Source organism: Colossoma macropomum, unplaced genomic scaffold (assembly GCF_904425465.1).
Source record: "Colossoma macropomum unplaced genomic scaffold, Colossoma_macropomum, whole genome shotgun sequence".
Classification (NCBI taxonomy): Eukaryota; Metazoa; Chordata; class Actinopteri; order Characiformes; family Serrasalmidae; genus Colossoma; species Colossoma macropomum.
The window spans coordinates 9,026,159-9,164,405 of NW_023494808.1; the positions used below are offsets into that span (position 1 = coordinate 9,026,159).

At 40.2% G+C, this 138,247-nt stretch overlaps 7 protein-coding genes across 11 annotated transcripts in view; 4 read left to right on the top strand and 3 right to left on the bottom strand.

The window, feature by feature from the left end:
- The first annotated feature begins 1,601 nt into the window (after positions 1-1,601).
- On the top strand, positions 1,602-18,970 carry crtac1a (cartilage acidic protein 1a). Its single transcript, XM_036557633.1, has 12 exons — positions 1,602-1,722; positions 2,793-2,977; positions 4,259-4,455; positions 5,821-5,957; positions 7,115-7,271; positions 8,191-8,325; positions 10,132-10,268; positions 14,680-14,816; positions 16,977-17,059; positions 17,216-17,316; positions 18,010-18,178; positions 18,514-18,970. Exons 2-12 carry the CDS (start codon positions 2,799-2,801, stop codon positions 18,627-18,629), a joined length of 1,548 nt encoding a protein of 515 aa, XP_036413526.1. The 5' UTR covers positions 1,602-1,722; positions 2,793-2,798; the 3' UTR covers positions 18,630-18,970.
- A 7,408-nt stretch (positions 18,971-26,378) lies between these two features.
- On the bottom strand, positions 26,379-42,219 carry golga7ba (golgin A7 family, member Ba). Its single transcript, XM_036557634.1, has 5 exons — positions 42,125-42,219; positions 34,603-34,728; positions 30,928-31,080; positions 29,784-29,885; positions 26,379-26,492 (listed from the first exon to the last, which is right to left on the bottom strand). Exons 1-5 carry the CDS (start codon positions 42,134-42,136, stop codon positions 26,412-26,414), a joined length of 474 nt encoding a protein of 157 aa, XP_036413527.1. The 5' UTR covers positions 42,137-42,219; the 3' UTR covers positions 26,379-26,411.
- A 2,324-nt stretch (positions 42,220-44,543) lies between these two features.
- Positions 44,544-61,765, bottom strand: zfyve27 (zinc finger, FYVE domain containing 27). Of its 4 annotated transcripts, XM_036557398.1 has the most exons (14): positions 61,582-61,765; positions 59,093-59,330; positions 57,941-58,011; positions 57,526-57,712; positions 56,239-56,334; positions 54,347-54,459; positions 54,043-54,167; positions 53,060-53,131; positions 52,630-52,650; positions 50,979-50,999; positions 48,001-48,142; positions 47,095-47,141; positions 46,918-46,999; positions 44,544-45,463 (listed from the first exon to the last, which is right to left on the bottom strand). In XM_036557398.1, exons 2-14 carry the CDS (start codon positions 59,299-59,301, stop codon positions 45,396-45,398), a joined length of 1,254 nt encoding a protein of 417 aa, XP_036413291.1. In that variant the 5' UTR covers positions 59,302-59,330; positions 61,582-61,765; the 3' UTR covers positions 44,544-45,395. The 4 variants fall into 4 exon arrangements, with proteins under 4 accessions (XP_036413291.1, XP_036413290.1, XP_036413292.1 ...); XM_036557397.1 differs by lacking the exons at positions 50,979-50,999; positions 52,630-52,650 and adding an exon at positions 49,366-49,422; XM_036557399.1 differs by lacking the exon at positions 52,630-52,650.
- A 2,008-nt stretch (positions 61,766-63,773) lies between these two features.
- Positions 63,774-84,178, top strand: LOC118797967 (zinc finger matrin-type protein 4-like). The gene is made up of 7 exons (XM_036557263.1): positions 63,774-63,827; positions 66,069-66,173; positions 67,121-67,213; positions 74,008-74,173; positions 75,072-75,305; positions 78,689-78,785; positions 84,139-84,178. Exons 2-7 carry the CDS (start codon positions 66,069-66,071, stop codon positions 84,176-84,178), a joined length of 735 nt encoding a protein of 244 aa, XP_036413156.1. The 5' UTR covers positions 63,774-63,827.
- An 8,061-nt stretch (positions 84,179-92,239) lies between these two features.
- On the top strand, positions 92,240-104,542 carry avpi1 (arginine vasopressin induced 1). Of its 2 annotated transcripts, none has more exons than XM_036557193.1 (3): positions 92,240-92,415; positions 98,936-99,341; positions 102,845-104,542. In XM_036557193.1, exons 2-3 carry the CDS (start codon positions 98,947-98,949, stop codon positions 103,056-103,058), a joined length of 609 nt encoding a protein of 202 aa, XP_036413086.1. In that variant the 5' UTR covers positions 92,240-92,415; positions 98,936-98,946; the 3' UTR covers positions 103,059-104,542. The 2 variants fall into 2 exon arrangements, with proteins under 2 accessions (XP_036413086.1, XP_036413085.1); XM_036557192.1 differs by having other exon boundaries at positions 92,244-92,423; positions 102,845-104,540.
- A 4,660-nt stretch (positions 104,543-109,202) lies between these two features.
- Positions 109,203-128,667, bottom strand: pi4k2a (phosphatidylinositol 4-kinase type 2 alpha). Its single transcript, XM_036557439.1, has 9 exons — positions 128,197-128,667; positions 117,591-117,791; positions 116,754-116,885; positions 115,054-115,207; positions 113,785-113,846; positions 112,373-112,472; positions 111,519-111,652; positions 110,680-110,739; positions 109,203-109,780 (listed from the first exon to the last, which is right to left on the bottom strand). Exons 1-9 carry the CDS (start codon positions 128,545-128,547, stop codon positions 109,619-109,621), a joined length of 1,356 nt encoding a protein of 451 aa, XP_036413332.1. The 5' UTR covers positions 128,548-128,667; the 3' UTR covers positions 109,203-109,618.
- Positions 128,668-129,343: 676 nt separating this feature from the next.
- cdc25d (cell division cycle 25 homolog d) overlaps positions 129,344-138,247 on the top strand; it is a 16,437-nt gene continuing 7,533 nt past the window's right edge. The window contains exons 1-7 of the mRNA XM_036557440.1: positions 129,344-129,882; positions 133,180-133,279; positions 134,165-134,265; positions 136,061-136,082; positions 136,171-136,207; positions 136,798-136,881; positions 138,043-138,186. Coding sequence (XP_036413333.1) covers positions 133,206-133,279; positions 134,165-134,265; positions 136,061-136,082; positions 136,171-136,207; positions 136,798-136,881; positions 138,043-138,186 — 462 coding nt within the window. The 5' untranslated portion in view covers positions 129,344-129,882; positions 133,180-133,205. The remainder of the gene's footprint in view (positions 129,883-133,179; positions 133,280-134,164; positions 134,266-136,060; positions 136,083-136,170; positions 136,208-136,797; positions 136,882-138,042; positions 138,187-138,247) is intronic.

Here is a 138,247-nt window from a genome sequence, read left to right on the forward strand (position 1 = left end):
GAGAAACTTACTGACTGTAATGATGATGATGGTAAAATAGTGAAAAATCTGAAAAATTATGTTTTCTTTTGGGGCCATTTTGGCTTAGAACATGTACCTCTCTGCCATGAAAGGATTAAAAAAAATGCATTTTAGGCCAAAATCTGATCTCAAAACTATCATAAATCAGTGTCTCAGACATCAGGCAGTGAATTCATAACCATTTCATGTATATAACCTTCTGTGATGGAGCCTTCTAGAGGCATTAAACTCTTCAGACGTCTGGTTCCCATCACCACCACTGTGAACAATTCTGACTCTGTATGTCTCTCTAGAACAGAGCATTTCACACCAAACCACTCTGAACGACTCTGTTTACATCTTAACCATTGTTTAATTTGCATTTAATGAATTATGCATGAATGAATTTGAAACATTAGTGGAACTGCCCTTTAAGTAATATTGATTAGCCGGATTTGTTCTTTGACTTCTACTCAGGGATATTTGATAAGAAACGTTTTTAATCAGCTCCATTTCAGTCCTTCATTCTACATAATTTAATGGTTGAGATGAGGTCATTCAGAGTGGTTTGGTGTGAAACGCTCTGTTCTGGAGGAACTTACAGAGTCAGAACTGTTTACAGTGGTGGTGATAGGAACCAGACATCTGAAGAGTCCTTAATACCTCTAAAAGCTCCCTCACAGATAGTTAGTACATGATGTGTTAGATATATGCTGCCTGATGTGTGACATTGTTTGGTGATAGTTCTGTGATGAAGTTTTGGCTTAAAATATATTTTAAGCCAGTTACTTTAATCCATTTATGACAGATGGGTACATGCAGGCAAAATGGTCCCAAAAGAAAACTTATTTTTTCAGATTTATGACTATTTTACCGTCATCAACATTACATATAAACACTCAGAAGACGTGTGGGTTCACTGGTGGTTCTGGATAGTAAATAAAATTGCTGTATCTGTGTTGTAGACATTGTGACCCCTGGTTCCTATCAGCACCACTGTAAAGACATCTGAACCATTTCACACCAAATCACTCTGAATGACTTTGTTTACATCTCAACCATTTCAATGATTCAGAAATTTTGAAACAATGGTGGAACTCCCCTTTGAGCTCCTAACTCTTGGGTTTAAATTATGCTGTTCTGGTGGTGACAGTGTCACACTGGAGCTTGATCAATATACTGTAAACCAAAATGATCCAAAAAGAGGAGAACAGGCCTAACAGTCTTCAGCTCCTCTGCTGATTCTGGATCCACTGCAGTTCCATAAGAAAGACAGTTCATATGGGGTTTTCACTCCCACTCCTCACCTTTTAGACTCATTTTACTTCATTATTTAATTGGAGTAATGACTCCAGTTCCACTCAGACATAATTTCAGGCTCCTCTGCCCACCTCTGCTGGCGCCTCGCGTCTTTTTTTACAACGTTTTTAGCGATGTTTACCTTTTTTGCTGATGTAAACACGTGACAGCGCTCACACAAGCGTCCCCTGAAGGAAAGCTGTATATTTAATCAATTCAAGCCGTTCCGCACGGGAGAGGCAGCTGATTGGTTGAACTCCCGGAATATTTAAATTGGCGCGTCGTGATTGGACGCCTGCTTACACAAGCGCTTGTGTAAACGGCGCGGCTGAAGTTGTGTAAGGTGAATACGGCGATATAAGGGCTGTCGTGGAGGGAGACGTTAGAGCAGCCGCAGCCTGAGCGAAGAGGACGCAGCACCACGTAAGTAGTGCTCGGCTTTATAAAGACGGAGAGACGCTGATAACAGCATGGTTAACTCTGCCCTCCTGCAGCAGCGCTTCTGGGAGTTAACGCTCACTCTGTATTCATGGAGCAGCGCAGCACGGCGGAGTGGAGCCCACTGCCTCAGTGGGTTTGACTGGTTTACTGCGGCTTAATGTCACTTACTGTAAAAACTGGGACCTACGGGGCCCCTTAGGTGAGGTGACGTGTTGTAAAAAGCAAAATGATTTTATATATATATATTACATATAAAATAATTCGTGTGTGTGTTTATAATCTGATAATTACTAAATATCATATATATTACTGTATGTATTATAATTTTGTGGTTACTAAATATAATATAGACTGTATAAATTACAACCTGCCTTTTATTTTGTCCTCAATATGTTGTGGATATATTTGTGGCCTCAATACAGTAATAGTAAATGTTGGCAATGCCTTTATAAAAAATAATCACCATGTTATCTTAATATAGTCTTAATATAGTAAATTGTGGCCTTAAGATAGTAACTCGTGGCCTCAATACATATATATATATAAAAATACATATATATGTCTCTTGCTCTTTACATTGTGTGTAAATTTCATGATGAATGGACCAAAAGAAATGAGCCAAAATGACTTGGAAAAAAGTCTGGTTCCATTGAATTACATTAAAATTATGGTAGGTTTCTTCCTTCTCCTGTAAAGTTACCATTTTGGAGATATGATATATATATATATATTTGTATTCATAGTCGTCTGAACAAGACAATAAAAATAGTAACTTTACAGGAGAAGCAACAGCATACTTTATTTTTAATGTAAGTCAGTGGAACCAGAAGTCATTTTGGGTCGTTTCTTTTGCTCCATTCATGAGATTTACACACAATGTAAAGGACAACAGGCATTTTCGAATCATGTTAAAAACTGAAAAACGCTTTTGTTCCGACAGCAGCGATATATATATATATATATATATATATATATATATATATATATATATATATATAAAATGTGGAAATGGCCTGATTCTAACAGTGTTGTGCTCACTCACTGATTCTCAGGTGAAGATGTGGATCTTTTGGACGTTTCTTCTCGGTCTGAGTCTCTCCGGAGTCCAGTCCATGTTCTCGGTCATCACGGATACAGTTCTGCCTCCTCATGTGCTGCACAACCCCACTCAGCTGAATTATGGGATGGCGGTGACGGATGTGGATGGTGACGGGGAGCTGGAGGTGGTGGTGGCAGGGTGAATATACACATTTTATCTGAAACTACACAGGTTTTCACTCTTTTTCTCGTCTTTCTGTGGTCTTTTCTCTCACCACAGAGCCGCGTGGGACTGAAATTTACTGTGTTGAATGTACTTCATCCAAATGTGCACATCATTACCACAGGAACGAATGTAAATGTACCAAAACAAAGCACAAAATACTGCAATCAAAAAAGCAGCAACATTAAATGTAGTAGAAGAGTAATACAGTACTATGTGTGTTATTCAGCCTTAGGTTCTGAATATGTGTGTATTGTTTGTATAGAAACAGAACTCTCTGTGCATATAGACAGGTATTTTGTCTGTTAGACTAATCTGAATCTGTTAGTACGTAGATATTTAGTTAAGCACATTTTTATTATGTATGAAATGTAAACATGAAATATAAACAGTATAGAATATGCCAAACAGTGCGATCACATGCAGATCCCCCGATTGGATTAACCAAGATTTCAGAACGTCATCCAGTCCAGAGATAAGCTGGTTTGTTATGTTAAAGGAGAATTCAACCAGTTTGGCTTTTAATTTCTGCCTAATTACATTGTTAAGATGTAAACAAAGTCATTCATAGTGGTTTGAAATGGTTCATTTTAGAGAAACGGACTGACTCTTTACAGATGTCTTTACAGTGGTGCTGATAGGAACCAGGGGTTGCCACAACTACAACTCAAATACAGCCGTTTTATTTACTATCAAAACCACCAGTGAACCCACACGAGTCTTCTGAGTGTTTGTATGTAATGATGATGATAGTAAAATAGTGGATAATCTGAAAAAATTTATTTTCTTTGGAGAGTATTTGGCCTAATAAGACCCTGCATGTACCTCTCCACCATGAATGGATTTAAAAAAATGTGTTTTATGCCAAAACTTTCTCAAAACTGTCGTAAAACAATGGTGTAGCCATCAGGCAGTGAATTCATAAACATTTCATGTAATAACGTTCTGTGACGGAGCTTTTAGGGGCACTAAACTCTTCAGATGTCTGGTTCCTATCACCACCACTTTCTCTACAAGGGAGCATTCACCCCAAACCACTCTGAATGACTTGAGAAATCATTTGCCAGTACTGTGGAGGATCTGTAGTAATTCTGTTTCTGCTTGAAATGTAACCTTTTCATAATAATTTCGAGCTGAACTCAAAGCACCTCCAGAACTTTTTTTTACTGAAAAGTTCATTTAAGTGCTAAAATCTGCTTATTGTCGTGTTTACTTAGCAGGGAAGTTAATGATGTCTGATATTTCTGTTTTTTCCAGGTATAACGGGCCAAACCTGGTTCTGAAGTACGACCGCTCTCAGAAGAAGCTGGTGAATATTGCAGTGGATGACCGCAGCTCTCCATACTACCACCTTAGGGACCCGGAGGGAAACGCGATAGGAGTGACGGCGTGTGATGTGGACGGAGACGGCAGAGAGGAGATCTACTTCCTCAACACTAACAGTGCTTTTTCAGGTATTTACTCACACAGTTCCTCAAAACTGTGCAGTCGTAAGAAAAAGACTGGGCACCTTTGGTCAAATTACATAAGTGAAAATGAGTGAAAATAAGTTAACAAATTCTCTACAGGGAGCAAACGTAAATATCCATCAGTCCATCATTCAACCATCCGTCCATCCACCATTCCATAAATCATTTCATCCTTCCTTCCATCTATCCATCCATCCATCCATCTCAAAATTGGAAATCATAATGAATCTGAAAATATAACAATGATATAAAAATATAGATCTACTGGTAAAGTTTTGTAATGCTAAAATAAAAAACACCTGGTGGTTGATTGGCAACAGGTCAGTAACATGACTGGGTATAAAAAGAGCATCTCAGAGAGTCTTTCAGAAGTGAAGATGAGGAGGAGTTCACCACTCTGTGAAAGACAATTCAAGAATAATGTTCCGCAACATTAAATAGCAAAGAACTTTTGCTTTTCATCATCTACAGTACATAATAACATTAAAAGATTCAGAGAATCTGGAGAAATCTCTGTATGTAAAGGAACAAGGCCAAAAACAAGTATTTGCTGTCTGTGATCTTTGGGCCCTCAGGCAGCACTGCATTAAAAACAGATATGATTTTGTAGTGGAAATCACTGCATGGGCTCAGAAACACTTCTGAAAACCACTGTCTGTGAAAACAGTTTGTTGCTGCATCCACAAATGCAAGTTAAAACTTTAAAACACAAAGAAGAAACTGTACATAAACAGGATCCAGAAACGCTGCCACCTTTTCTGGGCCCAAGCTCATTTAAAATGGATTGAGGGGAAGTGGAAAAGTGTCCTGTGGTCCGACGTATCAAAATTTGAAATTCTTTTTGGAAATCATGGACACTGTGTCCTCCGGGCTAAAGACCACTCAGCTTGTTATCAGTGCACAGTTCAAAAGCCAGTATTCATGATGGTGTAGGGGGGCATTAGTGCACACGGCATGGGTGACATGCACATCTGTGAAGCACCATTAATGCTGATAAATACGTTTTGGCAACGTATGCTGCCATCCAGACGACGTCTTCATATGTATATACAGGACATAAATACATGTTTACTTACTCTTATTTTCTTTGCAGTTGTACCAAAACCTTATTAGTCCTTATAAATGATAATTACAACATTATAACTTTAATGTATGTTTATGTATCAGGATGTTATTCAGAGTAATGTTGGTCTATTCATCATGAAATGTTCACACAACGTAAAAGATAACTTTGTTTGTAAATAGTGTAAAAAATGGAGTGACTGTTTTTGTATGATAGTGATGAATTGAGGTCATTGATGTGCTTAATGTGCTTTGATGACTGATTAGTCTGTGATCTGTGCTGTGAAGGTCAGGCGACGTACTCTGATAAGCTGTTTAAGTTCCGGGACGGCCGCTTCCAGGATCTGCTGAGTGACGACATCAACGTGCAGCGCAGAGTGGCCAGTCGCATGGCGGGACGCTCTGTGGCCTGTGTGGACAGAAAGGTAAGATATTCATCCAGGCATTCATCCATCAGTCCACTGTCCACCCATCAGTCCATTCGTCCATCAGTCCACTGTCCACCCATCAGTCCATTCGTCCATCAGTCCACTGTCCACCCATCAGTCCATTCGTCCATCAGTCCACTATCCATCATCAGTCCATTCGTCCATCAGTCCACTGTCCACCCATCAATCCATTCATCCATCAGTCCACTGTCCACCCATCAATCCATTCATCCATCGGTCCACTGTCCATCATCAGTCCATTCATCCATCAGTCCACTGTCCATCATCAATCCATTCATCCATCAGTCCACTGTCCACCCATCAATCCATTCATCCATCGGTCCACTGTCCACCCATCAATCCATTAGTCCATTGTCCACCCATCAATCCATTAGTCCATTGTCCACCCATCAATCCATTCATCCATCGGTCCACTGTCCACCCATCAGTCCATTCATCCATCAGTCCACTGTCCACCCATCAATCCATTCATCCATCAGTCCACTGTCCACCCATCAGTCCATTCATCCATCAGTCCACTGTCCACCCATCAATCCATTCATCCATCAGTCCACTGTCCACCCATCAGTCCATTCATTCATCAATCCACCATCCACCTATCAGTCCATTCAACAATTAGTCCTTAAATTCACCAGTTCATCTGTTCATCAATCCATCCATCAGTGCATCCATCCATTTATTCATCCATCTGTCCTTCCATCTGTCTATCCATCCATCCATGCATTAGTCCACTCATTCACTCATTCATCAGTTCATCCATCAATCTATACATCTATTCCTCTACCCATCATTCATTCATCCATACATTAATATATCCATCCATCCAGCCAGCCATCCATCCATCCACTCATCCATTCAGCCATCCATGCACTTATCCATCCATCCATTCAGTCATCCATCCACTCATTCATTTATCCATCCCTCCACCCATCCGTCCATCCGTCCATCCATCCATCCATCCATCCATTTATTATCTGTTTCTTTGTTACTGCGGTACTGTTATATTGTTATGATTTGTTTGAAGTTTTATTTACTTGCCTGTGAGCAGTATTATAATTCATACACTCGTTTATTCACCAATCAGTGCATTCATTCATTAATTAATTTATTATCCATCTCTGTTCCTGCTATAGGGAACTGGCCGTTACTCTGTTTATGTGGCTAACTACGCTCGAGGTAACGTTGGGGCTCACGCACTGATTGAGATGGACGAGGCTGCCAGCGACGTTTCCAAGGGCATCATCGCTCTCACTGACGTCGCCTCTCAGGCCCGGGTCAACAAGTACACAGGTCAGAGGGCACTATATCAAAAACATGACTGCAGAATGCTAGAGGGCACCAACGAGCGAGTCCTCAATGAATGTGAATGAATAGAGCTGAACAGCTCTAAACTGGTAGCATTACTGCTACTGAGCCCTGATTGGGTAGCATTACTGCTACTGAGTGCTGATTGGTTAGCATTACTGATACTTAGTGCTGATTGGTTGGCATTACTGATACTGAGTGCTGATTGGTTAGCATTACTTATACTGAGTGCTGATTGGTTAGTATTACTGATACTTAGTGCTGATTGGTTGGCAAGCTGATCTGCTCATTGGCTGAATGAAGTCCTTCATGCTCACCATCATGAATTTACAAAATACTGGAGCTCAAAAATATTTAAATAAATAAATAAACAGTGTTTCAGCATTTTATACTGTTCTGTTTTTGTGCGTTTTTCTATGTGACAGTAATTAAGCATTTACAAACTATGATTTTGTACAAAAGCTCCATAGGAACCCATTCATTTTGGACTTGCTCTGGAGCGCCCTCTAGTGTCTGACCAACCCAGAAGACATTATTTAGTGCCAATTCTCTTGACTAGACATTCACTGATACAACGTAAAACGGCATAGATTAGCCTACATTTGGTCTTTATATGTTAAATACAGACTCAAGAATTGTGAAATTTCTTAATGTCTGCGAATATTGAAATCCTTTAGAGTAGTTTTCTGATTTACTGAATGAAAATTAAATAAAAAAGTTCACTATTAACTATTTTAAGCTTAGCTTTGGTCTAAATACTGAATGTCAGCAGGGATTCTGAATTGACAACCTTTTTTGGTTTACAGTTCAGCATCTTGTCTCTGGAAACTGATGTCTGTAAAGTACTGTTTTTCAAATTGTTAACTGTTCAGAAGAATTCAGAACTGTGTCTTCTTGTCTGAAGGTGGCCGTGGTGTCGTCGTTGGACCGATTCTTAACGACGCTCGTTCTGATATCTTCTGTGACAATGAAAACGGACCCAACTTCCTGTTCCGTAACAACGGCGACGGCACTTTTACTGACGTGGCCGCTCAAGCAGGTGAGAGCGATGAAGCTAACTTTACGTTTTCCCCATTTTCATCCCAAATGTAGTCAATCAGCCACGACACACAAAAATAAATAAAATAATAAGTGAACTGAAAAATAAATGCCCTGTGATGGACTGGCGACCGGTGACTGGCGAGTGTTTCCTGCCCTCCGCCCAGTGACTGCTGGGATAGGCTCCAACACCCCCCCGCGACCCAGAAGGATAAGTGGCTTAGATAAGGTGTGTGTGTTTGTGTGTAAAATAAATTGAGTGCAGTAAAGGCCTATGTGTGCTTGTTTTTGGGTGGAGTTTTCACTGAGATTTTACGTCTGGTTTACATTTTAAAGCCTGCAGTAACTGTGCGCTGTTTAAGTTCATGCTGCATTTTTATTGCAGTGAGCCGAAACCTGGGTTCGAATTGAAGCGGGGGAGCTGGGTGGTCCCTGACCTCCAATAAGAGTAAAGAGACCTCCCGTAAGAGAGGCAGAATTACACTTGGGGGGGTCCCGCATCATATCTTTGAATAAAATGTTACTTTTCTGACAGAATAAATGCCCTCACAGGAGCTGACCATCTTCTTTTCTATGTTTTTGTCATGTTCAACATGAGACTCCTCCCTCTGGATAAACTATAATCTCATTCAGCCCTGAATTCATAACAGTCTGTACAGTCTAGTGCAGCGAGCCGCGTCACTCTAACCCAGGGGTCGGCAACCCAAATTTTAAGAAGAGCCATTTTGTCCTGTCAATAAAAATCAAACCACCTTGGGAGCCACATTTTATGTCCATTTTACCATCTTAGCTGTAAATATGTCTCAGTCTGTGCTGATGTACTAATATAGGCTAAAAAAAATATAATTTAAATGAAAACGCAGACTTACTTTGCTCTGCTTTAAGCTTCAGCTCAGCTATAGCTGCATTTCTCACATCTCCGGCAGGAAACATTTCCTCAAAAGTTCAGTAGTTTCAGTAGTAAAATGTCTCAGTGTTTGTCTTTTTACAAGGCTGAAGTCGCTAATCATTCGTGGTGTCTTGTTCAAATTTCCCCGTTCCACTTTAAATGGTGCCTGAGGCGCCAGACTGTAACTGCTGCACTGTTTATGGTGGAACGGGAGAATTCGAATGAGAAGCGACTTCAGCCTCATGACTTTTTAGTGTTTGACAGTTTCTTGTTGCAGATTAAACAGATCAGGAAACCAGCTGGAGAGATTATAAACACAGATAAGTCCATTCGTCTCTAAATGATCGATGTTCGTATTAAATCTTTCTCTTTGCTGTTTCGTTAGCTACTAGCTAAGAGAGGCTGTTTTCTGTGTTGCTATGGTGACCATCAGCCTGCGTGCCAACCTTCAGTGTTAAAGGGTGAATCAGCAGCTCTACATGAACTCCAGAGTTTAGGATCATTTACTGTTAAACTGTGTTGATCGATCAGCAGAGCTTTATTTTACTGTAGAGGAGGATTATTTTAGTTCACCTACAGATCTGATTCTGCTGTGGAGCCGCTAAGGGCAGTAAAAGAGGCTCTGGAGCCACCGTACATCCGATCACCGTGCAGCACGCATAGCAGACACAGTACAAAGCGCATAGAATAGCATAGTTAAAAACAGCAGCCGCCGTCATGAAGCCTGAAACAAGCTGCCGTTACTTGTTAGCTACATTAGCCTCGTAGCTCCAGTGCAAATCTGCAGAACCAAACTTTAAACACCAGACACAGACTGGATCGACTGCATCTGGAGAACAGCTACATTTTACCACACTTCACCACATTCAGATATCTGTCAGGTATTGATTAGTGACTGAGTGCATCGCTCTGTTTCAGGTGTAGCAGATCGCTATCAGCACGGCAGAGGAGTGGCTCTGGCTGATTTTAACGGTGATGGGAAGATTGATATTGTCTATGGAAACTGGAACGGCCCCCACCGCCTCTACCTGCAGAGCAGCCGGCAGAGATTCAAGGTGAGACACTCAGCTGAACTGGCCTTGGTGAGACGGTTTAAATCCCTCTTTGAAAAGGTAACTGTTTAATCCTTAGACGTCTGCGGTGTTTATAGTCGTTTGCAGTACTATTTAAATGCAAGAATTTACATATTTAGTTACATAATAAATGACATACACATTCTGTATTGACAGGTTTGAGTTTTTACTTGATTTAATGGCAAAATATGGCAAAAACGTAACAGATTCTATCGTCGGGAGATCGCGGGTTTGATACCCTGACGCTGCCACAGCCATCCGTAACCCAGAGTCCAAGATACCATAATGGTCCTCTCTCTCTCGGGGTGGGTAGGATGGATCTTCCTCTCCCCCGTCACTCAGACAACAAGGAATTAACAGTTACATTTATGTTTATGGCATTTAGCAGTCGCTCTAATCCAGAGAGACCTACTAAAGTGCTTTGTTGTTTAATCAGAGAACGTATCTTAGCTAGTACAAATAGGTCAGAGTACAAACTACCCCTGAGCTCAGATACAGCTAGAAATAAAAGCCTGTGTTGATGCCTAGATCCAGAATTAGACACAGTGTAAGTGCAATACAATACATTTCAATTCGTACTTAAGTTAGTGCTCACTTAAGTACTGTAATAAGAGATGGCTCTTCAGTGAGAGAGTCTGCTGTTCGGACAGCCACTGGACGTTCATTCCACCACCTGGATGTCAGGACAAAGAGGAGTCTTGATGCTTGTCTTCCGTGTAGCGTGTTGAGCCGTCCAATAATGTTGTGTTAGTTAGAGTTTGAAAAGATATGTTGGAGCTTCATGTGTCTCAAAGGGGGCACATACTAGCTTTCACCCTCCCAGCTTTTGGTAGCATCATTGGGCAGAAATAAGTATAATATGTGAAGGTACACACAACAAGAACTTCAACAAATTCAAATCATAACTAAATATTGATGTCATACATATATATATATATATATATATATATATATACACACACACCGATCAGGCATAACATTATGACCACCTCCTTGTTTCTACACTCATTGTCCATTTTATCAGCTCCACTTACTATATAGGTGCACTTTGTAGTTCTACAGTTACAGACTGTAGTCCATCTGTTTCTCTGCGTACTTTGTTAGCCCCCTTTTACCCTGTTCTTCAGTGGTCAGGACCCCCATGGACCCTCACAGAGCAGGTACTGTTTGGGTGGTGGATCATTCTCAGCACTGCAGTAACACTGACGTGGTGGTGGTGTGTTAGTGTGTGTTGCGCTGGTACGAGTGGATCAGACACAGCAGTGCTGCTGGAGTTTTTAAACACTGTGTCCACTCACTGTCCACTCTATTAGACACTCCTACCTTGTCGGTCCACCTTGTAGATGTAAAGTCAGAGACGATAGCTCATCTGCTGCTGCACAGTTTGTGTTGGTCATCCTCTAGTCCTTCATCAGTGGTCACAGGACGCTGCCCACAGGATTCTGTTGGCTGGATATTTTTGGTTGGTGGACTATTCTCAGACCAGCAGTGACACTGAGGTGTTTAAAAACTCCAGCAGCACTGCTGTGTCTGATCCACTCAGACCAGCACAACACACACTAACACACCACCACCACATCAGTGTTACTGCAGTGCTGAGAATGATCCACCACCCAAATAGTACCTGCTCTGTGAGAGTCCATGGGGGTCCTGACCACTGAAGAACAGGGTAAAAGGGGGCTAACAAAGTATGTATAGAAACAGATGGACTACAGTCTGTAACTGTAGAACTACATAGTGCTCCTGTATGGTCAGTGGAGCTGATAAAATGGACAATAAGTGTAGAAACAAGGAGGTGGTCATAATGTTATATATATATAACAAATATATACACACACACACATATTTCTGCTTGTTTCAGTGAGCTGCGAGTGAGAATTAATATGTTAGGGTTAAAGGGGTGCTAATGTAATTCAGTCATATCTGATTAATTAAACGTCTGTTTTATACACAGTTCAGTGTTTGATGAAGTAATTCAACAAATATAATAATTGTTGAAGCAAATATGAACCACGCCTGGTCAGACTGGTTTTGCTGCAGACTGCACTAAAGAAAAGTGCTGCACCGAATGTACTCGACCCAGAAGAACATCCTACTGCTCTTTGATGATTTGGGAGACTCCATGGTGATTCTACTACATTTTCCATAGGATAAATAGCATTTGACAAAAAGAAGACAGGAGAGATGAAAGAGAGGTGAGAGTTTAGGTAGATTGGTAGATAAACATCTTAGCAAATCTGAACACAATGTTTAGCTTTAAAACTCAAGAGATGTGAGATTTTCTTAAATCTTATTTTTTCCCATAAGGTCCACTTTATAACATTTGTGTGGTTTTATGTTTCGTGTGGTTTTGACCTGACCGTTTCCTTCATGTTCTGATTGCCTGCCCTGTGTTGTGCTTCATTCAAAAAGCTGAAACACCTCTTATAACTTCAGTGTGAGTGGGCGGGGCTAAACTGCTGTGGGCTGAAAAGGGGCATATATGTAAATGTCAAAGTGAACTTTGTCATTCAGACTATACAACAAGCAGTGCACAGCTGAATGAGATCGCGTTTCTCCAACTGCGATGTGCAAAAAATATACATAAATATAACATAAAAGGCAACTCCACACGGACATACTAGACAGTATAGACAAACATAAAACATACAAATAGAAAAAAAAATATATATATATATATATTTAAAAGAATATTGCACGTTGTAAAGAAAAAATATTGCACATTGTTCTCAGTGATAGTATTATTGCACAATGTAACAGGAAATGTAAACTTGACACTGGTGAATAATGATAAAGTGCTCAAGTGAACATTGTAAATATTGCACAGAAAAAAATAGCTGCATTTTTATATAGAAGACAGTTCTACGAAAGTGTTCAGACAGTCTGTGTGTTTGTTCAGGAGTTCAGCAGTCCTGATAGGCCAGTGTGTTGTGTAGTCTGATAGCCTGTGGGGAGAAGCTCCTGCTGAGTCTGGCGGTCTTGCACCGCATGCTGCGGTAGCTTTTGCCAGAGGGCAAAAGGCTAAACAGTCCATGGGCAGGGTGGGTTGGGTCTCTGATTATCTTGGTGGATCTGCAGCGTGACAGGTAGAGATCTTGTATGGATGGAAGTGGGGTTCTGATGATTCTCTCTGCCGTTCTCACCGCTCTCTGGAGGGACTGCCATACCATACTGGGAAGCTGCTGGTCAGGATGTTCTCTATAGTGCCTCTGTAGAAAGCTGTGAGGATAGGAGGGGGGAGGTTTGCTCTTCTCATCCGTCGTCGGAAGTGAAGGCGCTGCTGTGCTCTCTCGACAAGGTAGGTGGTGTGTGTAGTCCATGTCAGGCCGTCCGTGATGTGCACTCCCAGAAACTTGGTGCTTCTCACTGACTCCACAGCGTTACCGTGGATTGTAAGTGGGGTATTGTACCATGCGCTTCCTCCTGAAGTCGACAGTAATTTCCTTTGTCTTGTCGGCATTCAGTGACAGGTTGTTCTTGTCACACCAGAGGATGAGTTGGTTCACTTCTTCTCTGTAGGCTGAGTCGTCGTCGTTGCTGATGAGGCCCATCACCATCTGTGAACTTAATAATGTGGTTCGAGTTGTACTTGGCACAGCAGTCATGAGTCATCAGAGTAAACAACAGAGGGCTCAGCACACAGCCCTGGGGAACTCCAGTGTTCACGATGATGGTTTTAGAGGTGTTTCTTCCAACTCATACTGTCTGAGTCTGTCTGTGAGGAGGTCCAGTGACCAGTTGCACAGTGGGGTGTTGATGCCTAATGGGCCGAGTTTTCTTACCAAGTGCATGAAGATGACTGTATTGAAGGCGGAGCTGAAGTCAATGAGGAGCATCCGCACATAACTGTTCTTATTCTCCAGATGGGTCAGAAGTGCTGGTGATATGGCATCATCAGTGGAGCAGTTAGGGCAGTATGCAAACTGGAGTGGGTCGAGTGTTGTTGGGAGTCTGGATGTTATGTGATTTCTGACCAGCTTTTCAAAGCACTTCATCATGATGGGAGGGAGTGCTCTAGGGCGATAGTCATTGAGTGTTGATGATGGTGACTTCTTTGGCAGTGGAGCCACCATGACTATGATGGTTTGTGCGACGTCACAGAAACAGAGAATTCAAAACAGGCTGTTTTTTTCAGTTTTGTTTTGACACTTTAACAGCGCTTACATACGACATCGATCTCTTTTGCTTTCAAATAAACAGTTTTTATTTTGTTCCACAGTATAGGGGATTCATTAGTGTACATTACATTTCCCCATAAATAAAATGAATCACCTCACCACAATTTCTTCAGTTTGTTTAGGTTTGACAGTGATGTATTTTATTAAAGTATTAATAATGTACACATGAATCAAGTCATTAAAGCACTGAACATGTGGTACTGTGTCTCTGTTAGGACATTGCCACGCAGGCCTTCTCTGTTCCGTCCCCCGTTCGCACCGTCATCGCCGCTGACTTTGATAATGACCTTCAGCTGGAGATTTTCTTCAACAACATCGCTTACAGAGGATCCGCACCCAACAGGATCTTCAAGTACGTCTGAACTTACAGCTGTTTTATAGAACTGCATGTGAAATCAATTTGAAATCAGTTTTTACCCTGTTAGTTCATGTTTTTACATCATATCATTTAAAAGACAAAATTCTTCTTTTCCCATAATCCTCCATCAAAATCTAATGACTTTTCTCCTCTAAAAACATCTCCTGTGCACCAGCAGGCAGTGAAAATAATATTAACCAGTAATATCTGATTTATCCCCCCTGCATATTCTGAATAATTCACTGGTTGAGATGAAAACAAAGTCATTCAGAGTGGTTTGATGTGAAATGATTCACTGTAGAGACGGTGATGATTTATTTGACAGTTAAATAAAATACATATAAGACTGCATTCATACAGAACTGACAAGCATTTAAAAATGATCGAGGATAAAAACACAATAAGGCCTATAGGCTTGTTTTCACTGTGGTCCTCATAAAAGATGTGACAGACTGTAATAGTCAGAAACTGGGAGTGAAAATGACTTTAAAGTAACATCGACTCACAGTGTCACGTATTTAACGGTCATTTCTCAACTTGTAAATGTTTAAGAAAAACAGGACGTTTATTCTACAGAACTGCAGCTGTGCATAAACATGTATTTCTACCAAACGTACAGACTCAGATTTCTTTAGACAGATAGATAGATAGATAGATAGATAGATAGATAGATAGATCTACAGATAGCTAGATAGATAGATAGATAGATAGGCCGATAGATAGGCCGATAGATAGACCGATAGATAGAGAGGTAGAGAGATAGACAGATAGATAGATAGATAGATAGACAGACAGATAGATAGACAGACAGATAGATAGACAGATAGATAGACCTACAGATAGATAGATAGATAGATAGATAGACAGACAGATAGAGAGGTAGAGAGATAGATAGATAGACAGATAGTTAGTTAGATAGATAGATAGATAGACAGACAGATAGATAGACAGATAGATATATAGACAGACAGATAGATAGACAGATAGATAGATATATATAGATAGATAGATAGACAGATAGAGAGACAGATAGATAGACAGATAGACAGATAGATAGATAGAAGACATATAATTGCACATACACTTACATAAACTATGCAGAAAATAAAAAATAGAAATAAAAATAGACAGAAGTTAAAGTACAAGAGAGTAGAAATAAACTATATTTAGATATTTACATGGCATATAAGACAGATCTGTTGTATTTAGGTGAGAGGAGGCACTGAGTGGTGTGAGGTAAACAAAAGCACAGTGAGTATAAACATAACTGAGTTGCAGCAGTATTATAAAGTACATAGTGAAAGTGTCATTACAGTGACAGGTTCTGATATATTGCACAGTGTGTATTAACAGGAGAGGAGATACAGTGAGGTGGTTCAGCTCAGTTCAGACAGCAGGAGATCAGTACCGTCTCTGCAGTAAGGAGACTCGCTGTAGAGCCGTATAGCAGTGGGTAAGAAAGATCTCACACGGCCTCTTTAACACAGCGCAGCTGTAACAGTCTGACCTGAATGAGCTTCTCTGTTTATTCAGTGTAGCATGCAGGGGGTGTGAGGTGTTGTCCAATATGGCCAACAGCTTGTCCTCCTACAACAGAGCCAGGCTTTTGCAGTGGCGGTGATAGGAACCAGGAGTCACAGTGACTGTAACCCAAATATAGCCATTTTACCAAAACCACCAGTGAACCTTCACATGTCTTCTGAGTTGTTATGCACTGTTGATGATGGTAAAATAGTGATAAATCTGACAAAAAGGTCCTATTTAGGTACTATTATGCCTCACAACACATACATTCTACATCATTAATGGGTTGATAAAAGTAGACTTTGGGCCAATAAATCTTCTCAAAACTATCATAAACAGTGTCTCAGACATCAGGCAGTGAATTCAGAACCATTTCCTGTAATAACTTTCTGAGGGAGATTTTAGAGGCATTAAACTCTTCAGACGTCTGGTTCCCATCACCACCACTGTGAACAATTCTGACTCTATGAGTTTCTCTAGAACAGAGCATTTCACACCAAACCACTCTGAATGCCTCTATTTACATCTACATGATTGAATTTTGCTGAAAGATTGAAATATTAGTGGAATTCTCCTTTAAAATCAGCGTTGTTGCATGATTGTGATTGATTTTATGGGTGTTTTTCTCAGAGTCACGAGGAGGCCGAACGCTGACCCTCTGATCACTGAGCTAAACGTGGGCGATGCCTCTGAGCCTCAGGGCCGAGGAACAGGTGAGCATCGCTCAGCCAAACAAACACCTTTCTGTCATAAGAAAACCTCATAACTACATCCAACATTGTGTGTTAAGTTAACAAACGTTCCTCCTCCTATAAAGTTAACTGGTTTTAGGTCTTTAACTGACTCGCCGGTTCTGTCGTGAGTAACAGGTGCCACGGTGGTTGATTTTGATGGTGATGGACACCTGGACCTGCTGGTGGCTCACGGAGAGAGCGCCTCCCAGCCCATCTCTGTCTACAGAGTCAACCAGGTGAAGTAACTACATCTACAAAGCAGTTTAACCAGGTGCAATTAAGCAGGTACACCAGTTACACAGGTGATCAGGTACACCAGACACGCCAGGTAGACAGGTGTGCTTCTTATGTTCAAAGGAAATATTTTTCCTTATATTTTTCAAAATGTGTACAGTTTGTAATGTATTTCCATGTGTAATTGATTAAAACTGTACACTATTCCATCTGCATATATATCAGTATATTGACATATGTGAATATTAAAAAAGGCAAAGTTAAATCTATTTAGTTATATTTTCTATATTTTTATATTTCTATATTACTTTATGTACATATATTTTTCTACTATATGGGTACACACACTGCCTGTCAAAGGTCTGCAGCCACTAGCCGTTTAAAATGCTTCTAATACAGGTGAGCAGGTTATCCTTGTTGGTTTGCTATAACTTACCACTTTCCTGAAGGAGCACCTGCCAAAAGTCTTACCTTGGGAATAAAGCAAAAGGCCACACCTATTGCCCTCTTGGTGTGATGTCAGCATCCAAACCTTTCCGGTGTTCAAACCACCAGGAAAGAATTTCAATATGTGCTTATAACAGTAGTTTGGAAAAGAAAACCATAGAATTATTGATTAGGCCAAACCTGCTCTTTGTTATACGTGTCTGTCGTATCTGCGCTGCTTCCCTTGAACAGCTTTCACGTCTCCTCAGGGCTCCAGTAATAACTGGCTGCGGGTGATTCCGCGTACTCGATTCGGAGCATTTGCTCGCGGCGCCAAGGTGGTGATACACACAAAACAGAGCGGGGTCCACACACGCATCATCGATGGAGGGTCTGGATACCTGTGTGAGATGGAACCAGTGGCTCACTTTGGACTGGGTAAGACACACACTCTGTCTGCACTAATGCAGGTATAACACCTCTACATATGCACTAATGCATGTACAACACACCTACACCTCTGCTAATGCAGGTATAACGCACGTATATACATGCACTAATGCAGTATAACACACTTACCTACACCTGCACTAATGCAGCATAAGACACCACACTAATGCAGGTATAACACACCTACATTTGCACTATTGCAGGTAGAAGCATGACTACACCTGCAGTGATGCACTAAACTGTATGTATTTTGAATGAAGCAGCAAAGCACCACATCTGTTAAGAGTGCTTTGTTCCTAACTCCTGCTTTTATTTGTTCCCAGGAACTGACCAGGCTACCAAAATTGAAGTCTACTGGCCGGACGGCCGCTCTCTGGTCCGCCCTGTCATGCCAACTGATATGAACAAAGTGATGGAAATCACATATCCAGGCGCCTGAAGATTCATGATATTAATTATTGGAAATATTTTTTTCCAACTACCTTTCTGAGTTACTGACTTGTTCACTCACAACATTTCTCTCTATGCTGTTATACTGCTGTAGGCACACTGATACTCCAGACCCTGATCTAACGAGAAAAATAAAGGGAAAGTAAGAATGAAAGGACAGAGATTTGGAAACACTCTTAAAGGTCTGGATGTTTCAAGTAAAAATCTATTCCTGTTTGGTATCATTGGCTTTTTTAATACCATTTCTTGATTGAGGTTTATTATTTTGGCTAACACTGATTTGTCTATTAACTTGTTTTTTCATAATAAAGATAAAACTAACAAACATTACCCCAAGCCTTGATCTCTTATTGTATTTCTAAAACCAGTATAAACAAGACTATATGTAGTAGCATGTCCTTAAGAATTAGGCTGCATTCACATTACCAGGTTGAAGTGGCACAAATCTGATTTTTTGCCCTAATGTGACTCAGATCTGATGTTTTCAGGGCTGTGTGGACACGCAAATCTGATCTTTTCAAATCTGACCAGAGCCACTTTGGCTAGGTTCACATTACAAGCCTCATTGCTCAAATCCGATTTTTTGCTCACATCCGATCTCTCTGACAGGATGGTTCAGACTCATTTAGGTAAGTGATTCAATTTTGTCATTAATGTGACGAACCGGCGTCCTGAAATGAGCCGCATGAGCTCGTCCTACTCAGTAACGTCACGTGAATGAATCACGTTCATCATCAGCACAAACTAACGAGCAGAACGAGCTTCGCTGAGAAGATAATTAACTCTGATCAGCTCTCAGCTTCATCATTAGAGCGAGACGAAGGAGAAAAAGGTGAGATGAGCTGCTTTTCCACCGTTTACAGGCTTTAACTTCTGTTCGGCGCTGCTGCCATGGTAACGCTGAATGATGGCGCACTCGCAGCGGAAAAAAATCACATGAATTCTGATCTGAGCATCACATTAAGGTCGCACGGCCACGAATCGGATACGTATCCGATCTAAGACCACATATGAAAGTGGCTCAGGTCGGATTTGAAAAGGATCGGATTTGTGTCCACACAGCACTGAAAACATCAGATCTGAGTCACATTAGAGCAAAAAATCGGATTTGTGCCACTTCAACCTGGTAATGCGGTCCTAGATCGGATACATGTCCGATTCATGGCCATGCAACCTTAATGTGACGCTCAGATCGGAATTCATGTGCTTTTGCGTGCGCCATCATTCAGCGTTACCATGGCAGCAGTGCTGAACAGAAGTTAAAGCCTGTAAACAGTGGAAAAGCAGCTCATCTCACCTTTTTCTCCTTCGTCTCGCTCTAATGATGAAGCTGAGAGCTGATCAGAGTTAATTATCTTCTCAGCGAAGCTCGTTCTGCTCGTTAGTTTGTGCTGATGATGAATGTGATTCATTCTCGTGACGTTACTGAGTAGGATGTGCTCATGCGGGTCATTTCAGGACTCTGGTTCATCACATTAATGACAGACTACCTAAACGAGTCTGAACCATCGTGTCAGAGAGATCGGATTTGAGCAAAAAATCAGATTTGAGCAATGAGGCTTGTAATGTTAACGTAGCTTTAAACAGCCTGTTCTTACACAGTTGCGTCAACTTAAAAATTGAAGGTAACTTACCACAAAGCTTTTTTGAGTTGACTCAACTTTAGGACAGTGGCGAAATCTCAACTTGAGGGCATTTCTACAGTGTAATGTGCCTTTAAGGATGATATATGTGATATATATCTGGTCTGTGTTGTGCCTCTTCCAAAAAGTAGTCTACTTCCACGTGAATAGGCAAGGCTAACCTGCTAGAGGCTGAACAGGCACATGCATATGAATGGTTTAATGTTTGTGACATCAGTGAGGAAAATTCGGGTGTTGAAACGGGCCCTTTAACGAAATGCCGTTAAAAACCAGCCTGTCTAAAAACCAGCACGTTTCGAAAAAAGACAAAACGAGCAGTAACTTTACGATAAGCTTCAGCTGTGTGTTTATTTGCTTTGCTACACAACAGAAACAAACAAGCTTGGTATCCCAGTGAGTGCAAGTTGTATGAAAATCCTTCTGTACGTTTGCATAAATACGAGCCAGTTCCCTCGTTAAGGAATGGAAGCTCATAGCGAGGGTTTGGCTGAGTGGCAGTTTCATGACACTGAAGAGGTCAGTTTTGTATTTTAACTTTGGGCTACGTTATGAACATGAAAACAGATACAGACATATAAAAAAAACTACAGTGAACTTTACAGTGCTTGACATGGCAGTGGAAGCTTATGAGATGTTGAGCCTGAAATGTCTTGGTTTGGAAACAAACAAACTAGTTCTTGTTCCCTAATGTAGACAAACACTGCTGACTGACCTGCATATCCACTTTACTGCTGCTGCAGTCAGTTTCTGATCACAGGACTGCTGTTGACCAGCCATTATTTGGATCATGGACCATTCGATTATATGTATCTACACTACGTTTATTTAATTTCCAGTCAAAACAGGCATATAGCTATTCATTTCCAATTTTTCAGGAGATATTTCTGAGGATATTAGATATAAGGTAATCCGCTTGCATGAGGAAGGAGAACGTCAAGGAAAATACATGAAAAAACAAGAATTTCCAAAACTGGAGTTCAAAATAACGATTAAAAACTACAGAGAAAATGAGACTCCTAACAACCACCTGGAAGACCTGACAGACACCAAAACTGTCCCCATCAGATAAACAGCACTTAAAGCTTTCATCTTTGAGAGAGAGGAGAAAATCAAGCTCCACTCTGGATTCAGATCTGAAAACATCCACAGGAGTTTCTGTCCATCCTTCCACTGTGAGACACTCAGCACTATGAGTCTGAAAGGATGTGTAGCTGTTAAGAAGCTCTTACTGAGAAAAGGAGACACAAAAGAAGAAATTGTGCACTAGAACAGCAAAATTGCACATCTGGGATGTGGAGTACAATTTAGGGGCTGATGAGTCTAAATTTGTCATTTGGATGAATTGGATTGGAGAAAGGAGAAAATTTAAATAACAAATTTCTAAATAACCCATTTCTAAGATTGGAGGTGTAGAAAAATATCCCTGCAGGTTTCTCTGAAACACTGAAAGCAAGTCTCCTAAAAAGAATGGAAGCTGTTTTGACTGGAAATTAAAGAAATGAAGGGTGGTCTCTGACTTTCGCACAGTATTTTAGCAATTGACATGAGTACAGCCAGGTATTTATCTATATACATATATCAATCGGCCACTCCATTAAGTACATCTCCTTGTTTCTACGCTCATTGTCCATTTTATCAGCTCCACTTACTATATAGGAGCACTTTGTAGTTCTACAGTTACAGACTGTAGTCCATCTGTTTCTCTGCATACTTTGTTAGCCCCCTTTTACCCTGTTCTTCAGTGGTCAGGACCCCCATGGACCCTCACAGAGCAGGTACTATTTGGGTGGTGGATCATTCTCAGCACTGCTGTAACACTGACGTGGTGGTGGTGTGTTAGTGTGTGTTGTGCTGGTCTCAGTGGATCAGACACAGCAGTGCTGCTGGAGTTTTTAAACACCTCAGTGTCACTGCTGGACTGAGAATAGCCCACAGGCCAACAGCGTCCTGTGGGCAGCGTCCTGTGACCACTGATGAAGGACTGGAGGATGACCAACACAAACTGTGCAGCAGCAGATGAGCTATCGTCTCTGACTTTACATCTACAAGGTGGACCGACAAGGTAGGAGTGTCTAATAGAGTGGACAGTGAGTGGACACAGTGTTTAGAAACTCCAGCAGCACTGCTGTGTCTGATCCACTCGCACCAGCACAACACACACTAACACACCACCACCACGTCAGTGTTACTGTGGCTCTGTGGGGGTCCTGACCACTGAAGAACAGGGTAACAAAGTATGCAGAGAAACAGATGGTCTACAGTCTGTAACTGTAGAACTACAACGTGCACCTATATAGTAAGTGGAGCTGATAAAATGGACAATGAGCGTAGAAACAAGCAGGTGTAGTTAATGAAGTGGCCAGTCAGGGTACGTACACTGCTGCCAAATGTTTGGGGACGCCCAGCTTTTCAAAAGGTTTTTTCATCTGGAAAAACATATTTAACTATAAGCTGTTCAGATTTTGAGATTTTTCTTGCTAATTAAGGGAACAACTGACGAAAGTCCTTATAGAAAAGAGCCAAAGGCCTCATATTACATCCCCACCTTTGAGATGTTTAAACCAACACTGGGTCAAAATAGTGCTTTCAACAATAATTTGGAAAAAAAATGGTCAAATCATCACCTGCCCTTCATACCAAGACACTTTGATGGATGTGAAGCTGAGTGTTGAAGATAAATATAGGATCAGCACATAAGTCACTTTATACTAAGTGGACCTCTGTTTTTCTTACTTGGTCAAAATAAACTGAACAAGACACATTATTAACGAATGCAGGTGTCCCCAAACTTTTGACACACAGTGTATATACGTCAAAGAAAGGTGTGTGTTCTGATCTAAGATCAGTTTTGGCATTTCATCACCTATCAAACACAGTTACATCAACTCTACTGACTCTAATCAGATCAGCTTTCTGGGTCCTGAAATCTACAATGGTACAAAAATCCCAGAATCCCAGAGAATGACCTCTCGGAGCTACAATAACTCAACCATCCTTCTTAAAATCATACATAAAAGCAACAAAAAGGAAAAAAGTGCAAACATGGCCAACTTCTGACCTGCTGTGGAAGACTCTCCTCTGCTCTCTGGGCCCTACAGGCTGCTACATACAACAAAAATAACAACAACAACAACAACTAACGACATGGAATTGCATAATCGAGGATACAATGCTGCCCTACAAAGGTAAAGAGCCGTAACCACAGCAACAGCCAAACTAAACACAGCTTCAGTATGTTGGAAGTGATGTGCACTGTGATATAAAGTGGTACTGTAAACATATATGAGTTAATATAATTGAGCTTAGAGTTGTGCGCAAAAGTTTAGGCGCTGTGGTCAAATTTCATGATTTGTTCATTTTCCAAGTGACATTAAGTGACAAAATTGCACATTTTAATGCACAGTTACTGTCTATTTGCTGAATTTAACATAAAATAAAGCATAAAATATGACTTGTTATATTGTATTTTTTCCAGTATGTTAAATTCAGCACATAAATCAAAACTGTGCAGTAAAATTTGTACAACTAGGTCACATTTAAGTTTGTTCGCTGTCGAGGACGTGTTTTCACTTTGAAAATCAACATATTCTACGACAATAAATATAAGCCTAAATCTGTAACTGGCGCCATAAGAAGCAGAAAACTTCTAAGGCCCGATCCCATTTCACCCCTCGCCCCTACCACCTAACCCTTACCCCTCGGTTTTCCGTGTTCACGTCTAGGGGTAGTGGAAAATCAACCTCTACCCCTTGTACCTCAGTTCTAAGGGGCAAGGTGGTAGGGGTAGAAGTATAAAATGGGATTGGGCCTAAGACTGGTCTTTGTAAAACTAGTTTAACTGGATCGTTCAAACAAGCTTTACATGATTTAAGTCCAACGGTTGCGCACGAGCAAACATATCAACACAGCTGCCATTTTTCAGCTCACTTACTTTGGCAAGAACTGTGTTGATCTAACACGATTTATTCCTGTAAGTTCAAAGCTTTTTTCGGTGCGCTTGGCAATGACAGAACTTTGAAGATGCCTTTCCGTGTTCCACTGTTGCCATAGTTACTGCTCTTTCCCTCAGCAGGGTTCAATGGAAGTGTATGTAAACATGGTTCAGGACACTGTGGCTGTAGTGATTCATGTTCTCTGCAGATCTCTAGAGTGGATGGATGGCACTGAGGGGCTGTAATACGGTCATGTGATTCAGTCCTGATGATCTGTGGTGATTCTGGCACTTCTACATGTCCAGAACAGCTGAAGTGAGTTGCAGTTCTCGGTGCAGTCCGGTTTGTTCACTTGCGCTGTGGATGGCTGTGGTCGCATGGGCAGAACCACTCATGGATTGTGGAACATGAAGGCAAAAGGCATATGTGTGACTGTTTGTGTGTATGTGTGTGTCCTGGAGAGAAGCGGCTGTATTAGGGCCTGACCGATATGAACATTTTATTGCCGATACCGATTTTAAAGATCTGAAAATTACGATAATCAATAATATCAGCAGATGTGATTTAATATGGTGAAAATTTAAACAGATTTCAACTGTTTTAGTTAAACTGTGCCAATCGTCACATGTCAGTTCAGTGTTGGGTAGAACACTTGTAATGTATGTAATACTGTACTGGTACTGGTACTGACTTTAAGGCTTAAAAAGTGTCATCTAGTCTTCCTTTTGGACTATTTCTGATTTAGTTGATGTATTTGGCTTCATAAATAGTCAAGTTCAAATCAGCTGAAGATTCAGCCTCTCCTTTGATTAAACTTGCGAGAACCTACATTTCACAGTATGTTCTAAGAGGGGGATGAAGGAATAATGTGCTGTGTGTCATATTACATTCAGTGCTGTGTGTTGTATCATGGATGCGTTTGCTGTGAGGCTGTAATGAGGACATTCAGGACGTTCTGTTCAGCTGTTTCTCTTTGTCCCTACATGGTCACGTCTGTCACAGCTGTGCTTTGTTGTTCCTATTATAGGCAACTGTCCAAGCAGCGATGCACCTGAGCCTACATAACCATGACTATGGTTGCAGTGAAACTGCAAGGCTGAAGAAATAAAGATCGATCCTCCAGACACAAGGCTGGCCTCCTGATTCACTGAGGGTATGATTCAGCATCTTGATGCACCCAAAACGACGCGCAACTGTTGTCAGTTATAGTGACTGAACTGTTGTGTGGCTTAGGAGCACGCTCAGTAAATCAGAGGTGCACAGCTGGAATCGGCACATATCGAAATCTTTAAATGTTTGAAGGTTTGATTTTGTCTGATTTAAAATGCCACATTAGGCTGTTAAAGAGCTAATGTGTTATTAATTCAGCAAGTTTGGCTAAAAAAAGGTACTGAAATAAGTGTGTTTTGTGTGTTCGTGTTGCCCACGCCTTGTGAAAAAAGGCGAATAATCACTGGCCAAAAATCCGGCAGAAAATGTGTGCTGGAAAAAATTATTATTATTATTATTATTAATTTATTTAATTTTCCCCCAATTTTCTCCCCACTTTAGTCTTATCCAATTCCACCCACTAGTTAGGACCCCCCCAATCACGATACCACCAGTGCTAGGAGGGCGAAGGCTAACACAGGCTTCCTCCGAGAAGCTCACGCAACGTCGTTCGACAGCCCAACACGTGTGGGCGTCAGCTAACAGACGCCTGCACTGACTAGCATCGCATTGGGTGATGGGGGGAGAAGGAGGGGCCATCCTACCCACCCAGAGAGCGAGGCCAGTTCAGTTGTGTTCTCTTGGAAAAAAAGTATTAACAGAAATAGAATGGGATGTAAAAATTCATGATAAATTAAGAATTAATGAAGGCAGAAATCCTAAAATCAGCAAAAGAGTAACTGTCATCTGAATATATGTGTATTAGCAATGGAATCCCACTCTGATCACAAATACCTTATTTTTGTAATCCAGATTACATGCACTGTTCATACCCAGCACGCTCTAGCATCATCCGAATGTGTATGTGAGTTTTTAACGCTTCTCAGTGCCCGACAGCAGGTTTCACAGCTGTTGTTAGCAGTATTACATTGATTGATTTACATTGATTGGTGATTTATCAGCCAATTTAGTGACCAAACGATAAATCGGTCAGGCCCTCGGCTGTGCGCGTGCGTTTGAGTGTGTGTGTGCGCGCGTGTGTGCGCATCATCGTCCACTGCTGCTGGTGGTGCTGCTGCCTGAGCTGGACCCACTGGAGCCTCTGTCCTCATAGATACTGATCTCAATCTGACACAGCAGTCAAGGCAATGACTTTTTAAACCTTGTTATTTCATGTCTCTGGTCACACTTTACCTGAAAATATGAACTTACATCATCTAGAAAATGAAGAATATTTAAATCCTTCATTTCGTCAAGCATGTAGTCGGTTTCAGCGTTGCTCCAAAAGTGTTTCGCTGCGTCTCGCAGCAGCGCTGCTTGCTTATTTCTGGTACCACCGTCTGTTTTTGCACATGCTCAGACTGAGATATCCGAAAGAAATCAGAGTAAGAGTTCACATGCACTGAGAAATCTGATTCCTGAGCTAAAATCCAGCTCTCTTTATCGGATTTCTTAATCAGATTTTCAGACTTTACCCCGACTCTCAGAAATCAGAGTGTGCTGTTTACATGACCATTTGAATAATCAGATAACTTCAGAAATCTGATTATGATCGGATTATTGAGTGAATGTAAACACACTTAATGACGTAACAGTGCCATCAACATGTTATGGAGTTTGTCATATACTGTCATGACACATTATGTCCATAAGTGTCCCGTTCCTATTACCGGTAGTTGTCATGACAGACATCATAATGTTTGATATCATGAAGGCTAACTACAGTCCTCTTAGTTACATTAGCAGTTGACATAAGCTATCATGATAATTCCAGTGTGATGAAAATAAGTGATGCTGTGAAAAGTGGTGCATTAAGCTTAAACCCGAATGTGCAGTGTACATATGACTAAACTAGCAGAAAAAGTTGACGCTCGTCTGTGTAGCGGTGCGGCTAAACACGCAGTGTTTAGACTGGAAAGGAACACACTGTCCTGTGGAAAGAATTTAGCTGACACGGAACAAAAAACTAGTCTATTAGCTTCTTCAGGTACAGCCTACATTCTGAATGCTGACCATTTCGCAGTAACATCACTTTGTAGGTCATCTATCCAACAGGGCTCTACAACAACTTGAGTAGCACAAAGGAAGCAGGAGTACATTTACAAACATTCATTTTTCATGAGCAAACTGCAGCGGCCATTCAAAAGTGAAAGGAAATCTTTTGCTGGGATAAATCAGCACATGAGCTAACACTAGTGCTAACTGAGAGTGAACTAACTTCAGCCATCATTTAGTCACAGTCACTTCAGACTTCAGTCATGTCTGTGGCACGTTAAGGCTCTCGTGTTTCGCAGTAATGTTAACAAAGTATTATACATGTTGGCCATTCTACAGAATCGTCCACTTTTCTATCTGTCCATAGGAGTCACTGGTGTTACTGATCGTCATCGGTGTTACACATAAGAAAGGTAACACCAGAGACATTTTAATGAAAAATGCATTTTACTAAATGAGCATCAAACCACATGATGTCAATCATGGAATATCCACTAAAATATGTAATTTAATCCATTTGTGTTCTATTTTTTCACAATTACCTCAGAACAAAGTCGGTCACACCAGTGACTTCAGCTAAAAGCTTCATATGAAATCATGAGCTAAATGAGAAAATCTCTGATAACTGAAAGACACAGTGGACTCACCATGTGCTTTTCTTCATAGAGCCTCAGAAAACAGGGAAAAGGAAGTCAAGTGATGTCATCAGTGTGATTTTTATTTCAAAATAAGAGACTTTTTGATATGCAGTAACACCAGTGACACGACTCCTGTGGACTTTCATTATATATTTTATAATATTTATTTGGCATGTTTTCTTTATGTCATTTAATTCATATATTTATAGTCATGTATAGATTTTTGCAGTTAAAATGGCAGAAAAACATGTTTTTTACCTCAAATTATGGCCTCACCACATGACTGTGAGGACAAGCTCTTCTGTGGTGTTTGGAATTCTATATGATTGATTTAAAAACCAATATTGCTGAATTGAGGCTCAATAAGGTGTTACTGTTAAAATAACTTATTGTTTTATTTTAAAATATAAATAAATTGTAACCCAAACATGTTTTTCAAGTGTAATATATCTGTAAACACTAGGGACACAAAAATGGACGTTTCTGTAGAATGACCCAAATATAATATACGGTAGTAAGACTTCACTCAAAGAGAAGACACTGAGCTGCCGGTTTATTAGGTACCTACCTTGTACCACTCAGTGCTGACTTAAATACCAGTGGCCGGTTGCACCAGCTGTACGTAAGTTCAAACGTACGTTAGCTGTAACGTGAGTGTTTACTAAGTTCAGGTTAATGCATTACTAAATCAGAACGGTTTGCACCACAAACTAGTTTTAATGTTGGGCTTAGTAGTTACTAAATATTTACACCCCCCTCAGCAGGTGTAAGTGTTGGGGAAACCATCAGAAACCATGTAGAAAGCATAAAAAAGACCAAAAACCCGACTTTGTTGGTTAACTAAGCTAAAAATTCTAAACCCTTTACTTACAGCTCTAATCATCGCCCTGGTTTTAACTCAGAACATGAAGCTAAACACCCACAGCTCTGGCTTAGAGACTCAGCAGCTGCACAAACAGCTAAACTGATCTGCCGCTGTGTCGGTCAGTGAGAAACCGGAGTTCAAAAAGCTGCATATTTGGTTTTCTCATGAAAATATTAAAGAATAATCCGACAGTGACTGTAGATAATTAGTTTTATTCAACTTGTACACACTGTTCTCTTCTATGCCGTTTTTTTTTTTTCATTGAAAAAGTCAGAGCAGCTGCCGTTGCGTTTCCATGGCAGCAGGTTTACTGATTGGTTCTGAACATGTTATCATCCTGTTAAAGCAACGTTCACATTAGTTAGTTGTTACTAGTTAAGACACAATTTACGGATTTGTGGTGCAACCAAGTTTAGTAACAGCATAGTTTGAAACTAACTAGTATAACTAAGGACTCGGTAAAGACTTTATACACCAGGTCCAGGTTGCCAGGCTAAATGTTTGTGCGGTGTAAATGTTTATCAGCGTCAGCTTTTGACACATATATATCTACATGTGAGAAGCTGATTCGTGTTCCCCTTTACAACAACATCAACTATTTTCGTTACACCTGTAATGGTAGCATGACATGGTTATATACCCGAACAAAATCTGTCATGACAGCGATATAACATCGTCCATGTTATGTACAGTAAAGTATTACTGACTTTTGCTCCACCTAAAAAGACTAAAAACGTCTTCAGATTTTTGCATCAGCAGGCTGGAAAAAATATTAACCAATAATATCATGTTTCACCTTCCCCTCCCAACACCCCCACCTATCATGGAGAGCATCATCTTACCTGAACCTCAAAAGTGCAATTACAATCACAAATCACAAGTACAAGCTCACACAAACGCACACATTGTGTGGAAGGATACGACCCTCATGCCCCTCTCTATAGGGTCGGTAATGAGCAGACCTCTGGGAGCGTAAATCTTCTCATTCTGCTCCTGAATGTACCGCGAGATCTTCTTCAGGACCTACACAGACACATGTACACACACAGCATTTCACCCAAGTTAATAAGATCATCCGGACACATCATAATAACATCAGTAGTTGACGTCTAAGGCAGGGGTCGCAACCCAAATGTTAAGAAGAAGAAGAGCCATTTTGTCCATTCAACAAAAGCTGAACCACTTTGGGAGCCACAACATTTTAGGTCCATTTTACTGAAGTAACGTTTTACCATCTTTTCTGTAAGTATGTCTCAGTATGTGCTGATGTGCTAGTATAGACTAAAAAATATAACATAAATGAAAATGCAGACTGACTTTACTCTGCTTTAAGCTGTAGCTCAGCTATAGCCGCTTTTCTCACATCTCTGGCAGGAAACTTTTCCAAAAAAGTAGTTTCTTGTAAAATGTCTCTCAACGTTCGACTTTTTACGAGGCTGTAGTCGCTCCTCATTCGCCAGCTTCTTGTTCAAATTTTCCCGTTTCACCTTACACAGTGCCTGAAGCGGCAGAATGTAACTGCTGCACCATTTAAGGTGGAACGGAAAAATTCGAAGAAGAAGCTGACTTCAGCTTCGTGAATTTTTAGTGTTTGTCAATTTCTTGTTGCAGATTAAACGTATCAGGAAACCAGCTGGAATGATTATAAATGCAAATAAGTCCATTCATCTCCAAATTGTACTCTTAAATCTCTCTCTGTGCTTTTCTTTAGCTACTAACTAGGTGAGATTGTTGTCTGTGTTGCTATGTGACCAGCAGTCTGTGTGCCAACCTGCAGGGTTAAAGGGTGAATTAGCAGTTCTACATTAACTCCAGCGTTTAAGACCATTTATTAAGATTTAGTGTTAAAACTGTGTTGAACAATCAGCAGAGCTTTATTTTAATGCAAAGGAGGATTATTTTATATCCTCATTCTCATTCCGCTTGCGGGCGCCCTCCGCTGTTCAGCAGTGATGTTTTTGATATAATGGGGGAAATAGGAAGTGGCTCCTCATAAACCTCATAAATCTGGCAACATGTCAGTGTTGTCCTTTGCGTATCCAGACGCAGCATCACACACATCTACCTTTTCATAGCGCGTCTCCATGCAGAGGAAGATGAGGTAGGCGGTGATGCAGGCCAGGCAGCCCTCCAGGTAGGAATGGCCTCCGATCTTCTCCGCCTCCGCATAGTAATTATTCAGCGTCTTCACCGTGTCCTCAAACAGAGTCTTCTCAATCTGTCCAATCAGTCGGCAGATAGCAGATCAGCCAGCCAATCAACATGATGCATCACAATGGAAAAATGATGAAGGAGCAAACTGTCGCTGAAAACCTCACATCTCCACAATGAAACTCTCTAGATACTGTAAAACTGTTCTTACGTTAGGTTAAAAAGCTTAATAGGTTTGATTTTCAAAATTTCTACTGATGCATTCATAGTAAAACGAAAAAGAAGAAATGGAGTTGTTGTCCGAAATGGAAACCTCACAGAAGAAACAGATTCGACCTTTAATGCAGGTTAATGTAATGAGATTTTATTCCAGGTTATGTTGGATCATTTCTATCAGTCCATTCATCATAAAAATGCTCACATAATGTAAAGAGCAGCTGTGTTTTCAAACATCTCTAATGCAGGTTTAATATAACAGGTCATCACTGAAACAACATGACTGACAGTCTAATTAGTCTAATGACTGGTCAATTCTCCTTGAAGGACCATCCAATTCAGATAAACCTCTCTCTGCTTCTCTTGCTCCGTTTCTCTCTCTTTGCTTGTCTCTGCCTTTTTCATCTCTCTCTATCTTTCTCCCTCTCCTTCTCTCTCTCTCACTTTCTTTCAGCAGGTCTATTGTTTCTCTCTCTCTCTCTCTCTGTGTCTCTCTCAGCAGGTCTACTGTATCTCTGCGTCTCTCTCAGCTGGTCTCCTGTATCTCTGTGTCTCTCTCAGCAGGTCTACTGTATCTGTGTCTCTCTCAGCAGGTCTACTGTATCTCTCAGTGCCTCTCTCAGCAAGTCTATTGTATCTCTCTCTGTGTCTCTCTCAGCAGGTCTACTGTATCTCTGTGTCTCTCTCAGCAGTCTGTCTTTGTGTCTCTCTCAGCAGGTATACTGCATCTCTGTGTATCTCTCAACAGTTCTATTGTATCTCTCTGTGTCTCTCTCAGCAGGTTTATTGTATCTCTATCTCTGTGTCTCTCTCAGCAGGTCTATTGAATCTCTCTCTGTGTCTCTCTTAGCAGGTCTACTGTATCTCTTTGTGTCTCTCTCAGCAGGTTTATTGTATCTCTATCTCTGTGTCTCTCATCAGGTCTATTGTATCTCTGTGTCTCTAAGCAGGTCTATTGGATCTCTCTGTGTCTCTCTCAGCAGGTCTAGTGTATCTCTCTCTGTGTCTCTCTCAGCAGGTCTGTTGTATCTCTCTCTGTGTCTCTCTCAACAAATGTTTTGTTTCTCTCTCTCTCGCACTGCAAGTCTTTGGTATCTCTCTCTGTCTCTCAGCAGGTCTTTTGTTTCTCTCTCTCTCTGTTTCTCTCTCAGCAGGTCTTTTGTTTCTCTCTCTCTCTGTTTCTCTCTCAGCAGGTCTTTTGTTTCTCTCTCTCTCTGTTTCTCTCTCAGCAGGTCTATTGTTTCTCTCTGTAATTGTATCTGTCTGTGCTCAAAAGTGTTTAAATGACTTGTTACAGATAACACACTCTTAATTTAATACCCCAACGATCATTTACCTCTCGCTCTCTCTCTCAGCAGGTATTTTTTATCTCTTTCTCTCTCTCTGGCTCTCTCAGCAGGTCTATTGTATCCCTCCCTCTTTCTCTCTCTCTCTGTAATTGTATCCCTTTGTGCTCAAAAGCATGTAAATGCCTCATTGCAGATAACACACTGTTAATTTGATACCCTAGGATCATTTACCTCTCTCTATCTCTGTCTCTGTCTCTCTCTCTCTCTCTCTCTGTCTCTCTCTCTCTGTGAGAGTGTGTGTTCAGCACTGCTGACACTGTAGGGGGGATCATAAACCCTCCAAAAGCAAAAAAAACAGCAGACCAACAAGCCATTTAAAATGCTTAAAGGGCTCATTTCATGGTAATCTGAATTTCTCTCACTTTTAAAACAAAGAAGTTGGAAGTAAAATGTAAATATTGTTAAAGTTTCAAAATGTTCCATCACTCCTGAGTCCATACAATCCATATACAGACAATAAGATGCAAAACTACCTGTTTTGGATTCATTGTAACTGTGCTGTCATGACAACCAACTCATTCACATGAAATGCACTCGGAAAGTCTTCAGACCCTTTTACTTTTTTCACATTTTGTTATGTTGTGGCCTTGTGCTAAAATAAAAAAAACAAGTTTTACCCCATCATTCTGCACTCAATACCCCTTCATGACTAAGTGAAATTTTAGAAATTAATTTAAAAGGAAAAACTAAAATTTCACATGGACATAAGCACTCAGACCCTTTGCTATGACACCTAAAATCTAGCTCTGAGGGCCTCTCATTTCTCTTGATCATCTTTGACACCTTGACTGGTGTCCACATGTGGTAAATTCAGTTGATTGGACATAAATTGGAAAGACACAAACCTATAAAAAATTTCTGCTGTGCTAAAACTTCCCAAGAGCACAGTGGCTTCCATAGTTCTTAAACAGAAGCAGGTTGGAACAACCAGGACTCTTCCTACAGTTGGCCACCCCACCAAACTAAGTAACTGGGGGAGAAGGACCTTGGTAAGAGAGGTGACCAAGAACCCAATGGTCACTTTGGCTGAGCTCCAAAGATCCTGTGTGCAGATGGGAGAAACTTCCAGAAGGATAACCATCACTGCAGCACTCCAACAATCTGGGCTTTATGGCAGAGTGGCCAGACAGAAGCCTCTCCTCAGTAAAAGACACATGAAAGCCCACCTGGAGTTTGCAAAAAAGCATCTAAAGGACTCTCAGAAACAAGATTCTCTGATCTGATGAACTTTTTGGCCTCAATTCTAAGCATCATGTCTGGAGGAAATCAGGCACTGCTCATCACCTGCCCAAAACCATCCCTACAGTGAAGCATGGTGGTGGCAGCACTATGCTGTGGGGTTGTTTTTCAGCAGCTGGGACAGGGAGACTGGGAAAGCTGAATGGAGCCAGGTACAGAGATATTCTAAATCCAGGTGTGCAAACCCTGTTGGCATCATACCCAAGAAGACTGGAGGCTGTAATCGCTGCCAAAGGTGCTTCAACTAAGTACTGAGTAAAGGGTCTGAATACTCATCAATACAATATTTTAGTTTTTCCTTTTCTATAAATTTGCAAAAAAAATGTAAATTCTGTTTTCACTTTGTCAGAGTGCAGAATGATGCAGAAAAACTTGATCTTTTTAATCAAGCAAGACTGCAACATAACAAAATGTGAAAAAAGTGAAAGGGTCCGAAGACTTTCCCAAATGCATTGTATATCCACCTGTTCAGCCAACAGAAGTTTAGCCCCGCTCATCCACACTTAAGAAATGTTTCAGCTCTGAGTGCTTTTTGAACAAGGCACAATACAGGGCAGCCAATCAGAACACAGCTCATTTACATATATCAGTCTTAAAGGCACAGTAACAAAAACAGCCTGTTGAATTCTAAGGGATGAAGAGAGGTTGGAAAATGGTTATGGAGAAAAAGAATTATGACCATTTTTGGTGCATAAAACTGCACAAATGTTACAGGCGGAAACAATAAAATACAAGAAAAATGTAGGATACAGGGCCTTTGATACCACCCTGCATCTCTCTCTTACCCTGCTGTCCAGTTCGGAGGGGAATTTGGTCTGGAATTTGCAGACGGTTCCCTCTGAGTAATCTCTCTGGATGAAGACTTTATTGGCCAGAGAGGCGCTGTGTCTCAGCTCCTGCAGGTTGTGGAACTGTAACAGAGGATATAAAACACAGAGTCATTGAAATGAAAGGACACAGCAGGACACTGACGATGAACTCGACTATAATGGATATTTGGAACACAGCATATACATATATATACACCGATCAGGCATAACATTATGACCACCTCCTTGTTTCTACACTCATTGTCCATTTTATCAGCTCTACTTACTATATAGGTGCACTTTGTAGTTCTACAATTACAGACTGTAGTCCATCTGTTTCTCTGCATACTTTGTTACCCTGTTCTTCAGTGGTCAGGACCCCCATGGACCCTCACAGAGCAGGTACTATTTGGGTGGAGGATCATTCTCAGCACTGCAGTAACACTGAGGTGGTGGTGGTGTGTTAGTGTGTGTTGTGCTGGTCTGAGTGGATCAGACACAGCAGTGCTGCTGGAGTTTTTAAACACTGTGTCCACTCACTGTCCACTCTATTAGACACTCCTACCTTGTCGGTCCACCTTGTAGATGTAAAGTCAGAGACGATAGCTCATCTGCTGCTGCACAGTTTGTGTTGGTCATCCTATAGTCCTTCATCAGTGGTCACAGGACGCTGCCCACAGGACGCTGCTGGCTGGATATTTTTGGTTGGTGGACTATTCTCAGTTCAGCAGCGACACTGAGGTGTTTAAAAACTCCAGCAGCACTGCTGTGTCTGATCCACTCGTACCAGAGCAGGTGTTTCTAAACGGCTATTCAACGTAGTTGCTAAGGTGTTGCTAGGCGGTTGCTATGGCATATTAGGTAGTCAGTAGGGTGCTGCTAGGTGGCTGCCACAGTATTGCAGGTGGCTGCTTGGGTGTGGCTGTGCAGTTGATAGAGTATTTCAGGTGGTTACTAGGGCATTGACAGATGGTTAGTAGGTGGCTTGTCAAGCCAGCTTAATGAGTTTAAGGGGCCATTCTCAGAATGAAACCCCCACGGTTTGACATATTAATGACATTTTCATTTCTTTAACAGTTACAGTAAAAATGCCTTAAAGTTCAGTCTGATGTGATTTTGCTCTATTGTGGACATCATCTTGGCAGTCACATGAACACACAGATACGTCATGTGTCACTGCCAATAAAATGGGACGCTCTGAAGCAGCCGCATGTGAGCCTGAGATCACCAGGCCCAATGCCGGCTGTCAAATATAGGGTTATAAAGACCCCAGCATTGGACTGCAGAACAGTGGAACTGTGTTCTTCAGCGTGATGGAGCTCCATCCAATACCTTGGTGATGAGTTGGAGTGATCCAGAACTAATCATCCAACATCAGTACTTGACCTCACTAATGCTCTCGTGGCTGAATGCAATCAAATCCTCACAGCAATGTTTCAACATCTAGTGTCTTCTCAGAAGGTTTGAGGCTGCTACTGCAGCAAAGGAGGAACAGACTCCTCCATAATACCCCTGATTTCAGAAGAAACACTGAATGAGCAGGTGTCCACATACTTTTGGACACATAGTGTATGAACATGCACACAGCCCCACGTGTAAACGTGCATTCATCAGCAGATGCTGGACGCACATGCCCTCACACCACTTTCACAATCACTATTACATTGACCTTGACTTCCATGTGATGCAGTGAACACTGAATGGGCCTGACAGACGAAGGTTTTGTAATTAACTGGTAAAGTCAGGCCTCTGGAAACTTAAAAATAATCAATCAAGTCAATTACATAGCTATTACAATTAAAAGCAATTCTGCCAAGGCATCTATTACCGAGGCTACATCAGTCCTAAGATCTGAGTGAACTCTCTGAACTCTCGTTCCTACTGACACATCACAGTTCTGCAGTTTCAGCGCACGCCGCAATTTGCTTACTGTAACATAGAACCTTTGGTTTTAAACCACAGTGCCTTGTACTGAACAGGCCGTTAATCTGCACATCACTATAATTAAACCACAATTACAGAGCAATGCTAATCAGTTCAGTTGCAAATGTCCTTCGATTGTTGCCGCGTCATGCAGCAAAGTCAGCTGCAAATTTTCCCCATAGGCACCTACATTACAGACTGAAAGCCTGCAGTACTTAATGAACACCTGCAGCAGTAAATGAACGCCTACAGTTCTGAACAAACGTCTACAGTACTGAATGGACACTTACAGTATTTAACATCACATAAAGAAATGGTCAATGAATGCATACAGTACTAAATAAACCATTACAGTGCTGAATAAGCACCTAAAGCACCTAAATACAGTACTGAAAGAACATCTGCATTTCTGAATGAATGGCTACAGTACTGATTAAAGTCCTACAGTGCCGAATAAACACCTGCTGTACTGAAAGATTGTCTAAAGTACTGAATAAACACGTACAGCACTGAAATATTGCCGAAAGGAATGAATAAACACCAACAGTACTGAAGGAATGCTTAAAGTACTGAATAAACACCTACATTACTGAATGATTGCCTAAAGTACTGAATAAACACCTACAGTACTGAATGATTGCCTAAAGTACTGAATAAACACCTATCGTACTGAATGAATGCCTACAGTACTGAATAAACACCTACAGTACTGAATGATTGGCTAAAGTACTGAATAAACACCTATCGTACTGAATGAATGCCTACAGTACTGAATAAACACCTACAGTACTGAATGATTGGCTTAAGTACTGAATAAACACCTAAAAAGGTGAGATGTGTTGCTTTTCCACCGTTTACAGGATTTAATTTCAGTTCGGCGCTGCTGCCATGGTAACGCTGAATGAGTGCAGTGGGACAAAAACACATGAATTCTGATCCGAGTGTTCACATTAAGATCGGATATGTACCCGATCTAGGACCACATAAGAACATATGTTTTTTGCCCTAATGTGACTCAGATCTGATGATTTCAGGGCTGTGTGGACACAAATCTCATCTGACAAATCCGACCAGTACCCGATTTGTGGTCATGCGTCCTTAATGTGAACACATCATTCAGCGTTACCATGGCAGCAGCGCCAAACAGAAGTTAAAGCCTGTAAACGGTGGAAAAGCAGCTCATCTCACCTTTTTCTCCTTCGTCTCGCTCTAATAATGAAGCTGAGAGCTGATCAGAGTTAATTATCTTCTCAGTGAAGCTCGTTCTGCTCGTTAGTTTGTGCTGATGATGAACGTGACGTTACTGAGTAGGATGAGCTCATGCGGCTCATTTCAGGACGCCGGTTCGTCACATTAATGACAAATTTGAATCACTTACCTAAACGAGTGTGAACCATCGTGTCAGAGAGATCGGATTTGGGCAAAAAATCAGATTTTGAGCAGCAAGGCTTGTAATGCGAACACAGCTAAAGTGGCTCAGGTCGGATTTGAAAAGATCAGATTTGCGTGTCCACACAGTCCTGAAAACATCAGATCTGAGTCACATTAGGGCAAAAAAATCAGATTTGTGCCTCTTCAACCTGGTAATGTGAACGCAGCCGAAGAGCGAATTAAATGCTGTATTCAATAGCTGTCCAATCAATACTGTGTGTTAATTTAACCCCTTAAAATTACACACTATAATTACATACTATGGCTTATTATTCAGTAAGTACAGGGACTTCAATGCAAACTGGCTGAGCTTCTCAGGTTATAGAAGTGTTAGAAGGCCTGCTGGGGTCAACTGTAAGGTTTTTACTGTGAGACTGTGTTGATATGTTTTATCTATGGATATTTAATGTAAGCATTTCGTGAGTTAATGTAATGCATGTAAGTTAGTTCAACGCAGGCCACTGTCTATAGTGTACAGCTACTGTGGCTCATTAAGGCCGAATATCAGGCTTGTTATAACTGATAAATGTGTGTGTGCCAGTACAGCGGACCGTGTGAGCCTCCCATGCTGCTGCTGATCTCTCTGTTTTGTCTCACTGGCCAGACTGAGCCTCCTTGTCATGGCGTGACTAAATGCTCTGGGCTGTTGACGCCGCACGCTTCATTAATAATGGACGCGCGAGCTCAGTGGCAGTGCTGCCGTCAGCCAGCCCCTCTACAGGACACAGCAGATCGATGGAGCAAAGGCGTTCCGTGTTTCTGACACACACACACAGCGCAGAAGTCAGATACCTCGCTTCATTATCGAATTTCCAGACAAAACAACTTATTCATTTTTCAGGAGGTATTTCTGAGGACATCGGGAGAAGATGAGGAAGGGGAAGTCAACAGAAAATAAGTGGAAGAACAGGAGCTTCCAAAACCGGAGTACAAAAAATGAATAAAGCTACAGAGAAAATGAGATTCCTAACAACCACCTGAAACACCTGGCAGACACCAAAACTGACAACACCAGTGAGTGCATCTAAGACTGCCTCAGATCTGAAATGATCTGTCCATCCTTCCACTGTGAGACACTCAGCACTATGGGTCTGAAAGGATGTGTAGCTGTTAAGAAGCTCTTACTGAGTAAAGGAGACACATCAAACAAAGGAGCTGAACAGTGGACTGACCACCCCAGAGTCCAGACCTCAACATCACTGAATGTGTTTGGGATTATTTGGATTGTGAGAAGCAAAAAATGTTAAACCAGCTTCTAAGACTGAACTTCGGAGGTGTGAAAAACATCCCTGCAGATTTTTCTGAAAAACTGAATGTGAATCCATTTAAAGGATTGAAGCTGTAATAAAGTGTGGACACACTAAATACAGATATATCACTTCTGTCACAACAAAACCTTGTTATATATTAAATCATCCTTGTTAAAAAAAAATATATATATATATATAGATAGATAGATAGATAGATTTTGCTGTTGTCGGAAGAAAACCTCGTATCTCCATTTTTGTTGTTTTTCAGTTTTTGACATCATTTGAAAATACCTGTTGTCCTTTACATTGTGTGTAAATTTCATGGTGAATGGACAAAAAGAAACGGCCAAAAATGACTTGGGAAAACGTTTGGTTCCATTGACTTACATTAAAAGTAAAGTAGGCTTTTTTCTTCTCCTGTAAAGTTACCATTTTGGAGATACGAGGTTTTGTTAGAACAACAGCAATATATACATATATATATATATATATATATATATATATATATATATATATATACATATATATATATATGTGTGTGTGTGTGTGTGTGTATAAATCTATATAAAACCACTGTCTTTACTAAAGAACCCTCAAAGAACCATGCATTTCAGAGTCTAGTACAGTAATAGTTATTATTATTATTAATAGTGTTACTAGTAGTATTACTGTTGTTATTATTAATATTTATTATTATTATTATTACCCCGGGAACCAAAATCTAATATTTGCTCTCTCTCTCTCTCTCTCTCTCTCTCTCTCCTCTCTCACACACACACTGTCTCTCACACACACACACACTGAACACACACACACACACACACAAACACACACACACACTCTCTCTCACACACACACACACACTCTCACACACACACACACACACACAGAGGAGCAGTGACAGAGGGTCTCTATGAAAACCTCATCTGTGAATCGCAGCATCACGAGACACCAGCGCGCTCAAGGTTACTCCTCGTGACGTCTCGTGACGTCCCATAAACAACATTAGCCAAACAAGTTAAAGTAAACACAGAGGCGCGTGCTAGGCGCGATCGGGTCACTTGTCCGCGTGTGAGTGGGAGGAGAAGCGGAGCTCGCTCACAGACTGGTGACAGAGGGGCAGCGCGGCTCTGCCGGCCGCTGTCCGCGGTGCTGAAGTCATCTCCGCTCGCGGGTCTGGCGGGAAATGTTTGCTGTGTTTTGTTTCTTCCGACGAGAATTAAAAACAAACAAACAAACAAACAAACAAACGGAGAAGCCAAAGAGCCGCAGGACACAGCGCGCCGCTCCGACCGCTTTGATGTCGTCCACGCGGCTGCTACGTCACCCCTGCGCGCGCCCACTCTGACCGACTGCACGCGTTCCATTCGATTTTTAAAAAAGCTTAACGGTTTCGTTTTGTTTTAAATCTTAACGGTTTTGTTTTGTTTTAAATCCTAACGGTTTCGTTTTGTTTAAAATCTTAACGGTTTTGTTTTGTTTTAAATCTTAACGGTTTCATTTTGTTTTAAATCGTAACGTTTTTTTTTTTAAAACCCCTGATCGCGCGCCATGTTTCTTGGTTATTTTAAAGGGCAACTCCACCATTTTTTCAAAATTTCCGCATAATTAAATGTTCGAGACGTAAACAGACTCATTCAGAGCGGTTTGGCGCGAAAGGCTCCGTTCTAGACAAACTTAAAAGTCAGAACTGTTCACAGTGGTGGTGATGGGAACCAGACGTCTGAAGAGCTGAACGCCTTTAAAGCTCCCTCACAGAACGTGATTAGATGCTGTGATGTCAGATATGGGCTGCCCGGTGTCTGAGACACGGTTTTATGGTAGTTTTCTGGCCTGAAATGCATTTTAACCTATTTATTTTAATCCAGTCATGGCGGAGGGATACATTGTGAGGCAAAATAGTCCCCAAAGACTTATTACAGCTTAACTTTTTCAGGTTTATCACTATTTTACCATCATTAACATCACATATAAACACTCAGAAGACTCGTGTAGCTTCACTGGTGGATTTGGATAGTAAATAAATTGAATGTATTTGTGTTGTAGACATCGTTCCTATCACCACCACTGTACTCGGTTTACTTCTTAAGTACTGAATTATGCAAATTTTGGTGGAATTCTCCTTTAAGCTCTTGGCTGGTGTGGTGTGATACGGCTGAACGTGTGTCTCACGGTATAATTAATATGTCTGAGTCTCTAATTAAGCATTTTTAACCAAATTTTGAAACGTTGGTGGAGTTCTCCTTTCACCCTGACCTCAGAATCTCTGAAAGACGCCCTGCGGCCGAACCTGCAGCCTTTTCACCCGGACTACTGGAAACTCACGGCGGGACTGTTAGACCACACTCTTAAAAAGAGGGTTCTTTAGAGAACACAGTGGTTCTATCGTCATTATACATCATTACCTATCACACCAACATCATTCACGGTGATGGATAGCCATGGTTCTATATAGAACGATTGTATGGGGCACCAAAAGGGTTCTGCTGTTGTGTACGATGTCAAGCCTGTAACAGTAGCAGAACCCTTTTTGGTGCTCCAGAGAACCATTTTCAAAAAAAAAAAAGGTTCTATACAGAACCATATCCAACATTCTCAGTCTATCTGAAGAACCATTTCACCACGCAAAGAACCATTTAAGCATGAAATCGTGGTCCTAAATAGAACGTTCCGTTTACTAAAGAACCCTTGGAGAACCATCGTACTGAGAGTGTATCATACTGTATGATACACTGGATGGATGCCGGTTTGCTCTGATCGATAGAATACATTAGGTTAGATCTCCAGCCTAGACTGGAGCTCTCAGTGAGAGATGGTGCTGCTGCTCGGGTTCTACCACCAAAAAAAGAACCAGAACAGAACATTCAGCCGTTATAAAGAGAGCAGGTTCTCACCTCTGTCGCCATGTTGTTGGCTCGTTGGCCGTAATCGCTTTAACAGGACGCGAAAGAGAGAGACGGATTACAGGCGGGATTGATGGACGTTCGTTCCCCACCCGTTTTCGGGAAGCCACGCCCTCCTGTTTGGATTGACTTAGCTTCTTGTAGTATCCCGCTGATTGGCGGACCGCTTGTTGCCAGCCCATCAGAGCGCGGGAGGAGGGACACGGCTAGCCAATCCTAGCGCTGGAAGGGCGGGGCTTGCCAGAATACGGGTGGGGATAAAAATAAATGGGAACGGTTTGGTGGGGGAGGCTGTGATGACATTTAAAGGGCCCACACCCTACATTTCTCCCGTGTTGTAATGCTTCCCCTTTTAGGTTCATTTGTAATGTTTGTCTGTTCTTGTGTATCAAAAATGGTCGTAATTCTTTTCTTTTTAAACCATGACCATTTTCCCAACCTCTCTTCAGCTCTCAGAGTTACTGTTACTGTGCCTAAATGAGCTCTGTTCTGATTGGCTGTCCTGTATTGCACCTCATTAAAAAGCAGTCCTGGCTGAAACACTCCTTATAACTTCAGTGTGAAAGTAAGCTGAACAGGTGGATAGAGGGTCCTATCCCATTTCACCCCTCGCCCCCACCACTCAGCCCTTATCCCTTTGTTTTGCGCGTTCATGTCTAGGGGTAGGGTGTCCCGATCTTTGTTGAGATAGAGGGGTAGGGCGAAGTGTTAGGACTACACGGCCCTCCAAACGGAGGTTTTTCAGACTCCAAACAGAGTAATATGGGGAAAAAAATGAAAAAAACAGCAAGATGGCTGAACAAGCGACCAAAGAAACCCACAAATGTGAAAATTTTCTCTGTTTAAAAATTATAACCATCATATTACCTTAGTGTGATGTCGTTTCAGTGTATTATGGTCCTTTTCTTCAAAACAAGCATAAAAAAAATCGCTAGTAGTAGCTGATGTCTCGGTAGCTAGCTGGCTAAATTTCCCGTCAGAACAGGAAAATTAGAATGAGAATCTGGCAAATATCCGACTTCATATCACTGAAGCATTAGGGGTGGGTGATAATAAATAATTGTCCCCCTCTTTAAAAGCATATGAAGCACTGAATGTAACTAAAGCCAGCAGTGAGGAGCTGAACTTCACCCTCCTCTGCTGTCACTGCAGACTGGCAGGGTCGCCTACAGAGCAGCGCTAGTAGCTGTTAATGAAGTAATGCTCTTTTTATTTGAGGGTCCCATTTCAGAGGGAAGATTTCAACCACTACCCCAAGTAACTCAGTTCCAAGGGGTTAGAGTGACACTCGAAAACAAAGGGGTAGGGGTAAAAATAAGAAACGGGATTGGGCCAAAGTAAATTACATCACAGAAGCAACAAATTCATAACGAGCTGTTTGCGGCATAGTTTCCATATAAGCGTGTATGGACTGGAGTAGTGAATGATGCACTTTGAAGCTTTGATCATGTTTACATATTACTTCAAACTCCGTTCTCCATCACAGGGGCCCTTTAAGGGGCGTAAACAGGCTGTGATGGGCATGTATTTACATTTAGTCATACAAATTAGGCAAAGAACTGAATTTTCTGAGAAGTGACTTCATTATTCTAAACACCGAAGTGGATGTCAGTCTGATTTCTGAAATCTTTTTGGATGGCGAACGTTTATCTACACATTCAGAGTAAACAAAGTTTCCACAGTAAAGAGGTTTATTACTGTAAATGTTTACAGAACCGATGACACAGCACACAAGCTACAGCTGCAGAATCGGACCACAGATCTGCCGAACCCGGAAATCACTTGATTCGCGGTTGTAGATGGTTTTAATACAGTTGCATTACAGTACAGTGGTCACACCAAAACAATGACAGGTAAAATATGTGAAGTCTTACATTCAGCTCCTGCTTAAAACAACAAACAGGACGTTAAATTAGACAGACGCAAAATAAAACCAAACAAAGAAGGTAAAATATGAGAAAACACAACTATTCCCCCATTTGTGTGCATCTAAATAAAACATGTTGATATGAGTGATCAGAACAAAGAGAGCAGCTTTAGAAGGAAGAATTCATTGAGAGTGACTGAATGAATATTGATAAGATCAACCTTACACAAGGACCTGATTTCACCAAAATCATGATGACTCTAAAGTGCCAGGCTTGGTGATGAGCCATGATCTTCACAGGCAGCCCTGATTGGCTGCAATAATAACCACCAATCAACAGCCAGTCATATGATCAGTACAGTACAGAGTACATCTAATAAAAATGATATCTTGGGTTGCGATTTCTCACCGTAAGATCAATGACGTAGAACCGCCTCATTTGAAAATAAAGGCTGTATTTTAGACGCTCTGTAAATATGATTACAGGACAAGCAGGAGGCCAATCCGAGAGTATTCAAAATCTCAAATCTGTTAGAAGGAGAATCTTTGTAACAGACACAGTGTCTCTTACAACTTCTCTCCCTCCAAGTTCTGCTTCAGAACTGTGTCAAACGTAGACCTTCAAATAAATACAGTGCAGCTGCTTGAACAGTTAAGACCCTGGTTTGAGGAACAGTCCTTGGAATCCTCACAGCAGATGACGTCACAATGGTTCTGACAGGCAATGATGTCATAACTGCTGCAGATCACGGAACACCGTGTCACAATGGCGGCTGATGATCCTGGAAGGTGATGTCACAGTAGTAGCTGATGATTCCACAAACATGACGTCACATAGACGATGATGTAGATGATGTAGATGATGTGATAAGAGTAAGTAATGCGGGTTTTGGTCTTCGGGATGAATTAAAAGGGCTTTTGAAGTGTCCAGTAGGTCCAGTCGTCACCAAACCAGAGTCCAGTTTGAGGCCACCTGCTTTGAGAAGCCTTATACTCCTATTGGGCTTCACCCTAAACTAAAAGTCCAGTTCAAGTACTGCTAAAACAGCAGCGTAACCGCCCCAAGATGATACCTGGATTCACCAAAGAGAGCATACTAACCGTCATGTTTTCACAGGGCCTGATGGAGTGACTCGCTGAAGCTTCTGCTGCCACAATAGCGAAAGCAGCCATGGCAGTAATGTTGGTGAACTTTCTGAGGAATATATAAGGAAGAGGGGAGACGGGGCATGTTGGAGGCAGGAAGCAAAAAAGCTCAGTTTTAGCAACTTGGGACTAAAAGACATTAACCTCCGGAACTGGAGCACGTCAGGCTCCACCCGCAGCTCCTGTTGCTGAGGAGATTTTTGCCGAGGTACGATGGAGGGAATGGGTTATTATTATGGGACGCAGGTCCTACTTGCTGCTGAGTGCGGCGTTACACATAGCACACACAAACACTGTCTCTCTCTGTGCCTCTGGAGCTAAAGAGAGAGAAAAACACAACATACACAACAAATATTGATATACACACCGATCAGGCATAACATTATGACCACCTCCTTGTTTCTATGCTCATTGTCCATTTTGTCAGCTCCACTTACTATATAGGTGTACTTTGTAGTTCTACAGTTACAGACTACAGTCCATCTGTTTCTCTGTATACTTTGTTAGCCCCCTTTTACCCTGTTCTTCAGTGGTCAGGACCCCCATGGACCCTCACAGAACAGGTACTATTTGGGTGGTGGATCATTCTCAGCACTGCAGTAACACTGACGTGGTGGTGGTGTGTTAATGTGTGTTGTGCTGGTACGAGTGGATCAGACACAGCAGTGCTGCTGGAGTTTTTAAACACTGTGTCCACTCACTGTCCACTCTATTAGACACTCCTACCTTGTCAGTCCACCTTGTAGATGTGAAGTCAGAGACGATAGCTCATCTGCTGCTGCACAGTTTGTGTTGGTCATCCTCTAGTCCTTCATCAGTGGTCACAGGACGCTGCCCACAGGACGCTGTTGGCTGGATGTTTTTGGTTGGTGGACTATTCTCAGTCCAGCAGTGACACTGAGGTGTTTCAAACTCCAGCAGCACTGCTGTGTCTGATCCGCTCAGACCAGCACAACACACACTAACACACCACCATCACATCAGCAGACCAGTTTCTGCTCCGCCATGTTGAACGCTATAAACTTTGCTATGACGTGACGCACATGATCAGAACATACTTAAACTTTCTGATTGGAAATGTAATCAGATACAGGCATTTACATGGTTATTATTCTTCTGTTTAATGGATTATTTACAGGATTACCCACCTCGTCCAATTGGATAGAAATTGTATTACGAATGGCCTCAATCAGACTAGACTACTCCGACTGAGGTGTCTACATGGATGTATTCTATTCCGATTGAGCTATTAGTTGCACTATTAACAGATTACCAGGCTGCATGTAAACGCGGCTACTGAGGGCTTCTTAACAGCTACACACCCTTTCAGACTCATAGTGCTGAGTGTCTCACAGTGGAAGGATGGACAGAAACTCCTGTGGATTTTTTCAGATCTGAATCCAGAGTGGAGCTTGATTTTCTCCTCTCTCTCAGAGATGAAAGCTTTAAGTGCTGTTTATCTGATGGGGACAGTTTTGGTGTCTATCAGGTCTTGCAGGTGGTTGTTAGGAGTCTCATTTTCTTTTTAATCTATAACTCCAGTTTTGTAAACTCCTGTTTTTTTTTTTACTATTTTATTTTGACTTTCTCCTTCCTGATGTAAGTGGACTATTTTATATCTAATCCCCACAGAAACCATGTCTGAAAATGAATAACTTGGAACAGCTGCTTTACTGGAACTGAAATAAATGAAGAGTGCTCTCTGACTTCTACCCAGTACTGAATAACTAATGGTAGAACAGGAGCAACATATTATTGATGCTGGTCTCACCTGTGGCTCCCATACTGGACTTGAACACTTTGTAGGAGCAGCAGCGAGAACAGAAGCTAACGCCACAGTTAGTGCAGTACCTCTGAAAAACATGCAAACAACACGTTAACAATGTTAGAGCAACATTAATATGACAGCAGCATCCATACGGCCATTCATATTCATATGAAGGCTTACCCTCTTCTTCAACACAGAGAACGCTGCAGCACAGCTCGAGCAGTTACCTACACAGAGAGAGAGAGAGAGAGAGAGAGAGAGATAGGGAGAGGGAGAGAGAGAGAGAGAGATATTAAGATGGAACAGTAGAAAAGCATAAAATGTTTCAGACTGATACGGTATGATGAGTGAAGAATGTACTCTCACTCATTCAACAAGGGAATCAACTTAATTCAATTAATTCAATTAGTGAATCAACACATCTGTAATTTTTTTACCATTTTAAACCAATTTAAGCAATTTTAGTCATGGCTAATTCACGCATTACATCTACATGTCATTTCAGATGTATTATGGTCATTTTCTCCATAACAAGCATAGAAAATTGCTAATAGTATGCTAATGTCTCAGTAGCTAGTTAGCTAAATTTCCCGTTCCGTCTTAAATAGTCCAGCAGTTCTGATGCCTGAAGCGCCAGAATGTAACTCCTGCACCATTTAAGGTGGAACAAGAAAATTCGAACTTGGTACATGAGTGTCCAAGTGTCCGTAGTCTTATCTACTTCTGTCAGTGGTTTCATAGATATCCCATCCACTTTGAGCCCTGTGGGTCTTTCCGTTGTGTTGTGACTGTCTTTGCAGCGTTTCTGAAGTTGCCTGTGTTTTCTTTATGCGTTTGTAAAATGTAGTTCAGGTTTCGTCATTTTGATGAAAGTGTCTGCAGCACATTTACGAATTTGCAAAGTGTTTTAATTGTTCTACGAATAGAGTCTTGTCGGCCACCGTATCATCCCCTACATTTCATTTTTTACCCACATATGATGCGTCATAGCCGGGGAGTGAAAGGCACTTTTTGAAACTCATTCGTAACAATGTTTACACACTTCATCAAACTCTTTTATTTCAAAAAAGCAGGAGGAATTCTGACCGGTGGGGTTGGTGGGCACACGCTTGCGGAGCTTCTCTGTTAGTTTGGATACTTTGCTGCGTATGGGCTCGTTCCTGCTCAACAAGCCGTTATCAGATACGGAGTCATAGTCAGCACTGCCCACAGACACCTCCTCATCATCCTAGAGTGAGAGAGAGCGAGAGAGAGAGAGAGCGAGAGAGAGAGAGAGAGAGAGAGAGATGGAGGCACAGAAAGAATTAATTCACTATCTCAGGCAGTGCAGTTCACACTAGAGGGCCATTTTCACCATTTATAATGAAAAAAGTCAAACTGCACCCACATCCAGACTAGCTCTCCAAACAATAAACGCGGTCCGCTTTGGAGCAGTCTTTGGTTAGTCTTTAGTACCGAGAAACCCACACACTGACCTCTTAGTGGCTCGAGAATAAAGTCTACAGGCGAATGTCCAACGACTTTAAGTTAACGGCTAATTTTGTCAACAAGTAAGTGATCGTTTGGTGAAAATCACACGTTTTACCATAGTGGGTCATGTTTGGTGTGCGAAGCTTGCTTTTTTGGTCTTGGACATGGGGCTATGAGGCTAAGATAGCTAACAAGTAAAGGAGGATTATACGCCAACATAATGGTACTTATTAGCTACACGAGCCTTGCAGCTCCGGTGCAAAACTAAAGAACAAAATTCAGACACCAAACATGTGTTGATCGATCAACTACGTAGATGTTTTTCTGCCAAACTACTCCTTTAATACCGTTTGCACAAACAACATGCACCCAAATTAGAAGGTTCAACCAAAGACTGTGTGGAGGTTCCTCTTACTGAGAGATTGAGTCAAATCAAGCGTTTTTCAACCAAAGCTCTGTCTGATGTATCTGTATTGTGCGTGTGACAATAACTTTCACGTTTTCCTGTACTTCGTAAGAGAACCCATAAACCACACAGCTACAATGCAAGCTAAGAGGCAGCTGCTTCAGCATCTGCCCACTGGCTTCTATCATTACTGTGTTTCTGTTCTTTTTCTAAGCACAGGGAAACATTCTGACGCTACTGTCTGCAGTATTTTATTGCACAATACAGACACAAAAATAGAGATTAGGTTGAAAAATGCTTTTCAAAAACACCTCAGCCCATCAAATATGGTACCACTGGCTGTTAGGATTGACTTAGTTTACTATACAAACCCATGTAACAGTACAACCCCTGGAATTAACTCAACCCCGAAGAGGGAGAACGTGGGAATCAATTAGAACCCAGTACTGACGGGTCACCAGGCCACCACCACTGTGACATCATTGTGAGTTTTAGCCAATAAGGGAACGAGGAAAGGTTAGAAGAGGCGTGGTTAGAACACCCGGAACAAATGACTGACGGAGTGGGAGGGGCACCTTATGAGCCATGCGTCTCCACAGGGCTTTGGTCAGCCCGATTACTGCAGGCAACACCTATATTCAAAATGGGGCAGTTACACATGACATTGATCTATCCAGGCTCCGCCCACAAATGTGTTCTTGCTCAACAACTGCTGGTGGGTTGGAGAAGCTTTACAAAACATCTTTATACACATGAAAGGTGTTCAGACAAACAAAAACACATGCACATGACAGACAACTCGCACGCTGGATAACAACCGCAAACATGGGCATTCTAGTCACATTTCCTGTATATAAAGGAGAGGACATGCACAGAACAGTCATAATACTCACGTGCAGGTGAGAACACACACACACACACACACACACACACACACACACACACACACACTTAAGGCCTATTCACACCAAGTCTGACTTTCATGGACGAGAAAAACCTTCACATCAAAAAAAAAGACCACATAAACATGAACTAAACTTAATCGAATTTAATGAGGTGCAGTACGGACCAAAAAAAGACCAAACTGCACCAGAGGGGGCGCCCAAAAGGGACGAATTTCCTTTGCTGAGTTGAACAGCTGCCCATCCTGTGTGTCTGATGCTGTTGTTTCTTCTGCCTTGATCAGGTGCCCACCACTCGCCAGCCTTCTGGACCGGTTTGACCACCATGGAGCTTCCTGCTGTACAACGCTGGGCAAACCTCACCAGCATGAACTGATCCCATTGATGATACTGCTGCATTTTTAATCATAGACATTGCTACTCCTGCTTTTCCCCCTTTTTTGTATGTTACTAATGATCAAATCTCATTCTCTGCTGTCATTGTATGCTATCTGGTGTGGACCAGAGAAGGATGGGTTCCCCTTTTGAGTCTTGGTTCTCCTCAAGGTTTCTTCCTCCTGCTTCTAGGGAGTTTTTCCTTGTCACTCATGGGGGCTTGGACCCGGATTTTTCTGTAAAGCTGCTTTGTGACAACACCTGCTCTAAAAAGTGCTATATAAATAATCCTTGACTTGACAAATCTTGTAGAGCCCACAAGCTTTATCACTGGGGAGAGAGGCTGAACCTCATCTCTCTGAAGCGAATCTTGACGAATGGTGGCGATAATATAAAACATTATTAGGCCACTCATACGTTCTAAGGGCAGTAGCTCAAGTCCCTCCTGTGCTCATGGCTGGTTGTACCGGAATTGTTAAATTCAGACCGACCAGTCAGAGCTCCACTGTCTTGGTTGCTGTCCAATCAAATATGCATCATGATGGCAGCAGAACAGCTCATTTTGCTTCTAGCAGAGCACTAAAACTTAACTAAGACGAGCAATGCGCCGACTATAGAAGTGCAGAGGTTAATGAAATGATACAGTGGACCACAGTGGAAAGTCTGCCAGTGAATACCTAAAACCTGTTTTCAGCATTTCTCTCCTTCTTCCCAGATTCTCAAAGTGGGAAACGCACTTGATGTGAAGCTTCCACTGCAGTAAAATCGCATCTTTGTTTTTTTGGTCAGACTTGGTGTGATTAGGCCTTTACACAAGCTCCCACCATGCGAGAGTGCAGGGTTTTCTTGCTCATTTACGTGAATGGAAGTGACCGTTAACTCAGTTCACTCAAATCTCGTCTGCTACTCACCACAAAAGCCAGCTGAGTTTCCTTTGAGAGCAAAGCAAAGAGGTGAGCTACTTAAACACACACACACTCACTCATCCAGACCTAAACTAATCATCTAATCTACGGCCGTCACTATCAATCACATTAGCAATCCGGGAATCTACTGATTGTTTTCATGATTAATAATTATTAGAGATTAGTAAAAAAGGCCAAACAATAAAAATAAATGTAACTGAACCTTGCAGAGCCCCTCAAGGACAAAATAGAACACATTACTGGACTAGGAAGCCTTGCAGAAGATCTCAATAATAATATTAAAAATACTGCTGAAGCTTTTTATATCACTGATTCAGCAGGTTACACTGGACAGTGCTCGCAGGAGAACTATGGATACAACATGAGCAGAAAACTAACAAAAGCAACAGCAAAAAGGAAAGTTTCCCTTGATACAACATAACAGTACAAGAGCGAGAGGCTATAATCAAACAGGAGTTGGTATATGACGTGTACACTCAGTGGAACATGCAGATGCTGATGCTCTCACTGCGAAATCTGAAAACTGTGTTCACCTATTTGTTTACCTAATTTATGCAATGTTACTGAATTAAACTGTAACAAAATCCACTTTTTTATTATGAAAAAATACTCTTTATCGTCAAATATGGTCAATTTAATTGCGACTAACAGCATAAAGAATAAAATCAGTTGCATTATTTGACTTCTTTGACAGGCCAAAAATATACAGTGGGGTCTAAAAGTCTGAGACTACTGGTGAAAATGCTTTTATTTTGCATCCCTTTTTAATTTAATACATTTTTCATTACAAATAATATAAACACATAACAATCTGATTTAATGTTTATATTAATTTCGGTATTTCTTAGTATTTGATTATCCACATAAAAATCGTCTGAAAACAAATTTGCTTCAATTTGAAAAGTGACCTAGAAATAGCGCAGATATTTATTCTTCAGTTAAACTGTTAATTAAATTGACACTTCTTTGTTAAAAATTTTCAAGATTCTGTAGTTTATTTTCAGATATAATTAAATTAATGTGGTCTCGTTTGCGGATGTTTGGACTCACCAAATAAACATGACATGAATTAAAATGCATATAAAGGCTCATAGCAAATGAGCGATAAAGGCAAAACTGGAACGCTCTTATTAAAATCAACAAAGCTGCCCAAACCGACTGCGAACGTCAGAGAATATCATATTAAACTATCCAATAAAACCTAAAAAACTGGATTTACACTGAAAGCAAGTGATGTAGCCACTCATTTTGCAGTTGAAGACTTTTATCTGATAGATTCCTAGTTTGTTTATGTTCTCACTGGTTACACTGATACTGCATTTAAAGACTCGAATGCTTATTGTTATTATCATCATACAAACTACTGACTGCTGATTTATTTAGAAGGCACATTTTATTCAATTATTTTGAAAATGGAGATTTTCCTACACTCTCCATACTTCATTAGGACCTCGGTGGGATGGTGGTTAGTAGCTACTTATCTATTGGTGATTGGTGGTGAGAAGCGATTGATCAGAGCTACCTATAATCTATAAATGCATTACTCTTTGTTGTTAAACATTAGATGGTTGTGTAAACCGAATCACTAAAACACAGGTTGTAGTGCTCCTCCAGTCCTCCAGAGGGAGCTACTCACCTGCAGTGCCAACTGGTTTTCCTTATGCAGCCAGACAGCAGAGACAGGAGAACAAGTCAGATACAGTAAAAACAGAGCAAAACGAGAGAGAGAGAGACAGAGACAGAGATAGAGAGATAGAGAGAGAGAGAGAGACAGAGAGAGAGAGAGAGAGAGACAGAGAGAGAGAGAGACAGAGATAGAGAGACAGAGAGAGACAGAAAGAGAGAGAGATGGAGATAGAGAGAGACAGAGAGAGAGAGATAGAGAGATAGATAGACAGAGAGAGAGATAGAGAGATAGAGAGAGAGATAGACAGAGAGAGATAGAGAGACAGAGAGAGAGAGACAGAGAGAGAGAGAGATAGAGAGAGAGACAGAGAGAGAGAGAGAGAAGAGAAGAGAGAGAGAGAGATAGAGAGAGAGAGAGAGAGAGGCGGATCAGTCTTTACCTCTATGGCGTCTTTAAACTCCTCGTCAGGCTCCGCCTCCTCAGCCTCCTCTACACTACCTGGTGAGAGATCCTGCAGAGAGAACAGAACAGACTCACTCACTCGTTCTCTCTCCCTCTATCTTCTCTTTCCTTCTCCCTCTCTCTCTGCTCCTTCATTCTCATTCTCTTTCTTCTCTTCTCCTCTTTCTCTCTCTCCTTTCTTTTTTCCCCTTTCTTGTTTCTTTCTTTCACCTTCTGCCTCTTCCCATTCTTTTCTCCTACCTCCCTTCTTCTCCCTTTCTTTCTTTTTCTTCTTTCTTTCTCCATCTCCCTCTCCTTTCTTTCCTTCTTTCCCGCCATTTCCCTCTCGCTCCTTTCTCTTTTTCTCCATTTCTTTCTTCTTCCTTTCTCCATCTCTCTCCTTTCTTTCCTTTGTTCCCTTCTTTCTCCTTCTCTCGCCTTTCTGTTTTTCTCCATTTATTTCTGTTTCTTTTTCTTTCTTTCCTTCTTTCTTTCTTTCTGTCCTCCTTTCCCTTCTTTCTCCCTCCCTCGCCTTTCCCTTTTTCTCCATTTCTTTTTTTCTTTCTTTCACATTCCCCCTCTCTCCTTATTCTTTTTTCCTTCCTCCCTTTCTTTATTTTTTCTTTCTTTCTTTCATTCTCCATCTCTCTCTCTCCTTTCTTTCCTTCTTTCCCTACTTTCTCTCTCTTCTCTCTTTCTCCATTTTTTTCTTTCGCCCTCCCCCTTTCCCCATTCTTTTTTCCTACCTCCCTCTTTTTCTCCCTTTCTTTCTTCCTTTCTTCTACCTTTCTCTCTCTCTGTCTCTCTTTTCTCTCTCTTACCCTCTCTCGATTTTCTATCTGTATTCCTCCCTTTGTCTTTCTCCTTTCTCTCCCTACCTCTCTCTCTCTTTTTTCTGTTCTCTGCCTCTTTCTCGCTTATCTCGGTCTCTGTACTTTTTTCTGCTCTCTGTCTCTCTCTCTGTCTCTCTCTCTCTCTAACCTCCAGGCTGGTGGGAGTCGGGGTCCGGTCCAGTAAGTTTCCCAGTTCTGTTTCACTCTTTTCGGTCTCTCCGTCTGCCGGCTGTGATGGAGTCGGGTGGAAAAACTCCTTCAGCTGCAGAACAACTGCAGAGGGAGAACGAGAGAACAGTCAGTGCTGAATGTAATGGTATCAGTAAAGCACAGAAGAATGAAAATGAACGTGTGAAACAGAGACTCGGAAACGTAAATCCACAGTAAATCCCTCTGGATAAAGTGGCTCTGCGGAACACTCAAACGAAAACTGTGTGCCTGTGCTGACTGACCTCTGCAGAAGTCTCTGTTCCACAGGAAGAGGGCGCTGTTGATCACAGACAGACTCCAACCCACAGGAGCGGTGTACAGCAAACACACAGTCATCAACAGGAAACCGTAAAACCTGTGCACGCACGCACACACACACGCACGCGCACACACGCACACACGCACACACACACACGCACGCACGCACACACACGCACACACACACACGCACGCACGCACACACGCACACACACACACGCACGCACACACACATGCGCACACACACATGCGCACACACACATGCGCACACACACACATACACACACACGCGCACACACACACACACACACACACACACGCGCACACACACACGCACACACACACGCACGCACACACACACGTGCACGCGCACACACACACACACACACAAACACACATTAGTGGTGGGCTAAAAAGTTTTTTCCTGAGACTTTAGAATGGCACAGCATAGTTTTGCCTGACTGGCATCCAAACACTGCAGCTGTGTCAGAGAGCACCCTTGATCTATTCAATTTCCAGTCAAAATGACCACTGAGTTCAAGTTATTCATTTTCCAGGAAATACGTCTGAGAAAATCAGCAAGGAGAACATCAAAAGGTGAAAACACGAGAGCTTCCAAAACTGGAGTACAAAAATGTATAAAAGGCTACAGAGAATATGTGCCTCCTAACAACCACCTGGAAGAGCTGAGGGACACCAAAACTGTCCCCATCAGATAAACAGCACTTAAAGCTTTCATCTCTGAGAGAGAGGAGAAAATCAAGCTCCACTCTGGATTCAGATCTGAAAACATCCACAGGAGTTTCTGTCCATCCTTCCACTGTGAGACACTCAGCACTATGAGTCTGAAAGGATGTGTAGCTGTAGAGAGCAGAAGCTCTTACTGAGAAAAGGAGACAGAGTCCAGACCTCAATCACTGAATGTGTTTAGGATCACTTTAGATCGTGAGGAGCAGAGGATTGAACTTTGGAGTTGTGAAAAATAATAAAAGTAAATAATGGACTAATAACAAAATAATGGACACTCTAAATATTGAAAATTTTGATATTTAGTTGTTGAGGCATTTTGGTAATTTTCTGTTAAATAGTTTTTCTTATATATTGGTTTTCTGCATTTTTACTTGTCACTGAAAAATTAGTTAACTTATACACTTCATGGCCATTTGGAATTCCAGCCATATTTTGCCAGCTTGTGTTATCAAACGAACAACTCTGAATTTTGCACAGTATTGTGCAGATTACATTTTAGACTTAAAGGGGAACTCCACTAATTTTTATGTATAACTGAATCGTTGAGATGTAACCTGATTCAGCGTGGTTTGATCTGAAATGGTTCATTATGGAGAAACTTACTACCCAGGGTCACAACATCTACAACAGAAATACAGCCATTTTATTTACTATCCAGAACCACCAGTGACACTACACACGTCTTCTGAGTGTTTAGAGGTGATGCTGATGATGGTAAAATAGTGGTAAATCTAATAAAGTAAGTTTTTTTTGAGGACTATTTTGCCTTGTAACGCCCTGCATGTATCCCTCCCCCATGAATGGATTTTGAAAAATACATTTAGGGCTAAAAATCTTCTCAAAACTATCATAAAACAGTGTCTTGGACATCAGGCAGCGTATTCGCAATAATGTAATGTAAAAACTTCCTTTAAGGGAGCTTTTAGAGGTGGACGCCTGGCTCCTATCACCACCACTGTGAACAATTCTGACTCAGTACGATTCTCCAGAACGGAGCATTTCACACCAAACCACTCTGAATGACATTATTTTTTGATTTAATTATGCAGGATTTGTAAAAAATGGGTGAAATTTTCCTTTAACAATATTAGATGAGTGACTATCAGAAGCTGGATGTGTTACTCACACAGAAGAAGACGCGTGACTCTCCCAGTATAAGATCTTATAGGCAGATTCTGCATAAACGCATGCCTGGGTCAGGAGGTCGTCCAGTCGCTTCAGCCTGCAACACAAGCACACCCAGCTCACCTAAAGCTCCCTTTATTTTCTAACATCAGTGTCTGTCACATGACCATTAGCTGACTCTCGTTTGAAGTAGTATGTAAACACGGTCAAAGTGTCAAAATGTACCCTTCGCTAGTCAGTCAATACAGTCCATATGTGGAAATAATACGGCAAACAACAAACAACCTGTTTTGAATTCATTGCTTCTGTGACGCCACAAGAGCCAATTCAGTTCAATACATCCACTTAGCCTCCATTCAGCCTCCTAATTACTATTAAAGTTAAAGAAGTAACAGAAACACCTGTACATAAAATCTCTCCAGCTAAAAATTACATAAAATATTAAAATAAACAAATAAAAATAAAAATGAAATAATATTTAAACATAACATTGAAACGACTTTTGTAGTAACTATCTAGAGACAGTCAATCACTTATTCTGGCTTTGTCAATATGTAAAAGACGACATCTCAGTGCCTTTATTGTTCATTATATTGATGTGAAGTATTGTTTATTGTGGAAAGATGTATTATTTGGTCTTTTGGAAAATCATAGAGCTAAATACACATGCATACATGACAGAGCTCGTTAGTCTGTCTGCTGATGATGCACGCGATTCATTCACGTGACATTACTGAGTAGGATGTGCTCATGAGGGTCATTTCAGGATGCTGGTTTGTTCACATTATTGACAGATTTGAGTCACTCACCTAAAGGAGTGTGAACTATTGAGTCAGAGAGATCGGATTTGAGCAAAAAATCAGATTTGAGCAATGAGGCTTGTAATGTGAACGTAGGCTATCTTTCCAGTTAATTAGTGCACCTTTTTCGGACAGCAACGATCTATCAGTCTTAAAGGCTCAGTAACAAAAACAGCCTGTTTAATTCTGAGGGATAACAAAAGGAAAATGTTAATGTAAAAATGAACCACGACCCATTTTGGTAGATAAAATCACTTAAAATGTTAAAGGGCAAAACTAAAATAGAAGAGAAATGTAGGATACGGGCCCTTTAAAGTAACAAAACACAAGGAAAGAGAAGAAAATCGACAGAAAAGCAAAGTAGAAGAAAGAAAGTGAGGGGTGCTCCAGTAAAGGTGGGAGATAAGTCTGCGAAAAAACCCAAACGATAAATACGTGACGTCCGAACGCTGACGTGAATAGTCTGAAACGTCTCGCGCTCTACTCACAGGCCCTTGACCTCCAGCATGGCCTCCTGGCGGCTCATGTGGACGGTCTGCAGTTCTCTGCGCTGAACCGCGAAATGCTTCTTCTTCTGCACAGCCGTCTCACTAGCAACACCCTGGCAACGGTCGCCAAGGTAACCCAGAACAGCGGGGACAGTAACCACCATCAGGAACAGGGAGAACCAAGCCACTGAAAAGTGAGAGAGAGAGAGTGAGAGAGAGAGAGAGAGAGAGAGAGAGAGAGAGAAGAGAGAGAGAGAGAGGAGAGAGAGAGAGAGAGCTACTTATGCATTTGCTCGTTCACTCACTGCCATCTGATTATAGACCAGAGCAACATAATCAGTGTTCATTGTTGTTAGTATTAGCATTCAGCTATCAATCACTGCTCGGTCTCCTTCTTTATCTGTATGCCTCTCACCTTCAGTCAGAGTGATGAAGAGGATGTTCAGGAGGAGGCAGCACAGCAGAGAACAGAGAGGCATTCTCCATCTATAATACACACACACACACACACACACACACACACACACACACACACACACATATAACATATCCTCTACAGGAAACAGTTTTAAATATGCCATTTTAGTGCACAATGTCTATTTATTTGCTGAGTCTAGCAAATCTAAAAATTAAAAATATAAAACATGATACAAAATGTGTCAAAACTTTTGCACAGGCCACATTTTAGATTTGATCTTTTTTCCACAATTTGCTATATTCAACAAATAAACAGTCATTTGCTTCAAAATGTGCAGGTGTGTGTTCTCCAAAGATGTTTCAACTTATTTTCAATCAGAAAATCAACAAAACGTGATCTGACCAGGTGCAGCCAAACTTTAGCTACATCATAAACAATTTAGTATCATCTATTATCCATGATAATATTATAAGTCTCAGTGTTAAAAAAACTCTTGTCCAAAAAAGGCTATAAAGAATATTAAATGATTATTTAGACAAATTATAAAACTATTCCTTTTTTCCTTCATGAATTCTCCTTTTCACTCTGTTATTTCTTATTTTTCATTATTCTGTCAGTGTTGTTATTGATACTGTTAAACATCCTAAATCCAAACACTGGTTAACACTGCGTCAAACAAACGTTAGGAATTCTGTCGTAAACATTCCAAATCTAATTGTTGCATATTCTGTTGTTCCACATTCCAATTCTTATTACTGCATGTTCTGTTGTTCTGTTTGATGTTCCAATTCCAATGTATACTGATAAACATTCCGATTCCAAAGTATACTGTTAAACATTCCGATTCCAAAGTATACTGTTCAACATTCTGATTCCAAAGTATACTATTCAACATTCCGATTCCAAAGTATACTGTTAAACATTCCGATTCCAAAATATACTGTTAAACATTCCATTTCCAAAATATACTGTTAAACATTCCAATTCCAATGAATACTGTTAAACACTCCAATTCCAATATACAGTTGAACAATCCAATATCAGTATATTGTTAAACATTTTAATTCCAATATACTTCTAAACATTCCAATTTATAATTTTAAACATTCCAAAATTCAATATACTGGTCAAAGCGTCTTCTTCACTTACCCCAGCAGGTAGCGCAACACCTCCAGCGCGTCCGTTACCGGCTCCAAAAAAATGGCCATCCGCTTGTAGGAGACCACCATGTTGAGAAGGTCAAAGGTCACCACTCGGGGACCTACTGGCTCGGTGCTGATATCCAAGGTAGGGCCATCTTTCGCAGGCGGCTGGGCCACATCGCCTCGATCCCCACCCCCCTGCACAGCCTCCTGCATCCTCACCTACAGGACAGATTCACCTTCACCTGGAGGACAAATTAAGATAAACACACACACGTGACTCCACTAATAATAATAACTCTAACAGTAATAATAACAATAATTACAGTGTTGTATCTGTATAATATAGGTTTACCGTTATCGGTTAGAATGAGTTTTTTTTAAAGGCCAAACAATAAAAATTAATTGGATAAAAAAAATAACCAAACGACCTAAAAAATAACCACAGAAATACAATGAAAAAACAAAACAAAATGAAAGCAAAGGTGTAGATTAAGATCAGACACAGTTACCGCTCACTTCATAATCAGCTCCATTAATGTCGCTGACAAGAAAACTACTGAATTGATGCAAATATGGTATTAAATATCAAAGTAAAGTGCATGTAAATGTAAAACTATCACTGATACCTCCCTCGTGCTCTTCTGAACACCACCGAAACCACTGCCAGCGATTTAAACTAGGCACCTGGGTGCCGCCCATCAGAGTAAAGTGGACAGGAGGATAGATTAAGCTTAAGGGTAGGGCCTTGTGTTATGGCCACACCTTTTTCTATGGACTGTGGTTTTTGTTTTGTTTTTTTTTGTTTTTCTTTGTTGAGAGAGTGAAATAATGGCGTCTACTCTATATGTCGATTTATAGCCATCTGGGAGTTTTATTGTGTGGTTATAAAAAACTGCATGGCTGTTTTTTTTTTAAACACTGCACTATCATTACTTGCAAAACCATTCCTAACTACTATTGACATTCTGACAACACAATCTTGCTGAGCACTTCAATAGTGCGGACAGAAACATCTCAATCCTCCTGTTATCCTCAAATTTACTAACATCTGTCGTCCTTGGGGTCAGTTTGACCCCAGCAATCCAAACCTCTGGGAAATATCTAAGCAGTCACGTTAGATTAGGGTCATGAAGTAAAGCAGAGGGGTGTTTTCTGAAGATAATAAAAGTGCATATTATGTGACCACAGTATCATCCAAAACAATCAAAACAAATGTGTGCAAAATATTGATATTTCCTACGTTTATGCAGCTAAAACACCCTGAGATCAAACTGACCCCAAAGGACACATGTGCACTAAATTCGTACAGAACATTCGTGGTATTCTATGTTTACCTAGTTGCACCCATTAAATTATGAAGGAAGCAAAAAATTACGCCAATCTTTTATTTAGAGTCGTTTAACATCGAAATGGGGTCAAACTGACCACAAAGACAATAGGAGTGTTGAGCAGGTTGAACAGCAGGCACTGAGTTGTTACACCAAACTACAGCATGATCAGCTACATTATCATGTCTTTAACCTCTTCAGCTCCTTGAAACCACCGGTGGTTCCAAAACGCACTTCGTCATATTCTTCATAACTTTCATATTTCATAAGCTGCATTCAGAAGGTGGGGGTCGTATGAGAGCTGTAACTGTCTTCTTTCCAGTCAAACAGATGGGTGATGTCATTTTAAACCCTTATAATAAAAGAAGCTGAACTCACAATTTTTTTGTCTACTGAAAGTCGACCCATTTTTCCACGAATCTGGGCTATAAACTATAAGCAGATGGCGTCTCTTCAGTGATCTGCTCTGTAAACATTATTTTTATAAAATAATACAAAGAGCGTCTGAGATTTCTGGCTTTCAGCAGTAAATTGTAAGCATATAGCAATATGTGTGATCATAAAACACATGTTCTGTTAATCTGAGGGGAGTTTTTACAATAAATAAATAAATAAAATAAAATAAAATAAAAATTTACATTCATTTAATGCAGTTACTGAATAATTTGCCTTATGATTTGATCATGAAAATTCAGATGGACAAACCAAAACATACCCTGGAGAATAAGAAGTTAATAAAATCACCGGCAGTTATTAAAATTATTTTGTTTTCCTAAAAAACATCATTTTCTTTTTGCTAAATATGTAAACACTTATGATCTCCTTCACTACACACTAGATTAAGGGTAGCTTTGCCAGCTTCTTGTTCATATTTTCCCGTTCCACCTTAAATGGTGCAGCAGTTACGGTCTCAGCCTCAGGGGCCACAATGTAACTGCTGCACCATTTAAGGTGGAACGGGGAGATTCGAACAAGCAGCTGGAGAACAGGAAGCTGACTTCAGCCTCGTACTGGAAATGTCCAGCTGTCATAAAAAGCCTTAAACATGACACCAACAGGTCAGAAACATTAGGTAAACTACTCCATAATCCGCACCAGCCGGAGGTAAACAAACAGCACCGGCACCAGTGACTGAACTACAGCGGCACAAACAGCGTTAAATTACCTTTTCCCTCTATTTTTAACCTCCTGCACGAACTCTAATGGTGTCTCAACACACTCGTCCCCATCCAGATCGATCCACGGCGGTCAAAAAGATGTAAATATGCGTTAAATCCACTAAATTTACACTAAAATAGGGGTCAGTTTTGGAGACCGTAGCCAGCCGCTTTAGTGAGCTTCTTCCGTAACACGCAGGCTTGTTGAGTTGATCGCCGAGAGCAGGATGAGAGCACGAACGGGACCTGGAATCGAATGCCGATGAAGTCGTTCCGATGTTTCAGTCTTTCTTTCAGATCAAATCAAAACGAAATCAAATCGAGCTTTATTACAGACACACACGGCATCTTGGACAGCTTGGACATCTTTTCTGCACTTGGCATCCAAAATTGAGGTTCAGAATGATCTCATTCTGTCTCTGCCAATGATGGTGATGTGTGGTGAGGAGAAGTTCTCACAGTTCGCCGGTAGGTGTCGCTGTAAGCCTGTAAATCAAATACATGAACCCAGCGAATTTGTAGAAAGGAGAATCAGCGAAACCGGTGTCTCAAACGCTAGAGGGCGCTCCCGAGTGAGTCCAAAATGAATGGGTTGATATGGAGCATTTGAGTAAAATCATAGTTAATAAAAGCTTAAATATTTTTAATGTAAAATAATTCGATCATTTACTGAACACAGAGCAGCATAAAACATTTTAACACTGCTGTTATATTTTTAAGAGCTTTTAAACTCGAGTTATAGGAGTTTAATGACGTCAGTAGGCGCGAACAGCCAATCAGCTGCTCCGATCGCCAATCAATCAGCACTCAGTAGCAGTAATGCCCGCCTCCTGCTGCCCAAAACCCGTTTGCTGTAGAAAAAAGGAAACACACAGGTGAGATTTCTTTGTTTTTTTTTAGTGAAATCCATCCTTCTACTTTCTAAAATTAAAGGAAAGTTCTGGTTCAGTGATTAGAAACTATTTTAACTTTTCGTTTTTAACCACGTAGCTCCATTAATTCCAGCTGAAGGATGTTACTTCGTAGTTTTAATGCTGGTAGTATTTTTAATAAAGTGATTCAAGCTATCAAAACATCCTACCGAGAGGTTTTACGTACTGAGCTACTTATAAATATGCGTGTTGATGTGACATTTCGACAAGGTAACACAGCTCATCATAACAGCTGCCTTACTTCTGTGTAGCTCAGTGACGTCAAACTGATGTGCGGTAATTAATTTAACATTAGCCTACATGTCGCAATATTAGTATTTAGGCCCAATCCCATTTCACCCCTCGCTCCTACCACTCAGCCCTTACCCCTCCGTTTTGTGCGTTCAGGCCTAGGGGTAGGGTGTCCCGATCTTTGTTGAGATGGGGGGGGGGTGAAGTGTTAGAGCTGCATGGCCCTCCAAACAAAGGCTTTTCAGAGACACTCCAAACAGAGAGTTATGAGAAAAAAAAGAAAAGCCAGCAAGATGAGCGACCAAAGAAACCCACAAATGTGTTAAAATACCACAATAACCAGTGTATTATCTTAGTTTAATGTCATTTTCAATGTATTATGGTCCTTTTCTTCATAACTAGCATAAAAAAATCTTAGGGACAGCATCTTATGAATAAAGTTATTTTTATTATTTGCAAATTAAACTCATGATAAATCCAAATATTTCAACTTCACTTCACTCACAAATATATATCTTAAAACACATTGAACAAAACATCAAAAAATGTATTATTTCAAATTTAAGTGTAAATTTAGAGGTTAGAGTTCGGGACGAACACCTCCCAATAGAAAGTACCCTGTAAATAATGATTTTATATAGATTTTGTACATATTTAGCTCATTTCTATCTCTCGTAAGGCCTTTGGTTTAAATAGACCATATCATAAACACTGTAAATACCTAAGGTCTGAAGACTTCACTGTGTTTTTAATCAGTATTTTTACTGTGGGACTGCAGTTTGAGCTAATTCAGTGGAATGCTCCATATACACATTGTTTACCATCACATGGGGGCTGTAGATCCCCGAACAGCCCCTCCCCTCATCAACACCTCGCTCGTGCTGTCTTATACCATAAACACAGCCTGGGTTTCTCAGTGTGAGGGAGAAGCGCTCGCACTGACATGAGCAACATGTGAAGCTTCTTCAGTTCTTTTTTTAACTTCCCAACTACACGACGTCTGTAGTTTGAATCAGGGTGCAGTGACGAGATGTGGCTGCGTCTGTAGTGAACTGTAGGGTTTTTTCAGACTTTGAAGAAAACACAGGAAGGTAAGACACATTTAACACCTTCACATGCATGACTAACATGTGTAGACATCCTATACATACATCCTATACATACATCCTATACATACATCATATACATACATCATATACTTACATCCTATACAGACATCATATACAGACATCATGTACATACATCCTATACATACATCTTATACATACATCTTATACATACATCATATACAGACATCATATACATACATCCTATACACACATCATATACATACATCATATACAGACATCATATACGTACGTCATATACGTACATCATATACAGACATCTTATACAGACATCATATACAGACATCCTATACATACATCATATACATACATCATATACTTACATCCTATACAGACATCATATACAGACATCATGTACATACATCCTATACATACATCCTATACATACATCTTATACATACATCATATACAGACATCATATACATACATCCTATACACACATCATATACAGACATCATATACAGACATCTTATACAGACATCATATACAGACATCATATACATACATCCTGTACAGACATCATATACAGACATCATATACATACATCCTATACAGACATCCTATACAGACATCATATACAGACATCATATACATACATCCTGTACAGACATCATATACAGACATCATATACATACATCCTATACAGACATCATATACAGACATCCTATACAGACATCATATACAGACATCATATACATACATCCTATACAGACATCATATACAGACATCATATACATACATCCTATACAGACATCATATACAGACATCATATACATACACATAACCAGTCAGGATCCTTCTGTGTTTTTAGAAAACAGTTAAAAGCATTTTTCTCTACTTTAACGTTTAACTAGTTTTTGTATTGTTTCCTTTGTTTTTACTGGAATATTACTATTACTTTTATGTTCTTGTTAGTTGCATTATATATATATATATATATATATATATATATATATATATATATATATATATATATTATCTTGTGCTTTTTAATTGTAATTATTAATATATCCCTTTTCTGCTATTTATTATTTGTTTATTATATTTTGTTTTTATTTTTGATTATCTTTTTTCTCTTCTTCCTCTGTTTTGTTCTTCTTCCTCTACTTTGTATTGTTACAGAGCAGCGCTGTTAATGAAGTAATGTTTTTTTTTATTTATTTATTTTTTTTTATTTGAGGGTCCCATTTCGTAGGGAAAGATTTCAACCACTACCCCTTGTAACTCCGTTCCAAGGGGTTAGGGTGACACTCGAAAACAAGGGGTAGGGGTAAAAAGAAGAAATGGGATTGGGCCTGAATATACATAGAGTGGGATCCAAAAGACTGAGAGCTCTGCTGAAAGCTCATCTGCATTATACATGAGCTTCAATGGATAAGACTAAAAATAAAGCTGACCATTTTGTAAAAAGTCCATAGCATAGTCAATATCACAGATTTTACTTGTCGCAACTTGCCAGATTTTGAATTGAATTCCACTCAGAAATTAAAGACATTGTATCCTACTGTAATAATGCTATTTCAGTCTTTTGGACCCCAAGTCACTGATATAGAGTAACTATAGTTTTTATTTATTTTGTAATTATTTTTCTACAGTGCATCAGTGAGCTGGAAATTATTACACAAATCTCTAAATCTTCGCTCTCTGGTGTTACATGAACATTTCCAACTTTTAGCCTCTAACCACCTCCAATCAGCCTGCAACTGTTTTATTTGATTTTAGTTGACTTTTAAAATGATTTTTGGTATGTTTTTAGTTATTGTTCCATTTTTATTATGCTGTTCTTATTTATTTTAACATCGCCAAACTATTGTTTTACATCTTTAATTTCTTTATTCATTTCATTAATTATATTTTTTTATTTATCCTTATTTTATCTTATTTATTACTATATTGTTGTAATTTTAACAGTTTATTGATTTGTTTTGTTTTACTACTATGATTATTGTTTATTTTTAGCATTTGTCATGTTTTTACTATTTAACTTCTCAATCCCTGATTTCTATATTGGCTCGGCTACATTGTAAATGAGGGTCTCCCTCAATGTACTCTGAGTTTAAATGTAGGTTGATTGATTGATTGATTGATATGTTGGTTAGCAGGGATGTTAGTAGGGATGCACTAAAATAGTTAAAATAGCACTTTGAACCAAAAATGTTGTGTACATCATGTACTTATTAATGACATCCACCCGTGCTCCTTTAGATGAAGTCTGCAGGAGTGTGCGAGAGCCTTCTCTTCACGGAGTCGTACTGCAGCATCTGTAACGCTCAGCTCATCTCCCAGTCACAGCGCATCGCTCACTACCAGGTACCACACACCCACACGGTTCTAACAGTTCTTATTAAAATTGAAAGATGTAGAATTACTGAGTCAGGAGGAAAAACACACTAAAATATGGTGAGCTTGAGTCGCCCTGTAAAGCCTGAAATAGTCATTTAAAAGTCAGAGACATCGAGTCGGGAGTTTCTCAGACCATGTCTCTATGTATTAACATCACACACAGCCTTAAAAAGATGGTCTGACTTGATGTTTAGGTCTCAAATCCTCAGAAGACACGTCCTTCACCGAATTTTGACTGAGCTCTCTTTAAATTCTCTTTGAATACGTTCACAATCATCAGATTCCTCCACTCAGGGAAGGGGTCCAAGCACAACCCAGGTTACAGTTGCAGTTTCCACCAGGCAGGTGGACAACAACTGCTAAAAACAGTTTTCAGAAAATAAAAGAACAGAACTCTGATTGTGTTTAAAGGGGGCTCACATCTCTTTTATTAGCTAAGCTGCCCCTGTGTACCTTGTAATTCAAATTGAACTACACTTGGAGTCGTTTTTTCCCTAAACTATCACTTTATTGAGGTTAAAATGCTTGTTACCCGGGTAATAAGAACTGTGTGCATATTATCAACAACATTCAATGTATATAATACAAAAACTGCATGTAATAAATCTGGGACATGCTATTAAATAGGACATATTATTGCTTATTAGGTACTTACATACAGGCTATGTAATTACCCATAGTACATGCTTTATACATATAGGCGCTTACATATATACTATACATATGGGACACATTATTATTATATGTAGGTGTTTACATGCATAAAATACACACTGGACATATTAGTACATATAGAAAGTTACATATATATAAAAATGAAAAGTTAAATAAAATAAAATAATCAAAAGCATATTAAGTTGATATTTTGTGTGTGTGTGTGTGTGTGTGTGTGTGTGTGTGTCTTACTCTTTCAGAGTAAGAAGCATGCCAGTAAAGTGCGTCTGTTCTACATGTTGCACCCAGAGGACGGCGGACCCCCCTCGAAACGCCTCAGACCAGACAACCCTGTAAGAATGTGTTTTTTTTTTTTCAGAACCAAAATGTCCTGACTCTATAGGAAAACCAGAGAAATTACACTACTAGGTACTACTACTAATTGTCCATTTTATCAGCTCCACTTACTATACAGGTGCACTCTGTAGTTCTACAGTTACAGACTGTAGTCCATCTGTTTCTCTGCATACTTTGTTAGCCCCCTTTTACCCTGTTCTTCAGTGATCAGGACCCCCATGGACCCTCACAGAGCAGGTACTATTTGGGTGGTGGGTCATTCTCAGCACTGCAGTAACACTGATGTGGTGGTGGTGTGTTAGAGTGTGTTGTGCTGGTCTGAGAGTGCCTCAGTGTCACTGCTGGACTGAGAATAGTCCATCTAATAGAGTGGACAGTGAGTGGACACAGTGTTTAAAAACTCCAGCAGCACTGCTGTGTCTGATCCACTCGTACCAGCACAACACCCAAATAGTACCTGCTCTGTGAGGGTCCATGGGGGTCCTGACCACTGAAGAACAGGGTAAAAGAGGTCCAACAAAGTATGCAGAGAATCAGATGGACTACAGTCTGTAACTGTAGAACTACAAAGTGCACCTATATAGTAAGTGGAGTAAATATATATTAGAATGTTTGTCCTGACAAGGTATAAAAGCAAATGTGCATGTGGTGTGTGATTTAACTGTTGTGTGAAAATGCTTTTAGCACTCTCTCTCTAAAGTGACCCATTCGTCATGCATTGTTTATCCAGAGCTAGACCACTGGACCATCCCTAAAACCACGCAAGCAATCTGACACAGTCTCTCTCTCTCTCTCTCTCTAGTTAATTGCTAAATTTCCTAAATTTCTATCTATCTATCTATCTATCTATCTATCTATCTATCTATCTATCTCCCACTCTTTCTCTTTCACTGTTTCTCTGTCTCTCTCTAGTACTGTACTTTTTGCCCTGTAAAATGGAGTCCATAAAAGCTCAGTTAGTTTTCTCCAAGCATGTTGAGCTGAATAACGACATGTTAGCAGCAGTTTGAAAAGAATTGCTGGGGCTCTATGAAGCACATGTTAGCCTTCAACCTTCCAGCTTGTGGGGCAACTAGCAATGACTACAATGGGGGAGAAAACTTAGGTAAAAAAGATGGTGTGCATGATTTGTGCTGTGGTGGCATCAGACCTCTTTTATGGAGTGGTCCTCTGGGGCAGACTGCTGACAGGAAGAGAATAGACAGACTCATTAAGAGGGCCAGCTCTGTCCTGGGAAGCCCACTAGACCCAGTGCAGGGGGAGACAGTAGCATGTTAGCCAAACTAGCATTCTTCTTTAGTGATGGGCTGCTTTACCCCAAGTGTGTGAAGGAGCGCTATCGCAGGTCCTTCCTTCCTGCTGCTGTTAGACTGTACAACCAGCACTGCTGCCAGTAGAACCCCCCACAACCCCGTTAGACCTCACACACCTACAGAAGGTAATCTGTGAATTCATCACCATTTCCTGTGTGCAATATAATCAGTACTTCATGTGCGAAATTCCATGTGCAATACGTGTGAAATGTCCTTACAGTGTAAAGATATTTTGCTCTTTTATTTATAACATTTATTTTGTTAATTTTGTGAAGGATATAGTTTGTATTTTTTGATTATTATATATATTGTCTATACAGTAATGAGTAACAGACTGTCACCTTGTTAAGTAATAAATAAGGTTAATACCAGAGAACTTGTAGAGAGGAGAATTACCACTCTGCAATGTCTTTCAGGTTTCTCAAACACTAGAGGGCGCTCCCGAGCGAGTGAATGGGTTGATATGGAGCATTTGAGCAAAATCATAGTTTATAAATGCTGAAACATTTTTAATGTAAATGAATTCGATCATTTCCTGAACACAGAGCAGCATAAAACATTTTAACACTGCTGTTATATTTTTAAGAGCTTTTAAACTCGACTAGTTTAAAATGGCACCTCATGTACATTCATGACGTGTGTGATCGCGAACAGCCAATGAGCTGCTCCACTCGCCAACCAATCAGCACTCAGTAGTAGTAATGCCAGCGTTCTGCTGCCCAACAACCATTTGGTGTAGAAAAAAGGAAACGTACAGGTTAGTTTTCTTTGCTTTTTTCTTTGCCCGCTGTTGTTGCAGTCCTGTTTTGATATAACGGGGGAAATAGGAAGTGGTCAGGCTCCTCATAGACCAGCTCTGATATTACTTATTATTACTTATCTTATCTTATCTTATCTTATCTATCTATCTTATCTTAATTATATTAGCTTTTATTACTGTAGATTTTTAGTCACTCTGTGTTGTTAAACTTGTGATGTGGTAGTTTGCTGTTTCACCATGTCTACAGTCGTATCGTCATTCTGTAGTCAGCGTTATGCCCATATTAAGAAATCTAAGCTGATTTCTCTATGGCCGAAAATAAACGCCATTTTTGAAAAATTTCTGCTAATGCTAACTATTCTAAAGCCAATAAGTTGTGACCTCTCAGATAGCAAGCATATATCAGTCGACTGGCTTGATAAGGTCAGCACCCCTGCTGACTGTTTGCCACTGTTAGTCCACACTCGGACTACCCAGATTATTTGACAGATATAAAATGACTAGGCCTGATTTTACAGAAAATGTAAATGCTGAAACTGCACAAGATTAAAATGATTTACTAAACGAATTTACAAAGTATTACTAAAGGAAGGAAGGAAGGAAAATTAGTAAACTGCCAGTGGACCACCAGCTTTGCCATCAGCAGGCCGACAGTGGTCCACTATCCTTTTGCTATCTGGGCTGTGCATGTTTTCTCTCTGAATGTTGCTGGATCCTCTGAATGACGAGGTTGTTAAGGAGCTGAAAGATGAATATTGCTACATGCACGCTAACACTGCTGAGCCCTGACATCTTCACCAGAATACCCCACACAAGCCAGCAAGTATGGTGGTTAAGTTGCGTTAACTGTAGTAGAGGACATTTGGAGCGGCTGGTGTTGAAAATTAATGGTAGACTTACTTTTATGCGTCATCATTTCAGTGTGCAGGAGCGTTAGCTTGGTGTTAGCATGTATGTAGCAATATTTGTATTCCCACTCCTTCCGGGTTTGGAACATTTTTGTTTACCGCAGGGTGCGACAGCGGCGGTTTTTGAAGATCACATTCATTTTTCTCATAGAGAAATCCACTTAGACCCTGAGTTCCTAATAAAGGCATGACGCTGACAACAGAATGATGTATGACGCATGATTTCTGTCTCGTCAGCCTGTTTTTGCACTTTTATACTTTTGTTCCATGTAAACGCAGCTCTATTTGGCAGGTTGTTGTTAATGAGCTGTATTTGTTTGTCTGTTGTAGCTGTTAATAGATCACTTTGCTCTTGGCGTTCTGCCTCTCGGGGTTACTGCGTCTTATTAGCATCTCGCTAACTGCTAATTATAACCTCACCGGCGGCTCCCCGCAGGGCCAATGAGGGACTTCAGTCATCGGAAAGTTCAGTTTTGAGAAAGTTTCTGTCTTCGCTGCCCTTGTTCAGTTACGTTTATGGACTGAAGCTTGTGTGGAAAGCTTATGTTAGCCTGGAGCTATGATGTTGTTTTTCTGTTAGTGTGGCTGCCCTCAGGGGGGCTAACAGGGTACAGAATGATTGACAGTTCCCTCGCTGAGTCTCTGTGGTGCTGTACGTCGCACCTGAGCCTGCCAGGAGAGACACTGTCCTCGTTTTTGGAGTGTTGTCAGGCCCAAATGTGAATGTGTTTGCTAATCTGTGCTAATTCCAAGTGTTCAGGTGTGTTTATGTCTGTTTGGCTCAACACATCGGCTCATTGCGCCCTAGTTTGGCGTGAAATGACATTTACACAGAATTACCAAATGTAGACATGTTTGGTGTCTGAACTTTAGTTTTGCAATGGAGCTGTGTTAAGGGGAATTCTGACTTTTTTCCCCCAAAGATGTCTGCATAACTCAGTTGTTGAGATGTAAACAGTCATTCAGAGTGGTCTGATTGTAGAGAAGCGATGTCTTTACAGTGGTGCTGATAGGAACCAGGGGTCACAATGACTTCAACACAAATATAGCCATTTTATTTACTATCCAAAACCACCAGTGAACCCACACGAGTCCTCTGAGTCTTTATATGTGATGTTGATGATGGTAGAATCTAACAGTTTACCCCATGGGTGGGTTAACTATAACAGACAGAGGGTCAGTTTAACACCTAATAGAAAAGTCTGAGGAATTAGTGCAAACAATGTTCATTCAATATAATTCTGTGCTATAAGAAACAAATATATTTTCCAACCATACTGCATTATACACCAGCTAATATCCAGAGGAACCGCCGTCTGCAGCACGGACAGCAGCTAGACAGGCTGGGAGTGACTCAGTAAGGCCCTGGTAGGTTGTCACAGGTATCTGGAGCCTTGCTGACAGCAGTGCATCCCACAGCTGCTGAAGGGTGTGTGGGGGAGGATCCATAGAGCGAACACGGCGATCGAGGTGGTCCCACAGATGCTGAATTGGGTTCAAGTCTGGGGAATTAGAGGGGCAAGGTAGTACTTGGAAGTCTTGGTGATGCTCTTCCAACCAATGTCTGACGTTTCTAGCCATGTGACGTGTCGCATTGACTTGCTGGAAGATCCCAGAGAAGACAATCAGCATGTGTAGGTGTACGTGATCTGCCAGGAGGGATTCATACCCAAATCAGTTGAGAGTGCCTTCCACATGGATGAGTGGGCCCAGAGAATGCTGCGTCACGTGACTTCCATCATGAGCTATGCGCTGCTGCCGTCGATAGTAGGATGTGGTCATAATAATGTGACTCGACTGTGTATGTTATCATCAATAAGACAGACAGACAGATCAACTGATAGATACACACACATTAAATTATATATGAAAACGGACATGAGACTGTGTGTCAAACAGTGTGAGTGTCCAGTGAAGGACAGCAAATAAAAACATCACACATCAGTAAAATATGGAACATTGTTCCTGAATAACTACAGTTGCTGTCAATTTCATTCATTTACTTATTTAAACCAAAACACTAACATCTGAAAGACACTTATAAAGTAGAAGAAAATCCCTGTTTACAGACTTTTTCACTTTTTCATTTTAAAATCTGTGTAAACACAGAAAAAAAGACAAAATTTTTCTTTATTTGTCTTAGTTCACTAAAGGTGTCTTGGCTGTAACGTTGTGTAACAACTAACCCTGCAGTATGGAGGCTGTACTTAAGCCTAACTAGTGCTTGCTGTGAGCTTGTCAGCTGCTATAAGGTTGGATTTTGTGATTTACACAAACAGCTCGGTAACCAAAAACAACTTGTGTCGAAACCACTCTTTGGCACAGATCTCTATAAAAAACAATCGTGCTAAATTTTGGTGGGAGACTGTGGCTAGGAAATGTGGTAATGTGGCCAGAAGCTCACGGCGCTTGACCTTCTTTAACAACGTAAAACGTCCATTTTAATTTATGCCCTGCGTCAGGTTGTTCCCAACACTCTCGTACATCTCTGCCATGAATGGATTTTAAATAAAATACATTTCAGGCCAAAACCTTCTCAGAACTGTCATAAAACAATGTCTCAGGCATCAGTGTATTCATAACCTTTTTATACAGTGACTTTCTGTGAGGGTATTTTTAGCGCTGTTAAACTCTTCAGACGTTCGGTTCCTATCACCGCCACTGTGAATTCTGACTCTGTAGGTTCAGGTAGAATGGTGCATTCCACACAAAACCACTCTGAATGACTTTGTTTACGTTAGGGGTGGGGAACCAAAGGCCAAAGTCCAGCAGGAAAATCACCAAACTGTTGGTCCTCGAGGACTGGAGTTCCCCACCCTGCTTTACTCAGCCATTTAATCATACAGAAATTTTAAGAAATTGTTGGAATTACATTTTAAGGAAACTCCAATAGGCTTGATTATGTGGTTTCTGACTCTGTATGACTGTATCTATAAACCTGAACCTATAGATGACGGCTGCTGCTGCTGTTTTTAGCTATGCTAATGTACATTATATATATATATATATATATATATATATATATATATATATATATATACACATTACAGTATTTCACAGTGTCAGAAAGCACATGCAGGTTTGAGGCCAGTATGTGATGATTCAGTTGATGCAGTTTGCCCCTTTTGCCCTCCAGCGACTCTTTTGCTTGTATTGATTAGTTATTGGAAAAGTATTTAAAAGGTTGGTGCAGATATTTTGTGTTTTCTGTTAGGTTGTTAAGACAGTGGACATCAGCTCAGCAAACACTTTCTCTCTTTGTTCACTCTCTATTTCTCTCTTCCTCTCTGTCTCTCTTTCTCTCTCTCTCTTTCTTTTCCTCTCTTTTTCTCTTTCACTATGTGTCTGTGTTTTTCTTTATCTTTCTTTCTCCCTCTCTTTCTCTTTCTTTCTCTGTCTCCCTCTCTCCGTATATCTTTCTTTATCTTTTTTCGCTCACTCACCTTTCTCTCTCTGTCTGTCTCTCTTTCTTTCTCTCCTTTTTCACTATCTCTCCTCTTTTTTCACTGTCTTTCTGTCTGTTTCTCTCTACTTTTCTGTCTTCTCTCTATCTCTCTGTCTGCTCTCTCTGTTTTCTTTCTTTCTGTTATCACTCTGATTGTTCTCTCTTTATTTCTGTTCTCACTGTCTTTCTCTTGCTTTGATTTTTTCTCTATCACTCTCTCCCGTTCTCTCTCTCTCTCTCTCTCTCTCTCTCTCTCTCTCTCTCTGTTTTGTTTCTCTATCACTTTCTCCCACTCTTTTTCTCTCTGTTCTCTCTCTCTCTCTCTCCCTCTCTCTCTCTCTCTCTCTCTCTCTCTCTCTCTCAGGACAGTACTGAGGAGGTGGATGTTAATAAGTGCTGTATTCAGTGTAATATGTTCTTCACCTCTCTGGTTGTGGCTCAGTCTCATTATCGTGGAAAAACACACACCAAGAGAGTTCGTCTAATGCAGGGAGAGACAGAGACCCCCCAAGACCACCACACCCAAACAGGTACTGCAGAAGACGGTAGACTGAAGATTTACTTTACTAAGAGGCAGTCGTGGGCTGGAGGTTAGGGAACCAGCCTTGTGATGCCTTGTGTGCCAGTTTGATTCCCTGAGCCGACAGTACGTGACTGAAGAGCCCTTGAGCACTTAACCCCCAACTGCTCCCCGGGCGCCGAGGATAGAGCTGCCCACCGCTCCGGGCAAGTGTGCTCACTGCCCCCTAGTGTGTGTGTGTTCTAGTGTGTATGTGAGTGTTTCACTGCACAGATGGGTTAAATGCGGAGGTCTAATTCCTCTGTGTGCAAACACACAGTTGGTCAGTGGTTCTGAATTATATAATTACAATTTCTGAATCAGAGAATAAAAATCTCTTTATGTCTCTTTCTCTGTAGTAGTTACTGAATAATTCATAGTAGCTACTGAATAATTTATAGTAGCTACTGAATAATTTATAGTAGTTAATGAATAATTTATAGTAGTTACTGAATAATTTATAGCAATTACTGAATAATTTATAGTAGCTACTGAATAATTTATAGTAGTTAATGAATAATTTATAGTAGCTACTGAATAATTTATAGCAATTACTGAATAATTTAAAGTAGCCACTGAATAATTTATAGTAGTTACTGAATAATTTATAGTGGTTACTGAATAATTTAGAATAGTTACTGAATGATTTATAGCAGTTTCTGAATGATTTATAGCCGTTTCTGAATGATTTATAGCAGTTTCTTAATGATTTATAGCAGTTTCTGAATGATTAATTACTGAGTAATATTTGTTGTTAAATATGAAGTCTGAGTAGTGTATGAAGAACTGAGCAGTAAGCCTGCAGTTTAAGAGTAAATCAGAGCCGTCTCAGCACTGCCTATAACAGTGTGTTTTTAATGTTTTGACAGACCCCGCCCCTGAGCCCCCTCACTGCACCGACTCTCCTCTGGCTCCGCCCCCTGTGTGGTCCTGGTGCAGCAGCAGCGCTGAGTCTGTGCGGTTCTGCTGCCTGTGTGGAGCATGCTTTAATAACCCCCTGATGGCCCGACAGCACTACGGAGGGAAGAAACACAGCCGAAATGCTGCCAGAGCACAGTTACTACGGCAACTCACCGGGCACCTGGACACCCTGGCAACCACAGGTCAAGGACAGGGTGCCTGCAAGGGATGAGTGTCATACATTGTAGATAGGTCCATTCAACAGTGACCCACAGTCGCCGTGGAATGGGTGCCATAGCAACAGCCAGATTCTACAACTCTAGGACACTTTGATCTTCCTCAACTTTATTTAATCACAAAGACAGAAAGCAGCAGAGCTACTGACACAACAGTGGACATAACACAGAGGACAGTGGACAGGAGGGCAGATATCAAATAAGTGTGGATGTGTTTCGCTACAGGCCTACTTGAGATGACTAAGGCTGTTTTTCCTGCACATTCAAAGACAAGAACTGACCCAAATGGGAACCAATAGAACCCACAGTTCTAGTTCTAGTTCATCCTCCTGCTTGAGGCAGCTGCATTCCCTCCATTAACTATTCAATTGTCTTTTTTGGTCAATTTATGCTACTCTAAAGCATGTAATGTGGTTAATTAGCTACCTTGCTTAATAGTTAGCTTAAAGGGGACCATATCTCCCATATGCTAAATAATTATTCCATTTTATTTTCCCCTCTGAGGTCAACTTATAACATTTTTATGTACCAAAAACTGTCATCATATCAATTTAACATCATTTTCCAACTTCTCCTTATCCCTTAGAATTCAACAGGTTGTTACTGCGTCTTTAAGACTGACACAGCCAATATCAGTTTTCCAGTGAAAAGGAGTTCTTTACATAGAACTTAAATATGGCATTTGTCTGCAAAGTGGAGGTGAACAATTTCTTTAGCATATTCAAAAAGAATAAAACATAAAATATTAAATCGCTGTTGTCGGAAGAAAACCTCATATCTCCAAAACGGTAACTTTACAGGAGAAGGAAAAAACCTATCTTACTTTTCATGTAAGTCAATGGAACCAGACTTTTTTCGAAGTCATTTTGGGCTGTTCCTTTTGGTCCATTCATCATGAAATTTACACACAATGTAAAGAGCAAAAGGCATTTTCAGATTATATCAAAAACTGAAAAACGACAAAAATGGAGAGTTTTGTTCCGACTGCAGTGAAATGTGTCATAACTTTTGCACAGACCACATTTTATTAAGTTTATTTTTTCCTATGTGTTAAATTCAGCAAATAAACAGTAACTGTGCATTAAGTGTGCAGATGTTTGCCCTCTGTAGAGGACGTGTTGACTTATTTTCACTTATAAAATTAAAAAAAAAGCTCTGTCCTGATTGGCTGCCCAGTACTGAGCCTTGTTTAAAAAGCAGGCCAGGCTGAAACAGTGGGTGGAGCTAAACTGCTGTAGACTGAACAGGCAGATGCGTATAAACATGATGGTTTGTGCACCATCACAAAAGCGATGACACAGGCTTCCATCTTTCCGTATATGGACTGTATGGACTGCTGAGTGAACGGTACATTTTCAACATTTAACAATGTTTACATTCGGAAAATTTTATCGGCTGATACGACAGGATGTACTGCAGTGCTCTGCGCTCACAAACACTGCATTTTGTCTGCATTTACACAGAATCAGACAAAGCTTTGTTTTCTGTGGAGACGTTTGCGTAATAGCGTTAGCTTCCTAACTAGCACTATGTCACTATGTCAAACTCTCAACAAAGTAATAAATCTCTAAGTAGCAGTTACTGAATAATTTATAGCAGTTACTGAATAATTTACAGTAGTTACTGAATAATTTATAGCAGTTACTGAATAATTTATAGCAGTTACTAAATAATTTATAGTACTTACTAATAATTTATAGTACTTACTAATAATTTATAGTACTTGCTAATAATCTATAGTAGTTACTGAATAATTTACAGTAGTTACTGAATCATTTATAGCAGTTACTGAATAATTTACAGTAGTTACTGAATAATTTACAGTAGTTACTGAATAATTTATAGCAGTTACTGAATAATTTATAGCAGTTACTAAATAATTTATATTACTTACTAATAATTTATAGTACTTGCTAATAATCTATAGTAGTTACTGAATAATTTATAGCAGTTACTGAATAATTTATAGCAGTTACTGAATAATTTACAGTAGTTACTGAATAATTTACAGTAGTTAATAAATAATTTGTAGCAGTTACTAAATAATTTATAGTACTTACTAATAATTTATAGTACTTACTAATAATTTATAGTAGTTACTGAATAATTTATAGTACTTACTAATAATTTATAGTACTTGCTAATAATCTATAGTAGTAACTGAATAATTTACAGTAGTTACTGAATAATTTACAGTAGTTAATGAATAATTTATAGCAGTTACTAAATAATTTATAGTACTTACTAATAATTTATAGTACTTACTAATAATTTATAGTAGTTACTGAATAATTTATAGTACTTACTAATAATTTATAGTACTTGCTAATAATCTATAGTAGTTACTGAATAATTTACAGTTGTTACTGAATAATTTATAGTAGTTACTGAATAATTTATAGCAGTTACTAAATAATTTACAGTAGTTACTGAATAATTTATAGCAGTTACTGAATAATTAACAGTAGTTACTGAATAATTTATAGCAGTTACTGAATAATTTATAGCAGTTACTAAATAATTTATAGTAGTTACTGAAAAATTTGTAGCAGTTACTAAATAATTTATAGTACTTACTAATAATTTATAGTACTTACTAATAATTTATAGCAGTTACTGAATAATTTATAGCAGTTACTGAATGATTTACAGTAGTTACTGAATAATTTATAGCAGTTACTGAATAATTTATAGCAGTTTCTGAATAATTTACAGTAGTTACTGAATAATTTATAGTACTTACTAATAATTTATAGTACTTACTAATAATTTGTAGTAGTTACTGAATAATTTACAGCAGTTACTGAATCATTTATAGTAGTTACTGAATAAAACACTGAAAACACCTTAACACAGAATCAGACAAAGCTGTTTTCTGTGGAGATGTTTGCGTAATAGCGTTAGCTTCCTAACTAGCACTATGTCATCTATGTCACTATGTCAAACTCTTAACAAAGTAATAAATCTCTAAGTAGCAATCAACACATGAACCCCTTAAAATCTCAGGCTTATTACATACTAAGGCTTATTATTCAGTAACTACAGGGACTTCAGTGCAAACTGTCTGAGCTATTCTTAGCTTATAGAAGTGTGTAATATAACTCCGGGCCTGTCGGTGGGCCCACGGCCGGTTAAGGGGTTAACATACCGTTCTAGTATGTACTGCAGTGGAAACACTATAAATGTTCTCAAATGTGTGGTACTGTGGAAAAACCCTGATGTCCTTTATGCTGATCCTCCATGTGTTTCTTTTGTGAGTTAAAGAAAAGGAGGAAATACGTTTCTTCTGACTCTGTGATGATAACATATGCACTGTGTGTGTGTGTGTGTGTGTGTGTGTGGACTTCCAGGTCTCAGAGGCAGCTTCTCCTGCAGTGTCTGTGCGGTTTCTCTGAACTCTGTAGAACAGTACCACGCTCATCTCCAGGGGTCCAAGCACCAGACCAAGTGAGTATCAGCCCCTACTAGGGTTGGGCGGTATCCACGTTTTTCCTACTTTCTCCAAGTTGGTTATCGTTGTGCAGGTCATGCTAAAGTGGTCTGTGATTGTTTTGCATGTCAATCAAACGGCCCTTGTCTATCACGGCTCCAAAAGTCTACTATGTAGTTCTGTGAAGTATTTTCTCACTCATAAAGAGCTTTGGGATTTGGGTTATAGTGCAGTATTTAACACCGTGTATTTCACAGCGCTGACTAGTGGTTCTATTAGTCACTTAGGCCCAATCCCATTTAACCCCTCGCCCCTACCACTCAGCCCTTACCCCTCCGTTTTGTGCGTTCAGGGCTAGGGGTAGGGTGTCCCAATTTTTGTTGAGATAGAGGGGTGGGGCGAAGTGTTAGGGCTACATGACCCTCCAGATGGAGGTTTTTCAGAGGCTCCAAACAAAGTGTTATGAGAAAAAAAGAAAAACACCAAGTTGGCTGAACAAAAGACCAAAGAAACCCACAAATGTGAGAATTTTCTCCGTTAAAAATGACGATAACCATCATATTATCTTAGTTTAATGACGTTTAAAAGTATTATGGCCTTTTTTCTCCATAACAAGCATAAAAAGTCACTAGCAGTTTGCTGATGTCTCGGTAGCTAGGTACTAAAATTTCATGTTCCACCTTAAATGGTACAGCAGTTAGATACATACAACCTCGGGTGTTGGAACTGCTGCTCCAGACAGACAGACACAGACAGACAGACAGACAGACAGACAGACAGACAGATAGATAGATAGATAGATAGATAGATAGATAGATACTTTATTGATCCCGAAGGAAATTTAGTAGCCAGTAGCAGTCACACAGCACAGTTATAATAATAAGGGTGAAACAATATAAAAGGAGGAACATACAGGCTCAGCAAAATTGTCAGTTATAAATAATGCTGTCAACTATAAATAATTCTATCTCGCTTATTACAAAGAGGCAGGAATATATACAAAAATCCTATCTACAGGCATATATACAACTAGAAATATACAAAAATATGCCATCAAGATCCATCCTGCGCAATAATGAATAATCAATGTACAGGAGGCGCAGGTAACAGCATATAATGACAGTACTGAATAAATATGTGCATGTATTGGTACTGAAATAGTGTGTAGGTGTGGAGTGTCCAGATGTGCAAGATCTGCGATAAGGTGTCCAGATGTGCAAGATGTACAGTATGGTGTCCATAGATAAAGATAGATAAAATAAACGATATGATTTAGCTTAAATCCCATTTAAGGTAGAACTGGAAACGAAAAATAAGTTGGTGAATATCTGACTTCATATCACTGAAGAATTAGGGGTGGGTGACAATGAATAATTGCCCCCCCTCTTTGAAGGCATATGATGCCCTAAATGTAACTAAAGCCCAGGAAGTCTTGAAATAGAACTACACATGGGTGTCACCTGGCCTGGTTTTCGGGGGAAATAACTCTAAATAACAAGCGCCTAACCTTATAATGTTACACATGGGCTTGTTCACCTACATCTCAAACTCAGAGAGAGAGGGCGCCGGAGGGGGTAGTTTAGCGATGCTGCGGTGTGGTTTCTCACATGCTATAGGACGCTTCTGACTGAGCTCTTATGGAGTTCCTATAGAGCTTTTGTGCAAATCATAGTTTGTAAATGCTTAATTATTTTCATACAGAAAAATGCGTTATTAAAAAAAAATCATGACAGCATAAAATACTTAAAAAAAGTGCTTTTAAACACTTCTAACACTTCTAACATTGACAAAGTTCTTACAACTGTCCAGTGCTTACAGACAGTTATTTTCAGTCAGACCTGGGGTCGTAACTCTGAAATCTTATCTGTTTTGTCACCATGACAACTTCAGTTAGAACTGAATTTAGGACAGAACCTATTACAGAACAACAGATCTTAAGTTCATAATCTTATCCATTAATTCCAGATGAAAAACCAGTATTACAGAAACATCCTAACTAGACTAAACCTCCTAAATACTGTACTAACTTTAAGACAAACCCAGATGGTCTTAACTTCTGTTTTAAGCTTCTGTTTCTATTGTTTTATGCAGTGAAAGGCAACACAGTTCTCTATAACCAGCATAACGACGTATGTATACATTTGTCTACATTGAAAATGGTGCTTTGACTTATGAGATTTTCCAGCCAGCAAACTGTGAGCACGAGTCGCATCGCTCAGCCAATGAGCTGATCAGCTCACCAACCAATCAGCACTCAGTAGCAGTAACGCTGGCACTATACTTCCCAAAATTTGTTTGCTGTAGAAAAACGGAAAGATACTGGTAAATTTTCCATGAGTGTGTTTAAATGTACCGAATAATCCGATAACTGCAGAAAATCAGATTTTGTCAGTAATCTAATCAACGCGTTTATATGCACTTGGGTAATCAGATAATGGGAAAACTCCACATCTACATGAGTCAGACGGTAATCAGATTTCTGCTTTGCAGCCAGCCAATAAACTCACAGAATTAGACGGGACGCAAACGTAATGTAAAACTCAAACTTCATGCTGCAGCTTTTTTTTAAACATCGCTCCACTTTACCTGAAACTATGAACAAACATCATCTAGAAGATGAAGAATATTTAAATCATTAATTTTATCAAGCATGCATTTGGTTTCACTGTTGTCCCAAAAGTATTTTGCTGCCATTTTGCGGTAACGCTGCTCGCTTGTATCTGGCACCGCTGTCTAATCTCGCATATGTGCAGACTGAGAAATCTGAAAGAAATCAGAGTAAGAGTTCACATGCACTGAGAAATCTAATTACTGAGTTAAAATTCAGCTCTCCTTATCAGATTTCTTAATCAGATTTCTAGATCTTTCTCCGACCTAAGAAATCAGAGTGGCTGTTTACATGACCATTTGAATAATCAGATAGCTGCAGAAATCTGATTATGATCGAATTATTGAGTTCATGTAAACGCACTCCCTGACTTTGTTAATGGAATACATCCTTTGCTTTCCAAACTTGAAGGAGGTTCCTGCACAAATGGCTAGAAACATTCAATTTTCCGTTTTTAGCTGTTTAATATAGACTCTATAACCTTCAGAACACTCTGATCTTCTCTGAACTTTTTTTAAATCTTAAAACTAGACAGCAGAAGAGCCTCTTACATAAACTGGTCTTTAGTACCAAAGAGAACAGATACCGATGGATATTTCAGCAGATGAAGTGACAATGGAGAAAACATTATCCTCCATTTCTGTGGGAGTCGGTTCTGAGGCTACGTTGAGTTCTGAATACAAACAGGGTCACCAAATCAGTCATGATATGGTAAAAGAGCTGATGGCATCCTGCCGACTGAACTGGTCTGCAGAAAGCTACTCAGCAATATTACCTTTAACGTAATTAATGTTGTGGCGTCCGCAGACGGAGTGGGGGGTTATTACAGTATCAGCGGGCTTTTATGAGGACTTCACGTTTGGATTGGATTATTCTCACTCAGACTTGCTTGGTCTTCAATACTGTCATCTCTAATGGAATTGAACTGTGGGGGGAAAAATGAGGGCAAAGCATTATTGTCTTCTGTTGCTCTCTCTCTCTCTCTCTCTCCCCCTCTGTCTTTGTTACTCCCTCTCACTCTTTCTGTTGCTTGATTGAACTTTCAAGGAATGTAAAGTGAAATACACAGAATGCAGAATGTAAAAAACTTCAACTAGCTATTCACTCACTTGCCAATTTATTAGAAACCCCTACCTTGTGCTTCCACTCACTGGCCACTTTATTAGAAACCCCTACCTTGTGCTTCCACTCACTGGCCACTTTATTAGAAACCCCTACCTTGTGCTTCCATTCACTGGCCACTTCATAAGAAATTACCTCACTTACTGGCTATTTTATAGCATCACTATCCCATCTGCTGCCAATGCAAAATAAGCAGTGTTTAAGTACAGCCCTGTTTCCAAAAAGTTGCGATGCTGTGCAAAATGTAAATAAAAACAAAATGCAATGATGTGCAAATCATTTAAACGCTATATTTAATTGAAAATAGCACAAAGATAATATAACAAATGTTGAAACTGAGAAATTTTATTGTTTTTTGAAAAATATTTGCCCATTTTGAATTTGATGCCAACAATACGTTCCAAAAAAGGTGGGACGGGGGCCTGTTTACCACTGTGTTTCATCACCACTTCTTTTAACAACACTCTGTAAGTGTTTGAGAACTGTGGAGACACTGCTGTAGTTTTGAAAGTGAAATGTTTTCAGATTCTGGTTTGATACAGGATTTCAGCTTCTCAACAGTTCAGGGTCTCCTTTGTTGTATTTTTCATTCCATAATGTGCCAAATGTTTTCAGTGGGTGACGGGTCTGGACTGCAGGCAGGTCAGTTTAGCACCCGGACTCTTTTAATATGGAGCCATGCTGTTGTAATACATACAAAATGTGGTTTGACATTGTCTTGCTGAAATAAGCAAGACCTTCCCTGAAGCTGTATATGTCATTCAGCTTTAATGATGCCTTCACAGATGTGCACGTCACCCATGCCATGTGCACTAATGCACCCCTATACCATCACAGATTTCAAATTTTTATTAACCAGACCACAGCACACTTTTCCACTTCACCTCAATCAATCTTAAATGAGCTCAGGCCCAGAGAAGATGGCAGTGTTTCTGGATCCTGTTTTTGGTTTCTTCTTTCCGAGTTTTAACTTGCATTTGTAGATGCAGTGATGAACTGTATTCGCAGACAGTGGTTTTCAGAAGTGTTTTTGAGCCCATGCAGTGATTTCCACTACAGAATCATGTCTGTTTTTAATGTGGTGCTGCCTGACGGCCCAAAGATCACGGCCAACTAATATTGGTTTTCAGCCTTGTCCCTTGCATAAAGAGATTTCTCCAGATTATCCAGAGAATCTTTTAATGAAACTATGCGCCATAGATGATGAAATCCTCATGTTCTTTGATATTTTACGTAGAGAAATGTTATTCTTAAATTGTTGCACTATTTACCCACACGGTCTTAAACAGAGTGGTGAGTTCCTCCCCGTCTTTACTTCTGAAAGACCCAGGCTTTCTGGGATGCTCTTTTTACCACGTGTTTTCAAAATGGGCATAGATTTTTAAAAAAAAAGAACAATAAAATTTCTCAGTTTTAACATTTGATATGTTGTCTTTGTACTATTTTTAATAAAATATACGGGTTTGAATGATTTGCACATGGTTGCATTCTGTTTTTATTTACATTTTGCACGATATTCCAACTTCTTTGGAAGCAGGGTTATAGATTCTCAAGATATTATGAGACATTAACCAGTCTGGTGCTGTAACTCCTATTTAAAGCAAATGACTGAGGTCAGATGTGTGTCTGATGTTTTTCAGCCTGAAGCAGCAGCAAAAATGTGATTCCAGCAACATGTGACTGCTATCCCAAATGGCTGGAAAACCTCCAAACACTACAGTGATTGGAATGGTTCCTGAGGGCCTCTAGATGTGGATCCAGAGACATCGGAAACCTGGGGTTCGTCTGCAATGGAACAATGCTGCTTACTCAGGCAGTATTTGGAAGTCATCGAGTTCCTGTTCTGGTCCAAGATCTGCATAAACTCTTCCTGCTATGGTGCCAACATCTGGCTAGTTTTTGAAGACAGTGTATGTATTCTACATTCAGTAAATGAATTGCACATCTGCTGTACTGCAGTTAGTGAATAAATGGACAGTTAAGGTAGCAGCAGCAACACAGCGAAGAGAGGCCAGTTTATGTAGAAATGCTGTTTCAAACTCACTAGTAGAATCAATACAGTGAGTCTTTGATTTTATTTTTTTATTTCTTCATTTATTAGAGCTGGAGATGCTTCTCTCTGTCGGCTCTTTGCTCCCTAAAACAAAACGAAACGTTAGCGTACATTTTGCTTCAGACTACATTGGCTTTTTTTAACATTTGTATTGTTAGCTATTCTACTCAGTTTAAACCCAACACTTATATATTTAAAAGTGTCTCCTAAGCCGCAATTCGCTCATCTGCTGACGCTACTATGTTCTCGAATCCTTGCCGGCATGCAAGGATATGTTGGCTGGCAAAGGATCACAGAAGAAGGACACATTTCTCAGCTGCATATGAAGGAGCCTTCGAAATGGGACAGCTTAGTCGCGTCGCTGTGATGCAATCGGCCTGCAAATGCAGCCTCTGAAGGACGCAGCCCCTGAATTGGGACACAGCGTTAGATTGTTCAATTCTATACTGGACTGGCTGTGGAATATAGCTTTTTAATATATTTTATTAGTATATTTATTTGTTTATGCATTTACTGTTTGATTATTTCATTCAATTAATTGATCGATTGTATTAGGGAGTATCCCACCAAGTTTAAAGCCACATTTTCAGGCTGTCTACAATACACAGCTGTATACAATACACATTTTGTGAGTTCAGACCATGCCTTCAACATGGTGGTGGTAGTATGAGGGAAGACTAGTTGAGGGATGGTGGAATTCTGAGAACTTGGGCTGGAGTTCTGGGCAGATTCTGCCAGACCCCCTCATAGCTGTAGTAGGACTGATGTAGGACTGAGGAACAGGGAAGAGATGGGGTGGTGGTGGGGATTGAGAACACTTCGTCCCAGGAATGGAAGGTGAGGATGTGAATTTATAGGACGTTAGACTGAAAGAAGGAGGGGTTTCAGCCATGCTCCTCCCCTCTAAACTGGCCAACATGTATACAGTGCATGAGCAAAACTCACACAGTACAGATCTGACAATAAGCATGTAAAGTTCACTTTAAACTTATACAGTACTATTTGGTATGCATGTCTAATGATTAAGCATGCACATTATTTCTAAGGAACATTATTAGATTATTAGTGCTTTCCATTTCTGACATGTGTGAGTGAACAAAGATGACATATACAGTCTTTCAGAGTGGTTTGATGTGAAATGGTTCATTATGGAAAAGCTTCTTTACAGCTTTCTTAGCAGTAGTGATAGAAATTAGGATGTATTAGAATGTCTACAACTCAAATATAGCCAAAACCACCAGTGAACCTACACGTATCTTCTGAGCTTTGATAAGTAAATATAAATACTACATAATAATAAAAAAGTGGTGAAAACGTGAAAAGAAAAAAAACTTTGGGGTCTATTTTGCCTTATAACGGCCTGCATGTACCTCTGCACTATGAATGGATTTGAAAGAAAACATTTCAAGCCAAAATCTTCTAAATCAGCCAATTTTAAAACAACGTTTCAGACATCAAGCTGGCTATTCATAACCATTTCATAATAACTATTGTGAGGGAGCTTTTAGAGGTGGACATCTGGTTCCTATCACCTTCTCTAAAGCTGAGAATTGCACATCAAACCACTCTGAATGACTCTGATAACATCTTACTGGTTAACATGTGCAGACATTGTGAAAAATCAGTGAAATTTCCCTTTAAGACTGGTAGACGGAAGACAAAGTGGTAGTAAGGTGCACAAAAGTACTGAAGATTTTGATATCATACGCAGTGTTGGAGGACTCTATGTAATTTTCTGTGAAGTATATGTCTTCTGATTTCTTCCTGATGCAGAAAAATGAAAAACCTGATACTTAAAGGCCCTTTTGGCTGGAAATGAAATGAAGGAAATGGTAGTTCCTGCCTTTTACACTGTACTGTATTCTGTATGTTTTTACATGAAGAGAACTAAAGCATGATGTTAACTGTCTATTAATTGCAGTATTTCTGCTTTCTATTTGACCAGTGAATGTTAGTTTGAAGATAAGTAGGAAATCCATCAGCAATAAGGAACCGAACGGCACTAAAATGTTGTGGTGGCCGCATTAATATAACATCCCCACAGTCCATGACTGACAAGAGCAGGTGATGAAAAAGTGACCACACTGCTGATACAGCGGAACTGCAATATTACGCCTCAGGTTGTTTTCCCATGACCCGGGGCTAATAAATTCAACCAATTCATACGGGGGAAACTTCTGTGGCTGCCTCCAGTGGATTCTGCATAAATTCTCAGTGAAAAACAATAACACGTCTGCGGTATCTGTTCGGTATTAAGGCAACTGACCTGCTAAAGTTAAGTGAGTGTCACCTGGACCGACATACTGATAGGGGTCAGTCTGTCTGTTCATCATGATTCATAAATCACAGCAACATCTACTCATATTCATCAGATTTAGGGTACAGATTGAGCAAACCTGAAGAGATTATTTATGTATGTATTTATTTACCTACTTACAATAAGGTATTTACAAAGCTCTTTGGTGGCAGGAATATATATTATAGCATCCTGCTACCAGGTCATTTGGCTGTAGACACGCAGAAGCACCACAGTTATCGCCATGGCAGCAGTGAGAGAGACTTAAACATGTAAATAAGTTGTTGTTGTGGCTTAAAAGCTGTTATATATGCGCTTGTTGGGCTAATCTGTGTTGGGTTGCGGGATTAGTTGCGCAGTGTTAGTGTCTACCATCACGAGCGGCAGGTTTCCCCTGCTGCATGTAAGTAAAAGAGCACTCATTCGCTATGTTTCCTGCATTACAATGATGCCACAGTGGTGTCAGAAGTGGGATCACTGCCTATCTGCTGGGGAGGATGCCTGTCCAGCGTGGTGAGGTCGGAGCTGGTGCAGGAATATGTGATCATGGGGATGGCGCCATATGGCTAAACGCCATGTACATGTTTAAGCCCCCGCGGGCCCAGGGATTCTTGGCTCAGACGTCGTCAGACTTTGTGGGGTTTCCCTCCTCTGAGGGCCGGAGCAATGTATTATCCTACTACCAGCTTGTTCGGCCATGGATGTGCAGGAGGCATGGCCATGTGGAGCGGTGAATGCAGAGTGGTGAGAGAGACTTAAACATGTAAATAACTTGTTGTTTTGGCTTAAAAGCTGTATATATGTGCTTGTTGGGCTAATCTGTGTTGGGTTTGTGGGGTTAGTTGTGCAGTGTTAGTGTCTACCGTCATATAGAAGTGTGTGGTTATTGATGACCTGTCTATCCTGGCTGTTCAGTAGCGCCGATGTTTTTCAACTGCTGCATGTAAATAAAAGAGCACTCGTTTGAAGCGTTGTTTCCCATGTCTTTTTCTTCTATGCTGATGCCACACTATATATGTTTATATCATATTAACAGTAAAGCTGAGCTGAATTTGAGTGTCTTCTAATAAAACACAATCTCCAAGTCCAGTATGCTCCCTGTAACTCACACATTAAAGAGCCCATATTATGGAAAGCTGAACTTCGATTGCTTTTGTGATATTTAGTCAGAGTTTAGAGTTTAATGTAGTATTTTCAACATTGCTGAAGTTTCAAAATGTGCCACTTACTCCCAATCAGGTAAAATAAGCTGCAAGGACAGCTCATGACTTTTGCCACAAAAAAACAACACATTTACATATATCCGGCTATTCAGCACACAATCTAGGTTTGGAGATCGGTGAGGTGAAAATGAATTGAACAGTAATTATGACTGGGTACATGTAACCACACAAATGTTATAGAAAAGAACACATGAAAAATGTAGGATATTGCCCCTTTAATGGACATGTAATTCTGCAGGTTTTATCGATTTCAATTTAGCAAGAACAAACTTCCACTAATGATTTGGGTTCCTCTCAATATTCATATGCGATTATGCGATATTCAACCATTGAAGACCTAGCAACTTAGGCCCAATCCCATTTCACACCCCGCCCCTACCCCTTATCCCTAAGCCCTCCGTTTTGCGCGTTCACATCCAGGAGTAGGGTGTCCCAATTGTTGTTGAGATAGAGGGGTGGGGTGAAGTGTTACGGCTACATGGCCCTCCAAACAGAGGTTTTTAAGAGGCTTTAGTGTTATGAGAAAAACTGGCAAGATGGCTTCGCAAGTGACCAAAGAAACCCACAAATCTTAGTTTAATGTCATTTCAATGTATTATGGTCCTTTTCTTCATAACAAGCATAAAAATCGTTAATAGCATGCTGATGTCTCGATAGCTAGCTAGCTAACTTTCCTGTTCCACCTTAAATACTCGGCAGTTCTGACGCCTGAAGTGCAGGAATGTATCTGCTGCTCTATTTAAGGCATAACGGGACAATTCGAAGCTTGATAATATCTGACTTCAGCTTCATATCACTGAAGAATTAGGGGTGGGCGACAATAAATAACTGCCCCCCCCCTTGAAGGCATATGATTCCCTAAATGTAACTAAAGCCCAGCAGTGAGGAGCTGAACTTTACCCTCCTCTGCTGTCACTGCAGACTGGCAGGGTCACCTACAGAGCAGCGCTAGTAGCTGTTAATGAAGTGATGCTCTTTTTATTTGAGGGTCCCATTTTGTAAGGAGGAAAAATTAAGCTGAGCTTGTAAGGGAAATACATTTGTGTTTGACCTTACAAGTCACATCTGTCTTGTTTTGCATTTACTCGTGATGGTTTGTAGTAGATTAAGTCTGTCAGATACACTCCAGAGCCCGTGGGTCCTTAGGGAGAGTTTCAGCGCAGGAACCAGATAGAGGAGCTCTAGGGACTGTTTTGTGTGATAGTGCGTCTCTGTCAGTTCCAGAACAGAAAGAAATTCTAAACTCTCAAATGCATCACTTTGAAAAGTTGTAGACGAGTAAAAGCTGCAGCTGCTCTTCGCAGCTGTTGGTGGGCGAGTTTTGCCTTGAATGCTGCAGTCCCAGGTGACTTAAAGACAGTGTGAGAGATGTGCTGTCAATAATTTAGATGGAAAAAGCTTCACTTCTAGATTTTACTCTGATCATAACTGTCCCACAAGTGAGCCCCTCAATAGCAGCCAACTTTAACTCACAAAAGACGATTTTGTAAATAATAGTGCATCATTTTTGGTATTCAGTTATTTGATACAGGCTTATGCTTTAGTGGGGACAGGCTTATGCTTTAGTGGGGACCATCTCTGCTTCAGGACCCCCATGGACCCTCACAGAGCAGGTACTATTTGGGTGGTGGGTCATTCTCAGCACTGCAGTAACACTGATGTGGTGGTGGTGTGTTAGAGTGTGTTGTGCTGGTACGAGTGGATCAGACACAGCAGTGCTGCTGGAGTTTTTAAACACTGTGTCCACTCACTGTCCACTCCATTAGACACTCCTACCTTGTCGGTCCACCTTGTAGATGTAAAGTCAGAGACGATAGCTCATCTGCTGCTGCAGTTTGTGTTGGTCATCCTCTAGTCCTTTATCAGTGGTCACAGGACGCTGCCCACAGTCGGTTGGTTGGTGGACTATTCTCAGTCCAGCAGTGACACTGAGGTTTTTAAAAACTCCAGCAGCTCTGCTGTGTCTGATCCACTCAGTACCAGCGCAACACACACTAACACACCACCACCACGTCAGTGTTACTGCAGTGCTGAGAATGACCCACCACCCAAATAGTACCTGCTCTGTGAGGGTCCATGGGGGTCCTGACCACTGAAGAACAGGGTAAAAGGGGGCTAACAAAGTATGCAGAGAAACAGATGGACTACAGTCTGTAACTGTAGAACTACAAAGTGCACCTATACAGTAAGTGGAGCTGATAAAATGGACAATGAGCATAGAAACAAGGAGGTGGTCATAATGTTATTCCTGATCAGTGTATGATAGCTTTATGTTGTATAATAAAAGGTTTTAATGCATCTTTTTTTCCATCCATACTTCCTAGTGGACTGACAATTAGTCTAATAGCTACATAACTAAACTCTAAAAACATGTACATTGTAATCTTTGCAATAAAATCATTAAAAAATATGAAATAAAATGAAAATATTGTCTCCTGACACATTTAAATATTTTAAAATTTAAAAGCAAACCAATAACATAGTACCAATTATAACTGTATTGTGATGTATGATCCATATATTATGCACATATATGTTCACTCACCAATCAGACGTGCATGTATGATCCATATATTATGCATTTATGCCTGACCCTTTTATGATATGTGTCCGTATGGGGAGTCAGTTCAGGTTCCACAGAGCAGGCCTTCAACCACCAAGGCACCAGAGGCCCTGTGTTTCACCTGTAGAAAACAACAGATCTGTTTATCTTGTCCTGTCCATCTCAGCCAGTGGTGAAATATGATCATGTGTACTTGCATAACCTTCATGCTCACCTTATCAGCAGTGAATAGTTCAGATCTGTCAGTGTTATCTGACCCCAGGCATTAAAGTTATTGCCGATATGAATATTTCAGACTGTGACCCAATGTGTGACGTGTGAGCTGAACTGAATTAAACCTCCGGAAGGAGATAAAACAGTCTGAACTAACCATTATCCGACCTTGGGCCTCTAGGGAATAATGAGATCACCCTGTTTAATCCTGCCCTCTCCACCAATATCAGATTTATAGTGGGCTCCACAGCGGCTCCTATCGGCCCTCTATGTTAACACATGACCTTGTGTGACCTATAATGGGATTCTTGTGTTTTCTTGGTCTGTTAAACTCAGCTGGGGGATTTATATGGGAGTTTTAGCTGTAGAGGGGCTATTTACAACATTTAAATGAGGAAAAACAACCCAAATGTGCTCTTATCTTGTGTCCTGTCATGCCATTGACAACTTGGCTGAGCTCCTTTAAAGGAGAACTTCACCAATTTTCAAAAATTCTCTATAATTAAATGGTTAAGGTGTAATCAGAGTCATGCAGAGTGGTTTGGTGTGAAATGCTCTGTTCTATAGAAACCTACCGAGTCAGAATGGTTCACAGTGGTGGTGATAGGAACCAGACGTCCACCTCTAAAAGCTTCCTCACAGAAAGTGGTCACATGAAATGATTAAAATGATTATGAATACCCTGCCTGATGACCGAGACACTGTTTTACGATAATGTTTTGGCCTAAAATGTATTTTAATCCATTTATTTTAACCCATTCATGGCAAAGGGGTACAAAGAGGGTGTTCTGAGGCAAAACAGTCCCAAAAGAAAACTTATTTTTTTCAGATTTACCGATATTTTACCATCATTAACATCACTTATAAACACGTGTGGGTTCACTATTGGTTTTGGATATGTGTTGTGGTCATTGTGACCCCTGGTTCCCATCACCACCACTGCAAAGATGCCACAGTCAGTAAGTTTCTCTACAGTGAACCATTTCACACCAAACCACTCTGAATGACTCTGTTTACACCTCAAGGACTGAATTATTACAAAATCTTAAAAACCTGGTGAACTTTCCCTTTAAGGAGCTGGGCAGAAGAAGCAAACTTGTACGTCACTCTTCTGTAAAATAAGATTAAAATCTGATTTCGACGCAAAGTCCTCTTAAAAACCTGGCTAGCTGGTCCTTCTTCACTGGTTTTGCTCTGCTAAATTATGCCTACGTCCCTACAAGCGTCTCTTATTGACGTTCTTACACACTGCACACTGGAAGTACAGCAGCATTGACGTCAATGAGAAACGACACCTTTTTTTTCAGAGGGCTCCGCTCTGATTGGCCAGAAGGGCGCATAGGGCGGGCCTTAGCGTCCCATCGCGCTCTCCCATTGGCCGACGCGGTACTGTACGTGTACCTTGTGAAACTGTTTTTTTCTCTAGCGTGATCCGTTGTCACCGGTGGGGCATAACCACTCGAAACCGTGCGAAACTGCTCAGGTTGGGCGTTTTACAGCGGAATTTGACCGTTTATCGATGATACCGAGGGCTTAGAGAGCTTCCAGACCCACGGAGAGGATCTGAAGGTGAGCTGGTGAGTGTTTGTGCCTCTTTTCTTCTGCACTGCGTTGCTCAAATGGTCCGTTTGTGGCTCCGCGGTGGGTCTTAAATGGAGAGCAGGTCGCCGAACAAGCTCGAGCAGACATTAATACAACCTTAAATACACACATCCTCTCATATCTACCCATATATTACATTATTATTACTGCATTCAGCCATTCGGATTCATTTAGTGGCGTGCAGTCCGCACTAACGCTACACATGGTTCTTCAAGGGTTCTTTGGTGAAGAGAACGGTCCTGTATAGAACCTTTTGCATGCTTAATTGGTTCTTTGCATGGTGAGGTTGCTCTCCAGATTGATGGAGGATGTGTTGTGTACAGCTGGAACCCTTTTGAGAATGGTTCTACATATATATAGCACCAGAAAACAGCTCTACTATTGTTTCTAGCTTGACATCATAACAGTAGAACCCTTTTTGGTGCTACCTAGAACCATTTTCAAGGTTCTGTACAGAAGCATATAACGTTACAACACGTTCTCCATCAGTCTCAAGACTCATTTCGCCATGCAGAGAACCGTTTGATCATGCAAATGGCTTTATAGAACCATTTTCAGAATGGTTCTATGTAGAACCACATACAACACGTTCTGCATCACGTTTTTGCATGCTTAAATGGTTCTTTGCATGGTAGAATGTGTTGTATGTGGTTCTATGTAGCCCCAAAAAGGGTTCTTCTGTTGTAACAGGCATGTTACAAAACCCCCCTTTGGTGCTATATGGAACCATTTTCAAAATGATTCTATATAGAACCATATACAACACATTCTCCACCAATCTGAAGAACCATTAGTATACTTATTTAGCACCGGAAGACAGTTTTACTATTGTTTCTAGCTTGACATCGTAACAATAGGACCCTTTTTAGTGCTGTGTGGAACCATTTTCTAGGTTCTGTATAGAACCTTATAACGTTACAACACGTTCTCCACCAATCTGAAGAGCCATTTACCATGCAAAGAACCATTTAAGCATGCAAATGGTTTTCGATAGAAGTCATGGTTCTAAATCGAACCATTGCCTTTACTAAGGAACCCTTGAATAACCATCTTTTTTAAGTGTGTATATTACAGCACAAAAAGGGTTCTACTATTGTGTATGATGTCAAGCTTGTAACAATAGAACAATTTTTGGTGCTATATAGAACAATTTACAGAAACGTTCTGTATAGAACCATATTCAACATATTCTCCATCAATCTTAAGATTCATTACACCATGCAAAGAACCATTTAAGCATGCAAGAGGTTCTATATAGAACTTATGGCTCTAAAAAAAAAAAGCACCAAAAAGGGTTCTGAGACTGTGTATGATGTCAAGCTTGTAACAACAGAAGAACCATTTTGGTGCTATATAGAACCATTTACAAAAAGGTTCTATATATATAGAACCACATACAACATATTCTCCAATCTAAAGGATCATTTCACCATGCAGAGAACCACTTTAGCATGACTTGGCTCTGCGTGGCACCAAAACTGGTTCTTCAGACTGATGGAGAATATGTTGCATGTGTTGCTATATAGAACCATTTACGAAAAGGTCCTATATAGAACCATATACAACACATTCTCCATCAGTCTGAAGAACCAATTCACTATGCAAAGAACCATTTAAGCGTGACATGGTTGTATATACAGCTCATGGCTCTAAGTAGAACCATTGCTTTATTTAAGAACTTTAAAGAACCACTGAGGAACCATCTTTTAAGAGTGTACGTTCTGCAGATTTACAGCCATGTAAGAAGTCTAATGCTGCATGTTTGGCTGTACAGTGTGTCTATATATACATACAGTGATGTTCTGCAGCCCTGTGCAGCCCCAGTGTTGCAGAAGCCTGCAGTATGTAAATGAGCCCCTAATGAATCACTCGGCCTGTTTACTGGGTGCTGCGGTCTTCCTGACCACACGTATGACATTAGTGTACGTCAGGTGAGTCACGTGGTCGGTCACGTGAATAGTTTTGGTCAAAATAGTGCAAGACTGTCTCCTGTAAGCTCTCTGATGTGACCAGGCATCAAACCATAAGAGGAGTCAGTTAACGCACAGGGCACATACTGCAGGTCACAGCCTACACTCTTAATAAAGGGGTTCTTCCATTCTTTATAGAACCGCGATCACTTAAACCGTTTGCATACTTAAATGGTTGTTTGCATGGTGGAATGGTTCTACAGATGACGAATGTGTTGTATATGGTTCTATACAGCACCAAAAAGGGTTCTTCTTTTGTCACAGGCATGTTACAGAACCCTCTATGGTGCTATATAGAACCATATACAACATATTCTTCCTCAATCTGAAGATCTACTTTGCATACTTAAATGGTTCTTTGCATGGTGGAATAGTTCTTCAGATTGATGAAGAATGTGTTGTTTACGGTCCTGTATAGCACCAAAAAGGGTTCTTCTATTGTCACAGGCATGTTACAGAACCCTTTTTGGAGGTATATAGAACCAATTCTATATGGAACCATATACAACACATTCTCCATCACTCTACCATGCAAAGAACTATATATATATAATATATATATATATATATATATATATATATATATATATAACCCCTATAGCACGAAAAAGGGTTCTTCTTTTGTCACAGGCATGTTACAAAACCCTTTTTGGTACTACTTAGAACCATTTACGAAAAGGTTCTATAAAGAACCATATACAACACGTTCTCCATCAGTCTGAAGAACCATTTTACTACGCAAAGAACCATTTAAGCATGCAAATGGTTCTTTGAGTGTTCATATAAATTCCTACAGAACCACTGTCTTTACTCAAGAACCTTTGAAGAACCATCTTTTCAGGAGTGAACAGCATTGTTAAACATATTAAAGTAGGATTTATGGTGATTAAATCTATATATCAAAAAATTCACCCATGTGTTTTTAATATGTTGCCTTAGCCAAACTGCAGTGGCCATTTCACTGCTGTCGGATCAAAACCTGGTATCTCCAAAACAGTAACTTTACAGGAGAAGGAAAAAATATGCTCTACTTTTAATGTAAGTCAGTGGAACCAGACGTTTTTACAAGTCATTTTGGGCCGTTTCTTTTGGTCCATTCATCATGGAATCTACACACAATGTAAAGAATGACAGACATTTTCAGATTATGACATAAACTGAAAAATGACAAAAATTGAGATACGAGGTTTTGTTCTGACAGCAGTGATATGCTGCAGTATATTCACAGGATTTTGTATTTTGTAGACCAGCTTTTATCTCCCCTGCTTCTCTTTGCTGTAGTCGTTGTTCTGTTTTCTTTTGTTGCAGTAAAAATGGGGGTTCCTGCGCCACTGTGGCACGTTCTACCATCAGAACTTAGATCTGACGCTTTACTGCATAATAATAATCATTACAGTAAGATTCTTAAGGCCAGACGGGACAAACACGAACAAACAAGAACATTTTGTCTGCACTTGTCCTTAAAATGTTCAGACAGAGAGCTTGAAATCAACTAGAGGGAATGGAAAAAGAACATTCTTGGGTCTTCTTGCGAATAGAGATGGACGTTGTGCTCGTTTTCTCGTTCAGTACAGTTAGACATGGTCACATGAGGGCCAGCAGGCTGTTTAAGTGTGTGAGAGTGTGTTTTGGTTCTAGGGTGGCATTAATCTCAGGCTTGAGTTGTTGTTTTGCAGGCGAAAGGCTCTGGCACTCCATCTGGGTCACTAGGTTAATGATTTGAGATGCTGCAGGGCGTAATGGCAATAGGTTTTTTTCCGCTGACACATGCGCTTTCAGTGCAACTGAACACAGTGCAATAAAACAACAGGGTCTGATGAGGACAGGTGGCATCAGTAGTTGGCTGTACGAACTGAGACGTGGCACAAATGGGAAGAAAGTGAAAGGAAACCCTTGTTATCATGTTTTGGCATCAAAAAATCCAGCTTGCTGGAATGTGAAGGACCATAATGCTTAGATAAAGGCAGTGGTTCTGTTTAGAACCATGAGTTCTACATGGAACATTTTGCATGCTTAAATGGTTTTTTGCACAGTGACACGGTTCTTCAGATTGATGGTGAATGTGTTGTATACAGCTAGAACTAGGGCTGGGCAATAAAACGATGACGATAAGTTTCGCGATATAACTTCCCTTGATAGAGCGATAAAAAATGTTCGATAAATGTTCGATATAATACACCATTCTTACACTTCCACGGTCAGCGACAGCCCTGGTGGCGTTTTCTACTGCAAGGAAAGCGACACTACTCTGCAGTCGCCAGGAGGGGGCGCCATTCCGAGTTTTTTTGACATGATTAGAGAGGGAGGAGTTAAATATACTTTAACAACGTCTGAAACGCGGAGTTATACGTTCCCTGTCTGAGTGGAGCGACCGGCGATCTGCTCTCCTGTGACTGAATGTGAGTGACGAGGTCAGTGGCGTAGCTGTACTGTCCTACAGTGAACTCACCTCTTTACTAACATCCTAACTGTGATAGGCTCTGACATGGATGTGGTAGGACTGATGGCAGTAAGGCGGTGTGATCCATCGCTGACGTACCGACTCAGCTAATGTTTGCTGTTTACAGTTTAGCACTGTTGTTGGCCACTTGTTTAGCGTTTGTAACGGGGTAGCCGAGCGCTCGTCACTAGACAGATAAAAATAATCTGTTTCATTTCTTAAATTATGACTATTACAAAAATTACAGCTGTGCTTTTCCAGCTGGTAAAAACAGCTAATCAGACACTTTCTCCCACTGTCCCATGACAGATGTGTGAAATGTTCCTCCGTTAGGGGAGTGTTTGTCACGTTCTGACCATAAATGATAGTTTAAAACAGCGATTAACCACCCAGGAGCAAAAATCAGCCTTCAAACTTGAAAGAAATAACGATTTGACATTTATCGCGATATGTATCGATATCGAACGATATGAATTTTGTTTATCATTATAACGTTTTTGGCCGTATCGCCCAGCTCTAGCTAGAACCTTATTGAAAATGGTTCGATATAGCACGAGTGACAACAGAAGGAATGTTTTCTAGCTTCATGTCATAACAATAGAACCCTTTTTAATGTTGTGTAGAACCATTCTCAAGGCTATATATAGAACCTTATACAACACATTTTCCATCAATCTGAAGAACCATTGCACCATGCAGAGAACCATATAAGTGTGAAATGGTTTTATACAGAAGTCATGGTTCTGGATCGAACCATGACCTTTACTAAGGAACCCTGGAAGCACCATGTTTTGGTATCTAGAAAATCCAGCTTTCTGGAATGTGAAGGACCATAATGCTTAGATAAAGGCAATGGTTCTGTTTAGAGCCATGAGTACTACAATTTGCATGTTTAAATGGTTCCTTGCATGGTGAAATGCTTCTTCAGATTGACAGTGAATGTGTTGTATATAGTCAGAACCTTTTTTGAAAATGGTTCTATATAGCACCAGAAAACAGTTCCTCTGTTGTTACTAGCGTGACGTCATAACAATAGAACCCTTTTTGGTGCTGTGTAGAACCATTCTCAACCTTATACAACACATTTTCCATCAATCTGAAGAACCATTTCACCATGCAAAGAACCATTTAAGCATGAAATGGTTTTATACAGAAGTCATGGTTCTAAATCGAACTAAGAAACTCTATTTTCGCAGAAAAGTTTCCTGACTGAGATGTGAGAAAAGTGGCTATAGCTTTTAGGTTAAAGCAAAGTAAGTCTGTGTTTGTGTTTTATATTATATTTTTAGCCTTTACTAGCACATTAGCACATACTGAGACATATTTACAGCTAAGATGGTAAAACGGACATTAGATGTTGTGGCTCCCAAGGTGGTTTCAGTTTTGTTGAAAGGACCAAATGGCTCTTCTTTACATTTCGGTTGCGACCCCTGAGCGAAGCCTACTAGTAAAGGGTGATCAGCGCGTGACCGTTTGCTTGAACTGTCCACGACTCAGTCATTACTGCACAGTTGTCACCAGCCAAGTTAACGACCGCGTTCTGTGGTTCAGATTTAGTGCTGATTGTCAGAAGCCTGTAGCGAAAATTATCACTATAGCTACACAAAAAGTTGTAGGCACTACAGCTACTAGCTACGATTCATAAAACTAGTGGCTACAGCTATTAGCTACAAAAATGTGCAGTTAGCTACAAAAAGTAGCGCGCTACTAAGCTACTCCCCCATCCCTGATCAAAAATATGCATTACCATAATGCAGATTGACGCCTCTATTTCATACCATCTTATATGTCCTATAGTAACAAATGTGGCACTAATGTTTATAGTAATAACGAACGTGCAGCGCTTTGGAACAACAGTTGTGTAAAGTGTTCTTTAAAAATAAGTGTCACTTCTGTACTTATTTACTTATTATTGGTGAAGTACTATTTTGACATACTGTTTAATATGGTAGTTTGGTAGAACTGCATACTAATGTACTAAATAGTATGTATTATACCATCAATAGGAGTGGATTCTTGTATGCTGTATAGTAGAACATGGTTTTGGGTTGAACTATTTGACCCTTTGACTCCTCAGAGCTGCTGAAGATGGAGGAGGTGGCGGCCGCCCCCCCGGCCCTGCCCGGACCATCCCAGCCCACGTTCTGCTGGCCCACGGCCCCCGACCGCCGCACCCGCAAATCCGGCTCTGCAAACATCTTCCAGGGCGTGAACCTGCGTCAGCTGCGGCGCCTGTTCCGCTCGGCCGGAGAACCCGACGCCGAGCAGAGGGCGCGAGTGGTGTGGGGCGACTGGAGAGCAGGCGAGGCGGAGGGCGAGGACGGGGAGGAGGAGGAAGAGGAGGGAGAGGATGAAGAAAGGCTGGCACAGGCGCTGGTGGGGCTCAGGGTCCGGGCGCGAAACCGCAGTGGGATCCGTGCAGAGCCTCATCGCAGCGAGGCCGCCATGGCAGCCAGAGGGGTCCGAGCGTTTGGTCATGCCAGGTAAGAGACAGGTTCTGCGTTAGTGAGGTTCCCCTCGAACATGGCGAGTCAAATAATCTGATTCTTAACTGACTTACAGCTTAAAAATCAGGCCAAACATCTCGGTCAACCAGAAAAATCCTTAATTAGGAACAGCCTCGCATTTCATCCAGGGTCAAACTGGGATTTAAGAGGCCGGGGAGCCACTTCTTTAATGTGCCAACTAGAAGTGGCAGCAGGGCAGCTGTTTTGGATGAACATGAGTTTGACCTCATGCTCTCAAACTTATAAAAGTGCCTGTTATTCTGTTGTTTATGCTGTAAGATTTAATGAGACACTTTCAGAGTTGGCTAACTGGTAGTGGATCATATTCATGTGATGTTTTATGATGTTCTTGGTTACTGTTCTACTTTGTATGACTCATGTTTATATTTTTCATGTCCTGACTGCAGCTTTTGTCCTATTCCAAGGTCGTGACACTCAGCAAATGCTTCACAGCTCTGGTTATTACTTGAAATGCAAGTTTGATTGGTCAGAATCAAAATGGAATTTTGAATATGTCACATATTTAGTTCATTTTTGTCGTTTTGATGTATTTATTAATGTTGAAGGGTCCATATCCTACATTTTTTTTGTAATTTATTGTTTCACTTGAGGTCCATGACTGTTTTTTTTTTTTACCTCGTTATACCTTAGAATTAAACAGGCTTTAAGATTGATATGTAAACGAGCTCTGTTCTGATTGGCTGTCCTAAATTGTGCCTCATTGACTTTTTAGTGTGAATGGGTGGGGCTAAAGCTGCTGTGGGCTGAGTAGATGTATATCTTTTACTTTTACCCTTTATTAGTCCCACAACAGGGAAATTTCACCTCTGCATTTAACCCATCCGTACAGTGAAACACCATATACACACTAGTGAACACACACACACTAGGGGGCAGTGAGCACACTTGCCCGGAGTGGTGGGCAGCCCTATCCACAGCACTTCGGCAGTTGGGGGTTGGGTGCCTTGATCAAGGGCACTTCAGTCACGTACTGTTGGCTCAGGGGATCAAACCGGCAACCTTCCGGTCACAAGGCTGTCTCCCTAGCCTCCAGCCAATGACTGCCCCATCACAAGATAATACGTAAATGATCTTGTGACATCACAGAAACAATCAATCCTATACAGGCTATTTTTGCAGTGTAATTTTTATATATAGGCTTTAATATTGAAAAAATATTTTGGGTGGCCCTGTGGCAAAAGTGAGTGGGCCTTGCCCCACTGGAACCATCACTAGTGGCACAAGTGTTTATGTGTTACTATATGGAGTTCTCAGCACTGATGCCATGGAAATGTGATTCAGGACTAGTTTTGAATAAATGTTTTGAGTGCATTTAGCAACAGACAGTCAGTAAAATTGTAACTATCATAATTAAACTAGTTAACTCTCATATATTCTACAAAGCCATTCATTTGAAATAGGCCTGTGGTATGAAGGCATGTTTGATGTAGACACCTACACTCTCAGAAATAAAGGTACTAAACTGTCACTGGGGCAGGACCCTGGGGTGGGACCCTCAAGGGTTCATCTCAGTACCTTTAGTCACGGAACATAACTGTACCATAATCCACTGAAATTATATTTTCTAAGATGTACTGACTCCACACACCCCGTCTCGTCTCCAGGCTTTTTATTTTATTGTTCTGTTTTAAAACTTTCGGTTATTAAAACGTACAAATTTGTACTTTTACCTGGAAAAACTTATTTAAGGCACATAATTGGACCTCAAAACCACTGTTGTACCTTTGAGGGCACATTTACACTGTTTGTATGTTACCTGCACAGCGCCTTTATTTCTAACAGTGTAGGTGGTGACAGTTTTATCTGGGTATTTTTTGTTTTGACTGCAAAACATAAATTATAAATAAATGATCATGGGGAGTTAGAAGTAGAGAGGCTGCGGTCAGCACAGTTAATCACTGATCACTGATTGATGAAATGGATTTCACGAAAATTGCTTTAGAAGTGATTAACGTTTCCATCACATTACTGTACAGAAGCTTAGCTTTGCTCGTCTCTCAGATGAACCAGGTGTGCTCTGATCTTGTATAACCCAGCATTGCACAACCAAGTAGTTCTGGTCTGTTTCTAACACTAACAGTGTCCTTCAGTGGCTTCACGCTGCGTAATACTGATTACAGTAAAGCTGAATCAACACAAGCCTAAACGGAAGTACAGCAGCCTTAATTCTCACCGAGCTTTTACAGAAACAGGCCTATCTGAGGAGATGAAGGCCAGGGAATAATAAGGCACTTATCAGAGACGCACATATAAAGTTACTGTATTAGGACACTTTATGAACATTGTCCAGCAATTTTGTACAAAAAACATGTTATTTGTTCAGGGATAATAATGTGATTATGATCCATATAGTAGAATTGTGTTGTATTTGTATTGCACTGATTGTGTATGTTGTACTAAAAGTATGTTTACCTGCCGAGCGACTGCTAATGGAAAACAGCAAGTAGCTAAATTTGGTCCATAGCATCTTTACTCAGTTGAGATTAAAGCTTTCTGTACGTGGGTAATTCTCACAAACACGACAAATACTGTTGAAAAGTTAAAATGACTAAATTGTAACTGTTTTCTTTCTTGGAATATAAAAACAAGGATGTCTGGTTGAAATCATTCAAAATAAAATTGAATTATTTCATTGATTTTAAATGGATTTTTAGTTTAATTTTCAATCTAAGTGGCCACATTCTCATCACCCAACACAGCAAAGTTAAAAAATAAATCTATAAATATATTTTTTGCAAGTTTCTTTTCACAACCTGTGCACTGTTGTTGTACTAAATATTTTAAAACTAATTATTAAAACAAATATATATATTTTTTAACTTGTGCTTGTGTTTAAAAGGAAAACAATGTTAAAGATTCAGCAATTAAACCTATTAAAACTTGTTTTCTTAATAAAAAGAGAACAAAAAATCACGCACTGGTAATGAGAGACATGTGGAAACATTGCAGTAATGAGAATTCGGGTAAAAAATGGCAAAAAAAAATTTAAATAGAAAAATTAATAGCAAAACTTTTTGCTATACTGGGCTCAGAACTCAAATTGAGCTATTAAATTATATGAATATTGATTATATGTGTGATGCTTATAACACTCAAATATTTATGGATATGTTTTGAGGTGGTTTTGTGAGAGTGACCCACAGAGTCACTGATATGATAAATATTAATAATCTAATACTAAAAAACAAAAAAAATGTTGAATTCAACAATTGAGCAATTAAAAAACAGTATTTGTGACATTTTTTTGTAGAAATCATATAAACATGGTATGACATTGTTTGATGCCCTGGATTTAAAATAAAGGGGTCACTGAAACGTTAATAAATGCTTCTTATTATAAAAGGTTGTACAAAATAAGATGTTTTTTGTTGGAGGGGGCTTGTATTGTTCTACATATTTTTGTGTAGTAGTCTTGATGGTAATGTATTGACTTGATATTCCCATCTATGTTCCATTAGAATCAATGAGCGGCCATCGGGACAACCACCTGAAGCCCCAGCTGAAGATGATGAAGCTGCTTTAGGTGCCTGCGGGGGGCAGGACCCTCTCAAGGCTGGGTCATGTGACTCAGGGGACTTCCTATATGAAGAAGAAGAGGTGCGGGGCGCTTGGAGCCGGAGCGGTGCTGTGGAGAAGGATCCAGAACGCTACCTGCACCGCATACGACACTGATGGTGGAGCTGGCCAGGCGGAGGTGGAACGTTGAGAGATTAGCGCAGACCAAGAGAATGGGATTAGACCATAATCTCGAAACCCTGTCTGGGTCTACCAGGCCACAGCATTACTTGCTCACTAAATATACACTGGGTGGCTTTTTATTAGAACCGCCTGCCTTGTACGTACACGAATTGGCCACATTATCAGAAACACCCACCCTTTAGGTGCACTTTGTAGGTCTAGAGTTATGGACAGTTTGTCACTGCTTTACTGAGAACGGTCCACCACCCACATGATATGGTGGTCCTATGGTGGTCCGTTTCCACTGATGGGTGGAGGCAAGGGGGGCTCCACAGATGGGCTACAGTCAGCAATTATACATCTACAAAGTGCACCTATGTGGAAGCTGTACTTGCTAAAAATGGCAAGTGCATGTAGGAAGGTGTGCATAATAAACTCAGTGTAGATACATAAATAGAACAATACAGCTAATAACACTATACATCATGTACCACAAGGCAAAAACTACGACCTCGCCGAGGCGTGGGATCCAGCTACAGCTGAGAACGTGGAAACTCTACAACACTGTATCAGCGAGGCACTACAGGGCGAATAACTGCTGGCCCATGTGTGCTAGCACGGGACTCTTATTATATTCTTATGAAACAGAATAGTTTGGCTGGAGATTGCTAATGTGGCTAACGGTGAACAGCTAGCAGGCCGCAAAGTCAGCAGTTCCCATTTCCTTCCCTTCAATAAGAAACAGCATCTACCTTTTTAATTTAGCTTCCATTCGCTGAGGGACTGGAGTTAGCTTGTCCCAGTTAGCTTCCATACACTAAGAGATAAGAGTTAGCTCGTCCTTGTTAGGTTCCACTCTGAGAAACAGGAGTTATGTCTTTATTAGCTTCCATTCACTGAGAGACAGAGTTAGCTTTTCCTAGTTAGCTTTTTCCACTGAGAGACAGACTCAGCTTGTCCTTGTTAGCGTTCAATCACTGAGACTGGCATTAGCCTTTTCTAGTTAGCTTCCATACACTAAGAGACAAGAGTTAGCGTGTCTTAGTTAGCTTCCATACACTAAGAGACAAGAGTTAGCTTGTCTTAGTTAGCTTCCTTTCACCGAGAGGCAGAGTTAGCTTGTCTTAGTTAGCTTATTTTCACTGAGAGACACAGTTAGCTTGTCCTAGTTAGCTTCTTTTCACTGACAGACAAAGTTAGCTTGTCCTAGTTAGCTTCTTTTCACTGACAAAGTTAGCTTGCCCTAGTTAGCTTCTTTTCACTGACAGACACAGTTAGCTTGTCCTAGTTAGCTTCTTTTCACTGAGAGACAAAGTTAGCTTGTCCTAGTTAGCTTCTTTTCACTGACAGACACAGTTTGTCTTATATAGCTTCTTTTCACTGACAGGCAGAGTTAGCTTGTCCTAGTTAGCTTCTTTTCACTGAGAGACAAAGTTAGCTTGTCCTAGTTAGTTCTTTTCACTGACAGGCAGAGTTAGCTTGTCCTAGTTAGCTTGTCCTAGTTAGCTTCTTTTCACTGACAGACACAGTTAGTTTGTCCTAGTTAGCTTCTTTTCACTGACATACACAGTTAGTTTGTTCTATTTAGCTTCCATTCACTAACAGAGTTAGTTTGTCTTATTTAGCTTCTTTTCATTGACAGGCAGAGTTAGCTTGTCCTAGTTAGCTTCCAGTCAGAGAGAAACAGAGTCTGATATGTCTTTATTAGCATCTGTTTACTGAGAGACGGGAGTCAGTGTGTCCTTGTTGCCTTCTTTTCACTACAAGATAGTTAGCTTGTGCTAGCTGGCTTCCATTCACTAAGAAACAAGAGCTAGGTTGTCCTGTTAGCTTCCTTTCACTGAGACAGTAGTTAGCACGTCCAGGTTTGCCTCCGTTCACTAAGAAATGAGTTATCATGACATTACTAGCTTCTTTTCACTGAGAGACAAAATAGTTTGTCCATGCTGGCTCCAGCAAGATCCAGCAAGCAACTGCTGCCCTTCCTGTCCTGCTAACTTTGATTTACTGTTAGCCATGTTAGTGTTCTGGTCTGAACCGCCCTTTTACACAGCACAGCTTACAGACAAGACTGACAGATTCACTACAACCGAAAGACACCATTGCACTAACGTGTCTGTGGAAGCAGCATCGAAGTTTATCCCAAGCAACAGTCAAGCTTTCAAAGCCTGCATCTTTACTGAGTCTAAACGCAGTGTTTTTGAGGCCGATTAGATTAGAAGTCGTGTAAAATACTTGACGTGAAACATTACATTGTAAAGGCTGCAGATGTTCGCATTGCAACTTGTTTGGCTTGACTGTGAGAGTTCTTGTGAATTTTTAATCAGATTTTCTGGACTTGTCTTAAATCTAGCAGACCTCCAGTGCAACCTGATGGTTTTTTTTCTCTGAGCCTCACATATTTTGGCTCGGCTCTGATCATATGACCGGCCTTGTGGCAGGACTGGACGCAAAGTAAGCTGAACTGTTGTTTAGTCAAGGTAGAAACGAAAGGTCCCTGCTAGAGGAACTAGCATAGACTGGAACCAGCAAAACCAGCATATCGCTGTTGTTGGAACAAAACCTCGTATCTCCAAAATGCTAACTTTACAGGAGAAGGAAAAAACAAGCTTTACTTTAAATGTAAGTCAATGGAACCAGACGTTTTCCCAAGTCATTTTGGGTCGTTTCCTTTGGTCCATTCACCATGAAATTTACACACAATGCAAAAGGACAACAGGCCTTTTCAGATTGTGAAAAACTGAGATACCTTGAGATACCTGGTTTTCTTCTGACAGCAGCGATATTTTGTGTATTGGCTGCTGGTTTACCTGGTCACCCATCATGGTCATGCTGGTTGACCAGCATACCAGCATCGAAAACACAACTTATGCTGGTTTTGCTAGCAGGGACCTTTCTTTTCTACCTTGACTAGACGCCAGACCAGCGTAAACCAGTTTAGGCTTTATCTGGGAGGGAGCACTTTTTTACCCCAAATATAATCAATCAGCCAAGACACTGAAGTTTGCTTCTTCTCACTATTGCCCTGGAGCTAAGAGGCTAACAGAAAGATGCTGGGTGACATACACTTCCATTACTTGTCAGCTACGTTAGCCACTTAGCGCCAGGTTAAAACCAACGAAGCAAACCTCAGAGGTCTGTTTGATACTTCAGATATGTCTTGGACAATCAACTACATTTTCCATTAGAGGATAAACGTGTAGATCTCATGTTTCGGTGAACCACTCCTCTAAAATAGTGTTAAAATGTTAGGTTCTTCTTATTGTCTTCGTTTGAACGTATAGCCGTGTAGCTTGAGGCAGACTGCCTGGTAATACTTGAGATGCTATGCACATGGTCTTACTCAGTAGCATGTTAGCAATACACGCTCCAAAATTATGAAGCCTACATAAAAAACCTTGAAAGAAAAAACCCTGAAAGATCTACAGTAAATATGCATTACAAAAACACTTTCGTTGTTCTTCCACATTAGTGTTGATTGCTATTTGTTATCCATCCTGGAAAGAGCAAATGTTTTATTCAGTAGATTAGGATTATTAGAAAAGTAAGAAATGCCTTTAGACTCTTTCTTCAGACTAGATAGTGTAGATTAAGACAGTAATTCAGGAAACAAAAGCATTGAAGTTGTTATGAAAAGGAATGTAGCTGTAATATTGAAATCAGTAACACTATTTAAAATGCCTTAGAACACCTGTTGATTCTTTGTATTCGTTCATCTGTTGTCGGAAGAAAACCTTGTATCTCCAAAATGGTAACTTTACAGGAGAAGGAAAAAACCTGCTTTACTTTTAATGTAAGTCAATGGAACCAAACGTTTTCCCAAGTCATTCTGGGCCGTTTCTTTTGGTCCATTCATCATGAAATTTACACACAATATAAAGAGCAACAGACATTTTCAAATCATGTCAAAAACTGAAAAACGACAAAAATGGAGATACAAGGTTTTTCCCCCCCTGACAGCAGCGATACACATGCTAGTGTGCAAAAGTTTTGGCACCTATGGTCAAATAATGTTTTTGTAGTGTTTGTTAGTGAAAATAAGTCACAGCATCCTCTACAGAGAACACACTTCAACATTTCAATACACAATTACTGTTTGCTATATTTAACAGAGTAGAACAAAACTATAGAACATAAAATGTGGCCTCTTCAAAAGATACGGCACGTTTATACTTCAAATATTCGTACTACGTTAAAATCAGCAAATAAACAGAAATCGTGCACTAAAATGAGTAGAAAAGTGTGATATCCATGTTTGTTCGCTGTAGAGGATGTGTGACTTGTTTTCATGTTAAAAATCAACAAAAATGTCATTTGACCAGGGGCGTGCAAAGTTTTTCATATGCTACATAAAATGTATTTTTTTGTGTTGTAATGGTCAGAAATTCTGATTAAAGTGTTATTTTTTAAAGAAAAGCAGCTTCTCTGTTTTAATTGAATACGGTGCTGTAATAGCTTATCTTTATCAGTAAATACATTACATACAATTTATACAGTGCATTGCCACGAGACAGGTTACATCAGTTCTGCTGACATCAGTAAATACATTGTTAATAAAAAAAATAATTAAAGAAAAATGGAACGAAAAAAGACAATGCAGCAAGGTAGGGTAAAACAGAGCTGTACCATTATGCCCCCCCTCCATGTAGAGAATGGATCGCTCCAGTGTTTCTGCACATGCTCAGTTTAGTTCTGTACCCTCCTAACAGGCTGGACTGATGCAGGTGCATTTGCATGACACATTACGAACGAGGCTGAAAATGCAGTGGAGATTTTTTTTTCCTAAGCAAGAAGAAATGTACAAAAATGATTTTTTTTTTAATGTAATGAAATAAAATGAAAAAAGAAAATACAAACGAGGCTGAAATGCATCAGAGTGAAGAAATGTTTGAAGATTTTGACCCAAAAAAATAGTAACTCAAACAAAATTAGAAATAAAAACAAACTAAATAAAATCAAAACAGAAATGAGCCTGAAAATGATTGAGATTTTGCAACCGAGATGAAAAAAAAAAAACAAAAATAAACTGAAAATGTAAAGAACCTTGGAGATCTTCCAACGGAGAGCAGGTGTACAGAGGTGTGGAAAAAACCGAAACCGGTCCAGTGAAGAGACGGACACAGAGAGCGAGATCGAGAGCGAGACTCTAAGATACTCGTAACTGAGCGTTTCATTATCAGCTGCGCGGCTGCACCGCGTCTGTAGTGGAGGCACAGCGCTCAGCTCAGTATAGACATGCAGCTTTGTTTGTTCTCTATGGAGTCTTTGCAGCTCCTACTCTCACAGCCAGGTGGCGCCAAAGCGCAGGTGAGCGAGCACTGCAGCATGGGAATTATACAAGGCTGAAGTCAGCTTCTTATTCATGTTTTCTGTTCCACCAGCAGTCACTTTTTCAGAAAGTAAGAAATAAAGGGAGAAAAATAAAGGGGGAGAGAGAGAGAGAGAAAGAGAGAGATTTCTTTCACCTTGAAAAGGTGCAGCAGTGACAGTCAGGGCACTGTAGAGTGAGAGAGAGAGGGAAAGTACGGAGTCCTGCTGGGGACATCCTGTACGAATAACCGTAATGCACTGCCATGCCATATTAACGCGTGGGAATGAGATCCTAAATCGTGGCCACAACTTAATTATCTTGTGCCCATGCCTTACGAAGTTGCGGCCACGCATTATTGTTATTTAAACAGATGTCACCAGCGGGGCTCCTTAGGAAAGAAATAAAAGAGGGAAAGAAAGAGTGGGGGATGGAGCAGGAGAGATAGAGACAGAACGGAGAGAGAAAAATAGAGAGGGAGAGAGAATTTTCTGCCTTAAATGGTGCAGCACCTGTACAGAAAGAAAGAGAAGGAGAGAAACAGAGGGATGAAGACAGAGAAAGAGAGAGAGAAAGAGCAGAGTGACAAAGAAAAAAAAGAAAATTACGAATTCCACCTTGAACAGTTAAATTCTGGAACCTGTACAGAATGAGAGAGAGAGAGAGAGAGAGAGAGAGAGAGAGAGAAAGAAGATATGAGGGAGAAAGAAAAGAGAGAGAGAGAGAGAGAGAGAGAGATGAGAGGGCGAGAAAGAGTGAGGATGAGACAGAGAGAGAAAGTGAGGATGAGAGAGAGAGAGAGAGAGAGAGAGAGAGAGAGAGAGAATTTGCTGTTCCACTTTAAATGGTGCCGTATGAATGTAACTGCTCTACCATTTAAGGTGGAATGACTGATTTGCTAGAATGTAACTGCTGCACCATTTAAGGTGGAACGGAAAATCGTAAGAAGCAGCTGGTGAGCAGGAAGCCGACTGCAGCCTCGTGATGGTGCTCACGTCCACTGCAGGTCTGTCTACGGTAGAGCAGCTCCTTCTCAGAGCTGTAAGCGGCGAGTAGTTCCTATGGTATCTTTATCTCCTTGAAGAGGAGCAGACAGTGACTGATTCAGAAGACAAATACAGCTAAATGAAGCGACCCTCTGCTGCGCCTCCTCCACCAGCTTCCTCTTCATTTTCTGTCATCTGTCCACGAATCCAACCGGTCAAATCCAGTCCAGCGCCTCACCGCGGTGGTCTCCGCACGGCCTTCACCACCACGTGAAGAACGGCCGTCTGCTCTGGAAACTCTGTGTGTACGACTCGGTGTTGGCGCGCTGCGGCGCCCGCGCCGTCTCCACGATGACGGGGGGCATCTGAACGAGCTGCAGCGGAGTTTTACCGTCCTTCAGAGCCTGACTCAGATTCAGAATCTGAGAGAGGGAGCAAGAGTGAAAAGACGAGAAGCTCTTTATATGTGAACTGTGAAATATGATGAAGTTAAATCTAGAGTCAGTGCAGTTGGTCAGTGTGGGTCAAAGGGACTAAACATCTGGAACAGTTAGTCCAATGTAGTAGTGGACTCCCCTACAAACAAATACATACTTAATTTGAGTAAGAACCAAATCAGGACCTGCAGAACTGAAACTGTAGCTGTAATTTTACAGGAGAAGGAAAAAAGGCTCTTAGCTTTGAATGGAAGATAATGGAACTGAGTTTTTATCTAGTCGTTTTGGACCATTTCTGTTGGTCAGTACGTCATGAATTGTTCACATAAAGTGACAGGGACACTTTCAGGACGGATGGTTTATCAAATACACAGCAAAAAAAATGGTATCTTGTCAAGAAAATTCTTAAATATAGTCAATAGATATAATATTCCTCCTGGTGAGAGTGTTGTAAGCTTAATGTAGGATTATTTACCTAATTTAGTCATTTTTTACTCATTTTAAGTCATTTTATTAGGTAAAATTATCTCACAGTACTGGCAGATAATTTTGCTTGTTTTCAGAAATGTGCTTGAAACCAGCAATATTACATGCCAGTATAGTGAGATAATTTTACTTAATAAAATTATTTAAAACAGGTGATAAATGTCTACAAATAAGCTAGATAATCTAATTAAAAGTGCACAGCCATCTCAAAGTGGGAAATATTAGAGAGATCGACTAGATTTAAGATCATTTCACTCGACAGGAAGCCCTTTTTTGCAGTGCAAAGTAAAAAATGAAGACAAATTTTGTCCCAAACTTCTTCCCAAAAACGATCAGATCACAGATAGGGACAGCAGTACAGTACAGTCTGTGAGAGTGAGAGAGAGCCAGTGACTGACCTGTCCCCTCATCACTGAGATCTGCTTGTGGAACTGCCCTCTGTCGAAACCTGGATCTTTCTGTAGGAGACGAACACAAACGTAAACAAAGTCAGCAGACACCACCTCACTGCTTCAGAGCGAATTCATCCTGTTTGATTTCCCTATAAACACTACTGATGGTCGAAATTGGCATCATCACATATTAGATTCACCTCCTCCAATCAGATTTATATCTGATTACTACTGTATCCAATAATACTCAGATAACTCTGTCTTTATTACTGTGTTTAAATAGACAAAGCACTGAAATTAACAGCCAGAATTTAAAGGCGAATTCCACCAATTTATCATAATTTCGGCAAAATTTAGTGGTTGAGATGTTTATTGTGGAAAACATTGCACACTCTGATCTCTTTACAGTGGTGCTGATAGGAACCTGGGGTCACAATGTCTACAACACAGATATAACCATTTTATTTACTATCCCAAACCACATAAACCTGCATGTGTCTTTTGGTTTTACATGTTAAAAAAAAAAACAAAACAAAACAAATAATGATAAATTTGAAAATTGCATTTTCTATATCTGTGTTGTAGTCATGGTGACCCCTGGTTCCTATCAGCACCACTGTAAAGAGATCTGAGTCAGTAAGTTTCTCTACAGTGAACCATTTCATATCAATGAATGACCTTGTTTACATCTCAACCACTGAATTATGCACAAATTTTGAATAACTGGTGGAATTTCCCTTTAACTCATTGAAGCCAATGTCATTCATTCTTTTCAGTTTTTAAATGGACCCAACACCTGATACACATCTCAATCGATAGGCAGTGTTTGGAGCTTTTTTCAGCACCTTAAACAGTTCGTACAGGTCCTCCTCCAGATCTTTGACGAAGTTGGGGTCAGACAGTTTGGGCAGAACGAGCTCACGGATCTCCTGAGAAAACGGCACCTTCGCCTGCGCCAGCCACGCCCAGTAAAACGGATCTGCAGTGAAGAACCGAATCAACAGTAACGTTTAGTGTAAATACTGTAGTAAACACAAACACAAACGTCTAAAGAAAACAAGTTAAAAGGTCTATATGCTAGATTTCTCCTGCATTCCACTTCTGACACTTGTACGTTTTTATGTACCAAAACCGGTCATAATTCATTTTTATGTGACCATTTACCAACATCTAATTATCTCTTAGAATTAAACAGGCTGCTTTTGTTACTGGGTCTTCAATATGAATGGGTGGGGCTAAAACGCCATAGGCTGATAGCACAAGAACATGTGCTAGTTTTAGTGACATCACTACAGTTTAGTTTGTATATATGGACTGTTTGGTAAATTTTTAAATATATGTATGAGATATGGAAGAAAACCTTGTATCTCCATTTTGACATTTTTCAGTTTTTGACATAATTTGAAAATACCTGTTGTCCTTTACATTGTGTGTATATTACATGATGAATGGACTAAAAGACATGACCTAAAATGACTTGGAAAAAATTCTGGTTCCATTGACTTACATTAAAAGTAAAGTAGGTTTTTTCCTTCTCCTATAAAGTTACCATTTTGGAGATACAGGATTTTCTTCCGACAACAGCGAGATAATTACTGTTCCATTTTCCATTTGTTTCCATTTTATCATGTCAGTAAGGTTGCACATGATTGGTCAGTAAGATGCGAGGTGTGTGTGAGGTGAAAGACTATTAGCTTACAGGCTCTCCAGGAGTCAGGGTGTTTTAATGGAAAGGCCAGGCCGTTATCAATGGCTGCTATTTTAATGATAGGATCCTTTACTACCACCCAGTCAGTGTCCTGCAAGATACATACACAAACACAGGTTTACTATACTCAGTATCCTCAATATTAAATTTACACAATTTCCCACCGGCCCTTAGATGTGCACTTAGATGTAGATGATCAGCTCAGACATGTTAGGAGTCCAAACGTTTCTGCTTTAGTTTAGAACTGGAGCTATGAGGCTAATAAACACTAGAAGTCAATAGTCACTCAAATCCTTTCTGTAAATACATCCTCCAAACTTCTTACAACCTTCTAAACTACATCCACGTCTTCAGTAAGGTCACCCAGACTTGTTGATGTGGTTTAGGACACAGTCCGACTTACTGTAAACTATAGAAATGTACAAAATCTTGCTGTGATGCCAAACACAACGGGTAGCTATAGACAACAGTGTCTATTCACAAACCAACAGTGCAAATCTAGAATCAGTTTTAGTGACAATGACCACCATAAATAAACAGGCATATGCTAAAGTTTGGACACCTAATCATTTTGCTGAGTTTAACATACTGAAAAAAAAAACAAACATAAAATGCACCATAACTTTTGACAGCACACTTTTTTTATTTATTTTTCCTTCCAAGAATGTTAAATTCAGTACACAGTAAACGGTAAACAGTAATTGTGCTTTGAAATGTGCAGAAGTGTGTTCTGTGTGGAGGATGTGTTCACTTATTTTCACCTAGAAAAGCAACAAAAACGTCATTTGAGCAGGGGCGCCCAAACTTTTGCACATGACTGCTTTGTGAATACCAGCCCTAGAGCCGTCCGAAAAGGCTGCTGGTAGAAATGAACTTCTCTTCATTTTTATAGTTCACAGTAAGTCATACTGTGTCCTAAAGCACAAGTGTGCAGCATCTTAATCAACACGGGTTGAGAGAAGTTTTGCATTTGGCTGCGTCCCAAACCGCACACTGCTACACTTTACACACCATACTAATGAGTGCATATCAAACAGCGGGGCACTGTTTTTACACACATTATTTAGTGCTGCAGTCTGAGATGTGGCCATTGTAAAAGATTTGGGTGACTATTGACTTCTATTGTTTATTAGCAACTTTAGCCTTGTAGCTTCAGCACAAACCTAAAGAAGCACACTTTGGATTCCAAACATGTCTTGGCTGATCTGACTGCATCTGGAAAACTGTGTCAACTGGGTTTTTCGCCAAACTATTCCTTCACTATACAAACACATCAACATACTGAAGTTAAATATATTGACTGATCTATCAGGTTTCATATGAACAGGAACAACGAGACGAGCTTAATGTGTCACTTCAAAGGTGTAAATCAATCAATCAATCAATCAATCAATCAATCTTACCCTGTTGCCTGATGTGTCCATAGGACAGTCGTATTTTATAAGCCAGTTGTCGTTGCCTCGATCTGCAGGAACCATAAAAACATCATTACATCATTCACTTATTAGACTCTAATACAGAAACTGCTCTGAGATGCTCAGTAACCTTCAGTGTTTGTAAGAGTTGGTTATCATGCTGTAATTTTACATGAATTATTTCTTACTCATAGCTCTTTGAAACAACTGGACAATCCAGACCACAATAAGTAAAAAAAGAGGACATATTTATTATGAATTAAATTTGATGAAAACGTCTTCTTGTGTGTGTTTGCCATGTTTGTCTCATTTTGACATCAAACCAGACAAAAAGAAGTTGAAGACTTAAACCTGTCATAAGAGAATGTAAATAAAATATATGTATGATTCATTGTGTAACCATATATATATATATATATATATATATATATATATATATATATATATATATATATATATATATATATATATAAATATTAATTGTATAACTTTGTAACAACATTTATTTCTTTCTTTATTTTTTATGTATACACCAATTATGCGTAACATTATGACCACCTGCTTGTTTCTAAAAAACTCCAGCAGCACTGCTGTGTCTGATCCACTCGTACCAGCACAACACACACTAACACACTACCACCACATCAGTGTTACTGCAGTGCTGAGAATGACCCACCACCCGAACAGTACCTTGTTTTGAAGAAAACGACCATAACACACTGAAATGACATTAATCTAAGGTAATACGATGGTTATCATTATTTTTAACAGAGAAAATTCTCACATTTGTGGGTCTCTTTGGTCGCTTGCTCAGCCATCTTGCCAGTTTTCTTTGTTTTTTTCTCATAACTCTCTGTTTGGCGTGTGCCACATGCAAAACAGAGGGCTAAGGGCTAACTGGCAGGGGCGAGGGGTGAAATGGGATTGGGCCTAAATTTCTACGTTTGCCTCTTTGGCATGTTGCTTTGTCCATAGAAATGAACTTTACAACCTTCCGTAGCTTTAAAAAGCCTGAGGATTCTAAATTTGAGGGGATGATGGTGTGTTATGATATGTATGTGATCGGTGTGATCTGTGCATGGTTATTGTAAAACGCTGAACCCGAGGACAAAGTGTGGACATTCTGAACAGGAAATAAAGACCAATTCTCTGGACACACGGCTGAGCATCCTGGTTCAATTCTTCATTCACCAAGAGGGTCCAAAGTTCTACAAATTTCTGCACAGTTTGTTAAAGCGTGTTGGCTGCCATGTTCACCTGTGTTGCGGATGATGTAATCCAGCACCACCAGTCGTTCAAACTGCAGCTGGAGCTGCCGGTTCGTGTTTTCCGGTAACGGTTCTGCCTCAAACCGCCGCAACCAGAAATCAGCATCTTTATACCCGTCTACGAAGAGCTGGAATGAGCCGACCTGTTGCAAACAAACATGAACACAAAGAAACGTCAATGTGTGTTCATTCAAAACTGATGAAACATCTTCCTCCACACCAGCAGGTGGAACTGGCAGGCCCACACAGCTGCACCAAAAAAATAAATAAATAAATAAATAAATAAATTTATATATACATATATATATACACATATATATATATATATATATATATATATATATATATATATATATATATATATATATGATGATGATGATGATGATATGATATATATATCAAACTAGTTCTTAAAAAATGTGCACTTTTTTTTTATTAAATAAATGTATAACAATTTAAGTAAAAAAATATATTCACAGACTTACAGATAATAATATACAGTAATATTTATACATATTTACAAGGATTACATTATGATTTAACCGAAATGGTAATAAGCTAAATATTTACATAATCATCATTTATCATTTATAAGGTACTTTCTAGTGGGAGGTGTCTGTCCCAAACCCCTCACCTCTACTTTTACACTTGTGAAAATAATATGTAAATCTTTTTGTAAGTGAGTTTGAGGGATTTTAGGGGGCATTCAGACTTGTCAGATTTGGTTCTATTAAAACAAACCCTGGTGCAAAAGCTCTGTTGCTGCAATTCATTAGAACAAGTGAGAAAACAGCCATCTGAACTCAGCAGAACTTTGGTGTGGAAAAGAAAACAACATGGATCAGAGGTGCAAAAACTTTTTGCAACTGTAGCTTGACTGTAAATAGAGTACAGTATATTATAATTTAATAACTTCGCGTTGTTCCCAAAATACTTGACACATTGAAGAAAAATAAAAGAATCTTAAAATTCTTTCTGGAGTCTAACTTATAACCTTTAACTGTAGATTGTATTCATTATTCACTGAATATGAAATGTTAAATATTATGTTAAATATTATGCAAATGTTTTGGCACCCCTGGTCAAAAAAATGTTACTAAAAAATTTATTTTTATTAAAAAAAAATTTAAATAAAACCTAAAACGAGGAGTATGCAAAAGTAATGGCATATTTCATGTTTTTTTTTCCTTAATATGTTAAACTCAAATAAATAGAAACTGTGCACAACAATTTGCAGAAAAACGCCATATTTAAGCGTCTTCTCTGTAGATAATGTGTTCATTTAATGTTACTTAGAAAATCAACAAAACTGTATGTGTTCGCTCATTAAGAGAAATGAATAATGTGTTTAACATGCTTGGTGAAATAAGCCCGACTGATTCTGATGATAAAGTAAAACCTCAGTTGCCCCCCTACCCCCCAGCCCCCCACCCCCACTCCATTACTCCATTTTCATTGTAATCTTTCACCATTTCATTTATTAATTTTGGAGGAATGGTTGAAAGCAGTAATCTGTGATTATGTATTAAGAGTACTGCTCTCTGATTATGAACCACATGGTCTGTGTTCACATCTGAACGTTTGAAAACCAGTACATATATGAAATGACTAATAATAATAATAATAATAATAATAACAATAACAACAACAACAACAACAACAACAACAATAAACGTTGGGCAGGCTGACCTTTGGCGGCAGGCCGATTCTGTGGAAGCGCTGTCCGACCTTGGGCACTTTCTCCAGAGCGAGCCTTTTACCTCGAGACTTCACTCTGTCTATGGCACTGTAGTTAAACGTGTCACTCGACAAATACACCACCTGCACACACAACACACAGCACAGCACGTTACTGCATATTAGTGGAGAAACTGCAGGTTTAATATTCAGCTATTAATCTGCAGTAACTAGTAGGGGTGTAGAAACGCATCTAAAAAGGTGGAAATTCAAGTGTTTCATTAAAAAATGGAACTGGTTTAACAGTGTAATTCTGCTGTGTAATGTGAGGCTGTGTTTGCAGATATATACATGATCTGAGTGGATGTATATATATATGCGTGTGTGTGTGTAGAGTTTAACAGTAAGTACGAGGAGTTTGGTAAAAAGAAGATCTGACAGGAGGAAAGAAAACACCTTGAAACACCAGCCTACAGAAGCACACACACACCACGCACGCACGCACGCACGCACGCACGCACAGAGATATTACATAAAAAAAATAGATCTATATACATATAGAGAGAGAGATACAGGGAGAAAGATACAGAAGGATACAGGGGGGGGCAGAGAGGGGATAAAGAGAAAGAGAGAGAGAGAGAAAAAGAGGGGGGATAAAGAGGAGAGAGAGCGAGAGAGAGAGGGGTAGAGAGAAAGAGGGGGATACAGAGAGAGAGAGAGAGAGAGAGGAAAGAGGGGGGATACAGAGAGAGAGAGAGAGAGAGAGAGAGAGAGAGAGAGAGAGAGAGAGAGAGAGAGAGAGAGAGAGAGGGGTAGAGAGAAAGAGGGGGGATACAGACTGATACTGACTCTGGTTCGTGGTACTATGTTGAGCTCCAGTTTCTGGTCCACTAAACTGGCTCCTGCCTCAGAAAGGTAGCCCTGATTCAGCACAAGGCAGTCTCGACCGAAACAGCATGGGCAGCAGAGCTTCTGCAGCCATTTGGTCCATTTGGGGTTCAGCTGACCGTACGGCTCCTCGTTCTTCGGCTTAAACACTCCGATGATCTTCTGCAGGGACAGACAGACGAGGCGGGTTCAGAGCGTCTGCTAGTTTCTGTGAAGATTACAAACACTGAAGAACTCGGTCCATCTTTTGTAGGGCTTTCCGTTACGTTTGAGGAACCCAGTCAAGGATGAAGAACCACAACAAAATTGTCAGTGTTCAATAAAAGAAAAAATGCTGTCTGTCTGTCTGTCTGTCTGTCTGTCTGGCTCGTAGTCTAACTAAGGGGTCGGCAACATGCGGCTCTTTTACTGCCCTGTTGCGGATCAGCTGTGCTGATCGTTCAACACAGTTTAAACAATAAATGGTCTTAAATGCTGAAGTTAATGTAGAACTGCTGATTCATCCTTTAACCCTGAAGATCAGCGCAGACTGCTGGTCACCATAGCAACGACAACAATCTCGCCTAGCTAGTAGCAACGAAAAGACAAACAGAGCGGTTTAAGATGAAGATCGATAATCTGGAGATTAATGGACTGATCTGGGTTCATAATCACTCCAGCTGGTTCCTGATGCGTTTAATCTGCAGCGAGGAACTGACGAACACTGAACCGTCGCAGAGCTGGAGTCGGTTTCTCCTTCTAATTGTCCCGTTCCACCTTAAATAGTTAAACAGCAGTTACATCCGGGTGCCTCAGGCACCATTTAAGGTGGAATGGAAAATTTGAACAAGAAGCGACTTCAGCCTCATAAAAAGCCAAACGTTGAGAGACATTTTACAAGAAACTGTTCTAATTTTGAGGAAAAGTTTCCTGCTGGAGATGCAAGAAAAGCAGCTATAGCTGAGCTAAAGCTTAAAGCAGAGCAAAGTAAGTCTGCGTTTTGCTTTATATTATATATTTTAGCCCTTACTAGTACATCAGCACATACTGAGACATATTTACATATTTACATGGACATAGTATGTTGTGGCTCCCCAAGTGCTTTGATATTTGTTGAAAGGAAAACATTTGGGTTGCCAATACCTGGTGTAACTGTTTTTACTTTTCAGGTGAGTATAAAGCCATGAATCACTAGTACATGACCAGCAAGTGCAGGAGGATGTACACTGGAATAATAACGACGTGTCGATTGGTATTTATATAATAACCTCTTTGTAAAGTGATCTGAGTTTGCCAAATGTAATGTTAGCTAGCTCGCTAGCACCTGTAACATGTATGCTAATAGCTGGTGATCGAGTGGGTTTGGCTCATATTGTTACACTCTCGAGAGATGTAAAGACTGCTTGACTTCACACATGATTTGGGCTAACTAGACATTTGTGCAAGTGTAAAAATCAGTATCAGTGATACCAGAGAACTTCTGGGAGGAGAATTACCACTCTAATGTCTTCAGGGTTTCTCAAACACTAGAGGGCGCTCCCGAGCGAGTCCAAAATGAATGGGAGCAAAATCATAGTTTATAAATGCTTAAACATTTTTAATATAAAGAATACATTCATATTCTGAACACTGGATAGCGTAAAACATTTTAACACCACTGTTATGTTTTTAAGAGCTTTTAAACTCGAGTTATAGGAATTTAAAACGGCGCCTCATGTACATCCATGTCCCAAGTCTGTGAGCGCAAAATGAAAGGAAAGTTCTGGGCGAGTGATTAGAAACTATTTTAACTTTTCGTTTTTAGCCGTTGAGCTCCATTCACTCCCATTCATTGAGGACTCGCTCGCAGGGCGCCCTCTGCTGTTCAGCAGTCCTGTTTTTTGATATAACGGGGGAAATAGGAAGTGGCCAGGCTCTTCATACCGGGCTCTGGTAGTACTATGGTGGAAAATTTCTGACTGGTAAAACTTATGCATCCACCAAACACTGTGACTGACGGGCTTCACCAGACACTGTGACTGAGGGTTTTATACAGTGCAGCCAATGGCGGTCCAGCACAAAAAAGCCTTGTCTAGCCTTGTTATGGCTAAGTCAGTTGAAGTGATCGGAGGAAAGCACAAGAGATAAATTGTTTTTCTTAGAATTCATGTTTTTATATTAATTGTATATATGTAGTGGTAATGTAGAAGATATATATCTGAGCATGACGAAGGTTTCACATTATTTATTTATTTATTTATTTTAATATTCCAGATGGAACTTCAATGACTATCTAGGTGGATGTGCTGATATTCCTAAAAAAACAGAAATAAAAACATACTTTTCTATGCACTGTTGTACGATGAATAACCTTGAAAGACACTTACTAGCGGATATTTGTCCCTTATACACCGCATCAAATGTCATGGACTCAAATGTCTTTAACATGTCCGCTCGTTCAGCATATCATCGCTGTCCAAAGAAAAACAAGTCTCTCCAAAATAGTAACTTTACAGCAGAGGGCAAAAACACTGTTGCCTTTCAATGTAAGTCAATGTAAAGAGACTTTATCCGAAGTGATTTTAGAGCATTTCTACTGGTCCATGCATCATGAATTTTTTACACAGTGTAAAGGACGGCCAGTGTGGTGAAATGACGTAGAAAAATAAAGACCAACAAAAATGGACATACATGTTTTTATTTGGACAGCGACGATATTTACTTTTCATTCACTCTCTTTTATGCGAGCTGTAATGCTGCAAGGATCTTTGATCCATTTCAGCTCTGAATACACTGGAGGCAGTTAATTAAGACTCGCTCAACACTGATAACCTCAAGCGCTGAATTAGGACCTAAAACAATCCTGGTGTTTCTAGAAGACTCACTGTGTGAGAGGAACTGTAGTAACCCAGCGTGAATTCCCGCTTCCTTTTCAATAACAGATCAAAACATCACGTGTGGAGAGGCAGGTCATCTGGATCACAGAGCAGATCGGCCCCAATAAACCCTCAGTCACTGCCTGATTAGACTGGTGTACTGTAGACGTGTTGTGGTAAACACACAGGTATATTTGACTGATCAAAATGGCACAAAGGCTGAAAGTAGGGGTGGGCAATATGACATTTTATCATTATTGTTATAAAGTATGTCACAGTATGCTTTTCTGAGCACATCATGGACACTGTCAGTGCTTAAAGAACACTAAATACATGTCAAAATCACTGTAAGTATACATGTATTATTATGATTATGATTATTATTATTATTATTATTATTATTATATCATCATGTCAGTGCTTAAAGAACACTGACTAACTACATTACATATAAATACTGATTAAAATCACTGTAATTGTACATTTATTATTATTATTATTGTTATTATTATTATTATTATTATTATTAGTAGTAGTAGTAGTAGTAATTTCATGTGTGGCACTACAGGTTCCATTTCATCTGTTCCAACTCATTAAATCTCAGAAAAACAAAATATGGTGATACTGTGTATCATGAAAATGTCTTGAAATATCATGCTCTAATATTTCTGCCATATCGCCCACCCCTACCTGCAAGATACAAACAAACAAATAAGTACTACTCTTAGCAGTGGGCAGTACACAGGTTGAAATTCTTCGTCAGGTATGAGTTTTTCAGAACCGTTATACCTGTATGCCACAAATAAATACAGATGTGATGTACAAACAGTGCAAATCACGCTAACGTTGTCCCGTTTAGCTGAGCGTCAGAGTCAGGGAAGTTTCAGTCCTGTTTAAAACGAAAGTGAAAACAGTGCAGACTCTCAATCACCTCCTGCTGTCCAGTCATGTGACAAACTACTCCTTTTTGGCTGATGCCAGCAAAAGAATCACAGCCATGATGTTGTTCGTGATAACACATGACCTTGAACGTTCTACTGCTTAAACAACTCAGTAGCTTTTAAAGCTTGGATCTTATCGGTATCTCACTGGACCGTATCAGCTGATACTCAGGGTTTCAACATCTGGATCAGTATTAGTATCTGTAAAGAAAAAGAAATTTATATTGTGGCATCTCCAACTGAAGCAATCAACAACTTTTTCACTTGTGAAGGTACCACATATACTAAAAAAACAAAAAATACCACATACTCAAGAATTATAGTTTAGTACTCCGCTAGGACGCAACCTGACTACACACAATCTGGACTCTCATTTCCAAAGCAGGTGTGGCTAAATAGTAAAGGCGAAGGGGTCATCTGTGGGCTAACTGTGACAATGTGGTCAGAGAGTTTGTCACAAACCACATGACAATGATTTCTCAAGGAGTTCACATTTTTTCCTCATTTCATGGTGACTCTGCGAGTGAGAGGGTAAATGGAAGGTAATTGTATCTGGCCTGTTGAGGGGCTGAATATACTTACTGAGGATGACCATATATATATATATATATAGCTGTTGTTGGACGAAAAACCTCGTATCTCCAAAATGGTAACTTTACAGGAGAAGGAAAAAACCTACTTTACTTTTAATGTAAGTCAATGGAACCAGAGTTTTTTCCAAGTCGTTCTGGATCGTTTCTTTTGGTCCATTCATCATGAAATACACAATGTAAAGGGTAACAGACATTTTCAAATTATGTCAAAAACTGGAAAACGACAAAAATGGAGATAGGAGGTTTTCTTCCAACAAAAGTGAAGCTTATTACTATTCTCAGGAATGTACTTCCATTTCTTCAACACTCACTTAAGGTTCTGCTAGGCAGCACATGACCCTGCAGCACTGGCATGCACACATACTGGTCATTAAGGCCTAAACAGCGATGTGTGGTGAAAGGGGATTAGTCTCTGCTGCTTAAACTGAACCATAGTACCCAACCCTGTAGCTCTTTAACACACACACACAGTAGACACGGTACAGCCTCCACGCTAAGCTAATGCTCAATCCTAGCCAAACCCAAAGCACAAAAGGAACTTTTAGAGCAAAAGTCACTTGAACCATCTTAGTGGTTTTGATTTGATTAGCCAAAGCAGCACGATTCAAATTAGCCTATCCCAAAGCAGACTGACTCACGCAAAGGCGTCTGAGTTGATCTCATTAAGGCAGCAACGACTACGTCTTAAATGATGCTTCTCTCTTCCTGAACTGGAATTTTAGATTATACATAAGGCCACCGCACAAAGACGACCAAACACACATGCTCAGGTGACTGTGCCATGCCTGTGTTTGACTGCTAAGAGACTCTAAAATGTTCTCTCTCCGTTCTCTCTAGTTCATTTGGTTTGTCAGTTCTTTTTCTGGACATCTGAATGTTCGTGTTTGTTTGGTCAGTGTACTCAGTGTTTGTCACATCAGTGTACATAAGGCCAAACAAACAAACGTTTGGTTGGTGCGGCACGCTCTTGTTTGATTGTTAAAAGGCTCTAGAATGTTCTCTCTCTGTTCACTCTGGTTCGTTTTACTTGTCAGTTCCTTTTCTGAATGTTCTAAGGATAAATGCAAACATCACAATGTTTGTTTGTTTACCCCATCAGTACAGCCTGGGGTGTATATTACAAAGCAGGATCGCTCAGTTTATCCAGGTAACATAAGCCCTACGTCAAACCTGTCCAGTGGGAAAAGAGCATCAGGACAGTGCTATTGGACAATTCTCGACGCTGGGCTTAAGCCAACTGGCTAATTTAGAAATCCTGCTTTGTGAAATACCCATTGGTTTTAAGACCAAAGCTCACAGACACAAACATTCTCCAACAAACACCAAAAACCCCAAACATTCTCCAACAAACACCAAAAACCCCAAACATTCTCCAACAAACACCAAAAAACCCCAAACATTCTCCAACAGACGCCAACGGACCCAAACATTCTCCAACAGACGCCAACGGACCCAAACATTCTCCAACAGATGCCAAAAAACCCAAACAAACATTCTCCAAAAAAACGCCAACGGACCCAAACATTCTCCAGCAAACGCCAACGGACTCAAACATTCCCCAACATCTACAAACCCACACATTCTCCAAACACAAACATTCTCTAAACATCAAATTGTCTCCAACAAGCAACAACAAACCCAAACACCCAACCCCTACAGACACCAGCAACCCCAATCTCGAAAAAATAAAACTCGAACCCAAATGTTCTCCAACAAACCCAAACATTCTCCAAAACACAAAAACCCAAACATTCTCCAACATCAACAAACCCACATGTTCTCCAACATTCAACAACAAACCCGAACTCCACCCATCCCCTACAAACCCAAGCATTCTCCAACAAAACATCAACAAACACCAACAAGCCCTAACATTCCCAACAAACACCAACTTCACTTTATCATATTGGAGCAATTCACTCATTTAGCTCAGATGTTCTGAATGACTCAGTACCAGTAGTTTTTTTGGCCCAAAACTTTTCTACTTGAACTCAATTTGTTTTCAAACAGCGGCTATTATATCTACTGGAGTCATTACACTACAGAATTAACAGTACTTTTAATGGAGTTCGGGTTTAGTCTAGAGTTCTGGAACTGAACACAGAGACCTGGGAGTTCCAGAAGATCTAACTTATGGATTCTAGAGGTTTTCAGACTGTCTGAAACAGGGAGTGAAAGAGAGAAGTGAAAAATGTGAGCCTCTTAACTGCTTATGAACAACTAGCCACAGGCCCAGTAGTCAATAATGACTAAGGTTACACGCAGGACAGACGGTGGCTGCTGGATTTTGGACTGTTGCCGTTTGTTTGCAACATTCACAGCCTAACTGGAGTGAACCAGACCCCAGTCAGGGGTCAAAGGTCACAGAACAGATCGTTCTTTCAGACTTCAGTAGCTCCAACTTGGAACAAATGGCACTTTTTGGCTGAATCAATGCTGCGTTTACTCGGGATACAGGAACAATTGGACCAACCATGGAGCCAACCCACTACATGTGACAGGGTTTTAAAGCCATGTCACAGCCTGAAGACTCTGATCTGATTTCCAGCTCCTTTCTCCAAAAACCCAAAGCTCTCTGTGTCACATGAAGGAGAAGTGAGCAGCGGCAAACGCCAAACTTCCCCTAATAGTGAAATGTATGGAATTTCCCAGAACCACTAACTTTTCTGAACCAGAAAAACATCAGTATCGCTGTCGGAGAAAGAGTCCTAACGGGTTCTCTGTGACTTGAAAGCATAATCTAGGCCCGAGGATCACCGTGTCTAGAACTCATGTACAAATCTGGTCCACAGACTAGGTTGACCACACGCTGGTGATTAAAGAAAAGCAAAGGCTGACCTTCTGCACATTTCTACTGGTTTCCTGCTCTAATTCAGACCTAATTCAACTCATCACCTCATTACTAAGCCCTCCATGAGGTTCAGGAGCAGAAAGAGCACCAACATCTGCAGAACAAGGATATCAAAGGCCTGAGAGCCTCATATATTCAAAGTTTTTCAAAGAAAGCTGCAGGCATGTTTTCCCACACCTCCAGTTCAGTCTTAGAAGTTGTTTGCATTTTGTTGTTGTCATACCTGGTGTCTCCATTTTTGTTGGGTTTTCATAATTTGAAAATGCCAGTTGCCCTTTATGACGTGTCATAATCTTATGATGAATGGACTAACAGAAGTGGTCCAAAATTACTTGGAAAAAAATTAATCCATTTCTTTTCATTAAAAGTTAAGAATGTTTTTCCTCGTCCTGTAAAGTTACCTTTTTTGGAGACGCGAGGTTTTGTTCTGACAGTGATTTTCTGCTTCTTACGTTTCAAATAATCCCAAACACATTCAGTGATGTTGAGGCCTGGACTCTGGGGCGGTCAGTTCATTGTTCTGCAGTTTGATTTATTCTTTTTTTTATCCTTTTCTCAGTAAGAGCTTCTTAACAGCTGCACATCCTTTCAGACTCATAGTGCTGAGTGTCTCACAGTGGAAGGATGGACAGAAACTCCTGTGGATGTTTTCAGATCTGAATCCAGAGTGGAGCTTGATTTTCTCCTCTCTCTCAGAGATGAAAGCTTTAAGTGCTGTTTATCTGATGAGGACAGTTTTGGTGTCTAGCAGGTCTTCCAGGTGGTTGTTAGGAGTCTCATTTTCTCTGTAGCTTTTAATCAAATCTGGACTCCAGATTCGAAAACTCCAGTTTTCTCCTCTGAAAAATGTAACCTGTACTTTATGGCTGTTTGGACTAGGAACTAAATATGAAGAATGAACAGTGGAGTTTAAACACATACGTTAGCACCTTATTATCCTAATTTAATTTTAATTTAATGAATAATTTCTTCTCTTTTAAAATCTATTGTCTTAATGTTTTTAATTAACTTTTTAGTTCATACTTTGAATTATCTTTGCATGTTGTCATTTGTAAAACACTTTGAATGACCGCGGTGTACGAAAGGTGCTGTATAAATAAACCCGCCTTGCCTTTAGGGCCTCTCTTCAGTCTAAATCCCTGAGAAAAGTTGGTCACAGTGTTTTAGGTAGTCACTTCATGCTAGGTAAGCAGCGTTGCTGTTGTTTAGAAGCAAAAAGCCAACTAAAGTTTTTAAACCTAATCTTGAACATCATAGTTCAAGTCCAGTTGTCTTCACTTTTACCACTAGACAGTTTAATGACCTGGGGGCGTTACACAAAGCAGGATTTCCCAGTAAGCCTGGGGGACGTATGCAGAAAGTGAGGATGGGTTCATTGGAATGTTCTTGGGGGCAGTCATTGGCTGGAGGTTAAGGAACCAGCCTTATGACCGGAAGGTCGCCGGTTCGATCCCCTGAGTCGACAGTACGTGACTGAAGTGCCCTTGAGCAAGACAACTAACCCCCAACTGCTGCTTGGGTTCTGCGGATAGGGCTGCCCACCTCTCTGGGCAAGTGTGCTCTCTGCCCCTTAGTGTGTGTGTGCATTCACTAGTGTGTATGTGGTGTTTCACTGCACGGGGATATTTCCCCGTTGTGGGACTAATAAGGGTCACTTGATCTTAACTCGTCTCCTGATTGGACGGGCTTCCTGCATCTTGCAAACCTTCACAGACAGTACTGTTTTTCTTTACAGTAAAGATGACGTGGCAAAGTCATAAAGTAGGCATGGACCATTCACACAGCTCCCCACTTTCTACACGGTTTTAAAAGTTTAAGTGGTGCTTTTAGGAATTCTTGTATTCCTGTAACATTTTATTTTGCCACTGATGGTGATCATGATCCAGGGCCTGGTCCTGAAGACAGTCAGCATTACCAGACATCAAAGAAGTAGCCCTAAGTGTGGCTAACTTGGACAAAACATTGAGATACGCAGAGGAAAGTGCGGCATCAGCGAGTGGTTTATAAGCGTGGACGATGTAAATGTAGGCAAATGATTACTGTGGGCAGAACTACCACGATAAACAACGTCATCAAGATCAACATTCAGTTACAGGTGAGTGTTACAGAGTCCTACCCTGTACCTTACACTCTTAAAAACAATGGCTCTTCAGGGTTCTTTAGTAAAGAAAGTGGCTCTAGATAGAACTGTGGAGACTCAAAGAACCCTTTGCATGATTAAAGGGTACTCAGTGTGGCGAAAATGTTCTTCAGATTGACGGATAATGTGTTGTGTATGGTTCTATATAGAACCTTTTTGAAAAGGGTTGTATATAGCACCAAACAGGTTCTGCTATTGTAACAAAAGACTAACCCTTTTTGGGGCTATATAGAACCTTTTTCAATACGTTCTACATAGAACCATCTAGAGCACTTTCTCCATGAATCTGAAGAACCAACTTACAATACAATAGAAGAACTCTTCTTGGTGCTATATAGAACCATTTTAAAAAGATTCTATACAGAACCATATACAACACATTCTCCATCAATCTGAAGAAAGATTTCACCATGCAAAGAACCATTTAAGCACACAAATGGTTCTTTGAGTGTTCACGGTTCTATATAGAACCATCTGTCTTTACTATGGAACCCTTGAAGAACCATCATTTATGTTGCAAAATAGCTCATTGTAGAGAAACTTAATGACTTAAACGGTTCTATACAGCACCAAAAAGGGTTCTTCTAGTGTTATGATGTCAAGCTTGTAGAACAGACTAACCCTTTTTGGTGCTGTATAGAACCACATACAACACATTGTCTATCAATCTGAAGAACCATTTCACCAAGCAAAGAACTGTTTAAGCACAGAAATGGTTCTCCGAGTGCTCATGGTTCCATTAGAACCCTTAGAAGAACCGTTTTTTTAAGAGTGTAGACCACAGAACTCTTTTAGCAGTCCATGAGTGCAAAAGGAGAACCCATGCTTTTCTCGTTCATCACCAGAACCTCTTACAACGAAATGCTGACGTTGATCTCCTCTTTCCTCTTAAGGAGGGCGGTTCAGGATAAAGAACCCAGAAATCAGATCTTTCATTAATACACTGCTGAGCTCTGCTTCATTTCTTTAAGACAATCTTAAGAGCCTCTGGTCAGTGGAGAACAAAGAGTACAGGTAAAAAGGTGGGAGGTTTAACATGGTTGAAAACATCCCCACCGATTTGCCAGCCTCTGGTTCGAATTTCCTCGTTCCACCTTAAGTGCTGCAGGAATTACATTGTGGCGCCTGAGGCATTTAAGGTGGAACGAGGAAATTCGACCCACAAGCTGGCGAATAGGAAGTTTGCGCCCCCCCCCCTCCGCTCTCACCCCTTGCGAGTCTTTGACGAAGTAGCTCCCGCTGGATCCCTGGTAGATCCTCTCCGGGTAGATCCCGTCCTCTATGGCTCGCTCCGCTTTCCGGACGATCTCTCGGAACTCCGGGTCCTCGGAGAACTCGTTCCGGTGAACGCCGCCGCCGCGGGGGGAGCCTCCCCGGTCCCGGTCCAGCAGCGGCTGCCTCTCTCGGTCTCGGCTGCGGCCGGGGCTTCCCGCCGGAATGCGGACCACGGTTCCCGGCGCTCCGCCAAATCCGGCCCGGGGACTCGGCGGCTCGGCCGGGCGGTAGGTGAAGTCGCCGGAGTCGCGGAGAGGCGAGACCAGCGGGCTCGTCTCGTCCATGGAGGAGGAGGGGAGGAGGTGGAGGAAGGAAGGAGAAAGAAAACAGAGCCGAGCCGAGTCCGCCGAGCCGAATCCGTCGTCTGTCCGCGTCCCTCCGTTATCGGAACGATGCTGCCGCACAGAGTGACTCCTCAAAAACACGGCGTCACCTGACCATCAGCTTCCGGGAGACCAGTTCGTGACGTGGCGAGCCGTCCGCCAATAGGCAGCGGCCTATTTCAACACCCGCGACGCTATTGGCTGAGAGCGGTGCCGCCCACCGCGAACACGTGACAGAACACAACACGGCGGAGTTTTAATTCAGCTTTGTGAAGATGGATGTGAACACTGATAAAGTTTCAGAAAGGTTCTTTAAGGGTTCTTTAGTAAGAGTTCTACACAGAACCATAGCCACTCTCTCTCTCATTGTCTCTCTCTCTCTCTCTCATTGTCTCTCTCTCTCTCTCTCTCTCTCATTGTCTCTCACTCTCTCTCACTCTCACTCTCTCTCTCTCTGATTGTCTCTCTCTCTCTCTCTCTCTCTCTCTCTCACTCTCATCCACACAATCTCCCTATCATTTACAGCCTCCTTCTCTCTCTCTCTTGCTCTCTCTTTCATTCACACTCTCACTTTTACTTTCTCTCTCATTTACACTAATTTTCTCTCTCTCATTTTTCATCTCATTCTCTCTCTCTCTCATTCACACTCTCATTCTTCATTCTCTCTCATTTTTTCTCTCTCTCTCTCTCTCATTTATTATCTCTCATTCTCTCTCTCTCTCTCTCGCTCTCTCTCTCTCCCTCTCTCTCTCTGTCTCTCTCAGTCTAGAGCTCATAACTCTCTCTGTGCAGATCTCCAGTCTCTCTGTTTGCTCTGACGCTCTGAGGCGCCGCTGCTCTTTTCCTCCTTCGTCTCTGACAGAGCCTGTGTGTTTTTAGTCACCGCGTGGTCCCGGTTGGTGCCATGGGACCGGACGCGCTGCTTTGATTTCACTGCGCGTGTTGTAGCAACGGCCGTTTCTAAGGGGCGGAGCTAAATGTACAGGAGTTAAATACCCCTCCATATGTGCCATACAGCTGGTGCAGGAGGACACTTTACTCTGACGACACGCTTCAGACCTTCTTCAGCTCTTCTTCAGCTCTCCTTCAGATCTTCTTCAGCTCTTCTTCAGCTCTCCTCCAGATCTTCTTCAGCTCTCCTTTAGATCTTCTTCAGCTCTCCTTTAGATCTTCTTCAGCTTTTCTTCAGCTCTCCATCAGCTCTCCTTCAGATCTTCTTCAGCTCTCCTTCAGATCTTCAACTATACTTCGCTTCTTTTTCAGCTCTCCATCAAATCTTCTTCAGCTGTTCTTCAGGTAGGAACCTGTATACGATTTGCATTGTTTATAAAGCCAATGTTATATTTACATTATTTATACAGCTTATGGTGTGCATTGTTTATACATCAGTGTCTTATAATTACAACCCTATTTCCAAAAAAGTTGGGACGCTGTGCGGAATGTAAATAAACATTTCATGCAATGATATGCAAATCAGGCAAACCATATTTTTAAAGGAACATACTACAAAGACAACATATCAAGTGTTGAAACCGAGAAATTTTATTGTTTTTTGAAAAATATATGCCCATTTTAAATTTGATGCCAACACTGTGCACTGATAACAAGCTGATCAGTCTTTAGCCCAGAGGACACAGTGTCCATGATTTCATAAAAGAATTTAAAATGTTGATTTCTCGGACCACAGGACACTTTTCCACTTCACATGAGTCCATTTTAAATGAGCTCGGGCCCCGAGAAGGTGGAAGAGTTTCTAGATCCTGTTTATATACAGTTTCTTCTTTGCATTTTAGAGTTTTAACTTGCATTTGTGGATGCAGTGATAAACTGTTATCACAGACAGTGGTTTTCAGAAGAGTTTCTGAGCCCATGCAGTGATTTCCACTACAAAATCATGTCTGTTTTTAATGCAGTGCCACCTGAGGGCCCAAAGATCACAGCAAGCAAGTACTGGTTTTTGGCTGTATCCCTTACATACAGATTTCTCCAGATTCTCTGAATCTTTTAATGATATTATGTACCATAGATGATGAAAAACAAAAGGTTTCTTTGCTATTTTATGTTGAGAAACATTATTCTTGAATTGTTGCGCTATTTGTCCACACAGTCTGTCACAGAGTGGTGAGCCCCTCCTCTTTACGGCTGAAAGACTCAGCCTCTCTGAGATGCTCTTGTATACATAATCATGTTACTGACCTGTTGTCAATCAACCACCAGGTGTTTTTTTAGCATTACACAACTTTACAACCTTTTGTTGCCCCATCCCAACTTTTTTGGAACGTATTTTTCAAAAACAATAAAATTTCTCAGTTTCAACATTTGATTTATTGTCTTTGTACTATTTTCAATTAAACATAGGGGTTAAATGATTTGCAGATCATTGCATTTTGTTTTTATTCACATTTTGCACAGCAGGCCCAACTTTTTTGGAAATGGGGTTGTATATGATTTGCACACCCTGTGTTATTTAACTGCATGATTTGCTTAATATCTGTTATAATTACATTATTTAGATAGCCTATATGCATAGCCTATGTTGCATGATTTACACTGTAAATATTATATGAACATCCTACATTTACATGATGTACATTGTCTATGATATATTTTTGTTGTCTTCCTACATGATTGACTGACTTCTGATTACTTAATAGAGTTATATAATAGAATGTTACAGTATTATATCAATTGCATTTCCTCTGTTAGACTATGTGTATAACTTACATAGCCTTTCTACCACACAGGACCCTCACAGAGCAGGTACTATTTGGGTGGTGGGTCATTCTCAGCACTGCAGTAACACTGATGTGGTAGTGGTGTATTAGTGTGTGTTGCGCTGGTACGGGTGGATCAGACACACTAGTGCTGCTGGAGTTTTTCAAACACTGTGTCCACTCACTGTCCACTCACTGTCCACTCTAGTAGACACATCTGGTCAGTGGTGGTCCTGTGGTGGGATGTAACTGTAAATATACGAGTGTTTCTATATGTGAGGTGTTTCTGATAAAATGGCCAGTGATTGTGAACGTTTCACGTGGTGTTTCTGCGATGAACTGCCAGCTGAACGTGCAGTACTGAACAACTCAATGTGATATCATATGTTTCAGTGTTTAGTGTGTCACTCTTTGCCTTCATTACAGCTTCCATTCTTTCTTGCATTCAGTGTTTCAGAGAAATCTGCAGGGATGTTTTTCACACCTCCAAAGTTCAGTCTTAGAAGTTGGTTTAACATTTTCTGCTCCTCAGAATCCCATATCCCAAACACATTCAGTGATGTTGAGGAGGGCTCTGGAAAAATGAAGAGCTTGTACTTATTGGTTGTTTGGAAATGTTATTAGTTAATTATATTAGTTTTTGCACAGTACTGTGTATAGAGTATGGATTAACCAGTGGAGTTAAGATAAGATCATAGCACTAAAAATACTTCTGGCTGAGTGGCTATTGGGTTGATAGTGCCACACGAAATCAATCAATCAATCGATCGATCAATCAATCAATCAACCAATCAATCAATCAATCATTCAATCAACCTTTATTTAAGCTCAGAGTACATTGAGGGATGGATCAATCAATCAACCGATCAATCCATCAATCAATCAATCAATCAATCAATCCATCCATCCATCCATCCATCCATCCATCCATCCATCAATCAATCAATCAATCAATCAATCAATCATCATCAATCATTCAATCATTAAATCAATCAACCAATCAAACAATCAACCAACCGATCAATCAATCAGTCAATCAATCAATCAATCAACCAATCAATCATCAATCAACCTTTATTTAAGCTCAGAGTACATTGAGGGAGACCCTCATTTACAATGTTGCCAAGCCCATACCGAGATCAGGGACAGAGAAGTTAAATAGTAAATGCATAAAATATGCTAAAAATGAATAATAATCATAGTAGTAAATAAAAAAAATAAATCAATAAACCTTTAAAATTACAAGAATATAGTAGTTTAATAAATAAGATAAAATGAGGATGAATAAAAAATATAATTATTAAAAAAAGCTTGGCAACATCAAAATTAATAAGAACAGAATAATAAAAATGAAACAATAACTAAAAACATAGTAAAAATCACTTTAGAATTTAACTAAAAATCAATTAAAAAGAGTTGCTGACTCAAGTAAACAAGTAAAACTGTTGTGTCGTCACTAAGGAGAAGTTAAAAAAACAGCAAAAACAGACTTAAAACTGACTGTAGAATTGCAGTAGAACTTCTTAGTACATCCAGCACAGCAGAGGAACTGAAGTTCCAGCACTAAAGCTCCAAAATGAGCAATGGTAACTAAGATAACACAGCAAAGAAAGAGAATTAGGAACTAAGTGTAAATGACCGAAATGGAACTGAGGATAAAAGAGTAGTTTTAATGGACTCACAGATACACTTGAGTATTTCATGTGTTATGATTTAAATATGCTCCTATAAGTATCTATAAATCCAACACAGTTGTACTTACGTTCATGGAATTGTGTAACTACAATATGAACTATATGTTGTTTGAGCTACTATGAGAACAAACAGCAGAAATGATGCTTCTTACATCTTGTTTATTTGTTTGTTTATTTACTTTAAGCCTGTTACGAAGTACAATTTGGGTGAATGGAGGCTGTTTCTGAGCTTTCGCCCGTCTCTGAGCTTTCCAGCTGCATGCGAGGCCTCCTCTGCCAGGACAGGTAGGGAGTTAAATACTGTTTCTGTTTCTCTTTTAAAATATTGCACTGCTATGAGGGGACAAGTTCACCCAGACAACATACTATTCAAAAAGTTATTGCCTAATTATATACGTATTACATAGTTATTATATGGTAGTTACATATTAAAACCACACGCTTATCATTTAGCTAATAATCTTATGTGTTATTATTCGGTAACTACAAGGGTTGTGATTCAACTGCATTCATGGTGTCTATTGATACATCAGTAAATTATAATAATAAGTACACAGCTTAAGCGTAGTGTGCTGCCAGATGGTTTGTGGTACTGTAGGTAGTTGTTAAGGTTTCCCAGGTGGTTGCTTTGTTATTGCCAACCAGTTGATATGATATCCCTGGTGGTTCCTACAGTGTTGCTTGGTGGTTTCTAAGGTATCTTGGTATGGTATGGTTGTTAAGTTGTTACTAGGTGGTCGCTAGGGTGTTGTTAGGTGATTGCTATGGTATCCCAGGGGGTTGCTAGAGTGTAATTATCAGCTACATGCCAATTATTTGACCAGAATAAAATTCTTAGGGTGTTTTTAAGTGTGAAAAAAAAATTGTTGCTTTGTTTCAATTGTATTCCACTGTTGTGTAAATATTTCCTCAGATCACATTTATATATTCAATTTTGAATCATAGAAAAATTATGACGTTATTATGAGCATGAGGAACTGAAATGATGGCCAAAGCCCACCGGCGGCCCAAAGTTTTATTACACACTTCTATAAAATAGGAATACCTCAACTAGTTTGAACTGAAATACATGTAGTTACTGAATAATAAGCTTTACTATGTAACCAGCCTGGGATTTTAAGGGGTTTTACAGGCGTTAGAATTGAGTGTGTTTGTGCTTCTTTCTGAAAGCAGTGTGAGCCCCAGCAGACGACTCGCCGTGACGCCCGAGCTGAACAGCCCTGAGAGAAATCAGAGAGACCAGAGAGGCCAACTACCAGAGACGCCAACAGGTCCAGACACGACCCCAGAGAGAGTATTAATCACTCGCTCCACACCCCCCCTACAGCTCATACAGGCAGAGAAAGAAGCACGTTTGTGCCTGGTGTGCACACTGAATTGTCTTCGGACAGTTCATGTTTTCCAGCATGTGCATTTCATTTTTGTTCAGCTTTATTCTTTACAACAGTCCTTTATAAGTAACCTAGAAAATACAGTCTGTCTGGAAAAACGATCTGTTCCAGTAATGAGACCCTGAAACAAAGACAAAATCATTATTCAGTATCTACTGTAAATTATTCAGTAACTGCTATAAATGATTCAGTATCTACTATAAATTATTCAGTAACTGCTATAAATGATTCAGTATCTACTATAAATGATTCAGTAACTACTATAAATGATTCAGTAACTGCTATAAATGATTCAGTAACTGCTATAAATGATTCAGTTTCCTACTATAAATTATTCAGTAACTGCTATACATGATTCAGTAACTACTATAAATTATTCAGTAACTGCTATAAATAATTCAGTACCTACTATAAAGGATTCAGTAACTTCTATAAATTATTCAGTAACTACTATAAATTATTCAGTAACTACTATAAATTATTCAGTAACTACTATAAATAATTTAGTAACTACTATAAATTATTCAGTAACTGCTATAAATTATTCAGTAACTGCTATAAATGATTCAGTAACTGCTATAAATAATTTAGTACCTGCTATAAAGGATTCAGAAACTGCTATAAATTATTCAGTAACTACTATAAATAATTCAGTAACTACTATAAATTATTCAGTAAGTATTATAAATTATTCAGTAACTGCTATAAATTATTCAGTAACTACTATAAATTATTCAGTAGCTGCTATAAATTATTCAGTAACTACTATAAATTATTCAGTAACTACTATAAATTATTCAGTAACTACTATAAATTATTCAGTACCTGCTATAAAGGATTCAGAAACTGCTATAAATTATTCAGTAACTACTATAAATAATTCAGTAACTACTATAAATTATTCAGTAACTGCTATAAATTATTCAGTAACTGCTATTGATAATTCAGTACCTGCTATAAAGGATTCAGTAACTTCTATAAATTATTCAGTAACTACTATAAATTATTCAGTATCTACTAAAAAGTATTCAGTATCTACTATAAATTATTCAGTAACTGCTATACATGATTCAGTAACTACTATAAATTATTCAGTAACTGCTATAAATAATTCAGTACCTGCTATAAAGGATTCAGAAACTAGTATAAATTGTTCAGTAACTACTATAAATTATTCAGTAACTGCTATAAATTATTCAGTATCTACTATAAATTATTCAGTAACTACTATAAATTATTCAGCATCTACTATAAATTATTCAGCATCTACTATACATGATTCAGTAACTACTATAAATTATTTAGTATCTACTATAAATGATTCAGTAACTACTATAACTTATTCAGTATCTACTGTAAATTATTCAGTAACTGCTATAAATGATTCAGTATCTACTAAAAATTATTCAGTATCTACTATAAATTATTCAGTAACTACTATAAATTATTCAGTATCTACTAAAAGTTATTCAGTAACTACTATACATGATTCAGTAACTGCTATAAAGGATTCAGTAACTGCTATACATGATTCAGTAACTGCTATAAAGGATTCAGTAACTGCTATAAATGATTCAGTAACTGCTATAAATGATTCAGTTTCCTACTGTAAATGATTCAGTGTCTCAGACGGATGTTCAGTAACAGTGATCTGTATTAATCTGTGTGTTTACAGTGAGCAGGAGGAGAGCTCAGAGGTAAGTATTTTGTTCCAAATGTAGTCTCAATGCTGAGCTTCTTCAGCTGAAAACACCACCTGACTTTAATCAGTATTTCTTCCCACAGTAAACTGTCACCACCTCAGAGACCCTCCTTGAAACTGGTAAAATAAGAGTTCAGTCTCCTGAATTCAAAAGTCTTATTTACTTTCTTTTTATTAATATTATAATAATATTATTACTGTTATTATTATTGTGATCTGATGTTATCTGATTTAAGTGATATACACACTGTTATATATGCATAGATAAATGTGTGTGTGTGTGTGTGTGTATGGTGCCTGTGTGTGTGGTGTGTGTGTGTGTGTGTTTGTGTGTCTGTGTGTGTGTGTGTTTGTGTGTGTGCGTGTGTGTGCGTCTGTGTGTGTGTGTGTGTGTGCGTCTGTGTGTGTGTGCGTCTGTGTGTGTCTGTGTGTGTGTGTGTCTGTGTGTGTGTCTGTGTGTGTGTGTGTGTGTGTGTGTCTGTGTGTGTGTCTGTGTGTGTCTGTGTGTGTGTCTGTGTGTGTGTGTGTGTGTGTGTCTGTGTGTGTGTGTGTGTGTGTGTGTGTCTGTGTGTGTGTCTGTGTGTGTGTGTGTGTGTGTGTATGGTGTGTGTGTGTGTGTGTGTGTGTGTGTGTAGTTATATACAGTGTTTACTACAGTTGGATGCTCTGCTTCACTCAGTCACACTTACCTCTCTTTGCCGTGTGTGTAGCGGTGGCGGCGGACTGGGCGTCTGAGAGGAGAGGTGGAGGATGATGAGGATGATAAGGAGGAGAAGGAGAACACACAGAGGCGGGTCAGTTAATCATTTACACTGTAAATAATAATAATGCTGTAACTCACAGTTATTGATTAAAGTCATTCAGTAATCAAAGCGTTTTCTGCAGCAGAGCTCAAAAAACCCTGAGGAACATCTCAGAGTTGTGACTGTTTATCTTCTGTTTGTAAGAGACTTTCAAACTGTTAGTTTGGCAAAAAAAAAATAAATACACTCTCCCTCACACTTTAAAATGTCTGTTAGTTTGAGGTTTAAACCACTTAGCCTACCATAATACTTAGGAAACACAAATTTACCTTTTACACTGGAGTTATGAGACAAATGTGGCTAATAAGTTACGGAAGCTCATAGCAACCAAATTAGCATTCTGCAAAATGTGCACCTAAATCATCACATCACATTACATCACATCACGTTGCATTGCATCACCTCACATCACATTACATTGCATCACATCACATTACACTGTCACATCAAATAACATCGCATCACAACAAATCACATGGCACCACATCACATTACATTGTATCACACAGCATCACACTGAATCACATTGCATAACATAATTCTGTATCACATCGCATCACATCACAGTGCATTGTATCACATCACATTACATTGCAGCACATCACATTATACTGTATCGCATCACAACAAATCACATTGCATCACATTGCATCGCATCACATCACATTGTATCACATTGCATTACATCACATAACACCGCATCACATTGCACTGTATCACATTACATTAAATTACATTACATTACATTGTATCACATCAGATTACATTACATTATATTACATCACATTGCATCACATTACATCACACTGGAGCTGCAAGGCTAATGTGTTTATAAATGTCATACAGGGTCAGGAACCACATAATCGAGTCTATTCGTGATTACTGAACAACTCCACACAGTCTGAGGCAAGTGTGTGATGAACTACGTGTGCAGTTAGCGCAATGCTAACACAATGCTTATTGCTGGACTTCCAGTCCTTGATAGCTACATTAGCCTTATAGCTCCAGCGCCAAGCTTAAGAAGCAAACTTCAGAACTAAACATGTGGGAATGGTTCGTATGCACTTCACTGAGTTTTTCCCAAACTACTGCTTTACCTTTCTTCATATGTCTCATGTGGAACTGTGGGTAATGCAGTGTTCTGTGCTGCAGAAACGAGTGCGCGTGAAGCTGTTCAGCAGCTCCAGTCCTGACGCTGAAGAGGACGAGGCTGTGAGCAGAAATAAGAGGCAGTATCACGGCTCTCCAGGCGAGAGCTCCAGTCACCAGAGTGAAGTAGAGAGGCCTGACCCCGCGGTACAGTAATGAATCCTAAACGCACTGACGAAGCACTGTGGGGAATTTACTGAATTTCCAC

Coding starts and splice junctions, on each gene's coding strand:
- crtac1a (XM_036557633.1), top strand. CDS start 2,799: ATGTGGATCTTTTGGACGTTTCTTCTCGGTCTGAGTCTCTCCGGAGTC. Junction 5,958..7,114: donor TGGCCTGTGTGGACAGAAAG/GTAAGATATTCA, acceptor TTCCTGCTATAG/GGAACTGGCCGTTACTCTGT. Junction 18,179..18,513: donor AGTGGCTCACTTTGGACTGG/GTAAGACACACA, acceptor ATTTGTTCCCAG/GAACTGACCAGGCTACCAAA.
- pi4k2a (XM_036557439.1), bottom strand. CDS start 128,547: ATGGACGAGACGAGCCCGCTGGTCTCGCCTCTCCGCGACTCCGGCGAC. Junction 116,886..117,590: donor ACATAGTACCACGAACCAGA/GTCAGTATCAGT, acceptor TTGTGTGTGCAG/GTGGTGTATTTGTCGAGTGA. Junction 110,740..111,518: donor ACCTGTACGAACTGTTTAAG/GTGCTGAAAAAA, acceptor CGTCTCCTACAG/AAAGATCCAGGTTTCGACAG.
- golga7ba (XM_036557634.1), bottom strand. Junction 31,081..34,602: donor CCTCCGAACTGGACAGCAGG/GTAAGAGAGAGA, acceptor CTGATTGGACAG/ATTGAGAAGACTCTGTTTGA. Junction 26,493..29,783: donor TAGAGAGGGGCATGAGGGTC/GTATCCTTCCAC, acceptor CTGCTGTGTCAG/ATTGAGATCAGTATCTATGA.
- LOC118797967 (XM_036557263.1), top strand. CDS start 66,069: ATGAAGTCTGCAGGAGTGTGCGAGAGCCTTCTCTTCACGGAGTCGTAC. Junction 66,174..67,120: donor AGCGCATCGCTCACTACCAG/GTACCACACACC, acceptor TTACTCTTTCAG/AGTAAGAAGCATGCCAGTAA. Junction 74,174..75,071: donor AGACCACCACACCCAAACAG/GTACTGCAGAAG, acceptor ATGTTTTGACAG/ACCCCGCCCCTGAGCCCCCT.
- zfyve27 (XM_036557397.1), bottom strand. CDS start 59,301: ATGCAGGAGGCTGTGCAGGGGGGTGGGGATCGAGGCGATGTGGCCCAG. Junction 57,713..57,940: donor CTTCATCACTCTGACTGAAG/GTGAGAGGCATA, acceptor CTCACTTTTCAG/TGGCTTGGTTCTCCCTGTTC. Junction 54,168..54,346: donor GAACAGAGACTTCTGCAGAG/GTCAGTCAGCAC, acceptor CTCCCTCTGCAG/TTGTTCTGCAGCTGAAGGAG.
- avpi1 (XM_036557193.1), top strand. CDS start 98,947: ATGGAGGAGGTGGCGGCCGCCCCCCCGGCCCTGCCCGGACCATCCCAG. Junction 99,342..102,844: donor CGAGCGTTTGGTCATGCCAG/GTAAGAGACAGG, acceptor ATGTTCCATTAG/AATCAATGAGCGGCCATCGG.